The following is a 144179-nucleotide window of genomic DNA, read 5'->3' as shown; positions in this document are numbered from 1 at the left end:
GACACATCCAACAGCCCCGAGCAGTGCAGTTCCTCGGACAGCCGATCCAATGGATCAAAACAGCGCAGTATCTGGGGGTCACCCTTGACGCCGGGCTTACTTGGTCGGGGCACGTCAACCAAGTGGGAAAGAATGCGGCGAACGATTAGGTGTGCTAGGCCCGCTTATCAATAAGAGAAGTGGCCTGTCCATCAGGAACGGTGTGCTGCTCTTTAAGCAGCTCATCCGTCCCATAATGGATTACGCATGCCCGATCAGGAGGTCAGCTGCCCGCAGCCACGTCAGGAAGCTGCAAGTTCTGCAATCCAAGTGTCTTCGCATTGTTACTAACGCGCCCTGGTACGTTAGTAACAGGCAAATACATGAGGATTTGTGGGTGCGTTTCTTTGCCGACCACATCAGAGCACTGACTGAGAGATTTGACTCGAGGTTAGCTGGTGTGGGGAACCCCTTAGTTCGGCAACTCGGGTGGCACTCGTGCCGATCGAGGCCTGCCAGAGGTCGCCCAAGGGCAACCGAGGGCGAGTGATGTTCGGCAGGCCAGCCGAGGCCGTCCCCAAAAGACGGCCAAGTCGGCACAACGAGTGGTTAAGACTACTCGGCTACCCTGACTGAGGTTTTCCGTGCTTTCCTCAGTTGTAAGGCGAATGCCAGGGTATAACTTAATAGGGGCACGGCCCGCCATCCTCCCCCCCCCCCCCCAATCAAGGAGGCCATCAGCTGAAGTGATCTTCCCCCCATGCCGCAGAGGCCTTCAGCCGAAACGGCCCCTCCCTCTCTGGGTTCAAACCCCAGAGATCCAACCAACCAAATTCTTTTGGACAACTTGCCTGATGGGAATACCTCCCATCAGCAGCAACAGATCCCTGTTTGAATGGTCGAGGCTCCCGCCACGACGAAACCCCGTTAGCGTTAGCAAAATTCCGTTTTTTATATTAAGACCGTTTACCATTTCCAGCAATGCGCCTTGTGCGCAGGAATGGTTTCACCTAGGTTCTATATTTACACATCGCTGATATTGATCTTACACATCTTCGTAACGCTGATTTTGCCTAATGACCCTTCCGTATAGAAGTATTTACATCAATAACAAACAAAGAGAATTACTCTAATTTATAATTTGGTTACATTCATTAATAATAAGTGCGTTCCCTATAAAAAGAGAATACACATAGAAATAATGAGAAGGGGCATAAGAAAAAACTGCAATTCCAGTTGCCCTTATTTAAAAATAACATCCGGTTTCAGTATACTTGATTAATTTTAAAGATTATTTTTGAGGGTCCCGGGTGCTGGGCCAAAGAAAGTGTTTCCTTCCTTCGAATCATGGCGTAATTATTCCATAAGACAAATGAGAGAACACAGGAAGGGCAGAACTCTGAGAAAAGTGTCTTGGGTTCGATTTCCTTCAAGGGCGGTTCCTTTAACTCCTAAACTAAGCGAAACAGAACAACGGCGCTTGGATCAGAGTTTCTCATCTTAGTAAAAGAGATTACGGAAACGAAGGCCTAGACACTGGTTTCGACTCCTGACAAGAAGAATGGTTTCTGTTGACACACGTAACCGCAATAATAGAACGACACGAAGGCAAAATTCTTTCGTTTAGGAGAGGAAATTACAGGATCTAAGGTCACTGACTCGATTCTCTCTTTACATGTTGAATCAAGCTATTTTTGGACCTAATGCATAGTCCAAGACCAAAAAACAGTAAAAATATCGTTTTGGAGACTGGAGTCTTTTTCCGTCTCCAGGTAAAATCCCGACTCTGTTGGGCACAAACCATAGAGCTAGTCTCTGTCTCTAGGCATAGCAGAACCTAACAGCTAACTGAGGATGGAGTCCTACGCAATCGCAAGACATCGTCCCTTGCTAGAAAACACCATTCCATCGTAAGGAACGCATTGCTGGCAATGGTAAACGGAGCCTCATAATTATAACGAGAGATTTGTCGCGGCGGAAGCCTTGACGGTCTGTTGCTGCTGATGAAAGGTAATGCGTGAGGCAACATGTCTTTCATGAAAAGGACTTTGGTTGGAGAGTTGACTGGAATTTGAACCCAGAGGTCGCTCTACGAATTGGGTTGGGGAGGAGGGGGGGTGTTCACGCCAGCTGAAGGCCTCAATGATTTGGGGTCGGCGGGCCGTCCTCCTTTTGAATTATCCCCTTACAACTGAATAATAGACAGGAAAACCTCACTCATCCTCACCTCTCTTCTAGCGTCAAAAAAATCTTCTGTGTTCTTCTTTATCAAAATAGTCGTTACCAAATTAAATTTCAAATGTGTCTAGTCTAAATATCTCATGTCTCGGATATATCAAAACGTTTTCCGGCGCTTTTAGCAAATCAGGATCACCTACATTGACCTTCTACGATTTTAATTCCTTTGGAACAGAATTAACGTTTCTTTAATACGTTGTCAGCAGTTAATATGAAGATTTCATACTATCCAGTTGATTCATCATCGTTTAAAACTGGAAATCAAAAAGCAACTATGGCTACTGTTACTCACTGTATTCAAGGAAAACTTCTTATTTTTCACGACACTTCGAACTGAGTGGTAGTCCGTGCATATACCGTCAGCTTTAGCAATTTTTAATGCTACATTCTGTATATATAAATATATATATATATATATATATATATATATATATATATATATGTTGCACTGTAAGCAGTGATTATTAAGAGTTCTTAAAAATTTTAAACCATCTTCTGATTAAAGTAGTTACAAAATTAATTCTCGAGATTTTTTTCGTGTTGCTGTAAAAGTTGGAATATTTACCATAAATGCAGAAGATATTTTAAATACAACAACCTCGTGCTGAAAAACTGTTCAATGGGAATTCTACCTCAAATTTCTTAGTATTTGTAACAGCACAAAAAATCAAACAATCGGGCGTTGCCAATTACATGACATAAATCAACCAGCTGGTATCCTCCCTTAAGGACGAAGGTACTACAGAATTCATCCGGCAGCCGGCACTATAGAAGTAGAGTCCTCTAGATCAATGGTATCCAACCTGGGGTACGCATATCCCCAAGTGCACGGGAAGACATCATAGGGGATACGTGAAATTTGAAACAAATATGTATTGACGTAAATACGTCTATAAGGAAGGGTCATTCGGCAAAAAATTGGAACGAAAAAGGGTAACAAAAAGTTGTAAGTGGAACCACGGTTCCGGAGAATTTGACGTAAATACGTCTATACGGAAAGGAAGTTTATTTATTGGTTTTACTCTAAATATTACCTTTATACATGCTTTACAATCGAGATAAGTTTGATTAGGACATTGCTTATTTAACTTGAATTAGTTACGCTTAAGATGGGTCTGTGGTAGCTGAATGTAATGTAATGTAAGGTAAGGTAAGGTAATGTAAGGGTAAGGTAATGTAAAGTAAGGTTATTTAAGGTAAGGTAATGTAAGGTAAGGTAATGTTATTATTTGTAGTGTTCTGTCTGACGACAGGTCCATATGAACAGGATCCTTCCATCCTTTTTTTTTTCTCGGACTGGGACCTGTTCATATACGTTCTTGGCAGAGATGATCAGAGGTGGTTTGCCATTGCCTTCTTCTGTGTGTGAGTGGAGTAATTGTTGGGATGCCACGGAGAAACCGGAGAAGCCCCCGGAGGAAATCTCCGTGATGCCTAGAATACGGCCTTGCCCAACACAAGTTATAAATTTGAGCACCACCGGGAATTGAACCCAGGACCCCAGGCTTATAAGGTTATTTATTTGTAGTGTTCTCTCTGACGACAGGTCCATATATTATGAACAGAATCCTTCCAACCTCTTCAGGTTGTCAGGGACCTGCTCATACATATATACATTCTTGGCAGAGATGATCAGAAGTGGTTTGCCATTGCCTTCTTCTGTGTGTGAGTGGAGTAATTGTTAGGATGCCACGGAGAAACCGGGGAAGCCCCCGGAGAAAAACTCCGTGATGCCTAGACCACGGCCTTGCCCAACACAAATTATAAATTTGAGCACCACCAGTAATGTAAGGTAAGGTAAGATGAGGTAAGGTAATGTAATGTAAGGTAAGGTAAGATGAGGTAATGTAATGTAATGTAAGGTAATGTAATGCAAGGTAAGGTAATGTAATGTAAGGTAAGGTAATGTTAGGTAAGGTAAGGTAAGGAAATGTAAGGTAATATGAGGTAAGGTAATGTACGGTAAGGTAATCTAATGTAAGGTAACTATGTAGGTAACCATTGTTGTTTATTTGTTGATAAACCGATGACGTTTCCTAGGTAACAATAATGACGAGTAGACAGATTAAGTTTCCACGGTAACAATAATGCCGAGTAAACAGATGAGGTTTCAAGGGTAATATAACAATGAAGTTACACTTTTTCGTTTCCCTTTTTCGTAACACTATTTCGTAACACTTTCTCGTAACACTAGCTCGTAATATTTCGTAACACTTTTTTGCCGAATGACACTGACCCTATAATATAGACGTATTTACGTCAAAAAGGAAACGAAAAAGGGAAAGGAAAAAGTGTAACAATGGTTACCTAGGGAACGGCGTGTTTGCTCAGCATTATTGTTACCTAGGAAACCTCACCTGTTTGCTCAGCATTGTTGTTACTTAAGAAATGTCATCTGTTTACTCGGCATTATTATTACCTAGGAAACGTCATCTGTTTACTTATCATTGTTGTTACCTAGGAAACGTCACATTACATTTCATTACATTATATTAAAATACATTACTTTACATTACATTCATCTATCACAGACCCATCTTAAGCGTAACTAATTCAAGTTATGCATTCAAGCATTTTTGTTACCTAGGAAACGTCATCTGTTTACTCGGTATTGTTGTAACCCATAAAACATTACAATACTTTACCTTACCTTACCTTACATTACATTACCTTACCTTACATTATACTACATTTCATTACATTACCATACTTTACATTACATTCAGCTACCACAGACCCATCTTAAGCGTAACTAATTCAAGTTGATTAAGCAATGTCTTAAACAAACATATGTCAATTGTAAAGCATGTATAAACGAAATATTTAGAATAAAGCCGATATAAAAACTTCCTTTCCGTGTAGACGTATTTACGTCTAATTCTCCGGAACCGTGGTTTCACTGACAACTTTTTTTTTATAATAAGCACTGAACATTCAGTACTGTAATTTATTTAATTTATTTTAGATGTAGATTATATACTATGTATAACTTGAATTATATACCAACAACATTGGGAGTACAAAATTGAAGAGAAATATCTGGGGGTACGCGAACAGTGCTCTAGATTCAACAAGATCTTCCATATGGAGTTGCTGACGTGAATGTTTAACGATTACACACCAACAACACGATAACACAGACAATTGCAAATACAATTGCAAAAATAATAATAATAACAACAATAACAAAATAATAAATAGGACTCCATTACCTCAAACTTTGTTCAATATAAGAGACCACAATGTTCACCGGCAATGACCAATTTAATCAAAAATAAAATCAAAATTAAGTATTTGGTTTTTCCGTCAAATCACAATGTATTTAAAATAAGATAATTAAAATAATTAAAATATCATTCTGTGTTCCATATCGAATAATCGATTTACAATTGGAACACTTACAACATGTTTCGGTTTTATTAAACCATCATTAGGTGTAAAATTATATTAATAAATTTAAAACTTAATTAAAATTTTTACAATCTTTTCGTAGTGTAGTTTTTTGGAGGTCGTGTCCAGATATTTTCATATAATGGATCAACTTTATTGTTTGAAGTAATGCTTTTGATTTTTACATCGGTCTGTGAAGTAAATGATTCAAAGAAACATTAATGTATATGGATGAATATAAAAACAAAATGAATTAAATAAATACTATTCAAAGAAAACAAAATATAAATAGCTTTCAAAACAAAAAACACAATAAAAATCATCCTCAAACAAAAACCACCAACAGACATAAATAATCAATACAACTTACCAGGTATATACAGATTAAAATGTAAAGATTGCCCATTAACATATATAGGTCAAACTGGCCAAACTTTCACACACAGATATAAAGAACATATTGCAGCTATAAAACACAACAAACATAATTCTGCATACGCAAAACATATTGTGAATACACGACACGCATACAATACAATAACAGAAACAATGGACATTCTAAAAATAGTACAAAATAAAAGACATAGAGATACAATAGATAAATATCACATTCAACAAACTTATAAACAAATCATCTGCCTAAACGACAATAACATTTACCTTAATAACCCCATTTTTAATGCCCTTCAGTTCCTTGACCCTAAACACGACAACCACCTTTCACCTACTCTCCCCACTAACAACCGCAATCAGTAATAAACCTTGTTCGGATACGGTAATACTTCTGGATCACCTCCAGACACACTGCGTTGTCTACTGTTTCATCTCTGGTATGTTTATTTTACTTTTCTTTCCTTATAATTATTTATTTATTAATTCATTTTGTTTTCTATATTCATCCATATACATTAATGTGAACCATTCCCTGGTTCAATTGGGCCTGTTGGCGACCTCTCTGAGCCAGTTTTGTACCTTCTGTGATATGCGCAACCAATGTGCTGTTATCTGTTCTTTCTTTCTTTTTTTTTCTTTTTTTCTTTTCTTTTCTTTTCTTTCTTTAACTCCTGTCTCCCGCTCAGAAAACTTGTAAAACGGAAGTCACTTTGAATCCCTCTCTCGGTTGTCGGCTGCTATAGGAGAAAGACGTGCGTAGGAGTTTGTCTGGATTTGAAATTGTGTGTTGTCTATTTGGTTCTAAATTCAGTGTTGTATGTCTCCTATGGTAGCTGACAAGAGACGAGCGACTTGTAAATAAGTTTATTTTTCTGGTGTGTATTGTTTTGTTGAGTTTGAAAGGATTTGTAAGCATGGTATGCTTTCTTAACAATTCTTACATAAGATAAGTAATTGTGATATTCTAAAACGTTTTTAACAGCACAATATTTTCTAGTCTACAACGCACTGCTTCTACAAGCGATTCACAGCTCAGCTCGTTCCGCAATAACGAAAGCGGATTGTTGACGGCAGTAATGAAACACAATAGTGCCGAGTACACAATGACGTAATAATTATGAGTTTTTTGGGTAAAGGAATTGAGTGCAATACGGTTTATTCAGGCAATTATATTGCATTCATAAGAAACGAGAAAAGAACCTTACAACAATGCCGAGTAAACAGATGACGTAACAATTAGTTTCTTATGTAAAGGAGTGGAGTTCAATACGGTTCATTCAGGCTATTATACTGCACGCATAAGAAACGAGAAAAGAGCCTTACGGCATGCTCAGGCAAGATTGTTGCAGGTGTGGTTTGGAAATTACAATGATTTTTCTTGCATTGTTGTGCATGCAGGAGTTCACGTAAAGGCTGACCATTGTCGGTCCATATTTACACATTGTTGGTAATTGAAAAACAACAAAAATAAGTAGCTTATAATTTAGTTACATTCAATCATAAATGTAAAAAGTGAATAATTAATATTAAATGTGTTCTCTATCAGAAGGAAATAAATTCAAAAATAATGAGAAGAGGCATAAGAAAGAATTGCAATTTCATTGCCCTTATTTAAAAATAACGTCTGGTTTTATTTTACTTGATTAATTTTAAAAATAATTTTTCAAAGCCCCGGGGCTGTTGACCTCGTCACCCTAGACCAGGTAAAATGTTTTCGGGGGCCTGAGGAACCCATGTTTCGCAGTTCTGGCGTAGACAATGGAAGTGTAATGCCTCTGAATTTGGCTGATCTCTCTTTTCAGGGAGTCTAAGATGGAATAATAATTGTTATCTCTTTCTGGGTCTAATCCATCACACAATGGAGACTTACATCGTTCATCAACTGAACATGTAATTTCGTTCTGACTTGTTAGGTTCTTATTTGATTCACCGACATTTCCACAAGACTCACACATTTTTAATACACAAGAAAATGTTTCAAAATTTTTAAAGTAATCTGAATAATTGTGACCAGTGTAACTTTTTATGCTGCTGATAAATAACGCAGTGGCTTAAAATGGATCTGGATTTCTGGAGTCCAGCGCACAAACGTGGAGACACGGCGGGCCGTCGGATTTCCGCGTTGGCACTGCAGATGCTGTGCTTGTGTATTACAGCCTCGCGTCGGAGGAGCAGACCTCAAGAAAACCAATACTTAGAGTGCAACAAGGTTTGCTGAAGGGAAAAGTTTTAGCATCTATCCGAAATAAGAAATAGTAAGTGTCGTTTCTTGGAATTCCGTACGCCAAACCTCCTGTCGGCGACCTCAAGTTCAAGGTAACGAGAAGATGATAAGTAACAACGTAAGTTTTACACTGCGGTCTGCGTTTTGTGAAAAGTACATAAATCATTCGGAGCGCCTATTCGCAAAATATCGCCGTGTCCAGAGGAAAAGTGCCACCCAAATTACCTAAAGACCTTAGAACCTAAAACGTCACATCATACATAAAGTACATTGCGTGGGAGATAAATTGAATGATAAATATCGACGTCCTGCTTTTTACAAAACTTTCAATAGACTTTTTTTATATCTTAATTGCGTCATGTTTGTGTTTTATTGATACAATATTTTATTTTTCGTCTATACACAAACTTAAAATAATGTTGTTTAAAATTACTTAAAATTATAACATTCTCAGTAGATACTGCATCTTGTTACATTTTTTGTATCGACGACATGTTTCAATGTGTATTACATCATCATCAGGTCTTTCAATTTTAATATATTTTAAAACTGTTGTACATCTTGCGTTGCGTATATTGATTAATTTGATTTGTTTAATTTTAAGTTTTTGTCTCTTCCTTTAAATTTGGAGGTTGTGCTTGGATGTTTTATATCGGGTTGTAATGATGTGTTGTGTGTCCGATATTAAGAGAAGGTAGACTGCAACCTACGTCCAGTTCGCCCTCAATTGACACAGTCTGTAAACTTTCTGATCGCACCTCGTACGTTGAAAGAATGGACTACGGCCTAGTTTCCATACTATCACAGAATGTGCCTGAAAGAAATAAATAAAACAACGTAAAACGTATGTCAGGACAACCGGTCCCGGAACTACATCGAATAGATTGTAAGGATGAGATTATTTAATTGCCGAGGCAGGTTAGAAGCATTAACGCGAAATTCGCACGAGCTTTTCTTGTGCGTAAAAAAATTTATATTTCGGATCCAACAACTTAAGAACACAGAAGAAGGGAGATCCCAATCGAAGTGTGTTACCTGTCCTCTGTTCTGTGATAGCTTAATCAGTGAGTGCCAGGCTCTGTTAAAACTTGTTAGTATTAAATCTAATGAACATCCGTTTAAACGTTCTCGAGCTGGAAATGCGGACAGACAGGCGGGCTTACACGTGACGAAGTAAAAGACTCACGATTTGCATTAATTAGTTAAGAACACGTGTGAATATGAAATTGAAAATGCGGGATTTATTTCCAATAAACATCCACTATTTCAGGAGCTTACTGACCGTCTCATTGAAAAACTTTGCATCAAGTCGTCCCAGTCTGGCGACCTTCAAAAGGCCCGCGATGTGACCTTTCCTGTTGTCCGGATCGCGGTTGATCCACCGGAGAATGCACTCCCACACAACTTTCTCTTCCTTTACGTTCAGTTCCTCGGCCTCAATTATCGCTTGCAGCTCCTCAACAGGCAGTTCCAGCAGATGTTCGCTCTGCTGAGACAGTTCCACGAATTGGCGCAGAACGAAGCGACGAGCGTGAATCTTGAGGTCGGCGAAGGAGAGTAACCTGCGACAGCGAAGGTAAGAGCCGACTCAGAATCGATCGCCTTCAAAATCTTACACATTGTAACACTGCAGCAAGAACTGGATTCTCAACAATTTGCACACCACAGTATTTCGCCTGAAGTTTTTACCTTAGCCGTTTGAAGCCCAAATGAGCGAGACTTAGACCAGACACGTGGAGAGGCATCGATGAGAGACGTTCCGTTTAACCGTGGCAAAATAGAAAGTTTTCGGCTCTGAAGGTTCCCAGTCAATGCCCGCTCGTCCTCGTGACAAGATTATATGTTCAAACAAAGGCACGCGCCAGCCGACGGCAAAACTCACACGTGAGCGCTGTTCGAGAGAGTCGCTGTACTAAAAAAGTGAATTTATGAGTCATTCTGTCCACCGCACGATGTGGAAATTGTGGTGTGATTTTGCCGATGTCAGTTGATTTGCTTGCTATGTTGTCCTGAACAAGAAGGAGTAGGGGTTCAGCTTCTACGGGAACCAGCGGATCGGTCTTCGTCTTTTTCCGATAACAACCAATTCTCTAAATGTTCTGACGTATTCATAATAATCAGCAAAATCTGGATGTGATTAGGTTAGATTAGTGAATTGTATCGCGTGGACATAGCTTTAACCACTCTCGCTGGTGGAAACCGATCTGTTTGAAATTCGGCCGCTTAATGCGGGAATCAGATAATCGAGGGTCGGTTAACAGAAGTTTTGCTGTATGCAGAAATATGTGGGGCTGAATGTTGAATGATGTTGGGAGGATTATGTAAGAAGCAAAGAATGCTGCAGAGAAAGAAAGGAAGGAAGGAAACGAAGAATAAGAATTCGAGAGGAAGACAGGTTTAATTATGAACCTCCAATAGGTCGTGATTAAAGTTCTATATGGTGAAATTAGTCATCTGCTACTCATAATAACGATCAAAACATATACAGATAAATCAGATCTTTTAAATTACAGGCACATTAATGACAAAATGCCAACGCATAATAATTTGTCCAGTCCTCAGTCAGAGGCTTTAATCTCCGACCCGGCAGTAAAGTAAAGCTGTTTCGCTCCCTTGACGAAGGCTGGCGTCACAGCAAATGACAAATAAACATCAATTACCTTGCGACACGTAAGATGTCGATACAGTTGTCCATGTCTATCGCGTCCATGAGGAAGTCGCAGCAGAGTTTACGAAGTTCCGGTATACACAAGTTGTCAGCCGTCACGAGCAGCTGACCCGCGTTGTCGGAGCGGATGTCCACCTCGCCAAAATAAACATAATCCAGTATCCGGGTCATCATGTCTGAGCTGACTCCGCGGAGGACAATATCTGTCTCCTCACTGGTGTGCTGTATTGTCGTGAACAGTTTCCTGAAACGTCGATTTGGAGAAACGACGAGCAGAAAATTACAAGTCATGCTCATAAAGTTTAAGTTTTTATGACTCGCGTAGTCATATAAAAGTATCCTTTTGTCAATGTGGTGGATAAATTTTTGTTATCTGAATAATTCAAGGATGTGTACGAATGGGACAAGATTAACTGCGAGTGGGTGAAGAGCGGGCGAAGGCTTAACAGAATTTAACTTAAAAATCGGAAATTAAGCAGCGAACATTTGTACTATAGAATGGCCACCTCCTTTCTTAAGTAACCTTGACTCCTTCAAGAGATATCCGAGGTTATAACAACTATTACAGAAATTTTAAAGCCAAACAATATTTCAACATACATCGCAGGCTGTACATTTCACTGATTCTATTTGTTCTGTCAAAACATTTTTCCGTCAGTAAACAACTTGAAAGAAAAGCCCATGTTTCTACGCGGCCTTAAAAAGTGATCACCAACCAGCAAACAATTTCCTATTACAAATTAAGGGATTTTCAATGCAAGACAAACGGAAAGATTTGATTGTCTGAAAACTGAAAGAGGTGCACAGCTTGTAACATGACGTGAGAAACGTCTCTTGGAAAACAGAAACAATGGCTCACGGTTAAAATTCATTTCTCAATTCAAGAACGCACCGCAACTTTATTTAAAACACAAGCAAATTAACGTATACATAAATTCTCGATGGAGTTTTTCCTATCAATGAAACACATCTCGCGAGGTTCTTTGTTACAGTTTATTATATTTAAGACAGAGCAGCACACAGCAGCTTTCAGTGTTCCTGGACAATGGCGTTACGAAGGTGCATTACCAACTTGCTTCTAGACTGAGTCGGTCGTCTTTAAAACCAAGACATTTGGAAATGGATTCTATTTCTCCGTCCAGATCGATTAATTGTCACCTTTGTACAACCGCACTTAAATTTAGTACAAAAAACCACCAAAGTCTTCTGCGATGTTGCGTCGTGTTGTCTCGTAGAAATTATCGGACGTTTCAGAGGCGCTTACTGCCTCCATCATCAAAGAAAGAAGGCTGTAGGTACGTCTGAAATGCCACTCAGTTTCTACGGCGCAACGCCCAGAAGACATTCTTCTTCTTCTTCCTCAACGCCGTGAGATTTTATGACAACGAACAAATAACAAAAGCCAATCAGCCGTATAAAAATACTGGTTTCTACAACAAAGGGGATAAAACATTTCACACACGAATTGGCGTCAATTATGTCCTTAATTCACGTGTTAATCAACCACGTCAGTTAATAAACAAACCTGAAATATGCGCTGCACTTCGACAGAATCACTCTGTGAACCGGAAAGACGCCGCCGTCCTCCGACCGCAACACCGCGTCACAAAAGAGTTTCTCCTCTCTCACCTCTTTCATGGGGTCTGATGTTTCGGTGCGACTTTGGTTTGACTCCATCTCCTGAAAAGACAGTCCATCGTTGTTACAGATTTTTCTTCATACTGAGAGTGACTGAGAGGGAACACGGTACAGAGAATAATTTCTGGTCTTGCGAGAGAGTTACTGACAAGGGAATGGCGAAAATTGTGTAATATGGAGCTTTATAGAACTCTTCACTAATTAATAAATTGCAGGCTGTCAGATCAAGGGTGATCAGATGGGCGGTGCATGTAGTACACATGGCAGAGGCAAGAAGTGCAACATTTTATTCGGTAGACCTGAAAGGAAAAGGTTAGTTGAGAGTCCTATGAGTTGCTGGGATAATATTAAAATGGTTCTTACAGAGGTGGGGAATGAAGGTGTAGATTGACTTCATCTGCTTGTGGATGTGGTTTAGAGACCGGGTCTAGTATATTCGGACACAAAACTTCATGTTTCATAAAGGCTACTGTTAAATTCTCAAGCTGAGTTTGTTTCTTTTTTTATAGAAAAGCCTGTTGAAATTCAATACAAAATGATAAACTTTAAATGTGATATATAACTAACTAACTAACTAACTAACTTCTTAGACGGCTTACGGAACACGAAGTTTCATCACCGAACTAACCAAAGCCCTCCACCAGACCCTGCCCTGGGCCAACAAAATCCAGTCTCTTTTCAACTCCTATCTCCCATAGATCAGTCCTGAGATTATCCTCCATCTACGTCTAGATCTCCCCATCGTCCTCTTCTACTCAGGCTTTCCAAAAATACCCGGTTCACACCTCTCGCCCCATCCATGCACTCCACATGCCCCGCCAATCTCACTCTTCTTGGCTTAATCACCCTGAAGATGTGACTGATATAGGCAATATTAAGTCATGCCGCGTGTTTGTCATTACACGCATAATTTAAATCTTTTTATATGTAATCCACGTAGACATTACATATAAAGTATCAATATAATCCATAAAGTCTTGAATGCCTCTACTCTGGTGAATCGATTTTAAAAAATTACGAAAAGAATATGCCATAGAAATTGCGTGACTTTTGTTGCAGAACCAGGCAGTTAACAAATTTTGGAAAAAGAAGGTTGCACCTTTTCATAAGCATAAAATTTTCGAGTTCTTCTCTCTGTAGAACTAAAAGTGCGTAAGAGCTTACGTGATTAAGGAATTTCCTGCCTAAATTACAAATTTATATACACTATAAGCACCAAATGTAATTTAAATGTATCAATTAACGCGAGAATTACAGTTGGGAACAGTCACAAAAGCTCTCAGTCGTTCTAACGCATTCGTAGATCAGGCCTAAGTCACGCCACTCACACACTGCAATGATCAAGTTATTCTATGAAAAGTCGATTGGTACTCGGCTCGACAAAGAACAGCCCACTTCCTTTACTGAACCAGAAAGTTCATTATCGACTTCAAAAATCCCGCCACTGGTGTATATCCTGAACCAGTTCGCTTCATCGAGTCCCATCTCCCTAAGGTCCATCTTAATGTTATCCTCCCACTGACGCCGAGATCTTCCCAGAGGTCTCCTCCCTTCAGGCCTTGTAAACACCCCCCCCCCCCCCCCCCCCCCCCCAACAACATCGGGTGAGGAGCTCGTCATGAATTTTCTCTATTATCTGTCCCACTCCCGTTTTGGGTCCAAACATCTTCCTCAACACTTTGTTCTCACAGTCCCTCAGTCTATGTTCCTCCCTCAAAGTGAGAGACCACGTTTTGCACCCATAAATTCTTTGCACTCAATAACAGCAAGCATTCCCCGGATTTAATCTGCTGATGTAGGAAGATAATGAAGGGAGATTCACCGATAATTAGGCTTCTAAATCCGAATTAAAAATTCTTCTCAGTTCCCTAAAACGTTTTAATAATGTCTATGTATCAGGAAATGTAAAGCTTTAGAATTATTGTTCAGAATATACACCCCACTTCTTAACATCCACATATTTTTATTACGATTCTGGGCTACGAAACACATTATTATTCCTTTAAATTTGTAAAAAGTTAATTGCCTGCTGGAATATTCTTTTACTATCAACAAACAGAAATCAATTTAATATTACTTGAAATTGTGTTTAAAAGAAGATAAGCCTAATTCTCTTACACGAGTTTACAAATGCAGATGAAAACATTATATGTGATGAACAATGAATAGGAATCCCTTACCTCAAAGTTTGTTCAAATGTATGAGACCACGATGTCCACGGGCGATGATCAGTTTAACCAAAACTAAAATTGAGAGCGTGGAGGGCGGTTTCACAGATTTCTTAATAATTCCTATATAAGATATGTACTTGTTATTTTCTAAAACATTTTTAACAGCACTCTACGACGCACTTCTTCTACAAGCGATTCACAGCTCAGCTCTTTCTGCAATAACGAAATCGGATTGTTGACGGCAATAATGTAACAACAAAGCCGAGTAAACAGATGACGTAACAATTAGTTTCTTATGTAAAGGAGTGGAGTTCAATACGGTTCATTCAGGCTATTATATTGCACGCATAAGAAACGAGAAAAGAGCCTTACGGCATGATCAGGCAAGATTGTTGCAGGTGTAGTTTGCAAATTACAATGATTTTTCTTGCATTGTTATGCACGCAGGAGTTCACGTAAAGGCTGACCATTGTCGGTCCATATTTACACATTGTTGGTAATTGAAAAACAACAAAAATAAGTAGCTTATAATTTAGTTACATTCAATCATAAATGCAAAAAGTGAATAATTAATATTAAATGTGTTCTTTATCAGAAGGAAATAAATTTAAAAATAATTAGAAGCTGCTTAAGAAAGAATTGCAATTTAATTTCCCTTATTTAAAAATAACGACGGGTTTTATTTTACTTGATTAATTTTAAAAATAATTTTTCAAGGCCCCGGGGCTGTTGAGCCCGTCACCTCTGGACCAGGGAAAATGTTTCCGGGGGCCTGAGGGACCCATGTTTCGCGGTTGTGGCGTAGACAATGGAAGTGTAATGCCTCTGAAGTTGGCTGATCTCTCTTTTCAAGGAGTCTGAGATGGAAATCATAATTGTTATCTCTTTCTGGGTCTAATCCATGTCACAATGGAGACATATATCGCTCATCAACTGAACATGTAATTTCGTTCTGACTTGTTAGGTTCTTATTTGATTCACCGACATTTCCACAAGACGCACACATTTTTAATACACAAAAAAATGTTTCAAAATTTTAAAGTAATCTGAATAATTGTGAGCAGTGCTGCTGATAAATAACGCAGTAGCTTAAAATGGATCTGGATTTCTGGAGTCCAGCGCACAGACGTGGAGACACGGCGGGCCGTCGGATCTCCGCGTTGGCACTGCAGATGCTGTGCTTGTGTATTACTAGCAGCCTCGCGTCGGAGGAGGAGACCTCAAGTAAACCAATAGTTAGGGTGTAACAAGGTTTGCTGAAGGGAAAAGTTTTAGCATCTATCCGAAATAAGAAATAGTAAGTGTCGTTTCTTGGAATTCCGTACGCCAAACCTCCTGTCGGCGACCTCAAGTTCAAGGTAACGAGAAGATGATAAATAACAACGTAAGTTTTACATTGCGGTCTGCGTTTTGTGAAAAGTACATAAATCATTCGGAGCGCCTATTCGCAAAATATCGCCGTGTCCAGAGGAAAAGTGCCAACCAAATTACCTAAAGACCTTAGAACCTAAAACGTCACATCATACATAAAGTAGCTAACATTGCGTGGGAGATAAATTGAATGATAAATATCGACGTCCTGCTTTTTACAAAACTTTCAATAGACTTGTTAAAGCCGATAAAAACGGGAAATAAACCAGCGGTAAATTACGTAAATTGAATCCAATGTCTCTTGCACAAAGAGTATCAGGATAGGGATTCCATTTGTAGGGGTTCAGATGACCACGGGCGATTTACTTCAAGCAGGATAGAATTCAAAAACTGACTTTTGTTAAGCGAAAGTACGGTCTTATTTCTGATACTCTTATAATGATAATTGCATGAATTCGAACGAGGTTATTAATTGGTGTCGCATGAATTGTGAAAGACGAATACACACGCCGTAATCTTAAAAGTCGTATCTTCAGCCTCTACGGTACAAGAACTCTAGTAGATCATCATGAAATTATGGTCTTTAACTTGGAATGTTGTATTTACGGCTTATTTAACAACGATATTTGTAATCTAAAGTGCATTACGTCGAATGATGGAACGAGTAATGAACAATAAATTGTAAAATACTTTGAAAGAAAGGACTACGGCCTAGTTTCCGGTACTATCACAGAATGTGCCTGAAAGAAATAAATAAAACCACGAAAAACTTATGCCAGGACAACCGGTCTCGGACCTACATCGAATAGATTGTAGGAATGAGATTATTTAATTCTAGAGGCAGGTTAGAAGCATTAACGCGAAATTTGCACGAGCTTTTCTTGTACGTAAATAATTTATATTTCGAGTCTAACAACTTGAAATTGTTTACCAACCACAATCTTTCACATACGCAAACACATAGCTAAATTCCTTTCTGATTTACCATTCCTGGTAAACCTGGTAATGGAGATGTCCAACTAACTAACTACCTAGATGCCTTGCGGAACCTGAAGGTTCATCACAGAACTAACCAAAGCCCTCCATCGGTCCCTGTCCTGGGCCAACAAAATCCAGTCTCCTTCAACTCCTATCTCCCATAGATCCCGCCTGACATTATCCTCCCATCTACGTCTAGGTCTCCCCAGTGGTCTCTTCCCCTCAGGCTTCCTAACCAATACCCGGTGCACACCTCTTGTCCCATCCATGCGCGCTACATGCCCAGCCCATCTCATTCTTCTAGACTTAATCACCCTGACAATACTGGCGGAGGAGTACAGATTTTTAAGTTCGTCATTATGCAGTTTTCTCCATACCATATCGTCTTCTCAAACACCTTCAATCTGTGTTTCTCCCTCAGAGTGAGGGACCATGTTTCGCACCCATACAAAACAACAGGCAAAATTATTGTTTTGTAAACTTTAGTTTTCAGATTGGAGATGTCCAACAACTTGAACAATTTAACGACGCATTCGCTAAAGTTCTGCTTCGTTGCTCTGCCACTCGAAGCAAAGTCTGTGATGGCAAATAATTTCTATTCAGTTTTAATTTGAAATTTGCTCGCTGCAGGCGCCCCAAGCGCGGAACCATGGTCAGGAACTCGTGATGCGACTTCGGAAGGGTGCACGTGCACTCAGAGGAGCGACTTGACGACATTACTGCGTCTGCGCTACTTACAGGAAACGGAAAATGCTTTTAATAGGCAGAATTTTCTCTTCTCCAGTTTTTCCGGTGCGCGTCTTCTGACGTGTTCTAATTCAGAAGCAAGTGCGAATCCTTGAAGCCACTCGGCAGGACTCCTTTGACAAGGGGAATATATCCACGAGACAGCAGTCAAAAACGCGAGTTGGAAGCGAACCCACAATCCCAGTGCTCAAGACGCCCTAAACCGGCTGTGGTCGTCATCTTGTATAAACTTTGTTTTAATTTATTCTCACAAAACTACGCAGAATGATTGAAGAAATTTGGATCGATTATTTGAAATATGAAACTAAATCGCGTACAACAAAACTTTTCCCTTTAAAGTTTATTAGACAGAAATCACTGCGTTAATATGAAGAAACGCGCCTTCAGATTGGCCGTGCGGTCTGAGGCGTGGTCTTGTGCCGTTTGGTTTGGGTTCGAATCCCACTCAAGCTATGATTAATAATCTGATTGTATTCAAGGGCATTTTTTCACATTTGCAAATTGCTTGCAAATCGGAAATTTTAACATTACTAAAATTGCATCTTCAGTCATTTGTTTTTTGTGTAGGTGACATGTTCATGGTTTTTTCTATATATATTTTTGGGCCCTTCCAATGTAATTGTTTCATGTTTGAATAATAAAAGCGCATTAAATGTTTTAGTATTTAAACAGTACAGAACCATTGATACTGACACGGTATACCTAATTTTTAATACTGAAAAGAAAATGGGTTGTTGCTATATTGCCAGTGAGGTTGGCAAAATGAGAAACAAAATAGAGTACAGTAATAAGCAGTTTTCTCTCCGCCCTTCTTCTTCTTCTTCTACCGCTCTCCGGTCCGTATTCGGTCCATGGCCTCCTCATTTCTCCTCTGTTAGGTCCGTCCGTTCGAGGCTTTGATCGAGGTTTCGAAATATCTTCCTTTTTACTGTGCAAGGTTGTTAGCCTTGCGACCAACCCCCAACCTGGAGGACCAGGGTACCTCTCCCCCTCGGCCAATCTGGCTAGGGAGGCACCACGACAAGGTGCAGGTTCCATTAAGCGTTTCTCTCTGTCCAGGGGTGTAAATAAGGAGATTTGTTAAGGAACTTCATATTACGCAAATGTTTACCTTGTAATGAGAATGTATTTTTGGCCGTTCATAGTGCGTTGGCAAGAAACTAGGATTGCTTTAAGGTCAGTAGTGAAGAAAATAGGAAGTATGAGAAGAAGCGTAATTCACTTATTAATGGCAATCCTTGCTTCAGATGATCCACTACTGTGGAAGGAGTCTTGAGAGAGATAACTCGACTCACTAATTCTTAAAAGAATTTTTGCGTTCCGACCTCAAATAAATCCACTCCACTTAAAAATGAACTATACAGAAAGTGAAGATGACTTCTGAAATGTTGTAATGTAATCTGGTAGTTTACTGGCATTTCAGAGGCGTCGACAAACTTCTACCAAACTATACGATGCAGCATCCCAGAAGACAGCCATCTTCATACTGACTACCATGAGAACTTGATGTCTCACGCATTTATCCTTCTTTCTTTTCCTGTCTTGATGTCTTAATCATAACTCAGCTGCACAAACAGATTAATAAACAATATGCAGTGTACACACTGTTTAATATAAAATTCTCATCTAGTAATAAAGTTTCTAGTGTAAGAGTAATGTGTGAATGTAAGATAAAATAAACATTAATATAAATTTGCTGACATTCCTTAAATTTACTTTCACATTTCCTTCCCAAAATAACGTAGGATATACTTAAAATCTGATAAATATGAAGTTCAGGTTTCCCTGACTTAGAGTGAACAAAAATGTCCATGTTTGTTTTCCTGTAACAAGTGAGTGGAAAACCTCTTTGATGATCTCTCACTTCGTCCCCATGGTTTCCATTTTGAGTTACGCTTCTAACAGGAGTTGTGGTGGTCTTAACATAATGCGACTTGCACTCGGGGGAAAAAATAACTTAAGACTTTTGATGCTACTTATAAATGAGACATTAATTCCAGCTTATATACACATGTGACATGAATTTATTCATTTGTGAAAATCAAGATGTGACTACACAAACACTAATGATAAGATTTCTTCTTGTGCATTTTCTTTTTGGAAGGTTTCTCAAACAGTTCTTCGTCAGTTGGCAAGGAAAAACGATATAACTCTAGCAACTTGGAACGTGGGAACCATGCTAAGACCAGGAAAGATGAATGAAATAGGAAACGAAATTGTTAAATATAAACTGGATGTAGTAGCACTCCAAGAAATAGGATGGCAAGGACGAGGTCATATAGATAAAGAAGCATACTTTGCTGCTGGAAATGCTTGTAGCCGTGTGAACGAACGTCTCATCGGCACAATTTCAAATTACCTTTCTGAAGAGGCTGAGGACGCCGTAGACGGGTTGTCGTAGTCAGGATCTGATTTTAACCAAACGACGTTGGCATCGCAGCGTTTTCCGACTTTCGTGTGGCGCCGACCCCGAGCAAAATGAAGAACGTAGACCACACCCTCAAACATGATTTCCTTAAGATCGGTTTTAATATTGTCGTGCCAACGAGAAGATGATAAGTAACAACGTAAGTTTTACACTGCGGTCTGCGTTTTGTGAAAAGTACATAAATCATTCGGAGCGCCTATTCGCAAAATATCGCCGTGTCCAGAGGAAAAGTGCCACCCAAATTACCTAAAGACCTTAGAACCTAAAACGTCACATCATACATAAAGTACATTGCGTGGGAGATAAATTGAATGATAAATATCGACGTCCTGCTTTTTACAAAACTTTCAATAGACTTTTTTTATATCTTAATTGCGTCATGTTTGTGTTTTATTGATACAATATTTTATTTTTCGTCTATACACAAACTTAAAATAATGTTGTTTAAAATTACTTAAAATTATAACATTCTCAGTAGATACTGCATCTTGTTACATTTTTTGTATCGACGACATGTTTCAATGTGTATTACATCATCATCAGGTCTTTCAATTTTAATATATTTTAAAACTGTTGTACATCTTGCGTTGCGTATATTGATTAATTTGATTTGTTTAATTTTAAGTTTTTGTCTCTTCCTTTAAATTTGGAGGTTGTGCTTGGATGTTTTATATCGGGTTGTAATGATGTGTTGTGTGTCCGATATTAAGAGAAGGTAGACTGCAACCTACGTCCAGTTCGCCCTCAATTGACACAGTCTGTAAACTTTCTGATCGCACCTCGTACGTTGAAAGAATGGACTACGGCCTAGTTTCCATACTATCACAGAATGTGCCTGAAAGAAATAAATAAAACAACGTAAAACGTATGTCAGGACAACCGGTCCCGGAACTACATCGAATAGATTGTAAGGATGAGATTATTTAATTGCCGAGGCAGGTTAGAAGCATTAACGCGAAATTCGCACGAGCTTTTCTTGTGCGTAAAAAAATTTATATTTCGGATCCAACAACTTAAGAACACAGAAGAAGGGAGATCCCAATCGAAGTGTGTTACCTGTCCTCTGTTCTGTGATAGCTTAATCAGTGAGTGCCAGGCTCTGTTAAAACTTGTTAGTATTAAATCTAATGAACATCCGTTTAAACGTTCTCGAGCTGGAAATGCGGACAGACAGGCGGGCTTACACGTGACGAAGTAAAAGACTCACGATTTGCATTAATTAGTTAAGAACACGTGTGAATATGAAATTGAAAATGCGGGATTTATTTCCAATAAACATCCACTATTTCAGGAGCTTACTGACCGTCTCATTGAAAAACTTTGCATCAAGTCGTCCCAGTCTGGCGACCTTCAAAAGGCCCGCGATGTGACCTTTCCTGTTGTCCGGATCGCGGTTGATCCACCGGAGAATGCACTCCCACACAACTTTCTCTTCCTTTACGTTCAGTTCCTCGGCCTCAATTATCGCTTGCAGCTCCTCAACAGGCAGTTCCAGCAGATGTTCGCTCTGCTGAGACAGTTCCACGAATTGGCGCAGAACGAAGCGACGAGCGTGAATCTTGAGGTCGGCGAAGGAGAGTAACCTGCGACAGCGAAGGTAAGAGCCGACTCAGAATCGATCGCCTTCAAAATCTTACACATTGTAACACTGCAGCAAGAACTGGATTCTCAACAATTTGCACACCACAGTATTTCGCCTGAAGTTTTTACCTTAGCCGTTTGAAGCCCAAATGAGCGAGACTTAGACCAGACACGTGGAGAGGCATCGATGAGAGACGTTCCGTTTAACCGTGGCAAAATAGAAAGTTTTCGGCTCTGAAGGTTCCCAGTCAATGCCCGCTCGTCCTCGTGACAAGATTATATGTTCAAACAAAGGCACGCGCCAGCCGACGGCAAAACTCACACGTGAGCGCTGTTCGAGAGAGTCGCTGTACTAAAAAAGTGAATTTATGAGTCATTCTGTCCACCGCACGATGTGGAAATTGTGGTGTGATTTTGCCGATGTCAGTTGATTTGCTTGCTATGTTGTCCTGAACAAGAAGGAGTAGGGGTTCAGCTTCTACGGGAACCAGCGGATCGGTCTTCGTCTTTTTCCGATAACAACCAATTCTCTAAATGTTCTGACGTATTCATAATAATCAGCAAAATCTGGATGTGATTAGGTTAGATTAGTGAATTGTATCGCGTGGACATAGCTTTAACCACTCTCGCTGGTGGAAACCGATCTGTTTGAAATTCGGCCGCTTAATGCGGGAATCAGATAATCGAGGGTCGGTTAACAGAAGTTTTGCTGTATGCAGAAATATGTGGGGCTGAATGTTGAATGATGTTGGGAGGATTATGTAAGAAGCAAAGAATGCTGCAGAGAAAGAAAGGAAGGAAGGAAACGAAGAATAAGAATTCGAGAGGAAGACAGGTTTAATTATGAACCTCCAATAGGTCGTGATTAAAGTTCTATATGGTGAAATTAGTCATCTGCTACTCATAATAACGATCAAAACATATACAGATAAATCAGATCTTTTAAATTACAGGCACATTAATGACAAAATGCCAACGCATAATAATTTGTCCAGTCCTCAGTCAGAGGCTTTAATCTCCGACCCGGCAGTAAAGTAAAGCTGTTTCGCTCCCTTGACGAAGGCTGGCGTCACAGCAAATGACAAATAAACATCAATTACCTTGCGACACGTAAGATGTCGATACAGTTGTCCATGTCTATCGCGTCCATGAGGAAGTCGCAGCAGAGTTTACGAAGTTCCGGTATACACAAGTTGTCAGCCGTCACGAGCAGCTGACCCGCGTTGTCGGAGCGGATGTCCACCTCGCCAAAATAAACATAATCCTCATGCTCATAAAGTTTAAGTTTTTATGACTCGCGTAGTCATATAAAAGTATCCTTTTGTCAATGTGGTGGATAAATTTTTGTTATCTGAATAATTCAAGGATGTGTACGAATGGGACAAGATTAACTGCGAGTGGGTGAAGAGCGGGCGAAGGCTTAACAGAATTTAACTTAAAAATCGGAAATTAAGCAGCGAACATTTGTACTATAGAATGGCCACCTCCTTTCTTAAGTAACCTTGACTCCTTCAAGAGATATCCGAGGTTATAACAACTATTACAGAAATTTTAAAGCCAAACAATATTTCAACATACATCGCAGGCTGTACATTTCACTGATTCTATTTGTTCTGTCAAAACATTTTTCCGTCAGTAAACAACTTGAAAGAAAAGCCCATGTTTCTACGCGGCCTTAAAAAGTGATCACCAACCAGCAAACAATTTCCTATTACAAATTAAGGGATTTTCAATGCAAGACAAACGGAAAGATTTGATTGTCTGAAAACTGAAAGAGGTGCACAGCTTGTAACATGACGTGAGAAACGTCTCTTGGAAAACAGAAACAATGGCTCACGGTTAAAATTCATTTCTCAATTCAAGAACGCACCGCAACTTTATTTAAAACACAAGCAAATTAACGTATACATAAATTCTCGATGGAGTTTTTCCTATCAATGAAACACATCTCGCGAGGTTCTTTGTTACAGTTTATTATATTTAAGACAGAGCAGCACACAGCAGCTTTCAGTGTTCCTGGACAATGGCGTTACGAAGGTGCATTACCAACTTGCTTCTAGACTGAGTCGGTCGTCTTTAAAACCAAGACATTTGGAAATGGATTCTATTTCTCCGTCCAGATCGATTAATTGTCACCTTTGTACAACCGCACTTAAATTTAGTACAAAAAACCACCAAAGTCTTCTGCGATGTTGCGTCGTGTTGTCTCGTAGAAATTATCGGACGTTTCAGAGGCGCTTACTGCCTCCATCATCAAAGAAAGAAGGCTGTAGGTACGTCTGAAATGCCACTCAGTTTCTACGGCGCAACGCCCAGAAGACATTCTTCTTCTTCTTCCTCAACGCCGTGAGATTTTATGACAACGAACAAATAACAAAAGCCAATCAGCCGTATAAAAATACTGGTTTCTACAACAAAGGGGATAAAACATTTCACACACGAATTGGCGTCAATTATGTCCTTAATTCACGTGTTAATCAACCACGTCAGTTAATAAACAAACCTGAAATATGCGCTGCACTTCGACAGAATCACTCTGTGAACCGGAAAGACGCCGCCGTCCTCCGACCGCAACACCGCGTCACAAAAGAGTTTCTCCTCTCTCACCTCTTTCATGGGGTCTGATGTTTCGGTGCGACTTTGGTTTGACTCCATCTCCTGAAAAGACAGTCCATCGTTGTTACAGATTTTTCTTCATACTGAGAGTGACTGAGAGGGAACACGGTACAGAGAATAATTTCTGGTCTTGCGAGAGAGTTACTGACAAGGGAATGGCGAAAATTGTGTAATATGGAGCTTTATAGAACTCTTCACTAATTAATAAATTGCAGGCTGTCAGATCAAGGGTGATCAGATGGGCGGTGCATGTAGTACACATGGCAGAGGCAAGAAGTGCAACATTTTATTCGGTAGACCTGAAAGGAAAAGGTTAGTTGAGAGTCCTATGAGTTGCTGGGATAATATTAAAATGGTTCTTACAGAGGTGGGGAATGAAGGTGTAGATTGACTTCATCTGCTTGTGGATGTGGTTTAGAGACCGGGTCTAGTATATTCGGACACAAAACTTCATGTTTCATAAAGGCTACTGTTAAATTCTCAAGCTGAGTTTGTTTCTTTTTTTATAGAAAAGCCTGTTGAAATTCAATACAAAATGATAAACTTTAAATGTGATATATAACTAACTAACTAACTAACTAACTTCTTAGACGGCTTACGGAACACGAAGTTTCATCACCGAACTAACCAAAGCCCTCCACCAGACCCTGCCCTGGGCCAACAAAATCCAGTCTCTTTTCAACTCCTATCTCCCATAGATCAGTCCTGAGATTATCCTCCATCTACGTCTAGATCTCCCCATCGTCCTCTTCTACTCAGGCTTTCCAAAAATACCCGGTTCACACCTCTCGCCCCATCCATGCACTCCACATGCCCCGCCAATCTCACTCTTCTTGGCTTAATCACCCTGAAGATGTGACTGATATAGGCAATATTAAGTCATGCCGCGTGTTTGTCATTACACGCATAATTTAAATCTTTTTATATGTAATCCACGTAGACATTACATATAAAGTATCAATATAATCCATAAAGTCTTGAATGCCTCTACTCTGGTGAATCGATTTTAAAAAATTACGAAAAGAATATGCCATAGAAATTGCGTGACTTTTGTTGCAGAACCAGGCAGTTAACAAATTTTGGAAAAAGAAGGTTGCACCTTTTCATAAGCATAAAATTTTCGAGTTCTTCTCTCTGTAGAACTAAAAGTGCGTAAGAGCTTACGTGATTAAGGAATTTCCTGCCTAAATTACAAATTTATATACACTATAAGCACCAAATGTAATTTAAATGTATCAATTAACGCGAGAATTACAGTTGGGAACAGTCACAAAAGCTCTCAGTCGTTCTAACGCATTCGTAGATCAGGCCTAAGTCACGCCACTCACACACTGCAATGATCAAGTTATTCTATGAAAAGTCGATTGGTACTCGGCTCGACAAAGAACAGCCCACTTCCTTTACTGAACCAGAAAGTTCATTATCGACTTCAAAAATCCCGCCACTGGTGTATATCCTGAACCAGTTCGCTTCATCGAGTCCCATCTCCCTAAGGTCCATCTTAATGTTATCCTCCCACTGACGCCGAGATCTTCCCAGAGGTCTCCTCCCTTCAGGCCTTGTAAACACCCCCCCCCCCCCCCCCCCCCCCCCCCCAACAACATCGGGTGAGGAGCTCGTCATGAATTTTCTCTATTATCTGTCCCACTCCCGTTTTGGGTCCAAACATCTTCCTCAACACTTTGTTCTCACAGTCCCTCAGTCTATGTTCCTCCCTCAAAGTGAGAGACCACGTTTTGCACCCATAAATTCTTTGCACTCAATAACAGCAAGCATTCCCCGGATTTAATCTGCTGATGTAGGAAGATAATGAAGGGAGATTCACCGATAATTAGGCTTCTAAATCCGAATTAAAAATTCTTCTCAGTTCCCTAAAACGTTTTAATAATGTCTATGTATCAGGAAATGTAAAGCTTTAGAATTATTGTTCAGAATATACACCCCACTTCTTAACATCCACATATTTTTATTACGATTCTGGGCTACGAAACACATTATTATTCCTTTAAATTTGTAAAAAGTTAATTGCCTGCTGGAATATTCTTTTACTATCAACAAACAGAAATCAATTTAATATTACTTGAAATTGTGTTTAAAAGAAGATAAGCCTAATTCTCTTACACGAGTTTACAAATGCAGATGAAAACATTATATGTGATGAACAATGAATAGGAATCCCTTACCTCAAAGTTTGTTCAAATGTATGAGACCACGATGTCCACGGGCGATGATCAGTTTAACCAAAACTAAAATTGAGAGCGTGGAGGGCGGTTTCACAGATTTCTTAATAATTCCTATATAAGATATGTACTTGTTATTTTCTAAAACATTTTTAACAGCACTCTACGACGCACTTCTTCTACAAGCGATTCACAGCTCAGCTCTTTCTGCAATAACGAAATCGGATTGTTGACGGCAATAATGTAACAACAAAGCCGAGTAAACAGATGACGTAACAATTAGTTTCTTATGTAAAGGAGTGGAGTTCAATACGGTTCATTCAGGCTATTATATTGCACGCATAAGAAACGAGAAAAGAGCCTTACGGCATGATCAGGCAAGATTGTTGCAGGTGTAGTTTGCAAATTACAATGATTTTTCTTACATTGTTATGCACGCAGGAGTTCACGTAAAGGCTGACCATTGTCGGTCCATATTTACACATTGTTGGTAATTGAAAAACAACAAAAATAAGTAGCTTATAATTTAGTTACATTCAATCATAAATGCAAAAAGTGAATAATTAATATTAAATGTGTTCTTTATCAGAAGGAAATAAATTTAAAAATAATTAGAAGCTGCTTAAGAAAGAATTGCAATTTAATTTCCCTTATTTAAAAATAACGACGGGTTTTATTTTACTTGATTAATTTTAAAAATAATTTTTCAAGGCCCCGGGGCTGTTGAGCCCGTCACCTCTGGACCAGGGAAAATGTTTCCGGGGGCCTGAGGGACCCATGTTTCGCGGTTGTGGCGTAGACAATGGAAGTGTAATGCCTCTGAAGTTGGCTGATCTCTCTTTTCAAGGAGTCTGAGATGGAAATCATAATTGTTATCTCTTTCTGGGTCTAATCCATGTCACAATGGAGACATATATCGCTCATCAACTGAACATGTAATTTCGTTCTGACTTGTTAGGTTCTTATTTGATTCACCGACATTTCCACAAGACGCACACATTTTTAATACACAAAAAAATGTTTCAAAATTTTAAAGTAATCTGAATAATTGTGAGCAGTGCTGCTGATAAATAACGCAGTAGCTTAAAATGGATCTGGATTTCTGGAGTCCAGCGCACAGACGTGGAGACACGGCGGGCCGTCGGATCTCCGCGTTGGCACTGCAGATGCTGTGCTTGTGTATTACTAGCAGCCTCGCGTCGGAGGAGGAGACCTCAAGTAAACCAATAGTTAGGGTGTAACAAGGTTTGCTGAAGGGAAAAGTTTTAGCATCTATCCGAAATAAGAAATAGTAAGTGTCGTTTCTTGGAATTCCGTACGCCAAACCTCCTGTCGGCGACCTCAAGTTCAAGGTAACGAGAAGATGATAAATAACAACGTAAGTTTTACATTGCGGTCTGCGTTTTGTGAAAAGTACATAAATCATTCGGAGCGCCTATTCGCAAAATATCGCCGTGTCCAGAGGAAAAGTGCCAACCAAATTACCTAAAGACCTTAGAACCTAAAACGTCACATCATACATAAAGTAGCTAACATTGCGTGGGAGATAAATTGAATGATAAATATCGACGTCCTGCTTTTTACAAAACTTTCAATAGACTTGTTAAAGCCGATAAAAACGGGAAATAAACCAGCGGTAAATTACGTAAATTGAATCCAATGTCTCTTGCACAAAGAGTATCAGGATAGGGATTCCATTTGTAGGGGTTCAGATGACCACGGGCGATTTACTTCAAGCAGGATAGAATTCAAAAACTGACTTTTGTTAAGCGAAAGTACGGTCTTATTTCTGATACTCTTATAATGATAATTGCATGAATTCGAACGAGGTTATTAATTGGTGTCGCATGAATTGTGAAAGACGAATACACACGCCGTAATCTTAAAAGTCGTATCTTCAGCCTCTACGGTACAAGAACTCTAGTAGATCATCATGAAATTATGGTCTTTAACTTGGAATGTTGTATTTACGGCTTATTTAACAACGATATTTGTAATCTAAAGTGCATTACGTCGAATGATGGAACGAGTAATGAACAATAAATTGTAAAATACTTTGAAAGAAAGGACTACGGCCTAGTTTCCGGTACTATCACAGAATGTGCCTGAAAGAAATAAATAAAACCACGAAAAACTTATGCCAGGACAACCGGTCTCGGACCTACATCGAATAGATTGTAGGAATGAGATTATTTAATTCTAGAGGCAGGTTAGAAGCATTAACGCGAAATTTGCACGAGCTTTTCTTGTACGTAAATAATTTATATTTCGAGTCTAACAACTTGAAATTGTTTACCAACCACAATCTTTCACATACGCAAACACATAGCTAAATTCCTTTCTGATTTACCATTCCTGGTAAACCTGGTAATGGAGATGTCCAACTAACTAACTACCTAGATGCCTTGCGGAACCTGAAGGTTCATCACAGAACTAACCAAAGCCCTCCATCGGTCCCTGTCCTGGGCCAACAAAATCCAGTCTCCTTCAACTCCTATCTCCCATAGATCCCGCCTGACATTATCCTCCCATCTACGTCTAGGTCTCCCCAGTGGTCTCTTCCCCTCAGGCTTCCTAACCAATACCCGGTGCACACCTCTTGTCCCATCCATGCGCGCTACATGCCCAGCCCATCTCATTCTTCTAGACTTAATCACCCTGACAATACTGGCGGAGGAGTACAGATTTTTAAGTTCGTCATTATGCAGTTTTCTCCATACCATATCGTCTTCTCAAACACCTTCAATCTGTGTTTCTCCCTCAGAGTGAGGGACCATGTTTCGCACCCATACAAAACAACAGGCAAAATTATTGTTTTGTAAACTTTAGTTTTCAGATTGGAGATGTCCAACAACTTGAACAATTTAACGACGCATTCGCTAAAGTTCTGCTTCGTTGCTCTGCCACTCGAAGCAAAGTCTGTGATGGCAAATAATTTCTATTCAGTTTTAATTTGAAATTTGCTCGCTGCAGGCGCCCCAAGCGCGGAACCATGGTCAGGAACTCGTGATGCGACTTCGGAAGGGTGCACGTGCACTCAGAGGAGCGACTTGACGACATTACTGCGTCTGCGCTACTTACAGGAAACGGAAAATGCTTTTAATAGGCAGAATTTTCTCTTCTCCAGTTTTTCCGGTGCGCGTCTTCTGACGTGTTCTAATTCAGAAGCAAGTGCGAATCCTTGAAGCCACTCGGCAGGACTCCTTTGACAAGGGGAATATATCCACGAGACAGCAGTCAAAAACGCGAGTTGGAAGCGAACCCACAATCCCAGTGCTCAAGACGCCCTAAACCGGCTGTGGTCGTCATCTTGTATAAACTTTGTTTTAATTTATTCTCACAAAACTACGCAGAATGATTGAAGAAATTTGGATCGATTATTTGAAATATGAAACTAAATCGCGTACAACAAAACTTTTCCCTTTAAAGTTTATTAGACAGAAATCACTGCGTTAATATGAAGAAACGCGCCTTCAGATTGGCCGTGCGGTCTGAGGCGTGGTCTTGTGCCGTTTGGTTTGGGTTCGAATCCCACTCAAGCTATGATTAATAATCTGATTGTATTCAAGGGCATTTTTTCACATTTGCAAATTGCTTGCAAATCGGAAATTTTAACATTACTAAAATTGCATCTTCAGTCATTTGTTTTTTGTGTAGGTGACATGTTCATGGTTTTTTCTATATATATTTTTGGGCCCTTCCAATGTAATTGTTTCATGTTTGAATAATAAAAGCGCATTAAATGTTTTAGTATTTAAACAGTACAGAACCATTGATACTGACACGGTATACCTAATTTTTAATACTGAAAAGAAAATGGGTTGTTGCTATATTGCCAGTGAGGTTGGCAAAATGAGAAACAAAATAGAGTACAGTAATAAGCAGTTTTCTCTCCGCCCTTCTTCTTCTTCTTCTACCGCTCTCCGGTCCGTATTCGGTCCATGGCCTCCTCATTTCTCCTCTGTTAGGTCCGTCCGTTCGAGGCTTTGATCGAGGTTTCGAAATATCTTCCTTTTTACTGTGCAAGGTTGTTAGCCTTGCGACCAACCCCCAACCTGGAGGACCAGGGTACCTCTCCCCCTCGGCCAATCTGGCTAGGGAGGCACCACGACAAGGTGCAGGTTCCATTAAGCGTTTCTCTCTGTCCAGGGGTGTAAATAAGGAGATTTGTTAAGGAACTTCATATTACGCAAATGTTTACCTTGTAATGAGAATGTATTTTTGGCCGTTCATAGTGCGTTGGCAAGAAACTAGGATTGCTTTAAGGTCAGTAGTGAAGAAAATAGGAAGTATGAGAAGAAGCGTAATTCACTTATTAATGGCAATCCTTGCTTCAGATGATCCACTACTGTGGAAGGAGTCTTGAGAGAGATAACTCGACTCACTAATTCTTAAAAGAATTTTTGCGTTCCGACCTCAAATAAATCCACTCCACTTAAAAATGAACTATACAGAAAGTGAAGATGACTTCTGAAATGTTGTAATGTAATCTGGTAGTTTACTGGCATTTCAGAGGCGTCGACAAACTTCTACCAAACTATACGATGCAGCATCCCAGAAGACAGCCATCTTCATACTGACTACCATGAGAACTTGATGTCTCACGCATTTATCCTTCTTTCTTTTCCTGTCTTGATGTCTTAATCATAACTCAGCTGCACAAACAGATTAATAAACAATATGCAGTGTACACACTGTTTAATATAAAATTCTCATCTAGTAATAAAGTTTCTAGTGTAAGAGTAATGTGTGAATGTAAGATAAAATAAACATTAATATAAATTTGCTGACATTCCTTAAATTTACTTTCACATTTCCTTCCCAAAATAACGTAGGATATACTTAAAATCTGATAAATATGAAGTTCAGGTTTCCCTGACTTAGAGTGAACAAAAATGTCCATGTTTGTTTTCCTGTAACAAGTGAGTGGAAAACCTCTTTGATGATCTCTCACTTCGTCCCCATGGTTTCCATTTTGAGTTACGCTTCTAACAGGAGTTGTGGTGGTCTTAACATAATGCGACTTGCACTCGGGGGAAAAAATAACTTAAGACTTTTGATGCTACTTATAAATGAGACATTAATTCCAGCTTATATACACATGTGACATGAATTTATTCATTTGTGAAAATCAAGATGTGACTACACAAACACTAATGATAAGATTTCTTCTTGTGCATTTTCTTTTTGGAAGGTTTCTCAAACAGTTCTTCGTCAGTTGGCAAGGAAAAACGATATAACTCTAGCAACTTGGAACGTGGGAACCATGCTAAGACCAGGAAAGATGAATGAAATAGGAAACGAAATTGTTAAATATAAACTGGATGTAGTAGCACTCCAAGAAATAGGATGGCAAGGACGAGGTCATATAGATAAAGAAGCATACTTTGCTGCTGGAAATGCTTGTAGCCGTGTGAACGAACGTCTAATCGGCACAATTTCAAATTATCTTTCTGAAGAGGCTGAGGACGCCGTAGACGGGTTGTCGTAGTCAGGATCTGATTTTAACCAAACGACGTTGGCATCGCAGCGTTTTCCGACTTTCGTGTGGCGCCGACCCCGAGCAAAATGAAGAACGTAGACCACACCCTCAAACATGATTTCCTTAAGATCGGTTTTAATATTGTCGTGCCATCTGCGTGTAGGTCTGATAGAATGGTTTCTTCCCTTGTGGCTGTCCATCAAAACTCTACACGCATTTGTCATCCCCCAATGAAAGCAGGCCCGATGGAGAATTATGTATTGACGGGGCGGATATAATGCTATGCTTTGTTCTTTGTGGTAACCTGCATAAGAATTCGCCTAATAAATTAACATCGCTAGAAGAGACAAGTACATTATTGGTTTCATTCAATACCGTTCCGATTAATTAAGCGTGTGGAAGTTCTGATTATGTAAATGGGCATCTTCTGGTGGCAGGACCGGTGTTTAAAGCTGTCAAGTTACAACGTTTTGCATGCTAGTATTTACGTAGCTTCACAGATCAATTTAATGCTTCAGATGCAATTACTGAAATGGTCACATCACTATTTTCTGTCGCGCAGATTTATACAGATCTTTCCAGAACTGTAGTCGGTGTTTATTGAGGTCGTGCTGCAAGCTCAGCTCCTGGTCAATATTCAGGTACGAGTGTTCATCGACGGTGTACGGTGTCCACGTGACATTCAGCAGTGGGTCTTCGGCTGGCGAGGGGTTCCTGAAAGTGCAAACTACTTATTACTTTACAAGCATGAACTGTGTAAAAGACGTTTTGAAGACTGGTGAATTCGTAAAGATGCCTGTCGTCTAGGTTTTAACACCGTGTGGATATTGACCGACGCTACAGAGGAACTTACTGACTTCATCAACCAGTGTGGTTTCTGTGGGGTGAATAGCTGCAGACTTGTCGGAGGAGATTTTGAGCAGGTTCGGCCTGGAAACTAACAGCAGGAAGGTTTATTCTCTGAGTCTGCGCTTTCAGTGCCGTCCGCAAAAGATTGCTAGTAAACGCTGAGGAAGAACTAAAAGATCGGCAAATAATTTTTCTCAGTTTGCGGAACTGTCTGTGACAATCACAGAACCACGAGAATTCAAACTCTCAGAGATGCACCTTGCGTTTTTCGTCCGGGTACGAGGGAGGGCTCTGCAGTCAACGAAGTGGCCGAGGCATGAAGATGTCCCCCCCCCCCCCCCCCCTTCATTGCCTAGGACGCAGTGTTTACCTCCTTCACGTGTCTCCGGCGTAAGTCCGACCTCAAATTTGCTGTTCTAACTTACCCAGTTTTGGCGAAATTTGTCCACATTTTAACCATTCTGTCCTGAGTCACCACGGAAGGGTCGTTGGATCCCAGAACGTTCGGACTCGGTGACAGCGCGTAGTTAAACAGGTATCCCAATTCGTCCCCGTGCGTTGTCCCTAAAGAAGTAGCAGAAACGAGAGGTAACGACTGCCTTTTGGGAAGATGTTTTCAGAACGCTCTGTAGCCTCATCTTTTCTCTCCTTCAGAAGCAAAACACTTTTTGGAATAATGAAAACTCGATGGAACTTACCCGGTAGATTTTCGACGTCTAGACGCTTCTTCATTCTTCCGAAAGCTCCGCTGAATGAGAACTCGTAATAGTAAACTGGCGAGGTGGAAACCGCTGTTATCTGTTCGACTGCGTCGTTGACATCCTTCACGAACCAAACATCCGAAATCATCTGTGAAATAAGAACGCGCAATGAGCATGGAGTTTACTTTCTTTGCGACACTGATTCAGCTCGATCTTGAATGGAACACAAGTCTGAGCCAGTGCAGTGATGGTTCCCCGGAACAAAGTCCAAATGATGGCTGTCATCTGGGCTGTTGTGCCGTGGTTGAAGTTTACTGACGTTTCAGAGGCGCTACCTGCCTTCATCATCAGGGCGATTGCTCTTCTGACACGTCGATAAGCGTGTATCACACATCAGCCCGGAAGAAAGCCGTCTTTAGACTCGCCGAATTGAGAATCTAAAATGCCATTATTTGCGAGCAACGAACTTCCAGCGAGACAAAACTCGTATAATGCACTTGAAAATATTACAGAGGAAATGTACGACGTTACGCGTGATTTCGTTCGGGTTCTAGGCTTATTAAGTTTCGATTGTGGTTTTCCGCTTGCTTGTTAGTCACGAAGGGCCGCCATCTTGCCTTCAGGAAAAATGATTCAAGGCGCCACTGCGGTGACCCCTCGAAACTTCATTAGTCAGTATATCACTTCCTTTTCTCATCTGACAAGTCTAAGAAAAAGAAAATATATTTAAAAACTCTGTTATTCTGGGCCTTAATTGAAGAAATTGAATACGCTGAATAATATGTTTTTAATATGTTGGTAACATTCTCGGTAAAAGTTTAATTTTCGTCGCCTCCTGTAACGCAGTTATTGAATGTTCGGTTTTTATTAAAGATGAAGTTATTTTACCAATTTAACAGCTGTTAGCTTCGGAGGGATGAATCTCCTGCGTGGAGATGTTTAATGCAATTTTATCACTTCATCGTGTAATTGTTTCTTACTTACATCAACGAAACGTAGAAAAGTTTCTTCAGATACATGTTGATCTCCGAAATAAAACTTCCTGATCATATCAGAAATTTCATGTGATTTGCTTGTATTTCTGGCCACCGGAAAGTCCTCGGGAATAGCTCGTTCGAATTCCTTGTCCAGCGAGTCCAGGGCGTATGAGTTTTGTCGCAAGACTGCAAACGAAATAGCATTTCCTGTTAAAAGTGCGTGCGCATTTGTTAAGGCTGTTCTACCTAAATACGGAAAGAAACAAAATTTGCCCTCGGCTCTGCTGAGGCCTTCGTCAGCAGAGACGAGGGGTCAGTCGCTCGTTTCTGAGGCTGAGTGAGAATCTCGTACCTGAGGAGAAGACGGGGTCCGGAGGTTTCTGACTCGTGCTTTATTAAATGACAGGCGTCTTGGAGGTCAATTAATTAAAATAACGTGTCCAAGGCTGCAATGCGTCCGTCCTCAGGTATGACGTACTATGAAGGGCGAAACACATGGAAATTGTTCCTCATGGCTGAGGACGGGAACAAATACGTCTCTGAGACGTCGTTTTAAATTACAATTTATAAGATGTATAATTTCCAGAAGATTCTGGAAAGTACTCAGATAAAGGAAGTAGAAGGCTCAAAAGATTTTGTTATGAGGTACTTCATAATGCGCCCCAGATATTATGAGGGTCTTCAAGCGAAGGAGGTCGAGATGAGCGGAGCATGTAGCAAGCATAGGAGAAACCACAAATACATACAACATTTTGGGAGGAACAACTTGAAGAAGATACTTCTTGCACAGACACAGGCACAAATATTTTATGAAGAAATGGTGCGTGGGTTCGGACTGGATTCATCTGGCTCAGTATACGAACCACTTACAGCATTTTGTGCATCTCCGGGTTCTTGACCAGGTGAGCGACTGTTAACTTGTCAAGAAGTTTTCTCCTTTCTGGAGTTTATTAGTCCCAAGCTGTGTTCATTTCTGTCTGAAAATTGGATAACTGTAAATTTGCTTTTCATTGTGAAATTACCAAATCTGCCTTGAGATAATTTTACGCACGTAATCTGCATTCATTGTGTTCAGAGAACTGCAGCACAGTTTCAGAATTATCGTGATTGTGGAAAAAAGAACAAGAAGTTATATATACAGTAGATACCGGTTATTTGGGACGTGTCTTAAATCTTAAAGAACAAATCTTTTTAACTCTTTACGTGGAGTCATTTGAGTAAAAATTTCCTTGGATATTATCCATCGTCTAGTAAAATATAAAATGTAAAACGACGTTTCGGAGATGGGACTCTATCTCCGTCTTCAGGTTTCTACACAGTTGGGCCCACTAGATAGAGCTAATAGCTATCTCCGGACGTGGAACTTAGCATAATTGGGGCCGCCGCTTAATTGGGCCAAAGCGTTCTAGTCCCGATGTGTCCCAATTAACTGGAATCCACTGTATATATGTATATATATATATATATATATATATATATATATATATATCCTCTGGTACACACTGAGTACATTGTCGGTGTACAAACTGATGACTCTCCTTGCCACCGCGCGCACATTGGCTCTGAAGTCAACCCACCGTTCTATCCACTGGGTACCCGAGACGTTTCCTGGTGTAAAGGCGGGTGGAGCGTGTATCTCTTGCTACTGACATTCCACTAATGCCGGGGTTAAGAATATGCGGAGGTATTCCTCCGCTTTCCATACGCGGCAATGCCTTTCTGCTTAATTCATTACATAGAGAATTTAACCTTCGCGTACAGCGTGCTTTCTACCACTGCTAGTAGAAACATTAGTTAAGAGTAAGACAGAAGTAAGAGAGTCTCTCGACTTACTGTAGCGAGCCAACAAGCCTTCGAGAGAAGTGACCCCTGCAATCAGAGGCACATCTGCAAATTTCCCGGAGTCCAGCATTTCTCTCGGAGGAGTCGGAAGAAATATTTCTTCTTCGCCGGACTCGGTGTCGGTCGTGGGCAGGAACGGGAATCCGAAGAGCAACGGCCTTTCCTGGAGTTTTAACACCAACAGACGCAAATATTACTGGCTTTTGCACGAAGGACAACAATAATCGTGACTCGCCTTGAAGGAAATGCACGACAAATGTCTGTTCAATCTACGAGACAACAAACTCCAATAAATTTACATATTTTAACGCTCTCTTAATTATTTAATTATTTTCCCTGATAATATACAACTCTTCGTCCATTTTAAGAAACATCAACACAATTAAATCATACTTAAAGCTCACACAATCGACTTCATTTTAGAAATAAAACTCGCCGAATATGACTCAACAACATCGAGACATATAGATCATTACTTGGCAGTGTCTACATATTTCGATATCTGTACGACTGTTGTCTGGCCAGAAACAAATTCAGCGTTATATTTTCGTTATCACTTTCCCACGCCGGCCGAATTCGTCAGCTAAAATTGATGGGCAAATTGCGCTTGAGGCTGAAGGAAAACAAGATTCTGGAACAGCGCAAATAAAAGACTTGCAAAAGCATTTGCACCAAAGGGACTTGAAAGTCTAAATAAATGTCAACTTCATGCCGTATTTATTTAAGATGGAGGCCCGAACACCTTAGAGTTTGTGCTGTGTTGAAGTCTAACACGTGACGCCTTTCTATGGAGACAAAAAGACGTAAATGTCTTTCAGCGCATCATGAAAGAAAAAATGTAAAGACACGTCGCGAAAAATGGACCAAAAGGAAAAGTTAAAAGTTTGTGCGAACGTTAGGCTGGCGTATATTTTGCATAAATAGTGCCTGCAGAAGATCGTTGCTTCAGAAACTAGCGGCAGATTGCAAGGCTTACCTCTGGAGTGAGAACTTCGTGAGAAACCTCCGTTAGACGCGTTGTGTTGACACTCCTGAGGTGCTCCAACAGTTCCCGGGGGTCGTCAGTTTTCACACCAAGCTTCTCGCCCAATTTAAATGCCATTCGCTTGGAAGAATTCGTGAAGGCCCAGAAATTTAAAACGGAGCCACTCTGTGCAATTGCACGGTGAAACAACCCTGAAAATATTAAGCGGAATTTTGCAGGCCTGCGCTCTGTGAGGTTTCTCAGCACAACCAAATGATTCAAGTATGTGATATCTGAGGTTGAATGTCGTTCTCTGCGCTTCCGAGCTTACTAGTTTCAGGGCAGATTTAATATAACTTTTCGTTATATTTCATTAGCACTCAATCAATTCGACTATTTTAAGTGTTTGTATCAGCAACGATGCATCAGTAAGTGTACTTAGAATTTGCCTACCTTTAGACATGGGAGACAGCATGTGATACTGAACGCAGGCACCTCCAGCGCTGTGTCCGAAGATGGTGACGTTGCCAGGATCCCCTCCAAACCGCGCAATGTTCTGCTGAACCCAGCGCAGGGCCATCGTCTGATCCTTCAGACCGGCGTTTCCAGGAACCTCCTCATTTTCTAAGCTCAAGAACCCTGCGTGTGGAAAAGCAGTTTACGTCGTAAAACATGAGCCGTCTCTGAAACCAGAACCAGGGATGGTTCGAATACTGAGTCACCAATTTTATCATCACAATCGTCAAGCCGTCTAAGAGTTGTTGTAGATCTAGCATTTTTAATTATTCGTCTCACGCATTTCGTTTCAACGGCTGTAATCCTGGTTCTGATGTTGCATTTGTTTTTCGTTCAATTAACGCTGCTTAATGAACTGCGCAGATTATAGATGGCGTTAAAGTATGATTACGTATAAATAATCGAAGGAGGGCGAATAATGAAGTGGCTGAGCTCAGTCAGTGTAGACGATCTCTGGGCCGACCTAGAATATGCTGTGTGGGAAGAAAAATCTTCGCCAATGCACAGCGACGTTCGGTAAGCATGATGGCTAAAATGGCAGCGTTCTGACACTAGACGCATCCCAATGATGTCCAGAGGGCAAAACTTTACTTCCCGGAATTCATATTATTGTTTATCACAACTTATTTCATCTTGGCGAGATTTCAGGTTCTGAAAAATTGCGTATGTAAAGATTTCTGTCTTCTTTGTCGTTGCATTTACTTGCCTGATGATGGAGGCAGCAATGACCTCTGAAACGTCGGTGAACGTCTGCCAGACTACACGGCGCTACAGCCCAGAAGACAGCCATCTTGCACGCACATTGCTATTAAAAGTGTAAGCGAAATGAAATCCGTTCCTCACACAACGCAGGGTTTCCAAGCGTCGAGTATCCCCTGGATCGAGACTTGCCCCACAACAGCGGCTGACTAAGAATTTTCGTCCACTCTTACCTGATGACGAGACAGGGACAGTTTCCGAAATTTCGGATTTGTAAACACTTCAGACGATCGTCTGAGTTAAAATTACGTTTATGATAACCCAACGTCAATAGAAAATCAGATATAAGTTGGAATAACTATAATAGTTTGTCTAACCTTGTACACCTAAGCGATAGTTGATGGTAACCAAGACAACTCCTTCAACGACCAAGTAGTCCGCGCCGTACAAACTAGTGGTTGAAGACCCGAAGTAAAAGGCCCCACCGTGAATGAACACCATCACAGGCCTGAGAATTTCGGCTGTGTCATGAGGTAACTGGAACAGGAAAAGAGCATTACGAAAAAACCAGAGAACAATTATTGCGTTATTTGCCAATACTCAATTTAATGTCGAACTTCTGCATCAAACGCCGATTGCTTTCTTAGCCAGGACGTGCAGCCTCGTAAAACCGCATTTCGCTCAGTCTGACAGCCTTAATCGTGCTTTTACAAACGAGTTAGAGCTTCAGTTAAAAGGTTAGCCGCGAGGTGTCACGTGCTGCTACCAACAAGCGAGACACGTGCGCCTCGAAACAACTTCAGCTTTCGACCGAATTGAAGAAGCGCGACTCGATTTAACATAAACGGAGTCACATTGAAGCAATCAAACGAGCGGCATCAGATATTAAGAGGTTAATGAGTTCTCTTTTAACCACTTTTATGGAAGAGTGCAGTGAATTCGATGTCTTTGAGCTTCTAATCTAATGTCCCGTTTGTTTACATTAACGCAGTGATTTCTGTCTAATTAACTTTAAAGGGAAAAGTTTTGTTGTACGTGATTTAGTTTGATATTTCAAATACGCGATTCAATTTCCTTCAATCATTCTGCGTAGTTTTGTGAGAATAAATTAAAACAAAGTTTATACAAGATGACGACCACAGCCGGTTTTGGGCATCTTGAGCACTGGGATTGTGGGTTCGCATCCAACTCGCGTTTCTGACTGCTGTCTCGTGCAAGTGGACATCTTCCCCTTGTCAAAGGAGTCCTGCCGAGTGGCTTCAAGGATTCGCACTTGCTTCTGAATTGGAATACGTCAGAAGACGCGCACCGGATAAACTGGATAAGCGGAAATTCTATAAAAGATGATTACTGTGCCTATTAAATGCATTTTCTGTTTTCCGTTTTGCGCAGACGCTGTAGAATTTCGAAGCACGGCTCACCTTTGGCGTGAAGACGTTGAGAAAGAGACAGTCGTCCTCTCCCGACAGTAATGTCGTCAAGTCGCTCCTCTGAGTGCACATAGACCCTTCCGAAGTCGCATCACGAGTTCCTGACCATGGTTCCGCCGCTTGGGGCGCCTGCAGCGAGCAAATTTCAAATTAAAACTGAATAGAAATTATTTGCCATCACAGACTTTGCTTCGAGTGGCAGAGCAACGGAGCAGAACTTTCAGCGAATGCGTCGTTAAATTGTTCAAGTTGTTGGACATCTCCATCCTGAAAACTAAAGTTTACAAAACAATAATTTTGTCTGTTGTTTTGTATGAGTGCGAAACATGGTCTCTCACTCTGAGGGAGAAACACAGATTGCAGGTGTTTGAGAATCGGGTGTTGAGGAGGATATTTGGGCCTAGGAAAGAAGACGATTTGGTACGGAGAAAACTGCATAATGACGAACTTAAAAATCTGTACTCCTCCACCAGTATTGTCAGGGTGATTAAGTCGAGAATAATGAGATGGGCTGGGAATGTAGCGCGCATGGATGGGACAAGAGGTGGTTGGGAAGCTTGAGGAGAAGAGACTACTGCGGAGACCTAGACGTAGATGGGAGGATAATCTCAGGCGGGATCTATGGGAGATAGGAGTTGAAGGAGACTGGATTTCGTTGGACCAGGACAGGGTCAGGTGGAGGGCTTTGGTTAGTTCTGTGATGAACTTTTGGGTTCAGTAAGCCATCTAGTTGGTTAGTTAGTTGGACATCTCCATTATCAGGTTTACCAGGAATGGTAAATCAGAAAGGAATTTAGCGACGTGTTTGCGTATGTGAATAATTGTGGCTGGTAAACAATTTCAAGTTGTTAGACTCGAAATATAAATTATTTACGTACAAGAAAAGCTCGTGCAAATTTCGCGTTAATGCTTCTAACCTGCCTCTATAATTAAATAATCTCATTCCTACAATCGATTCGATGTAGGTCCGAGACCGGTTGTCCTGACATAAGTTTTTCGTGGTTTTATTTATTTCTTTCAGGCACATTCTGTGATAGTACCGGAAACTAGGCCGTAGTCCTTTCTTTCAACGTATTTTACAATTTATTGTTCATTACTCGTTCCATCATTCGACGTAATGCACTTTAGATTACAAATATCGTCGTTAAACAAGCCGTAAATACGACATTCGAAGTTAAAGACCATAATTTCATGATGATCTGCTGGGGTTTGGTACCGTAGAAGCTGAAAATATGACTTTTAAGATTACGGCGTGTGTATTCGTCATTTACAGTTCATGCGACACCAATTAATAACCTCGTTCGAATTCATGCAATTGTCATTATAAGAGTATCAGAAATAAAAGTCTGATTTTGAATTATATCCTGCTTGAAGTAAATCGCCCGTGGTCATCTGAACCCCTACAAATGGAATCCCGATCCTGACAGTCTTTGTGCAAGAGACATTGGATTCAATTCACGTAATTTACCGCTGGTTTATTTCCCGTTTTTATCGGCTTTAACAAGTCTATTGAAAGTCGATATTTATTAATTCAATTTATCTCCCACGCAATGTTAGTTATTTTACGTATGATGTGACGTTTTAGGTTCTAAGGTCTTTAGGTAATTTGGGTGGCACTTTTCCTCTGGACACGGCGATATTTTGCGAATACGACGCTCCGAATGATTTATGTACTTTTCACAAAACGCAGACCGCAATGTAAAACTTACGTTGTTACTTATCATCTCCTCGTTACCTTGAACTTGAGGTCACCGACAGGAGGTTTGGCGTACGGAATTCCAAGAAACGCCACGTACTTTGTCTTGTTTCGGATAGAAGCTAAAACTTTTCCCTTCAGCAAACCTTGTTGCACTCTAATAATTGGTTTTCTTGAGGCCTGCTCCTCCGACGCGAGGCTGCTACAAATGCAGATTATCACCAGTGCCAACGCGGAGATCTGTCGGCCCGCCATGTCTCCACGTCTGTGCGCTGGACTCCAGAGTTCCAGCTCCATTTTATACCGTATTGGCGCACGGACCTTGGCTGTACATGGAACATGACATGTCTGATCGTTAGGCCACTGTATGGTCCTTGCCCTAGGGAATTTGAGGTTTTCACAGCGGTGATGATTACGATGTTGTTGTTCTTGGATTTGAAGGAGTGAAACTCGTAAGTAGAATCCAAACTTTCGTAGGATAGTAGGTCTCGAGAACATTTAAGTTCCCAAATTCGAGACTATATTTTCTCCGAAAAGCAGCTTCTACCTACAAGTGTTGTCTGTTAAGTTCTGTATCGCGACTCACATCTTTCCAGATAAATTCTTCGTCAGTATCATAAAATATTCCACGACCACTTCTGTTTATCGCGATGTTGGCAATGGTGTGTTAGGCCGCGTAGTCTGGTAGAAACAGATCAATGTTTCAAAGGCGCTTACTGCATTCGTCATCGGCCCTATGACGGAGACAGTAAGCAGGTAAGCACCTCTGAAACGTCGGTCAGTTTGTGACAGACTACGCGGCGCAGACTCCGTGAATTCGCCAATTTGTGTTGCGTATCTCATTCGAACGAGCAAACCTCACTAAAGGAACTTCGAAGAAACTGATCCAATTAACAGGCAATGCATTCATGATTACGTGTACTGGGATACTGAGAACTACCCGTTCTTCAAGTGCCTGAGCATTGGCTTGATCTATGGACATTCGGTAGGACTTCTTGGACTAGGGATCGGCCCGTCGCAAGGCCTCTTAACTGCACACAGGACAGCACAACACAGAAAAACGCGGACAAACATCCATGCCTTAAGTGGGATTCGAACCCAGGGTCCCAGCGACCAAGAGGTACAAGGCCCACTCCTCAGACCGCGCGGCCACTGAGGACCCCGTGATTGCGCATAAGCGAAGGAATCGAAGCCTTCAGAATGAGTCCGCGAAGGACACGTGGAGGAGTGGCAAATTCCATTTGCTTTTAGTTGGCAAAGTTCTCAGCGAACGCCAGCAAAGTTTAAGGACAATGACTTTATATCCTGTTTCATTCTCACCTTTTCTATACATTTTAAGTGATTGCGCAGTTATTTTCTGGCGTTAACCCAAAATTATCAGCCACGAAATTCAAGGTAGAGAATGTTACATTGCGAGGTCAAATCCTTATTATTTTTCTCATTTTCTACGCAATGCGTTTTATTGGAAAGAGCAAATCTTCAACAAGGCATCGATTCAAGCAGAATGAACACTCGCGGAGAATTTAATTTTTTTACGTACATAATTAAGAATGACTGTCATAATTTATGGCTCACAGAATAATTTGAAGTGACTATTTTTTTTTCCAAGACCAAGTTTCTTTACACTTACTCGTTTTGCGTGAAATTTGTGGAGTCTGTGTTACGTGAAATAACCCCACAAAATTATGTAGTGTTTCTTTATGGGAATCAAAAATTAAAATACGACGAAATGCAAGATAAGGTTCTCAAGGCGGTGACGTCGTCCATGATGTTGTGAGATTGGTTTGACATTTAGGGCTTAATTATCAATTGAAATAAATAATGAAAGCAGTTTGAATTTCAACCCGAACAACTGCCGATTAGATGAAGAAGCCCAAGCACTGGGAAGTGGTAAACTGCGCCTTGTGTAGCTTACTCTTCATGTGGCGCTCGTCTGATGCTCGTTGCCAACCTCTTCTCAATGAATGCGAAACTGTACGGCGTCGCAACACGGAAGACGTCGCTTGCACACGACGCCACGAGACGGCGTCTTCCTGTTTATTTCCGTCGCGGATGTCAGGGCCCGTAATCACTCGTGCGGATGACTCATATTTTTGCCTTATCCCTAAACTTGGCTTTCTTTGGATTTCGCCAGTTCAGGGTGGGAAAAGCGAACGATTTGATGGTCTAACTCTTGTCGAATCTAGATATCTACATTGCAAAGTTATTATTTTTTTTAACTCTGGATGACCTGCATCGGTGGTCGCCAGCAGTAGGTTTTCGGGCACACTGGTGCCTTCGGAAAGGTTTTCGGGGGTCCGCGAGAACTTGAAAATGTTTAGTTTCTTGATTCGCCGATTTTCATACGAACCTAACGATCAAGACCCGAACTCTCATTACCATTCTCACAAGGGCCGTATTCTGAGCCAGTTCAATCCAATTTGTTTCTTTAATATTTATTTAATTCTCTCCCTCTGCTCCAAAATGTTGTATTCCCTTCGGGGTTCTCAAAATAGTTAATTAATTCCTCGTCTCCCATGCGTGCTACATGTCATTAACTGTTTATGTAAGTACAAGAACAATTTATAAGACGCAAAAGGGACTCTTTGTTACTTTTTCTGCAATTTGTTACGCTGGCGATTATTTCATTCGTACAGAGTTGGTTGGCTCATGAATATCAAAAGAGTTTACTATAATTTTATTAATGCGTACAAATTGCTTTGGATTTCAGCCTGTGAAACTGACTGTGTCGTAGCCGTTCATGAAAACTTTGCTTGGCCCTGAGTAACGAGTACCCTCCCCTCCAGGAAAGAATGTTTCAAAAGCATAATTGTGTGAAATTTGGTTTAATATTTCCCCTTGATTCCCGAACATTTTACGATCACATTGTCGTGCAATTTAAATGGGCCGCGCCGTGGCTCAGGCGGCAAGTTGTCGAGTGGGGTCAGCGGCGGACAAATTGACACTTGGACGCTTTCTTCTACGAATCCGTCGGCTTTTCCCTGTCAATGTCAATCCGCCACTGCTCTTCTGTTTTCTCTGACGTATTATCTGCGGAATGAATGACTTACTCTGCTGTAGCAATGGCATTACAGATACGATAAGAAGACAGAAATTTGACGATAGTCACTTGATTTTCTTAAATGTTATGACTCATCTAGTCTCACTTCTACATGCGAAATTGGTTTTGGATGTTGTAGGGGTTTAGTGTTCGGTATTTAGAAATTTGACTGCAGCGGCTAAAACACAGACGAAAATTCATTGGAGCCACTACCTTTCAAACTAAAGGCGGATCTCATTGCTTTGTAATTATCTTTGGACTTGAACTTCAAGGTAATAAACACGCTATTGGCCGCTACCGAACAAAAACTTGACGCGACCTCATTCCTTACTAATTACTGTTTCTGCAGGACACATGTCCACTCACAGATGCCCACAGGGTTCTGAATAGGTGGGACCATTTCTTCCGCCAGCTCTTAAATGTTTATGAGACTGAACATTGGGAAGTTGAAAAGTTATAAATCTCCAGGTATTGATCAGATTCCAGAGGAATTAATTAAAGCAGGTGGCAAAGGGTTGCATATGAGGATCCATAAGCTTATTCAGTTGATTTGGGATAAGGAAGAGATGCCATAACAATGAAAGGAATCCATAATTATTCCTATTCATAAGAAGGGGGACAAGAATGAGTGTGGTAATTACCGAGGAATTTCTCTGCTTCAACCTCATACAAAATTCTATCAAACATTATTTTGGCAAGATTAACTCCATATGCGAATGAAATTATTGGGGATCATCAGTGTGTGTTCAGACGAAACAGATCAACGATTGATCAGATCTTTTGCATTCGTCAGATACTAGAGAAAAAATGGGAGTTCAGTGGGACCGTACATCAATTATTTATATATTTCAAAAAAGCCTATGACTCTGTGAAGAGAGAAGTGTTATATAATATTCTTACTGAATTTGGTATACCAAAGAAGCTAGTAAGTCTAATAAAAATGTGCGTAAATAAACCTGTAGCAAAATTCGAGTAGGTATATATGTATCTGAGACATTCTTCATCAAGAACGGTCTAAAACAAGGAGATGCTTTGTCTCCCTTGCTCTTTACCTTTGCGCTAGAATATGCTATCAGGAAAGTTCAAGATAGGCAGGAGGGTTTGCAATTGAGTGGGACACATCAGTTATTGGCATATGCTGATGATGTTAATTTACTGGGGGACGATATGAATACAATAAAGAGGAACGCAGAAGTTTTACTAGAGGCTAGTAGACAGGTGGGGCTAGAAGTAAATTTAGAAAAAACTAAGTACATGTTAGTATCTCGTCATCAGCAGACAGGCGGGCAAAATTATCTTAGGGTAGCTAATAAGTCCTTTTAAAGGGTTACAAAGTTCAAATATCTGGGAACAACAATAACAAATGAAAATGACACTCATGAGGAAGTTAGGAGGAGATTAAATTCTGGAAATGCTTGCTACTTCTCAGTTCAAAATATTTTGTCTTCCTGTCTGATTTCAAAGAACCTGAAAATTAAAGTATACAAAACAACAAACTTGCCTGTTGTTTTGTATGGGTGCGAAACATGGTCCCTCACTCTGAGGGAGAAACACAGATTGAAGGTGTTTGAGAATCGGGTGTTGAGGAGGATATTTGGGCCTAAGAGAGAAGACGATATGGTATGGAGAAAACTGCATAATGACGAACTTAAAAATCTGTACTCCTCCGCCAGTATTGTCAGGGTGATTAAGTCTAGAAGAATGAGATGGGCTGGGCATGTAGCGCGCATGGATGGGACAAGAGGTGTGCACCGGGTATTGGTTAGGGAGCCTGAGGGGAAGAGACCGCTGGGGAGACCTAGACGTAGATGGGAGGATAATCTCAGGCGGGATCTATGGGAGATAGGAGTTGAAGGAAACTGGATTTTGTTGGCCCAGGACAGGGTCTGGTGGAGGGCTTTGGTTAATTCGGTGATGAACCTTCGGGTTCGGTAAGCCATCTAGTTAGTTAGTTAGTTAGTTAGGATGATGCTGCTAGCAAACAATCGTCAAGATGGGCATCAGTAAGTCGAGATCTGTGCTTTGATTTTATAATGTTCATGGTTGAAAACAGTGATTCGCACAGGTAAGTAGAACCAAAATAAAATTTTATTTTGTACGCTGCACTTTTTAAGGAAGAAAACTTTTCTCGATCAAGCAGATTCCAAAAGTTTTCATGTGTTGCGTAGGATTTCAGAACAATGTCATTTTGAAGCTCAAAAATCTCCATTTCCAGTTCTTCTGTCCTTGCTTCATTAAGTCTTCCAATAGATGCAGCAGTTTCTGTAACCTCTATTTGGCAAGTAAAAGGATTTACAAAAAAAGCTACCACTGGTTTAATGGCGGTGAACTGTTGAAATCTCCAGAAATGTTTGAAGGTGGTCAACAAATGGTGACGGGCTAAAATTACTCTCCCCTACCCTTTTTCTTCATACTTGGGAAGTGTACGAGAGACTTTATCTTCATATGTGACATCCACAAGACTAGTTTTGCTTCGAATGATTTTACAGAGCCAATCATTTGAGCCACGTTTTTCTTCTCCCTGAAGCTCCAGATTTAAACTGTTCGCTTTGTCAGTGACGTCAGTAAGGAAAGCCAAGTCCAATAGCCAGCAAGAGTCACTTAGTTCGTTGAAATCGGCATTCTTGGACTTTAGAAAATCTTTTATCTCAATAAAACTTAAGAACCGTGTAAGAACTTTACCTTTGCTCAGCCATCGCTCTTCTGTGTATAGGATAAGATCAGAATGTTTGCCTTCAAACTCTTAGAGCAGGGCCTTAAAAAGTCGGTGTTGCAAGCGTGCCGCGCGAATAGAGTTAATTATCTCTTTAACAACATTCAAGACGTGTCCAAACGGAAGTATTTTAACACACAAAGCTTCTTGGTGGATAATACAGTGATAAGATAAAAAGTCCGGAAAGGATTCGTCCTTCTTGCAGAGGGCAATGAATCCATTGACGCTGCCCAACATTCCGGGTGCCCCATCAGTAGCGATCGCAGACGGCTTGTGCAGAGGCAAACTAATTTCCATTGCATAGGTTTTAAATGTGTTATAAATATTCTCACCTTTTGTTTGCCTTTTCATAGGCAATACTTTCAGCAGCTCCTCTTTTACAGTGAAGTCGCTAAATACCATTCTCACCATGATTGCCAACTGTGCAGTGTCTGATAGTATATCTGTCGACTCATCGAATTGCAGTGAGAACCAGTCACACAGTTCCAAGTCACTCTTCAGTTGAGTTCGCATGTCGCTTGAAATTACTTGTATCCTCGTAACTGTGTTGTCAGATAACTGCAAGTCTTGTATTGCCATAATGATCTCACGCTTGCTGGAAAACCCTTCAAAAAGGCAATCAGCGCCAGTCGGGAATGCTTCCCTCAACAACTCACCATCTTGAAATGGTTTTTTCTTCTTTGCAAGCAAGTGAGCAATTTTAAGGGAAGCAATAGTGGCCATCTACTTTTTACCACGGGCCTAGTGAAAATCGACTGCTGGCCTGAGAGTTTTGATTTCAGTTCCTTTATTTTCTTTTTTCTTAACTCAGATTTAAATGGATAGTTAGCATCAAAGGAGCTGTGATTAGTCTTGAAATGACGCTCAACATTATGTTTCTTCGGCACTGCAACACTACTACCACACAACAAACAAACACATTTGCCTTTGATGTCGACGAAGCAATATGATTCTTCCCACTCGGCACTGAAATTATAGATCTGTTGTCTCTTATTTTGTCCACTCGTTCTGGGGCAAAAAGTAACACAATTAGTGCACAGAAGAACGCCAAGTATAATAAACCACAAAGTGCGAGAAAACGGCACATTCCACGCACTGTCACGCTGTGTTCTCGCAAGCTTACTAGTAAGGGCTGGTTTGCAGTATTCCCTCGCTAGCTGAGTAGGTGCACGTAACGTGATACTAGCATCCGGCCCGGAGGTAAACTACTACTTACAAACAAACTCTGATATGCCTTTGCATACGCATAGCGTTGACGTACCTTGCGAGTTTTTCATCTTGATGCACGTTTCCTACACATATTACGGCCTACATTATTCAGTAAAACCTCTTTCCGTAACAACGCGGGCACCCAAAGGAAGCCTTGGCGGGCGCCATGGCACCCGCGGGCACCGCGTTGGGGACCACTGGTGTAAACGCTTCATTTATCCCTGTCTTTTATGAAATTCGAAGTTTCATTAGATTTTTCGCAAGATCCCGCTTCCGGCCTTTATCCTCATCCAGCTAAATCCAGTCTGTATCTCACAAAATTTTCAATGTGCATTTTAATATTGTCTTCCCATCTGCACTGAGGTCTTCCACGTCTTTTTCCCCTGGGGGTTTCCGACAATTATTCTGTATGCATGTTTCAATTCCCCAGTGCATGCTTTGTTGCCTGCCAATCTCATCCTCTTACTTCGATCGCCTTGAACGTATTTATTGAAGAGCACAGATTACAGTTCCGTTTTGCTAAAACAAACGAAGTCTGTGTACTCAGTATAAGCGTCGCTGCGAATATGATCCCACGCATAACGCCTTGGAGCAGTCTTTTGTTTCTGGCTTGTGTGATGTTTATCTGATCGTCGTCCATAGCCTCACTGCAGATCCCACACCTGAGGCAATTCCTGCTGCCCCAAGCAGGATGGACTGTGCGCACCATCGGTTCCAAAGTTCCAAAATAAATTAGTGCACGTTGTTCGGAATGATGAGGTAATTACTCTGAAATAAACATTCACCTTCAGCTTTTACAGTTTAGGCATTACGGCCTGTCCCATTTCATAATTACTTCTGAAATTATGGAATCGTTTAGGTAGTTGGTAGGACTAACTGAACGAGTGATAAGCCGGACGCAAAGCGTCTACCTGCACGGTAGACTTGTATCGATACCTCGAGCGGGATTCGAGTCCAAGATCCTATTAACTGAGCGGCTAAGACCAGCAGTTAGACAGTTTGATTGGCTCTGAAAATTATGCTTCGTAACAAATTTCTCGACGTAAATAGTAAAACAACCAATATGTTTCCCTCATTTTCAAACGGCACGACACTGAATGAATGTTATTATAAAGTTTGGTTTTGCTTTCGAAGTCTTGCAAGCAAATTATGAATAGGAGAAGCAAGAAGCCGTGACTATAAAACAACCTGACATTCCAAAGAAGGGACTGAGCTAGAAAGGAGAAACGGGTCTTAATATTCCGCTTCCTGACCGATATTTGCCCCAGAAACTTTGCGTATACGAATCAGGATTTCTGAAAATATTCAACTCTGATGTTTGCTTGCTTTTATGCATTTATTTGATTCTACAAATTATTAATGCAGGGTTGTAAACTATTTCGGTACTTAGCCTCAAAATTGATTGTAGTTAATTAACTGAATGGCGTATTTTTCAAATATAATGTTTCAGAATTGCTTTTACCACGCACATAAACGTGAGTTTCGAAAGTGCGTTATTTACCGATGCACGTATGGTATGTTAGAAATATTTAACCTGCACGCACGCACAATATATATATATATATATATATATGGTTTTATATATTGCCACTGATATAACTCTTAGTCCATGTTATGACAGATCCTTCAAATAGGTCGATTCGCCGTTATAAATCATCTAGTCCACCCGTGATTGACATAACACCTTTAAATAATCTAACGCCATCCACTGATATTTTCTTTTAAAAAAGCACCTAAACCCATAACCGAACGATCTTCGTGAGATGAGAAGTTCCTGACGGCGTGAAGATGGCGATGTTTATTGGGTTGTGGGATTTGAGTTTTTGGGTTGTGACGCCGTGAAAACTTGTAGTTAGATACCGTTTCTGAGAAACATACTGTCTCTATCTTTGGGGGCTTCTGTTCGTTTCTCCGAAACGTCGGTATCTACCTACAAGTACGCACGGATTTGCTGTCCAGAACAGCATCATCGTCATATGACACGAATGTCAATAATTAAAAGTCAGTCATCTTCTTCTTCATACTACGTATTACAGAATCAAATTTTTGTGAAACAAGATTGCGATGTTGAAAAACTGAAACAGCGTTTTTTTTAATTTTGTGATTTGAGTAACCGAAAATATATGACAGTAGTTGAACTTTAATATTTCTATAATTCCTGACAAACTTTTTCTTTGGGAAACGTATATAATGAATTCATCGTAAGTTCGAATGTTAACTAAATACGGTATTGTAGAATTTTATCAAATGCCCGTAAGCATTGCTTGTTTTATACCATTGAATGTTTCTCAGTTCTAAAACGCATTTTAGTTATAAAGGAGTTTATTACAGTGTAAAAAAACTGAAGATACAGCGACGATAAAACTATATTTCCCAAGTTAGAACTGCAGATTTAAACCAATAAAAAAATTGTTGCGAACTAATAGGAACGTGCTAATTTTCGAGAGACTCGTTTGAATATCTTCTTCTTCCTTCCCAAAATAGGCCTTATGGACTCTTGTAAGACATTACGTAACAGAATCCTTTCATCTTTTGATGGGTCGGCCCAATATCTAATAATTGAAATGGAATAGTCGCTCATTACAAAGTCAGGTACCTGAGTAGAATAGTAAATCATTTGTTTTCTTCTCCATCGTCTATGGTCAAGCTTGACCGTCGTGACCCAAATGAATCGTGATTCTTCTCCAGCCCTCGCGGTCCTGTGCTAGGCGGACTGCGTTGGCGATCGACTTATTTGTCAATTGTGCTACCTGATCTATCCATCTAGAAGGGCAACGTCCGCGGCTTCTTTTACCCACGATTTTCCCCAGGATAACTGTCTTTTCAATGCTGGACGCGTGACATCGGACAATGTGCTCAAAAAAACTGTAGTACCCGTCTTGCGCCCGGCTTCACCTCTTCCAGAACGGAGTCGTTGGTGCGGTGTGCCGTCCACGGGATTCTCAGCATCCTTCTCCATGTCCACATCTCAAAGGCATCAATGCGCTTTCGATCGATCGCTTTCATCGTCCAGGTATCGGTCACATATAGCACCACCGGAAACACGAGCGTCCTCACCAACTTCATTCTCAAGCGCAGGGAGACATTTTTGTTACATGTGAACCTCCATAGCCTCGTCATCACCGTCTTCGCCATGTTGAGCCTCAGAAGCCTCGATCAGCAAACCTAGGTATGTGAACTGTTCCATTTGTTTTGAAGGGTTGCTAATATAATTACTGAAACGCAGTTTCCTTTATCGCCCCTGTCATGATCAGTTAAACAAGAAGAAACTTACCTTATTCATCAAAACATTTTCACATTCACCAACGCGTTTATATAAATTATATTAGTTGAAGAATGAAACTTGTATGCAAAAGAAACGTTCAAATATACCATCGGACAGAGGCCTCTGTCCGATGGTGGCGTGACACCGTGCTCGTGGGCATCACTGACGATGAGTATGCCCACCCAGCCAAAGTGAAACATAATCAGTTGGTAGACCCCAAGCTGCAGAGAAGTGATCTGCACACCTGCGAAGCTTCCAATAAGATCAGCCAACCCGTACGTGCTTCGGTCAGCGTAGAGATGCATTGTGAGTACAGCATACAAACTACATTATTCAGTACTTTCCCCTCAGACTACATTTAAACCCGTGGTGTCATCTGTGATACTAGAATGTCTTAATTTATAATAGCTTATTTTAATATTTTTGTGGTTAGTGTGCAACATCGCTTTTAGTGTTCAGAGCATTCTTGGGAAAACACATGAAGACTTACTTACAAAACTTTAAACGTAGCCGAATGAGAATAAGGTTTAGAATTTAAAGTTTTCACTGCGGTGAGTCTGAAGACAGCTGTCTTCTGGCTTGCAGCGCCGTGTAGTAGAAGGTAAACTTGTACCAGATTACACGGCGCTAGAACACACAAGAGAGTCATCTTTAAAATAAGGTTATGAATACGGTTCGGATGAGGCTTCTATTTTCATTCTAAAATGAAATTAAACACTAATTGAGTTATTCTAACCACAATTAGACTGTATTTATTTTGCATATAAATGCATATTTTGGTCATATTTGTACTTAAATGCATATTTTGGTTATATTTTGGGTATAAACTTTTACTTGTAACTACATTTCTCAGGCATTTACAGCGAATCCTTTAGTTAGTTAAGATGCCGAAAGTGAAGTGTTCTGAAAATGCAAAGTTAAGAGGTTTCGTTAAAGATATCGGCGAGGAATATTTTAGTTCTGATGGAACAATTCTGTTCTGTAAACTTTGTGAAGTTAAAGTTACAGCTGGCAAGCGATTTAATATGCATCAACATTGCAATACGGCAAAACATAAAATAATCTGAGTCGACAAACCAGCCGCCAAAGCAACACAACTTCACCGTCAAACAATTAATCGGAATTTTCAAAGGACCTGTGTGAAATGGTGTCTGCCAACATAACACTGAACAAAGTGAACAGTGAGCAGTTGAAAACGTTCTTGAAGAAATACACGACTCAGTTAATTCCAGGCGAATCAACACTACGAAAAACTATGTACCTGCCTGTTATGAAGATGTTCTAAAATGAATTACCTGTACTGTGGGCGAGAATAAGATTTGGGTTTCGATTGATGAAACAACGGATGTCTGCGGCAGATATGTAGCGAATGTCGTTATTGGCACTCTCTTTGCTGACATCGTTATATATTGTAATGCTGCCAAGATAGGAGAATAAAGAAATGTACGTAATATTTCTAATTTTGTTTATTTATTTATATGTAATTAATGAGTTTGATGTGCATGAAAGGTTCTTCTTTTAAATTTATTTTCTTTTTATAGGAGCACATATTCTCAACATTTGATGCTGATCCAAAACGAGGCATTTACAACTTAAAGCGACTGAGGTTTTTGAATAGAAATTGCTAGGAAATCAAGTAATGTAATAGTTGTACATGCATATGTAAATAAATAACATCATTGAAATACAAAACGCTTTTTCTTAAATTTTGGCGAATATTTTTTCATAACAAATTAGGTCATATTTTGCCTTTATTCGGTCACATCTGCATGCATATTTCTCGGTTTTTTAGATCATGAACATCCGAACCCCACTTATCACTTATCACACTGCTAAGATACACACTCCAACACATTAGCACGCCTACGAAAAATTTAGCAAGCGGAACTTTAAAATCTAAATGGAGTAGGTCCATTATGTTTATCATGTGCATCTATACATTGAAATACGCAATTTCTGCTACCTCCATCATTCCTCCAAGCTCATTATACTCGTTCTTAAACCATCAAGAAACAAGTATAAATCACAATATCTAAAACAGTGTCTTTATTTTTGTGTTCAAAACCTCATCGTAGAAGGAAATAGAACAATTATTAGTAAATTCAGAATTCTGACACGTGCTGATAAAAGTATGTAGGAGTAAGACGGGGTAACGGATTACATGATAGAAAACATCAAAAAAAAAAAAAAAAAAAGAGTACACAGAAATTTTACTAAGAATCTTTTTCAAGCAATCTTTGGATACTAAGACATAAATAGGATGATACTACTAATACTGAAATGGTAAAGAAGTTGTGGAAATGCGAAATGGATAGATTCTAATGTCTGCCTTGGGATAATAATGAACTAAATAACACCATCGAGCAGAGCCCTTCTTTAGACGCTGCCCATTTAATCAAGAAATGTCCTGAATTTATGGAATTTGAATGTCTACAACAGCATCCAAGCTCAAGTTCTGGGACAAGACTATGATTACTTGAGGGTGGCATCACACTGCAAAATAGTGGATATGTGTGGAAGATGGCAGCACAGGATGTACAAAAGACAGGTCATTACAAATAAATAATTTATTGTCTCCACCGGACTGAGGGGGTTGGTATTATAATTGTTGCCACCACAAAGACAATGACATGATACACCTGCCCAGCATTCCTACAACACATACATTATTCTCTCAGGGAATATAATCAGTTATTATATATAAAAAAAGTTTAGAAACTTAAAATCAAACTTCGCTACAACAGCTGTGTTTTGTAAATGCGAGCAAGATATGTTTCTGCCTTTCTGCTGCTTTAGCAACACTTTAGACACTGTACAGAACAAAAAAAAATTGTTGAGATATTTATATTATTATAATTATTATTATAATATATGTAACATATAAACTTAAAAATTGTATTATTATAGATAAACTATTGCATTAAACATTATTTTATTTTTGTAATGTTCTCGCTAAGCACAGAACAAAATTTATTTACTATGATACCCTTTCACACACTCTACATCATGCCATCGCATCTCCGTAAAAGTGGAGAACTGCTTCTAATAACACAGTCAAAGTTTCTGGTACGTATACAACATTATTCTATCAGTACAGGAATTGAAAGGTGGCGACAGTGATTCAAGTGTGTTCGAGCGCTACAGCATTTCCTTGTCCTTTCACCATACATCGTCAGCAATGAGTGGAGCTTGCTTTATAAACTCGCCAAAATTTTGAAACAGCCTTTGTTAGTATTATCTATCAAGTGTTTAAGAGCTTGTATAGTAAAATATTTGTTATTCGCACAGAGATTATAAATGTGGGATAAACAATTACAGAAAACTATTATTGGAGCCAATGTCAAACAAGCAAATGATAGCCCCTGAAAAAGTCACCTATTTTTTTCTTTTGAGAAATGCCTGTACATTATAAATGTAACATAAATTTCCTTCAGTGATACCTGACTTTTGCAGCAATTTGTTTAAATTATACATTACATATAAAATATTATTTCCACAGATTATTGCTTCAAAACATACTACATTGCCCATATTACTAAGAGCCATATTTGTAAGTATATGTTTATGTGCTATGTGTTATTTATTTATTTATTTACATTTATTTAATGATGCTTCTTCAGTAGTTCAAACAATAAAGTGCAGAATGAGAGGATGATAGTGAATTAGAAACCATGTGGAAAGAAGCAAACATGGCCTAAGTGAAGGTACTATCCCAACACTTGTCTTGGACTGAGGAAAACCATGAAAAATACCCAGTCACAACTGAAACATGTACTATGTAGCTGGGTGGGTTTGTTTGGAGTTTGTACCAGCGAAACACTGATAAGTAACACTATCTGGCTTACTACAATAATTTCTGCATCAACCATTCCATGTGAATTATAAATAATAATCTGTGGCGGAACAGCCCTCTGAGAGCCAAAGCCGACTAGCTGGCTGCTGGCCTCACATTCACATGCCTAAGCAGAGGTGAACGATCATCCAACCAGATATAGGTGTCGTGCGGTCAGTACCACGAACCCCCAGCCATTGCTAGTTTTCCTGACCAGATTACGCTACTATTTGTAGCTCCCCAATTTCCTCACGATGCTGGGTTGGCACCGGTCCCATACACCGGTCGAAAGCTCATGAGAAAATTTCTTCTCCCCCGAGACTCGAACCAGCGCATATTCCGTATCGCCGGTCCGAAGCATGATGCCTCAGACCTCGCGGCTACGGTGCGGGACCCAATATAACACATACACAAGAGAAATATTTACTTATTTGAATCAATAATCCTGCAGCTAACATCTTGAAACTCTCCAACAGTAATACAATACAACATAACGAAAACTGTGATTCAGCAGTCAATACTCTTACTTCATAATGGCGAGTCCCACGTTCAATTCTCAGCGCAGTCAGCAAGCTCCACTTGAACAGAAATGATAAACTCAGCACCTGATATGCTATGGACTAGATCCAGAAATCTGTATATCCTTATGTCTGTACACCATTATAATCATGGGGGAAGATTAATTTCATATTCGAGCACACAGTTAACAACAATGTTGACACCAATCATTGGACGAGTTTTTCTTCTTAACTATAAACAATATTCGAGTGTATCTGGTAGCCATTGAACAACAATGTTGGACTGAGTTATTAACTTCATACACATGAAGGGAAAAACAAAAACACCTTCAGTTACCTCAGAATTACTTCCTTTAAACAGAGATTATATAAATGAGATTTTACATTTCATTAGCAAACATTACGTTATAAGCAACAGCAAGGGTTCTCAATTCTCTTAGTACATAGTGTATAAAATTTGGTATTTTGTACAGAAAAAATTCCTGAAATGCATATACTCAGTCAACTTTCAAGAAATTTCAAGAAGCAATATCATAACATCAGTAATGTCCAAAGTTAATATAGTTCAAATGAGTCAATTTTTAACTTCCTGTTGGTTAACTAGAAAGTCTGACTTAATGATGAGGCAGTCGCACTTCTGAAGTGCTTCTTCCCATAAGTTATATTTTGGCATTTGATTTTGAGATTCATCAGAAATGTAAAAGATAAATACAACACATTATAGGAAGAAAAGTATTTATAATTTTTTTATCATTATTATGTTATGTATTCATGTAAGTGATCAATCTTTGAAGCAGTCTGGACATTTCTTACATAAATATCAATACAGTCACTACAATTATAAATGTGCACATTCATTTGTAAAATTCTGTACAATTTCTGTCAGTAATTGAGAGGGTTAGTAATAATGGATTTCTGGACTTTGTCCATCACCTAGTGTTCTTCAAAAGAAACTGAATCTGTTTTTGAAGACAACTTTCTGGATTGTTGCGCCATGTAGTCTGGTAGAAACTAAACTTCCTTTAACGTAAAGGAAGTTTACCTTCAGACTCATTGCCGTGAAAACCTCAAACCCTTTTTGGATCTTTTTGTCCAAAAATTTTCACCAGAGAATGGAAACAGATCCAGTTTCCATAACAGTGTTCTTTTAAGAATATTAGATTGACAGAAGTCCAGAAATCCAGTAATATTCTAGTGGTACAATTTTTTCCGAGAATGGAACAGGCAAAACTTTACTGCCAGTGGAGTGGAGATCACTTCCACTGCAGCCGTGTGAGTTGCGTCATGTCCAGATTGAGTTCAATTACATCATCTCAAAATGAGTGGGATCTGCTGTTCTGGCCATCTTTTGTAATGCCAAGCATGAGGTACAGTGCATTTAAAGGGGAGAAAAACAGAATTTAAACTTACATATAGCATATAATGTTTTCAAGTCTGCTAGTAAAACAACCCGGTTTTAAAGAGCTTGGGGAAAGCTATTTTGAGGGAAGAGGCAAGTTCTTTGTCTACCAAACGGTATCAATTTCAATACTAAAAGGATAGCCACTCATATTCTAGAGATTTTGGTTCTAAGGCTGACGTCTTCTGTACACGCCCTCTACACAGGAACCCCTCCCTACTGACTGGGCCATTCCCCCAACGTTCTTTTCCTCCAACCCTATATAAATTGCTCCACTTTCCAGCAATGCCACATAAGGAGACTATGTTTCTATGAAACTTTGGCATCTAATGAATCTTACATGATGCCAGAATTCAGAACATTATCATAATCCTCACTGACATGAAAACCTCAAATCCAACAAAAAAAAAAAGGCATTTGTTACAGGACATACTGGGAATCATGAAAGACATTTGTTATAGAGTAGTTATATAATATAGATTTTTGGATCAGATGTAAGAAATTAACTAATCCCATGATGTAAGGTCTTCCTTAATAAGTTGAAATTGCTGAGATAGTCAATCTGACAAAAATTATTGTCTGGAAAATGTCAGATCTGGAAAGAGTGACAATATTCTGGACACGTCCTTGGCAGTTGCAATTAATTATAACAAAACCCAAAAAAAAATTTCAGAGAAACATATTCATGAATTACTTATGTTTGGAATCAACCTATGTTTGCAGTGAACAGAATTTGCAGCACTGAGTCAACATCTTTTCCTCCCTCTCACTTCTGCAATGCTACCAACTAACCAAAAGCAACATTCACATGTGCTACTGTATAACTGAGAGCGGAACATTCTTGCATTAAAGTCACCCGACTTCTTATAATTCTAGCTCTTGAGCCAAAAGCATTCAGAATTCAATAATATTACTGATTTCAGTAATTCTTGATTACTATCTTTCAATATACAGGAATAACGAAATACATCCTCAGAAACATAAGTACAAACTAATAAGTAAGATTTGAGGTTTTCACAGCGGTGAGTATGAAGATTTACGTCTTCTGGGTTGTTGCGCTGTGTAGTTTGGTCAAATATTCATTGCCCTGATGATGGAGGCAGTATGACCTCTGAAACGTTGGTTAACATCGACCAGACCACAAAGCGCAACAACCCAGAAGACAGAAATCTTCACAAACTAATAAGTTAGGTTACCTGACCCAGCCAGTCAGTTCTTTAGTCTCTTATGTTTATGGTTTTGAATTGTGGCTAGCATGTGTTATCATATAACAATGGATGAGGGTCATAAAATAGAGTTCAATATTTTACCTAACAGCTGTACAGAATATCTCATAATACAGCTGAACAAATGCAGTTATGTGACAACTGCTGGACAAACAAGAGATTTCAAAGAATGTCCTATATATCATAGGACTGAAGCTTAAAAACCTGTAGACAATGACTTTTGTGCCAATTAGTGAAAGTAGGGGTGTATCATTACATCAACCGGGTCAAGGTGTTGAATTATCCATGCACAATCCATATTAATCTTTATCATATGGAAACAGGGACTTAAATCCCCCGTTGCTCTCGGCTCAACTTTATCTCCTGGGTTAGCAGTTTAGTGATTTGCTACTGCAACATAGGGTAGCTAGACCTCATGTAAGCCATGATGCACAGCTAATATGTAACTAGAGTTGAGAACCTCTGATTGCTGTATGTACCACAAAAACCTTTAGAAACTAGCGATGTTGGATGACTGGAAGATCTCAGAGAACTGAAGCCTCTGCAGTTCTTCCGCCAGCACTGCCAGTGGTGCTCTCTCCAGCATGGCTAGAGCAATAGAACTTCTTATGTGCAATGAAGGTAGACAAGTAGTTAAATGATATATCGCATGATTTGCAGTATTTGGGCCCTGTCTTTTTGATGACGTTACCTGCTGATGTGGGTACATTCTGTGCATCACCCTCGACCTGGTCCCGGGCTTCCATATCACTAGAGCAGAATCGCCCACTGTCATCTCTCTCTCGGTGATGAGACGTATCAAGTTTTGACTTATCATCCACTGAGCTGCCACCTGTATTGTCCACTTCAGACACCATGATCAGAGGTTCTGTCTTCACTACAGAATGTGCCATTGTGATGTCCTCCTCAACTTCAACATATTCTTCCTCCCTCTCATCATCGACATACACTCTGGCTCGTACCTCTTCCTTCACAGTCACATTATCTGGCTTCATACACTCTTCAGCCCCCTCTCCCTCTGACACATCCCTGGGACTCCCCATCTTTATGTCAATGGGGGAAGTGGAACCCTCCTGCTCAGGCTTCACATGCAGATGAACCAACCTGTGATGGCGTACCACATTGCCCTTGTAAGTGGAACTGTAGTTGCACAGGTCACAGAAGTGTAACTTCTCTATACGACCACTGTCGCCTCCTTCTGTGATCTGTGGCTCAGACAGTACAGTTTCTGGTGGCTGCACAATCACCGGCTGCTGCTGATTGCCAACCACTCCCTCATCACCAATGATGCATGAGATAAAGTTCTCCTCCTGGGAAGCAGAAAGTGGAAACCACTTATGTGTAGTACAGGGAAAATATAGGTTTCGAACTTCTGAAATATTAATAATATTCAAAGAATCTTGCACTGAATTTCTGAGGGCATATTGCAGTGTTTAAAACATTTAATGAAGAAGAAAATCTGAGATAAATTTTAAATAATGAGATAGTGAATATTCAATTTTCAATTCACTGGACCGCCAGGGCATTTCACACACCCCAATAAAAATATCCCAATTGCATTTGTGTAAAACAACATATTTGATTCATTTGCATGAATATAATTTAGATATTAGGTGTATTACTGTTCTTGACTGGCTGCACAATCACAACGGCTTGGGTGCAAACGCTGTGCATACGCAAACATGCTTCTACAGTTGAGTTCTCAGTGTACACATGGTTTCACAGCAAGACACTGTCCTACTGCATTCTGATATCTACCTGTAAGTCTGTGGAGCGTTTTTCAAAGTGCATGCGGATGTGCGTCCTCATGCCTCGAAGAGTGTTACCCTTGTAGCGACAAATAGTACAACGAAAGGCCTTCACCCCACTGTGAGAATCCATGTGTCTCTGAGCAGCACTGGCTGTTGGACTCACAACATCACAACATGGACACTTCCACCCACCTGAACCGCCCACACCTGAGCATTGGTGGGTTGCCAACTGATCTACTGGCACTGATACCTGTGTGTCAGAATAATATATCTATTGCTGCACGAAAAGTAGGTTAACTGTATCACCCAAAAGTATGGTACAAGTGTTAATCTAAAACACTCTTACACAACAAAATTTGATTGTATACAACAGTGGTCCCCAACCTTTATGTGCCTATGGGTACATTTGAGAGTTTATGAGATCGTGGAGGGCACCAACCAATTAACAAAGCCAAATTTTCTTTTCTCTGGACAAATAAGATATGGACACCGAATAATACACAAAACAACATGACGTTTAATGATACAAGAAACCATGCGATCAAAAATACATACTTTTATAAGTAAAATTATTATTATTAATCAAGTGGGAAGTTATTGTGATGTTAGGCACTGCATTTCATCGGCCAGTTTTTCAAATTTGGGAGTGTAGGATGATGTTGCTGCTCGCAAACAATCGTCAAGATGGGCGTCAGTACATCGAGATCTGCGCTTTGATTTTATAATGTTCATGGTTGAACGGCCTTCATTATTCAGTATAACCTCTTTCTGTAACAACGCGGGCACCAAAAAAAAGCCTTGGCAGGCACCATGGCGCCTGTGAGCACCATGTTGGGGACCACTGGTATACAAAATACTTATGTTTGCCAAAAACCCACATACTTCACCCTTCAACATGGCATTGCTTTCGCAGATTTCTTGAACAGGCTGGAGTATAATATCATTTCAACTGATTCCACATTATATAAGAGCAGTCATAACTGCTATCATAATTAGAGTCAATGGGACTTTATGTTTTAAGAAGCTATAATAAGATGTTAGATGAATAGCTTGGACTTAAATCTCAGGCACAAATTTAGTTCACATGGTACCTCAGTGACAGAAGAAACATCACGGCATGCAGATCATGCCACTCAACATAATTTTCATTTATTAACAATGTAAAAATTTATGAACGTTATAAATATGGAGAAATAAACTAAAAGATAGTCGTTCTTAGGTCTTTTCTAGCCAAAATAGTGCTGTGCCAATTATTATATAAAGCCACAAATAAAGTGTGAGGAACTCACCTTGCACTTTACACATTTGCGTGGAGCTGAGACAGGGGGTTTATCGGTCACTGTCTCCGCTGTAGATTTGGCCAACAGCTCTGTCCGCTTGGGGCAGTAATATGCCTGGTGTGCAGTCAAGTTGTCAAAAGAAGTGAACTTAATACCACAGGCTGCACAGATGAACTGGAAAAGTGTTGGAGGCTTCTGTCCCAACTGTCCTTGCTGCTGCTGAGCCGACAATGAACCGCCTATACTCGGACTAGCCGATCTACCACGGTCCTTCCCGTGGGGTGGAGACCCTGAGGGAGAGTTGGGCACTACTCCCTGAGGACTGGATACTCTGCCATCATCCCCACCACCCTCCAGTCTTGCTGAACAGTAGTGTTTCTTGTGAGCCATGTAGTTCTCATGCTTACAAAATACTATGTTGCACTCCCGGCATTTGGACACCCCTTGCTTCACAAGCACCTGTGGTGGTGGAGGTGGTGGAGGTGGAGGAGGCACTACTCCCGCAGCAGCTTCTGTTGCCATTCTCAGAGCCATCTCAGTTGTGAGAAGTGGAAGGATGCTGGCTGAGGACAGGATGTCTGCCGAGGTAGTCCGAGGGTTATGTAGCAACAACGGAGGTGGGATTATGGGAGTAATATGAGGAGTTTTTGTTGCGATGGTGTTCTTGGTTGAGGCTTTCCCTGAGAAAGGGAGAGGTACAGGTGGAGACTTGAGGAGGGGTGCACCATTGCCTCCTGCATCATCTTGATGTGCTGATGAAGCAGCAACAGCAGCAAGCAGCAAATTGGACAGGTTACTGGTGGACTCCACCTGACTCAAATGGCGGCTGAGCGCTGCCGCCAGTGCTTTCCTTTGGCTGTTAGTAGCAGACTCCAAACTGCTATTCCTGCCACTGTTGTTCATAATGATGACACCATTTGGTGTTCCTCTGCGTGGTGATTTTGGTGAAGTCTGCTGAGATTTGGGGCTAGGACTGTTACTTTCAGACTCGGTCCGTGGTCGTTTGGATGGAAGTTCTGACGATCCAGATCCTGGTCCCCGTTTCAAGTTGGACTGTGATGAATTAGACAAAGTTGGAGAGGTAGGTGGTGGTGGAGGAGAAGGACTGGAACATGTCGAGGAAGCAGAGAGGAGGAGGGAGGGAATGGACGGTGCACAAACGATGTCCTCACCCTCATCTACCTCCACTTCTTCCTCATCCTGTATCATTGTAATGGACTGTGTTAGTGGGGGTGGGGGAGGTGGTAGGGGCACAGGAGATGTCCTTCGAGAATCTTGATCACTGTCCAGGTCCACTACAAGATCACCAGCCCCACTGCCTTCTGAGGAACGCCTCATGCTCAGGTCCAGAGGTGCAGATGTATCACCACTGGTCTCGATATGAGGTATGCAGCGACTACTGGTTTCTATCCGAGCAGGCACTACTGACTTCACCTGCAATGAAAGGATGAACATGACATATTAAGAATCCACCAATTAAAGGACAGACAACAAAGTGTATATATACTGCACAGATTTTTACAATTTATTTAGACTAAATTTAATTTTAACAAATTATATGTTGTTTAATTCAAATTAAGACCAACAGCTTACATTCAAAATTTTGTAATTTATTAGAGAGATGCGTTTCAGTTTTATGATCAGGATATCCTGTAAAATTTCACTATATAGACACAAAAGTTGTATGCTGGTAAGCAATTAGTATTACCTACTAAAAGTAGTAAGGGCATGCAAAATGAAATGCTTTTATTTTAGAAGAGCTGCAAACACAAATTCTTCACCAAATATTATTATAGTAGTCAAATCAGGGATGATGAAATGGATAAAACATACAGCATGACTGAGGAAGATGAGAAATACACATAAAATTTTAGGCAGAAACCTAGAAGAAAAGGGACTACATACGTGGGAGGATTATATTATACCGGATCTTAAAGAAAAATGATCTGAGTGTGTCGAGTGCCTTCAGCTGGCTCAGAATAGGGTCCAGTGGTAGGCACTTGTGATCACTTTCATGAACCTTTGAGTTCAATACAAGGTAGAAATTTCTTGGCTAGCTGTGTGGTTATAACCCTTGGATCAAAAATGAATCATCTGCACACCATCACATCACCTTTAAAATAGCTGTCACATTTTGACAACGGCGTATTGGCATTATTGTATTATCCAATGCCTGTTGTTTAAACATTCAAAAATTAAACAATTAAAATTCTGAAATTCACTATGTTTTAAACACCGGCTCTACCCACTGAAGAAGCTTAGCTTTTAGGTACCCTCTTACCTGAATACGGATACATGGGACGTCTATAAAACAAAGTGATTTAATTACATAATTTTTCACACTTTTAAATAACAGATAAAGGATAACATCCAAGCAAAATATTTCTATAATTTTATGATCTGCAAACTTGTCCTACCTGATCGGTTGTGTGCGTGACCTCTGCCTCCTTACTCCTGATCTGCGCATGCACTGCCTGAGCCATCGGCTGGAGAGTGCCATTGGGGAGGAGCAGGCACGCTGTGTCACGGGCTGGGAGGCCCATAGCAGCTGCCCCAGTCAGAAGGCTGGCTCCCTGAATCAGTGAGCAGGGTACCAGCAGAATAGGGTTTGTGGGCAGTGCCAGAAATGGCTGGGGAGGGCTGCGGTGCTCCCTGCTGGGAGGTGAACAGCTGGGTGATGTTCGTGACACCACTTCTGGTGGTGACGCTGGAGCTGACTCCGATGACATCTTTGTTGAAGGTGGTGGAGGAGGAGGTTGAGACTTCACCACATGCCTGGTGCTACAGTAGTGTAGTTTGTGTGCCCTGAAAGTCTTGACCGATGAAAACCGGATGTCGCAATCCTGGCAGTAGCGGTCCACCAAGTGCGGAGAATTCAGTAGTGCCGCGGTGACCTCGGCAGGTGGTGTGAGGACTGGCCCCCCATTTGACAGTGAGCTGGGGGTTGGACTGGGTCCTGGAGATGCAGAATGCATTCGCATATGGCGGTTGAGGCTGACCTTCTTGTCGGCACTGTAGGAGCAGTGGGGGCACGTGTACTGTTTGCCTGTTCGCACTGTCTTGTTTGGCATACCGTTTACTTCTGGCACACCCTCACTGCCAGATGCCTCAGCATCCCCCCGGGGTGTCTCGCCTGATGACAATTTTCCATCCTCACTGTCACTGTCACCCCTCCCTGCAAACAGTTTGGCAACACAGGACCATCAAATGCCATTTCCCTACAAAGAACCAACTGTTTTGGGTTTGGGGTGAGTTTAGTAGAGCTTTGGTGCATCTTGCAATACAAGTTATTTGAACTCAACCTGTTAATCACTAGACCCATTTCTTATAGTTTCCATTTCCTTTTTTCTTTATAGACATTTTTTGTGCCAGAGTAATGACTTTTGCTGCCGTATTTAAAATGGCACTCTTATACTACTAAATGGATCACAATGGACATTTTATGCATCTGCTTGCAATATAATCTGCAAATCACCAAGTGTACAGTACAAATCACAAGACACAATCTGCCACAGAAAATTTCAGTACCAATACTAATTTGCCAGACACTGCTATCTTCCATGGACTGCCTACAGTTGCTACAGTAAGTACCAATTTAATAAAGTTTATTACCAACTTGCATAAAACGGTGCAAAGCATTTTGCGCATGTAACAAACAGAAGAAAAAATGCATGATTTATACTACACGACTTCTGGAGTCACCACAAAAGTAAAATTACTGTTGCAAATGGCACAGAAATCCTATGAGGGCATGGTTCTTGAATATGTATTATAAAGACACTCAGCCACCTTATCCCCCAAGTCCATTGCTACTGCCCTGAAAATGGAGGCAACACTACACTGAACTACAACCCAGAAGACTCTCACAGAACTTTTGTATGTTTGTTAAATAAAACTGTGCCTCATGCTGGAGCCCTCACCTTTATGTGAGGCTGTCTTAGTGTTTCCAGTAACTGTAGTGCTTCCTGTCCTGTGGGAGCAGTAGTATGTTTGGTGAGCCTCCAGGGTACTCAGTGAACTGAAGCGGATTCCACAGGGGTTGCACATGAACACTGGCACTGAGGGAGACACATACAAGCATGTCACACACAGACACACCACCATGGCAGGACAACAGTGCTCAATTCACGTCATAACACAAAATTAAATATATTTTAAACGAGGACATTTACTTCACAAAAGAACGTGTAAATCTAAATGTTCCTGATCACCGTGTGTTACAATAAACATGACTACTATTATGGACAATATACATCGTCTTGGTTATTCTCAAACACTATTTTGAAACTCGGTGTTTCTGTCATCAGCTAAAAAGAGAGGAATGGTTCCTATTCAGATGGGCCCCTTAAAATGAGCTAGTCTCGATGATTGAAACAGATCCAGTTCATTAAACTCGATATAATTATGAAAATACCCGAACATAAAATTATGACAACGAAAGACAAATGACAACAATGAAGCGCACACACATGTAAGCTGATAAGATTTGTTATTTAAAGCACATGTAAATTACTGTATATTTTCAAGTCTACTTAAAACATCAAATCCTTTTTGTCTGCGGTTACTAAAATATCGTATGTAATATATAAGGCATAAAGTGATCTATGCCGACCACTTTTTTGTTTGTCGTTGGGCAGCCATATGCAGATCAGTGCACAAAGTGAGATATTTAGTGTTTCCTACAATGCACACTGTGGTGGTAAATAAGAGAAATGATGCATGATGTTCATAAAACGTAAAGCACGTTCATATTCCATCCATAATTCTCCATGACAAAAATTCTATGCTCAAAAGTAATATCCACCTTGCTTGATCAAAACAACATACCAAACTGAATTGTGATGCATTGAAGAAGTGAAGACTGTGTACTTTCTTGGTTGGCAAGGCCACTGGTTTCCCCACCACTGACGTGCGAAGTTGCTGGATCCCTATATGCTGACCAATTCCATATCGTATATGTACAGTCGGTGATCGCGACGTTTGGGCCGCTCGTTAAAACGAAAATTCTGTATATCATTACTGAATTTACGGGTGCTTCGTAAAACCACAGAGATATCGTGATTTTGATATATCGATGTCCGTACTGGTTATGTCGAATGAGTACACTCTGGAGTTTACATTAATTTTTAATGCTGTTTACACAATTTATTAAGCTACTGGTGTTTACGACGTTGTTCTATTAATGTCATATCAGCAAGACAGACTTATTCAAGACAACTCTTGGATAAAGCAACTACACCTTGGTATGTTTTTACCACTTTTAATTCAGAAGACAACACCCATCTGAAACACTTCAATAGCGAACAATCGCATAATATTTCTTGTACGTGTTAAAAATTTCGCTCAAAGTAGAGTTCATAACCTTACTTAATAATAAAAAAAACGCTGGATTAGAATATCACTTATAAGTTGGATACAATGATTACAACTTTTACTTTAAATTTTATTTCTTTCAATATTCGTACTTTAATCACGTTTGATATCTTAAGTAATTTCCAAAAAATTACAAAACACAATAAAACTTTTCAAAGCAACGGATAGATACACTATATAAACAGTTTACGTTTTAACCACTGCATTATAAACCAGCCTAATGACGGCTGTTAACCCGACACCTGGTATGAATTTGATTATTTAAGGATGTAAAATCGCTGTTATTTAGGGCGTGCCATAGCATAGAAAGATTAGTCGCCAGCTTCTCGTCGCGAGGACCACTCGCTCCTAGGGCAGTGCATGTGGATAAAGAGCCACTGGGAAAAGTCGTCCCCCCACCCCAGACATTTCGGTATTAGTCTTTCAATATCATTCCATCACTGCTCCATATTCGCAAACGTACCATATGGGGGATGGACAATGGGCCCATTTGCTCGCTCAGTTCCAGGGAGACAACAACAAAAAACTTGTCGCTTATTGAAATACATAAAAAAGCTTGGCCGTGTGTAAGATGGGACAGTGTTACAATGTATGTCCCACAACAGAATGCTAAAATATAATTTTAATGGTATTATTATTTATTCTGGTGGACAATATCCCAATATGTGCTCTACTGTATTTCCGCGATAGCTCCACTGCAGTGCAGATAGTACAAACGTCGGCCGCACGGCGCTCTTAACCCGGGCCCGGTACAACTTAACAAGTCTGTTCTGAAAACTTCACTTTGAACGCCAGAACAAGGAATTCAATACGTAACGACGCAAATCAGGTGACGTCACACAAACACTAATAACTTGAACATGCAAACAGCAGTGCCTCTCTCACCTTGTCTGGACTCTAAGGCGTCGGGTTTGGGTCTTGGTAGTGGCACTGTTGTAGCCCCGTCAGGTGGCATAGGCGGTAAACAGAAGAACTGGCTCGAGGGAAGTGCTGCCAACATAACAAATATGGAAATGACTGTGTGAAGAAGAACTGTCATGCTATCACGAAGATCTTTGTTTTGTCCAGAGGCAGAGTTAACCGGTTTCAAGTTATTGGGTATGACGTGTGAAGTGCGCATTTCTTCTGTTTCAGGAATGTTCGGCCACAAAAAAACCAGAGTAACGTGTTAAAAAGAACATTATTTTATAATGATAAATACATGTGACCAGTGCATGTACAGCATCAACGGCATTAGTGTTTACTGTGATAAAATATCTGAAATTGTAGTTTCTATTTTAATCACGGACTTAGAAATGCCAGGTGGGATATGGGCACTATCTTTTTTCGTAGAAATCCGCTCCCAGTCGTTAGTTGGGTTAAATGCGAACCTCCGTATTTACGTAATGGGTTCACGCCTAAGCTATCGTCCACCCAAGCTCAGATGTGTCATCCTGATTCGGAAAAAGAAATACAGCAGTAACATGAAAAGTAGCCAACAGCAGCTCAATCCAACAACAAATTCCCCGCCTTTTATAGAACCACAAGGTTAATAATCATGTTCACTACATTCTTCCACCGGAGTCTATCCTGAGCCAAATGAATCCAGTCTTCACCTTCAAACCCCATTACTTTAATTTACATTTTAATATTATCCTTCCTTACATGGAAACATCTCTCAAATGGTATCTTCCGCTACGTTTTCCGAATAAATTTTCGTGTTTTTTCTCATTTCCCGATGTGTCCCACCCAACTAATTTCCCTAGAATTTTTCACCCTAATAATGTTACAGCTCCTAAATATCTAATTACTAACCATACTGGGATACTGGGAACCCCGTTCTTCAAGTGCCTGAGCACTGCGGGTCCCAACTTTTCGTCGTCTTGATCTATAGACATTTGGTAGGACTCCTTATACGAGGGATCGGCCCGTCGCAAGGCCTCTACTTGTGCACAGGACAGCACAACACAGAAAAACGCGGACAGACATCCATGGCTTGAGTGGGATTCGAACCCACGGTTCCAGAGACCGTGCGGCCACTGTGGACCTCAATTACTAACCATAATAACATTAAAGGAAAATTGATTCATGCTACCTCTTCCTTTCTTGCTCTCAGTCAGTACAATATTGCTGCTTCATGCAGTGCATTGTTTGATTTTTTTCTTAAACATTAATGATTTGTTTCTATATCTACGGCCGCTCCGGTTAAAATAACCCCTACTTAATCTAGATTTTAAATTAACCTTCAACTGACAACATACTTTATTAACTCCTCGACGAAATCACGGTCAGGGGGATTACTTTATTTTACACTAATTCTTTTATAACTTCAATTGGTCACGTGTCCTGAACTAATATTCCGTAGATACTGCGGTTTATAATTTTGCTGACAGTGTCTGAGGCTACTGACGATACCATTCCGTCTGAAAAACCTATAAGCTTTTCCTTGCCTCACTGGTTTTCGAAATCTTTCATATGCTACATCAAGAACAAATATCAGGGTTTTTTTTAATAAATACAAGAAATCTAAATCCAATCTTCTGGATTATAGTGCAGTGTAGTCTGGCAGAACGTCTCAGAGGTCTTTGCTGCTTCCAACATTAGAGCGATTAGTGAATTTAAATTATTACTATAGAATCTTTTCTTATTGTCGTAAACTGGTCGAAACTACATTTTAGAAAGAGAGACTAGTTTCGTCAAAAGTTATCCATAATAATTCGAGGACCCAGTCAAAGAATTTTTGGAAATACACTTACAAATAACCCCAAAAGAAATTGCAAAGGACACTATGACGAGGCCGCAGTTAATTACAAAAGATTTTGTATATCATTTTTCCCTCTGTTAATACTTCGTACAATTCTGACTGCACTGGGTACGAATTTCTAAATATTTCTGATTCAGATGTTAAGCGATTAATCATCCATCAGTCGTTTCCGTTCGATGAAATTCCCGATTATGTTATAAATGATTGTTCCGATAAAATTCGCTATTCTCTTACGTCACATTTTTAATCCTAGTTTATTAACTGGATAGTTACTCTCATTGTTTAAACAGGCGACCGTTCTTCCATTCTTAAGAAAGGCAACACAGCTCAAGTGACCTATCTCCAATTTTTTTTAAAGTTATTATACACCATCACTTTTCGTTTTATTTTAAATTTAAGCAACATCTAGATCAGCACGGTTTTGTTAAATAAAAATCTACGGCAAATAATTCAGTAACTTGCCTAACTGATGATATACTGTCTGTTCGTACAGGAAGTTTTATTGTGTTTATTTTTATCTCAACTAGGCCTTTTCCAAAGTTCCTCACATCAAATAGATCTTCCTTCCTTCGTATTTTCGTAAAGTTTTATTCTTCCTTGTCTGCACTGTCAGGGGTACCACACCTTTGAAGTCCTTTTATTTACCATTTTTTCCAACGATCTTTCTGCTAAAATTAATCATTCAAAATCTCTCTTATATCTTTCACACGCAAGACGAACAATATATTAAAATATTTATTTATTATTTATGACGCATTTACAATATCTTATGAACAATATATAATTTAACTTCTGTGACAAAGATGTCTTAATTTCGTGTTCTGACTGTATTAAAGATCTTGGAGTTATGTTAGTAAATTATATTTCCACTGTCATGTCGACGTAGTATATTCATAGCCACTGAGTACATTAGGGCTTATTCACTTTATTACTTATAATTTCTCTTCATTAGTCTACTTGTTTTATACATTGACTTAATGAGGTCAGAGCTAGAGTATGTCTCTGTCGTGTAGAAGAAGCTTCCAGCAACTGACTCCAATAACAAAGAAAATATACAAAGAAAATTTGCCAATTTCTGTTATTATCGGCTTTTCATTTTGATACGTTTCGTAATTATGATTTAATTCTAAGTCGTTAAAATTTTGGAATACTTTATTCCAGACGAGGACATCTCGATGTTTTATTCCTTCTTGATGTTTTCAAGGGCAAGTTTAATTAGACATTCCATCATGGACACTGTTGGTATTCGCGTGACCACAAGGCAAATTAAAGAATTTCCAAATTTCAGCATGATCAGTAACTTAAAACATAGTCCTCCCGCCAGGAGCGCCAATGCTGCAAATGGCATTCAGATCTTAAGACATTTTTGGCAAAAACATTATCTCCTTTGAGTACACTGTCTCGTTACGTGAAGGTGCGCAGATTAACATGCTTTATTTTCATTTTTCTATTGTACTCTGTACTTAGTATGAATTTTATCTTTTAATTTCTTGAGCTGACTATAATAGTCTCTTGTATCCGTTGAGTCAGCACGTTTTAATAACGAAACAAACAAACTTTTATTATTTTCATCAATAATCATTAGGACACTGTTCTCTTTAGTCTGAGAGTGTAACAATTGTCTACGAAGTCGGAAAGGCATTGGACCAGTTCTGCACGTATAGGTTATGGACGCATTAAACACATTCCATTACAGTTGCTACGCGAGGGTTTAGAAGTCGCGGGATCACATTTAAGCTGCATATGTTGAATAAAACAAACCAAGATGGTTTCTGAAATAATGTCACTTTAAACACACCCAACTTCCACGTTTTATTCATATTTTAAAGTATCAAAAGATGGTCATTTATATAAATGCAGAAGCCCACAATATTTTACGTACAAGAATCAAACAACCCTTTAAAGCCGAAGCTTGTCTATACAACATTTAAGAATTCTGTCCGAACCGCAAAGAAAACACCACACTCTACCATTACAAAGACAAACTTATTAAAGATGTTCACGTGAATAATCGACGTTTACACAGAGAATCACATACAACGAATTCAGACTTCTTTATTATTAAAGCAGGTGAGGCAAACAGTTACCACTAGAATTAATTAAGATTTCCATTTTAGTGATAAATACAAATATGACGTCAGAGTTCCGAACCAATAAGAGCAAGGTCAAGAGTACTACAAACTGTTGTCGCGGTGCATGGTGGGTAGTTTATGAACTTCGTATTCATGCCGTTCATTTTCAAATTCGGGCAGGAGAGCTAATATACCTCAACAGCTCCACGAAAATTACATTGCATCATGTGTTCCCGAAAATCCTTTCCAAACAACCTTTCAGTCACACTTAACAAAAGGTGACAGTGGAACCACGGTTCCGGATAATTTGACGTAAATACGTCTATACGGAAAGGAAGTTTATATATTGGCTTTATTCTAAATATTTCCTTTATACATGCTTTACAATTGAGATAAATTTGTTAAGATATTGCTTAATCAACTTGAATTAGTTATGCTTAAGATGGGTCTGTGGTTATTTATTATTATTTATTTAGTGTTCTGTCTGACGACAGGTCCATATGAACAGGATCCTTCCATCCTTTTCTCGGACTGGGACCTGTTCATATACGTTCTTGGCAGATGATCCAGAAGTGGTTTGCCATTGCCTTCTTCTGTGTGTGAGTGGAGTAATTGTTGGGATGCCACGGAGGAAAACTCCGTGATGCCTAGACCACGGCCTTGCCCAACACAAGTTATAAATTCGGGCACCGCCGGAATCGAACCCGAGACCCCAGGAATACAAGGTCAGCTTTCTAACCGCTAGACCACCGTGGCGGTCGGGTCGGGTCTGTGGTAGCTGAATGTAATGAAATGTAAGGTAAGGTAATGTAATATCAAATCTAAAACTTCTTGACGATGGTGAAGAGTCATTTGAATAAAAATTTTCTTGGATATTATCCATCGTCTAGTAAATATAAAACGTAAAACGACGTTTCGGAGATGGGACTCTATCTCCGTCTTCAGGTTCCTACACAGGTAATGTAATCTTTTATAGGTAATAACAATGCTAAGTAAATAGATGACGTTTCCTAGGTAACATAACAATGAAGTTACACTTTTTCGTTTCCCTCTTTCGTAACACATTTTTGCCGAATAACACTGACCCTAAAATATAGACGTATTTACGTCAAAAACACTTTACGACGTATGGAACTTACAAATCGTAGTCATAGATACTTTCTCGTCGCCTTATGGCCATAACGTTTACCTTCTTCCGAACCGTGGACTCGAGACCTGGTGTTTTAGAGTTCGACTAACTTTGTTACAAATTTAGCCCCTTTGCATACTGGGGCTTTTACTCGTGGAAAAAGCGGCCAGGGCGTGAAGCTGACCACTCAATCAATGCTGAGGTCATTAATGTGTGGAGTAATACCTCCACTCTCTCGTGTATCTTCATGGCGCTGTGTTTAATTTTATTAGAAATCTGAAAGAAGAGATCGCATGTGTTGCACGACGTGCTGTGGTCTCACCTGAGTGGAAGGCTGGGTTCAGAGCAGCAAGATACTCCAAACCGGGGGCGGTGGTGGGCAGCACAGGACTGGGGACCGCAGCCCTCAGAGCAGGATCGGTTGCAAGGCCTGCCTTAAGCCGAAGTCTGGGGGGCGGTGGATGCGGTGATTCCCCTTCCTGTACTGACAGCGGGGACGTTTTAGTGCAGCTGTTTGTGACGTCACGAGACGCCTCGCCCCCTTCGTCACCACCTCTAACGGCTGATGAAGGCGCCTCACCCTCCGCTTCACTTTGCCACTCCTCCTCGTCTTCGCCTGCAACAAGAAAATACAACTCAGCTTCCGAGACCGGTGCAGATAGTGTGAAAGACTATCCAATAGATGGCAGAATAGTTCGCATAAGTCAAAACTCCAAAGTTCATCTGTAAACGTCAACGAATTTAGTCCGTACCGCTAAACAACACATTTCTCCATGATAAAAATTAACTTGTTCACCCTGTTCAAGGAAATAATCTATTTTTAGTGTGAATTATACGAAACCAACAATGACAACACAAACCCAGGTATAATTAACCGGAAATAAATAAGTCCACAACGAAAACAATAAAAATGTGTGAGGACATTTGTCGGTTGTGCCGCTAAGACTATGAACCGCGGCAACCGACGTAGTATCAGCCTATAGCGATAAGACAGAGACGTGCGGCCAGCACAGCCTCCAAACATCCTCACCATATTTGTAAATCTATCTTACAGAAGTAGTGTTGGATTCAATTGGTTAATTGTATGGTCTTGTGTTGGGAACACGTGAACACGGTGATAATCCAATAAAAGCCGAGGAGTTTCTTGATCCTCTGAGCGACTATTAGGTTTCCTAGAAGAACAATTAGTGTGATATCCGTTTAAAATTAAACTTTAAACCTCCTTCGGTGTTTGGTCTGTATAAACTATTTCATTTCTACACTATATATGCTCGCGATAGATTCATATTTATCCCTAGGAGGAAAGCGAGACTCGTGAATAAACAGTTGCCATCACAAGCCATCTGTTTTATCAGATGTTTTAACATCACAGGGTAGAACTTATAAAAGTAGCCTTAACAGATTAAATAACATTTGAAGTTTTCACACTAATTTTCAGACTAATACAAAACAATAAGCAAAATTATTTTTGGTGTATTCAGGTATGTAGGGTTTGGAAAGTTAGAATATTTCCATATTCACGTGGCTGATCATCTGAAATGAACTTAAAAGAGCCAGTTATATTTTAATTATAACACGAAGTTTTAAACGCGAGAGAACACAGATGTGAGATCGCATGTAAGGCTATATACATGGAGTGGCCATGACTTTTTAGCGCCTGCGCAGTAATGCCTCGCGGGCAAACAAACCTATACCCCGATTTTTACAGGTATAGAATTACTTTTAATGACATTCCAGAGGTATCTGTAAAACCCTAAACAGTGTGCGAGCAGTCAGGGCGGAGCAGTGTGCGAGAGTGTGTGCTTGAGATTGACATCGCGATGGTATCTGGCGCCAGGTTTTATTAATTACCTCTCTCCTTCTGCAGAGACGTTGTTCTGGACCGGATTCAGATAAATCACATGACACACATATAACGAAACGCAGAGGAAACTTTTAAATCAAGATCATAGATTAACGTGACGGACATGTGATGCCTCATCGTACAACTGTCATCTGGAAATACGTTAAAATCTGAAAGAATTACGAACCAGCTCGTAGGTACTCCATGGTTCGCTCCACCAACTCCGGTCAACACGCTTACACTTTACGTTACATTAATCGTAGTTATAACAACAGATATTAAGTTGAAATTATATACTGTGAACATCTTCGTATTTAAATGGCGTGCTGATTTATTTTGAATTTATGGTGATATGTAAATAGGAGACAGAGGTTTCCGTCCAAGCTCCAGACTTTACACGACTATTTGGCTGTTTATTTGTTTCAAAGTTACTCTTAATCTCACTTACTGACAAACAGGTGAAAAAGCAATCCGATATGAAAGTCCATTTTTGTCTGAAGAACGTTAGATTTCTAAGTACACGAATAAGAATACATTTTATTGAGCGGGATTTTTAATACTGTGTGGTAAAGAGGTGAATTCAAGACGAAGTAGTAGTTAGACGTTTCGACAAATCACGGCCAATAAAGAACTCTCCACAGACGCCGTGTTATAAACTCAATGTGCCAAGACGCCAATGCAACGAATTATGAACAAATTAAGAAACGTGCGCATCGCGTAACGATTCTGGTGCGTTCGCCAGAATTTGAACTTCGATCTTTGCAAATGGTGACAATGGTTTCAGCAGTTCCTCGGAGGGCCAGTGACCTTTGTTTTTGGGTGATGACGTCAGGACGGAGACTTTGCCACGTAATTGAGAGGCTGCGTATGGATCCCATACGCAGGGATTCCCGACGTAACAATGGTGACCAAGATAACCACGATAATAACAGTAGGTATAAATGTGGCAACCAACGTAGCTTGGGGATTCCCCACCGTCACTTCCGCGCTCAGAAACATCGACAGAGGTTACAAATTAACGCTGTCTAACCTTAACCAAAATTTAAAAACCACTACCAACTAGCTGAAAGTCGTCTAGTTGGTCAAAGAATCCCCCCTTAAGTTCATATGAGTGCGCTCCAAGTGGCTCCCATTCTAAGTATTTTAATGTCCATCTATGCCTAGGTCTTCCAAATAATCATTTTTCACGTTTACAGATCGGAAGTAGTTGACATAAATTGTCAAGTTTCACCTGAAGAGACTTCACATGTGCGTGTATTTCAGGTTAAAGATAATTTCTCGAGGTACATGAACGGCAAGTTGAGGACCCCAGATTGACTAACGCTACACCATGGAACCAACTGCCATGCCCAATTTATATTGATGAGTCAGTTTATTGAATAGTAAGACAGTGGTCTCGTCTACGAGGAAGGCGGTTGGATCTTTTCATCAAATGTACTATGAACATCTTCAATTTAGATGTCATGTGGGGGTGACACACCCCCACATCGCACCAGCCCCTAATTACCCTGTCAGTACTGCTATGTACGTCATTATTTCGCTTCCTTTCTAGCTTTTTTCTTTTCTTTTCCAATCTAGTTCCTGTACACACTCACACAAATTACATAGCAAACAACGTTCCGGCAATTTACCTGTCCTTGTTCTCAACAACAATGTTGCCAAGCCCTCACCCCTGCAGGCTGCTTACATGCTGCGCCGCCTGTCAGCTGCTTCGACGTGGGTCCTAATAACGCACTTCTATACAAACCGGTAACTAAATCGGACCATTTTGGCGATGCCAGGTTCGTATAAAAACAATTATCATGAAATATGGACGTACGGTCACACAACGACCAGCAAGGACCATGCGAAATACGACTTCACAATGTTTTTTCGTATAAGCCTAGCAAAATAATAATAGCAACACAAAACACAAAATTATTATATTAAAATGCTTAACAACAGCGAACAAAGGCAGTCATATTCAAGCATCAAAGAAAACAAATCATTAAAAATAATTACCGTAGTACATTAAAATAAAATCTGCAGACAATAGATACGTTCAGAAGTAACACAGATACTCAATACAAAACCGGACGATTGTAAACAAAAGAAATGCTTAAAGACATGTTAAGGCAATTAAGTTTATTATAAAATGACAGAAATAAAACAATAACAACATGAAACCAAGATCAGAAACAAATTAACAATACAACTGAATAAAACAAATCGTTTGTATATGTTTCAAAATTCAAGCGAGAACGTCAACATGCCGGAATAGTACCGTAAAACACACTCACTAACCGTAAGACACTAATATTCTTTGCCGTAGGAACAATACCGTTATATAATCTACCAATCAGTGATTAAGATAGACGACGGAATGTTATAAACAGAAACAGCCAGACTTGCAATAGAAGAACCCAGAATTCAGGAACCCATGAGATGCGGATCTACTGCGGGGACTCACTGTTTGTACAGACTGTACCATTTAAAACGCAATACAACAGAAATCACGTACTTCGGTAAAAACAAATGAAATCAGAATCAGGTCAACCCCAAGGTACGTGGACTCTCCCAGCCTCCGCCGCGAAACTCAAGGTCACTCTTGTTACTAGGCCGCCGCTCACGCCAGACGCGCAAAATCTGTGCAGGTGCGAACATGTATTCACGTGCAGAACGTGTGTTCATTCTCGAAAATTCCTTGCGACTTCATGTCTTTCAGAATGCGGTGAACATTTCCAGCATATGCTGTAAAGCTCTTTTGTAAGTAATTTCCATCAAATTACAACTTAAAATTTTTCTTTGTTTTGTTATATTGATATCACCAAACTCATACATACTGATGACTAGAAGAGAAATCTGTCCCAGTTGCAATAACAAATCCAATACGGTCAACCATGGGCAGAAAACCGGGCCTTGTGGTAAGAAGCTAGCGAGCGACTAACCGTCCCAGCTTCGACACTGCCAGTGATGAACCCTGTGGTTGCATAATGAGCGCGGATGTTGCATCAACAGCTCGGAGAAAACTCTGTATCAGTGAAACCGCCCATTTAGATTTCTGTGTATTGAATGCGATGGGAAGTTCCATTCAAAAAATATCTTCCCTGATAGCAGAACAGGTTTTGAAGGTCTGATCCATGCAGTTGAAGAAGCATATTGAGGATAAACTCCGAATTCCAGAAAGAATCTTTACTTTAATAAGAGTATCGCAAAGGGTCTTCAGATGTTCCCTCAAACCAGCTTTCAAAACGAGTCTACTGCAAGCTGTCTTTATCAGCACATCCAGATTACTCACAAGTTTCTCCAAAACATACACTGGAAAACGGGACTGGTGTTATGAGGCATGAACTGGTGCTGCCCTCTACCAGAAGTGAATATGAATCCAAAGATGAATTGCTCCTAGAGTGCTACACTAAAGGTCATCTTACATTGCCGCCATTTGTGAGCGTAGTGTGAGCGGAAGTAGACGTCTCTCTTGTGTGTGTGTGTTGTGGAACAAAGAGCGAACATCAAATTTTGTGTTCGGCTGGACAAAAGTGCCACGGAAACGTTTCGAACGATGAAGCAAGTGTACGGAGATAATTTTCTGTCTCGTACACGTGTTTTTGAGTGGCATAACCGTTTTCGCCATGGAAGAGAATCATTGGAAGACGATGAACATCCCGGCCCAGTAAAAACGATTCGAACGCCAGAGTTGATTGAAAAGGTGCTGGAAATAATCACCAACGACCGATGTACAACGCTTCGAATGATTTCAGAGGATCTGTGCGGAGTGGAAGTCAGAAAACTCTCCCCAAACCAAGAAAGATCAAAAATCAAAATAATGAAAATCATTTTCTACGATAGCGAGGGAACTGTGCACGAAGAGTTCGTACCCGGTGGCCAGACAGTTACTGCTGCCTACTATCTGGACATTTTGAAACGTTTTCTTTAGAGAATCCGTCGTGTACGGCCTCAGTGTCGACAAGATGGCAGTTGGTTCCTGTTGCATCATAACGCGCCAAGCCATAAGGCTCTCCTTGTAAGGGAGATTTTGGCCACCAAAAAGTCTGTGTATTGTTGCGACCACCGTATTCACTGGACTTAGCACCGTGTGATTTCTTTTTTGTTTCCAAAACTCAAAGCACCACTGAAAGGCTGTTATTTTGATGACGTGGACACCATTCAAAGGGCTGTAACGACAGTACTGAACACAGTTCCAGACACGGCCATCCGCCTTTCCTTCCAGTTGCTTCATGATCGTTGTGTAGATGCAGGAGGAAGCTACTTTGAATAAACAATGCTCAGATTGCTCATACATGGAACAATTATTTTTTCCCAGCATCAGTCCCGTTTTCCAGTTGCCGCACTGTGTATACAAAACACTTAGGGAAATGTTTATTTGTATGTCAGTAGCTGTACAAATGCTCGGGCAAAATACACGCAGGGAAATTTGATTCTGAGACGAAGTACAGCGACACGAGGCACAAGATAAGCTGCACACTGTAGGAAAAGGTATAAATCCGCTTCGGCTACATTTCTAAGGGGCATGCATCACGTAATATTAATTAATACTACACTGAGGAATAAAACCAAGGGAATTTAAAAACCCAAACTGTTTTCAAATACTAAAGGAGACAAATGTGTATGTTTTAAAAATATTAAAGGTGGCAGTAAATGAGAGATGATCAAAGATCGGGCACTATTTTATGGTAAAGACACGAAGAAAGAATGAAACGTTCACACAAAACACGTAACAGGACGGATATTAAAGTAGCTGATACGATGGACTGACAGACTGTGTCTGCACGCCACACACGATATAAAGCAGAATACAGGACAAAGAAAGGGAGGTGATATGAAATTAGGTACAATCATGTAGCACCGAGGAAAAAAGACAGTAAATGAAAGAACAGAGGATACAGAAATTAGACGGCGTATAAGAGAAATCAAATGAAATAAAACTTGGACAGTTAAAAAAACAAGACATAAAGAGAGGTTGGCGGGTGGAGGGGGGTCAGAGAGACCTTGGCTGGACCAGTCACTCAGTCAGTCAACAGATGTTATCTCTATGTAATCGGTTTATTTGCTCCAGCGCGGAGGAATACTAGTGAGTCGTGCAGCACACTAAAAGGCCCAGTCTCAAAGTGCGTACTGGTGCTGCACCCTGTTGCATAGTCAAGGTACTGACTCCAGACGCATTACATGTGGTCGGAGTACATTAAGCTCCTGTTCACTTGAGCTAATGCTGAGAGGAGTAAATGCTGAGGTAAGTGGACCGACCTTGGGGCAGAATTGAACCCAAGTCTCCCAGATTTGGGTGATGAAGACATAGGCAGTTTGCTCCTAAGAAACGTAAAAAATCTCGTCAAACCATTAATAACAGCTCACAACTAAATTACAAAATGCCTCAGCCCTACAAACAAAATTCCAACAACGCAACTATTTGTATTCAAGTGGACACACCGATAAACCACACAAAGTAAAATTACTTTCAAAAGCCGTGCCGTGTTAAGGTAATTGTGGGGCATGGCAAAGTATGATTTTGGGGTGGCACTCATTTTAATTTCTTTAAAGGACAAAATGTATTTTCATCATCAAAACCAGAAAAGAATAGGAAAATATTAAAATACATAATTTTAACGTAACGCTGGTTTATAATTATTTTTAGAACAGCCTAGATCTTGACACATTATACACTCAAACTCGAATTAACAGACAAAAGAATAGAAACTTTGTACGTCCTTTGTGCATCTATTGCGCACATACGTGAATCGAGCTTTCAGATAACTACGCCAACCGACAATTGACTTTTTTAATTCTCCAAATAAAAATTCAAATTAATGCTGTAAATTAGAATGAAATTTCTATTCGACTTTGATGTAGAACACTCAATGATATCGTTAACTTTATCAGTTCCTAAAGTCAATTAACAACTGGCGTCAATTCCAACGAATTTAGAAGATCTTGGTGCATTGCAGAACGTAACTTGGAGTAAAACCTAATTAAGTGTCTATGAAGTATATTACTGAGACATTCGGACATAATACGGGAAGGTTTAAGCACATGGTAATGACACTCGTGCAATGAGGGACCCTCAAAATCACTGGAACCTGGGCAGATGCCCACTTTACCCCCTGGATACAGCGACTGTGGATGTAACCGCGGAAACTGTAAATGGCAAATGGAACACGACATAAACTTCGTTACAAAAACAAGAAATGTTTGTGCACAACCGTAGGCTACACTCATAATAAACCAACTTCATGAAGCTAAGTCCTTCATGCGAAGCTGCTAGTATCCGAGATTGTCAAGAAATTCTCTAGCATTTATGGAATCGAAAGGTACATAAACTACCTTCGATTCTTGTATCAAACGCCACTAGACCAAATAAACACCGGACATGCTTCAGAAATCGAAATTCTGCAAGTGAGAGACGGTTCGCGGAAGACATGAGTGTTTGTTGCAGCGTAGGAGGGAGGTGGATGAACTACTGTGTGCTACTCGACGGACATTGGAACCAAGATAGGGTGCCCACACAGTAGCACTTTTGCCTTACTTGCACGATGTGGATGAAATGAACACATCTGTCCAAATGATGCAACTGGAGAACCACAAGACGGATTTGGATGAAACTAGGTGTGGACGTAATGCCATAGGAATATGCCCTAAAACAGTATTTTTAAATTTAAATAAATTTGTGATGTGGGATCGACACCAGCGCCATTTTTACAACATGGTCATACGGTGATGTAAGGTTTTACAGAGTGTCCCAAAAGGATGTATACACAGCAGCAACTCTGGTGGCCACTTGTCAGTCAGATGCTCGCCGCTGTAAACTGTATCACGAAGCTAACGGTGGTAATTGTGAACACCTACGCCATATTTACTAATTCACAAAGTCCCAAAGCTGACGTATGTAATTGCTCAGTTTATTAAGATGTATTTATTTCATTTATTGAATGAGTGTATACATTTTTGGGACATTCTATAGATTAGTCCAGAATAAAATAGGTAAGGCAATATTGTTTTTGGGGAACAGGGTTTTAGGTTCCCATGGCGGTGAATACGAAGATGGCTGTCTTCTAAAGCGTTGGTAAACTTCTACCAGACTACACGGCGCTACAACCCAGAAGACAGCCATCTTCATGTCTGGTTAGGTTGGGTCGGTGTCGGTAAGGCTGGGGCTTGGACAGATTAGGACATACCAAGCTAGGCCAACGTAGGACAGGATAAGCAAGAGTAGGTAAGGTAAGGTAAAGCCAAGCCAAGCTATGTCAGACGATTTCCAACTGGTATAGTCTGATAGGTTAGTTAGGCTAGGGAAGGTTAGGTTAGGCGAATGATTAAATAACAAGAACACTCTTTAAATGTTTCTCAAACGTATAAATTACTTTTGCACAGAATATCCCAATTAAATTAAAGTTGTTCCACTCGTGCAAAGAGGTTCGCACCGTTGAAATGTCGGTCCTTTCCAAAACACACAGAATAATTATCTTTAAAACAAACTTTGTAAGTACGCCCAATTTAAAATTTGTCACAATACAAAATTCACGTCTTGTCGATAAGTTAATATAGAAAATTCAAAAGCAATTTACAAACAGCGATATAGACTTACAAATTTCTCGGTCACTATGTAATTCTTGGGTTATTTTTTAAAATAACTTTAGAAGTTTTATATTTTAGTAACATAGGACAAATCCAACTCCACGGATCATAATTTTTCATCAGAAGCTATTGGTTACAGAACAGATCAAGAAATTGCCTGCCTCTCATGGAACCAGGATGTTGGTTCCTCTGTTCACAACAGCCCATCCCCGGTTCGAATCCCGAGTCAAATGAATCCAGTCCACAGACTCCCACTCGATGCACTCCCCCGAGATGCAGTTTCTATTTTCCCAACCTATGTCTTCGAATCGGCCACTTTCCCTAACTGTTTCCAAACAAAACTTCGTACGTATCGCTCAAATTCCGACGTGCTACATGCCACACCAATCTCAATTTACATGATTGAATTCCCAAATACGAAACACACCCAAAATGTCAGGTTATTTTTATTTTAAATTTATGGCAACAGACTACAACTTTTAAGTTTCGTATAGTGGCCTTGTTGGTGTTGATAATAGGCGGAAATTAATAACCTTGCTGACCAAGTGACCTTCGTACCGTCTTTATGGATGTCGGTCAATTGATTAAAACGTTATTCTGGGGAGTGTAGAAACACAGACGCACACAAACCATGGGCATGATAACATTTCTTTACACCACAGTACACAGCGATAGAAATAATTATGCGTATAAAAAAATGGACACTCACGCAGTTAACGTTCAAAGTGATTAGCGACTCTTTGCATTAGGATCACGGACAACGCACGACAGCATCCTGAAATACCCTCGTCACCTCCCTGTTTAACAACCTCGCTCAATTTCAATTGCCCCACAGCAATCAGAAAGTCTTTGAAGAAAATACTGGTCAGAACTGTACCTAGCCATTAACCCAACTGAGGCACATTAAGATATTAGTTAGTTAGGCAGTTACGTAATCTCAACCAGACGTGATGCTGAGAAACTAAAAAAATAAAAGCGACAGAAAGAAACAAAACCGGCTCAGCATTTCACAATACACCTCTGTCAAACTCTAGAAGGCTGTGTGTTCGCGCTTTCCGGCTGTCAACGGGGAAGTCCTAACTTCGATTTGTTCTGTTGTCACTAATGAAGTGATGTTCTCACACTTCGTAGGTACTAAAGACATTCAATTCATTGCGCAACCATATTCTAAACATATAAGTCCTTTCACAGGAAACTCTCGGTTTACGAACGTTCGATTTACGAACGTCACAATTCATTCAAAAATTTCTTAAACTCACCGATAGATAAGATTTCCTTACAAAACGAAATGCCAAACGCACAGTCAACATAAATGTAAGATTTAAATAAATAAACTTTGAAAAAATGTATTTTTTACTATTATTATCAGAAAATTATTATATGATAATTAGTACAATGTTTTAATGCTTTAAAATGTTTGCTAACGTATACGATACGTATCGTAAAAGCAAAGGAATGCAAGATACACATAACAACGTCTTGGAACGGAACTCGTTCGTAAACCGAGAGTTGCCGGTATTTGAAACGCATGGAGTTTTATTCACAAGTATTCTGGCTGATGTCTACAGCGGTTTCTCTCAGTATCTCACGGAAATTAAAGTGCACTATAATACAGGCCACAGCTGCTACTGTCCGAGCTTATTCAGGGTTCTTGCGCTGTGCAATCTGGAGGCAGTAGATACCTCTGAAACGTCGGTAAACTTTAACCAAACAACAAAGTGCAACAACCCACAAGACAGAAAGAAATGAATCGTCTACATTTCTGTTAAATGTCGATGAGCCAATATTAAAACGGATGACTGAGAAATGTAATATGTAGTTGTAGACTGGATTCTACTGGCTCATTATAAAGCCTAATGGCGAGCTTTAGTGAATATGGAAACGAAATTTTAGGTTTCATGAGAGCTGCGATTTTATTGACTAGCTGAGCAACTATATTTTTCAAAGAAGACATTGCTCCATGGAATCAGTTGGTTCAACTAACCTGCTTCGTGGTTAACATGTTAAAGTTCCGAGTCCGTCACTGACCTCTGAGTCAGATGAATTCAGTCCACAGATTTCTTGAATACATATTTTAATAAATTGTTTTCTATGGCTGTGTGCCCTTAGTGGTCTGTGATGGACGCACTAAACTCGTATAAATCCAACAAACATGTAAGCTTCAAGTGTCGATGTTGGTCTTATGGGTCGTAAGGCAGTACAGTAATACCTCGGAGATATTGCGGGTTCGGTTCCAGACCACAGCAATAAAGCGAGTCACACGAATTTTTTGGTTTCCCAGTGCATATAAAAGTTATGTTTACACTATACTGTAGTCTATTAAGTGTGCAATAGCATTATGTCTAAAAAACAATGCGAGAATTACCAAAATGTGACACAGAGTCACGAAGTGAGCACATGCTGTTGGAAAAATGGCGCCGGTAGACTTGCTCGACTCAGGGTTGCCACAAACCTTCAAGCGCAATAAAACTATGTATTCCTGTATACACTTGTAGGGTGTGAATTTATCTTTCTCTCCGGGATACATATCTCGACATTCACATTGCTAACTGAAAGACACAAATTTTAATGTTCCTAGTTTATGTAATGTTCTCCATTTCTCAGTGTACAGCATCGACACACCGTATACCAGCAAACAGGGGTCACACAGTACCACCATCCAACAGCAGAGAGCAGAGAGCAATACCATCATAAGAACGAGTCATTTCTATTAGAGGCGACATGAAATATCAGGGCGACCATCTCACGGACCGAGGTACAGTAAGGAGATCAACTTTAGATTCTGAATAGATTTACAACTCGCTAATACATTATAATGGGAGACGTTGATTTATCTAGCCGGACGGACAGGCTTTTAGGCATTTCTAAATCATTGTCAGCTTATTGGGAACATTATGCAAAGCAGCGCTACGTCCACCCAACACCTTGTAATCAGCCGAAGCCGAGACTCGCTCCCGGCAGGACCACTGTTACCGCACAGAGATCGGGCAAGGCAGCCCACACACCACACGGCATCGGGCGGTCCTGGCCTCGCAACCGTCTGCACAATGTTTGTTTTGTATCGACAAGAAAAACAAGAAATTGTTTCTTACAATCACCCTCTCTGGTGGATTCTAAATACACATATTTACAAGACAGCATTCTTAGGTAAGAAAGACACTGCCTGCATTGAGCAAAGTAGAATATAGTATAAAAATATAAAGAATCATCGATATGTATCAATTGGTTAGGCATTTCGGGGTGTTAATGGCGTACAGGTCTCAAAATATAATTTGTTGTAAAATTACACGAAGAATAGCAGCGAATCTGAAGGTGTTTTTTTGGGCGTAAATACGTTATAGACGCAAAAATGTGTTACGAAAAAGTGTAACTTCATTGTTACCTCATCTGTTTACTTAGCATTGTTATTGCCCGAATTTATAACTTGTGTTGGGCAAGGCCGTGGTCTAGGCAACACGGAGTTTTCCTCCGGGGGCTTCCCCGGTTTCACCGTGGCATCCCAACAATTACTCCATTCACACACAGAAGAAGGCAATGGCAAACCACTTCTGGATCATCTGGCAAGAACGTATATGAACAGATCCCAGTCCGAGAAAAGGATGGAAGGATCCCGTTCATATGGACCTGTCGTCAGACAGAACACTAACTAACTAACTAACTAACTAACTAACCAACCTTACCTTACCTTACCTTACCTTACCTTACCTTACATTACATTACATTACTTTACATTACATTCAGCTACCACAGACCCATTTTAAGCGTAACTAATTGGAGTTAAATTAGCAATGTCTTAATCAAACTTTACGCAATTGTAATGCATGTATAAAGGAAATATTTAGAATAAAGCCAATATATAAACTTCCTTTCCGTATAGACGTATTTACGTCAAATTCTCCGGAACCGTGATTCCACTATCACTTTTTTCCCTCGAATACACAGAATCTTGACTTGTGTTAACTTCATCAAAATAAAGTAACCAAAGACCAAAAGTACATAATATAATTTAACCTTTATTCATACAAGTGTGGAACATAACCTTCCACTCTGAGACAGTAACAAAGATTTATATCTGAAAACTAAGTGCCTAAGAGAATATCTGAACATAAATGTAATCAGCTATCAGACGAATGGCCAAAAACTAAGAGATTCTAGTAGACTGTACTTTTTCTACCTACTACTCTCAGATGAAGGTGTAAAATGGCAGGAAATATTAAAATGTGTTTAACAGAACTATACCATCGCTTAACGGAGTACATTTATTGTCACAATTACAAACATTAAGATTAAATCTTCACCAAATGTAAGTAATATTCAAGAGACAGTGTAAGTCATCTGACTTATGGATAAATTAGAAAGAAAACAAAACATTCAGATTTAATACAAGTTCACTGGTTTAAATATTTCACAATAATATTAAAACACACGCACATTAATGTTGCAGGATGTTGTCTGTGTCCCCAGATGACTGGAGCCAACTCGTCCCTAAAAGCCCATATATTTTGCGGGTCTATTCCCATCTTCAGGCGACAACTACAATTAAATTTACTGATAATTACTGGTTCCTTTTCTTTATTACTTTAATACCACTTTGGAAAGCCCGTTAAAATTCAACGGACGATGAATTATTTCGTACCTTCGTCCATTAACCCCTTTCTTGTTTCCCCTTTATCATTTTGTGCCTTAATCTCCTTCACATTTATTTCTGAAAGCTGCTTGTTGGTAGCAGCACTTACAGAATTCGCCATAATGAGAATCCTAAAGATGAAAAGCGAATTTTTTTGGTAGTATGCCAACCATTAAACCACAAGTCCTCAAGTCCAAGAGAATCCCGGACAATCAGCCTCTAAAATCCATACCTGCTCACCACACTGTATCATCCGACACAATATAACTAACCACTGTAATTGAAATAGTATTGTTAAATAACCTACAAGACAATGAATAGTAATGTAAATGGTCGAAACACATATTTTGCTTCAGGATATTATAATAAGATGACACAATACCGCCAAAATCACAATAACGTTTACTCCTCCACGACACCGGCTTTTTAATATCGTATTTCCTCGATGTTAAGACATCATCGATTGTAATTGGTTTTCAGGGAGGAAAAGACACTATATCGATTCTTAAACGCACACCCGATTGTATAAATTATAAGTGTGAAAAGTGTGTCTTGAAATCGAGAAAATACGGTAACAAACTTTTTATGCACAGCAGAAATGCCTCTAAACTAAACGCAGTTTTATTTATGGATATAAAAAAGTCCGAAACTGAAGGTGACATTCGGTATACTTACCTTATACTGAAAACGCAACTTAAGATTGTTTTGTGTTAAGCTGTTAAGTATCGATGATAATGTTATTTGAACAAGGTATTCAGTTTTAATTATTAATTTAAATTTTTGGCCAATAAATACACGAAAATAAAATAATTTAAAACAAGCAGTAATGCATTCCTTACGACGACGTTAATACATAAAATTCAAACATTTTCATTTATTTTTCATGTTTTTACCCCATAAAACAAGCAGCTTAAGAGTAAGTTCTCGATATTTTACAGACCTGATCCCATACTCACACGCTGTTATTAACTCGAGGGCCGCGAAGTTACTAATGAGGGTAATTTACTGAAATGTAATTCCACTTTATTAAAAATGCTACACTATTGCAGACATGTTCAAATATTACTCAACAAATCTCTTTAACAAAATCGACTGTTGGTGAGAAACTCTAAAACACTTTGGTTCAGTAATTCTTTAATGTCGAGTTTAATTTTTCTTGTTGGGATTTCCCACGTGTTCGTCAGCATGACGCGACTTAGTTCTTGATTTGACGTTCTCAATTAAGCTGAACGGTTGCTCACAGCGACAGGTACTGTCACGTACTGACGACATTAACAAAACATGTTTTCTGATATCAGATAACATTTTCGTCACACAGAGTGACACAGTACGTCACAAAACACAGCAGCGGGCTGCGGCGGGGTAAAAACCTCTCGTCTAAGACATTTTACATTTATTCATGACAGATATCTGATACAAAACTAACCACCCGCACAGTTTATAAATTTGTAGTTTTTAAGCAGGCGGTAACAACCACACTTCAGCACTAGTTGTTAATTTGTACAACTTTTCTTAAGGTAGGCCAACGATGTTCCAGGGTAGAATGTACTGAGGTGTTGAGGGTGGCTGTACCTCGTGACCGGAGGTGTGGGCGTGTCGAGTGTGTTCGGTAGCGACTATTAGCATGGCTATTGCTCTGTTATTAACATGAATGAACAAGAGGATCTGCTGTGGGCGACGTTGCTACTGACCGCCCAGCCATCGCTTCTTCTCCACGCCGTCAAGATAAACAAACAAACGCTCGCGCACACGAGCGCTCTCTGTTCGTCAAAATGGGGAAATCAAATATACGCAAATGCACTAAATTTATGGCAATTTTAGGTGTTTAATATGTGTAAATGTGTATTAAAATATTAAAATTCAGTGTTCTGGTTAATTCGGTGATGAACCTTCGGGTTCAGTAAGCCATCTAGTTAGTTAGTTCCTTTATTTAATGCTATGATAGGTTAGGAAACCAGACGAAACGAAATTATTGACATAGAAACTTAAATTTATAAGAACAGCAAGTTATACACTATTAAATAACAAACGATATAAAGAAATTTAATTAAATTACAAGTAAAATGTAGAAATTTAAGAAGAATTAAGAGTTCAGTTGTTCATAAATTTATACAGAACGAGGGGACTAACAACAGACGACATGTGACAAGACTCAGTATACAACAAAATAACAAAACAGACTACAGTAAACAAACCTACGGGAAAAGGGAATTTAGGAAGACCACAGAAGGAAAGTCATGAAACCATTACAAGCAATATGGCCTAATACTTGATGTCATATTATGTCAGCGCAAACGTATCCATTGGAACAAAGAATGGAGTTGGAAACGATTTGTCAAAAATTAGTATATAAACCTGCAGACGCTGAGGTATTTGGTTCAAGAGTGTTAAAAACACCAAAGAGTGATTAACAAATACAGCGAAAAAAGATCTGATATCAGAAGCAATGCTGAAATATTATCAAGGAATTCCGAGAATTTAAAATGAGAACGATCAGACAGACACATCTCAGGTTAATAAACTTAGCTAAAATAGTATTAAAATATATTAAAATTGTCCGTCAATCACAATAAAGTAATATAAGATAATTAAATGGTTAAAATATTATCCTTTGTTCCGTATCGAGTACTCGATTTACATATGGAACATTCTCGACATGTTTCGGCTTTCATAGAGCCGTCATCAGGTGTATGTTATAAACTCTTAATTCAATTACTAATTTTTAATTTTCTTATCATTTCTTCGTTTTTCACATTGTATCAACATTTGTTGTTGTGTGATACAATCGTATTGTCGGAGTGATGTTAATGCTGCGTATATTGGTCTGTGAATTAAAGGATTCAAAACCATTAATGAAATTGAATATAGAAAACAAAATAAATAAATGAAAGTAAACGTATAAACTTACCAGAGAAGTAATATCGAAGTTGTAAATAAAATCACAATATGACGCACCTACAATATCTTATAAACTTAGCTAAATAAATGTCGCAGGCTTAGTGAAAATTTTAAAATATTACAGAAGAGTAAATCAACAGAAATAAACGGCGTTATTCAAACGTAGAAGAATTAAATTAAGAAAAGCATAAAATATATGGAATGCAGGAAGGGCACCTAAAGATTGCGAACACGCAGTAATAATTCATACACACAAAAAGGGTTACAGAGGTAAATTAACAACTTACAGACAGAAAGATCTCACTACTAAATTCAGCACAGGCTACGAAATCTATATGACAATATCAATAGCAAATTTATATCCGATAACAGAAAACGTACAAGAGGAAAAACGTGCCTTATCATGAAACAAACAATAGAGAAATGTAGGATATACTTTATCATTATTCATCTTATTTGTACAAAATTAAAAGCGGATAACCGGTCCACACTAAGCCGCGAAGCATATAAGACATAATTTATCCGTACAATTACCAAGTAGAATTAAAGCCTTTGTAGCAACATTGGAACTACTATAAAAATGGGAAATAAAACCAAATATGAAACTCTAGTAGAATTAATCGAGGGCTGTGACAAGGATGTGGCCTCTTCCCACCAAAGCCACTGGTATTTCGCAGAAAAATTTCTGAACAAAGAGAAATTACTCTCGGAAAGTCAGGCCCAGGAAAATTACTGTGGATTTCATAATTTCGAGAATTAGGTACAGAGTATTAAATAACTAGCCAGATTTTGCCAAAACATTCCTTCCGTACAGCGAACCCCGAGAAAACTACCTATTTTAATTTCTTATCTTAATTCCTTATACAGCGGGGCGTTTATCAGAAATTGCAAGTCGTGAAGAAAAACGAATTTTAACAATGTTCATGTTGCATAGAAAACCCCGGGAAAATTATTTTTATCTGAATCGAGTCAATTGGAAGACGAGACACGGAGCAACCAAGAATAAAATGGAAGGCAAATTTTCAATAGCCTCGTAACGCGAACGTAACAAGTTGAATCCTTTCATAATTTAAAGGACGCAGACCTACTTTATTTAAGCGAATAAACATTCCTAAATGCCAGTTTCATTTAATGTTTTACATGCCGGAACATAAACAGCAGTATACTTTAAGACTGTAATTAAATATAAGGGCAAGAGCTGTAAAGAGAATCCCAAACCAGTATTGAACACAACAGGTATTTATTTAAGTATGTCTAAACAGAACGAAGGAGGAGGAGGAGGAGGAGGAGGAGGAGGAGGAGGAGGAGGAGAAGAAGAAGAAGAAGAAGAAGAAGAAGAAGAAGAAGAAGAAGAAGTAGAAGAAGAAGAAAAAGAAGAAGAAGAAGAATGCCTACGGTCACTATCGAAAATTACCACACTCAACTATTAGGGCAACACGACCCCACCAACAATAAACGGAGATCAGTGACCCAGATCCCTCCTGCAAGACGACCACTTTCTATGTTAACCCTAACAGTATACAGAACTAGTCAAACGTTGTTGTTTATTGGAGGTCAGTGGGTCACAGAGGGGTTGAACCTAAATGTACATGCAACTCAATCGAACTGTCGCCACCAGACACAACTACTAGAACAGCTGGTTGTATGTTTCAGCCGGCCAGACATCTGGGAGCATTCCGGATGATCCAGTAGGGAGACGCAGCATCGATTAATCCCCTACGCTGGATCAAATCGACCTGAAGAAATGATATGACCAGCAAGAAAAGATGCAAGGATTTACGATACGCGTTTAAAATTGACGATCAGCTATATTTCTGGACAAAGAGTAGAGAACTGACCTCGTAAAAGGGTAAGATAAGATTTGTGTTGTTACTCAGTCCGTTACCTATTCATAGGATCAGACATGGAAACTCTGTAACACAGATTTGTATATTTTATTTAAAACAATGCAAATAAATGTGTTGGGACTAACTCTAGGGTTCGGACACTTAGTTGCCAGATTACTGGTTAGACGTCACTATCGGAAACTCCTGAGATCAGCCAACTCCAACTTTGATAGGGTTTTCCTCAAAATTACACGTTTCACCTGCACGCCTCTTATACAGCCCTGTCGATGTAAATATAAAAATTACACTCATTGCAGTAAATACCATCCTCAAACACAAGAAAACAGTCACATTTAATTAAATAGAAGCAATAATAATTTAAAAGAACTGCTTTGTCTATTTCCATCCACAAAGTAGACTTCTACAACATAGCTTTCAGTATAATACCTTAAAACAGGTCAAGCCAGATTTCTTACAGTCTCTTCCAATCCAGAATTGTCAATTATCCAATCATACGACAACATCCCTGACGGATATCTTCCAGTTCAAGAAGCGTAGTTAAATAACCAGTGCAGTACAACGAAACAATGTTATCACGTTACTAAGTTAACCCATCATGGAGGTAAGTACATCAAATAATATCAGATGGATTTGGACATTTCGCACACAAATGAGAGATGAAAAATACAATATTTGTTCTGTAAACCTGACCACTTGGGATAAATTGTAAAAAAAACTCTAAAGGATAATACCGTGGGCTGGATTCAGTTGGCTCAAGATCACGTGTATTGCTGGAATCTTGTGGGAAAATATAAGGAATTTTTGGAATCCTTAGCAGTCGGAAAGTTCCTAGACTGACAATACCTCATCAAATAAGACTGCTCCATAGAGCGGGTTAGTACCGGAGCTGCAAAGACATTGAATGCCCATCCGGAGACAAGTCGCACAGAAGTGAGAGAGCATTCCGGTAGAAAAATTCCCTAACATAACTTTTGTAAATTAATTTTTTGATTACTTATAGTTTAATTCTGTATTTAAAAGTGCAAAGTCTCACATCTGATATTAATTTCTTTGAACCTGGAACTGCGTGTCCGACCCAACACACTTTTATTTTTTTATGAGTACAGTACTGATCAGTGCACTTGCAACAAAGGAGGAAGTCAATCTGTTCTGAAGGCAGATGACTCTAGCTGCCGCCCACACCCCAACATGGACCAACAGACGATCGGGATTCGAATCACGACGATGGCTCTCTCTCATTCATGTCTTGCGTGCGTGCGTGCGTGCGTGTTGGGGGGGGGGGGTTGTCACTCATCTGCGGAACAGTGCGCAGACAGGGCGTGTCAGTCACAGAGAACGCTGATGCTCGGCTGCAGTGCTGATCAAGTGATGACGGTTAATGCATGCGAACCATCAGAGATTTCTGGGCATGCGTTAACACACGTATCACAGCAATTAATCAGTCATCATTCCTAGATATGTCTCTTTTTTCAAATTATCATTTTCATTTCATTCTAGCAAGAACTAAAATTGAAATAAAGAACCTTCTTTGAAAGCAACGTTAAGATTGATGTAAACGTTTAATTAAAACTTTTAACAATGTATGCGTTGACGGCACCCCTGAAAATGACGACATTAATGTCAAAATGTGGTGGACTAACGTATCGAATATAATTAAAGAAGTGTGATGATGGATCATAATAGACATTTGTAACACAAAAGAATTTAGGAAGAAAATTATACATTCCAACACCAAAGACACACACATATGCTACGGGTGGGCCCAAATAGGATACCTCATAGAATTTTAAAAAAAAAAAACCTATTGGGCGAGAAATGTACGACATTACAGAAACAGACAAAGAAGGTTGTTTCTGACGTAACACGCCAGGGGTCCGCCTCCAAGCTGGTGATGATAAACAAGTCTCAGCGTACATTTTGGCAATACCAGGACATTCATATGAAACACGGACACGTGTGGACAGTGAAAGACAAATAGATTACACTCAAATCGTACAAAAAAATTAGATAACAAGAAAATGACATGAGAACATAATTAAAAATGAATAAGATAAAAGATTAATACAAATAACAGAGCATGAACGTATGTAAAGAATGGAAGATGGCCAAAATAAGTCCCTAATTATCAGCAGATGGAAGGAACAAACTGGGGAGACGCCGGAACAGGCGACAGTGACAGAAGATGATCTTAAAACTGAGGGGCAAGTGACGGTCAGAACAGTTGTTTGGTGGGCAGACGTCGTCTGGAATGATCTCAGGCACAGTCTACGGATTAAAACGCAAAGAGACAGTTAAATCAGATACTACTTTATTCTGTTCCTTCATTCGTAGACATATAGAAGTTCTTATACTCTTCCAATGCCCCATCTTGTGGTTTGGCTTGTGTTTATCAGTAAGATAACGCACAACATTCCGGAGCTAATGTATGAACAGCTATGCCTCACATAATAGTGGAAGATGTTATCGAAGAACCTGGTACACGTCTTTGTGCTGTCCGAGAACATCTGACGATGAAAATACGAAAGAATTGGAATCTAAAATGTCTGCCACGTCAGGGCTGTAGAGTGTATAATAAATTAAGCGCAAACCCGTACGAATGACGACAATTTTTGACACAACTGCAGGTAAATAAAGTAGAAATTAATGAAAGATTAAATTTATTTGGACCCAGAATGCAGATAGTTGGGCTTTAGAGTTTAATGGGGGTCTACTTAAAAATCATAACCGACAAGAACTGCAAAGTCAATAATTTGTAAATATTAATATATTCCCGAATGTAGGCCTAATACTGTTTAAACAGGAGACTTTCTGCCTATCGTACGTAACACAAGGACATAATGTACACCATTACATTTCATCATCCAAAAAACGACTTCAATTAAATAAAATCATAATTCTTCTTTTTATTGTCATTAGCGTGGTGAAACAAGAAATGTGTACAGACTTTTGTGATGATACACACAGAAAAGTGGAATCTTGGAAGATAATGAACGACGAATGTGATAATAATGGAGATAAGAAAGAATATAAATATCAGATAAATGCCTTGCGACGATGGGAGATGGGTCAAGCTGGCTCAGGATATCCAGATGAAGGCTCTAGCTAGGTTCAAAGTTCGGTTTGTTACCAGGCAGTCTTCTGCTTATTTTGTACGAATATGATGCCATTTTGCTTCCGGAAGAGAACCCGGTGCCCATAGGAAAGGAAACTGGAGGGGTTTAAAAGTGTGGCGAAAAATTCACCATACGATTATCCAAATGATAAACATAAACCACGTATTTAAGATTTCTGTGATATCATTCGGCTACAATTTTTGATCTGACCTTTAACTAACAGAGTCGTTCTTGAAGAAGTTGACATTCAGTCAGTCAAAAAATCCTTACCCTTTACGAAAAACAAAGATTCATTGCCTTGGTTACAAGAGTCCGCCCCAACCTAAACCAGATGAATCCAGTCAACACCCTACCCCTCTATTTCCTTAATTTATTTTAATATAATCATTCCATCTACGCCTAGTTCTTCCAAGAGGTCTCTTCACTTCAGACTTCCCAACAGAAACTGTTCGCGCATTCTCGCCTCGCCCATGCGTTCTTCATGACCAGCACATCTCATCATACTTTATAATATTTAGTGAAGATCAGTCTATAAATAATGAAGTTCCTTACAGCTTACTTCAACGTCCTGTCACTTAAGCCATTCTGGTACAATGAACGACACATGACCGATCCGAGTCAAAACGCATTATCTACTGGAAACTACAACAACATAAATTATTAATGCGCCTAGAGGGAGGTGAACTCCAAGAGTGCAGACATTATATCCATTCACAGAAGATCAAAGTGAGATTCTAAACATTTTACATAGTAAATGGTCCAGGATGAAAATCCACACACTATAAGCAGCAGACGACATCTCGAGATGAAATCTGTCGATAGACAGACAGTGCTCATCCCTCTATGTCTGTCGAGGAGATGTGGGGGTCCGATAGCCCCAATAAGGGCCCGAGCCAGAGCGAACATGACCTGCTTCTCGAGGCCGGCCGCCATCTTTCTATACTGTACATTCACATCCCCACGATAATGCACCTAAGACGATACTTTGGACATCCCTGCCATGAAACAGCTCTGACGAAGGACAATTTGGAGTGTTCACAAACTTGATAAAGGGTGATATTTCAGGTTCTAGCGGCGGCGAATATGGAAATGGATGACTTTTAGGTTGTTGAGTCGAGTACTCTGGTAAAAACATGCCGACGTTTCAGATGTCCTTGTTGCCTCCATCATCACAGCGATCGCCCTGATGATGGAGACAGCAATCACCTCTGAAACGTCAGTAAACTTCGACGAGATTGCATGGCGGAACAACCCAGGAGACCATATCCTATAGTTTTATTACCATGGAAGCCCTAAGTCTCAAATAACCTAGTTTCTAAGCAAAATGTACGCAATGTGAACGCACACAGAGTTCAGGCGGGACAGATATTAAGGGATACTGATGAAATTAAAGCGCCATGTTTTAGAACATAGATGCCAGAAAGACGTTTCGGGGACTGGCTGTGACTTAGTTTTCATGTGAAAAACAGAAAACATTTCTGCCCTGTATGATCTTCCTCAGTACATTAAATATTAAACTTGTAACTTTCGAAATATGTTATTCTTTCTAACAAAACAACAGACGGACGAATTTCGTTATCCTCGCCGAATCCATCATGACGCTATAATCGTCACGTCACGTGTTGAGGAGAACATTTCAAACTAAGAAACAGGAAGGGGTAAGAGACTGGTCATAATTGAAAGATGTTAATGACGTGCTTAATCGTCTGTACTCGTCACCAAATATTAGCAGGACGATCAAATATAACAGGATTGAAAGGGAGAGGCACGTAGTACTCATTCATGAGACATTAAAAACGCGCACGGATTTTTGGTCGGAAAACCTGAAGGAAAGCGAGCACTCGAAAGGCCCTGGAGTACAATGGAGGATAATATTAAAATTGTTCTGAGACATCGGCTGGGATGTAGTAGACTGGATTGTGGGACAGGGACCAATGGCGCGCTCGTATGAACAAGGCAATGAACCTTCGAATTTCATAATGGCGGGGATATGTTGAACAGCAACTGACTGCTGGCTTCTGATGGACTCTGTTCATGAACTATTGCTGGCAAAGGAACGCGGCAACAAAGTGGGGAAACGAGAGAAGGGTCTGGTCTGTTTTACTAAACACACCATGAAAGAAGAAGGTAAAACGTGTGGCAGGAGGGGGCGAAGGGAGGGGGCATGACGTGTTATCATCAAGCAGGTCTGTGTTGAGAGAGACGGAGTTGTGATCGGTTATCAGCAGAAAACATTGCGGGGTGGAAAATAGCTTTCTGAGCGCACCCAGTCAATCTACACCAGGAGATCTGCCCGGCTGGCCTTGCCAGCGCTATCGGAGGGCGTTATCGCCAGCCAGTTAATGGCTCGATACAGTGCTGGCCAAGTTCTAGAGAACAGCGTGCGGGTTTACTCAGGCACTAGCTCCACGACCGCAACACAAATACGTTCTTCCATCGCTTTTAGTTCTCTCTTCACAGAACAGCGTTAACTATGTGTGAACGGACGAGAAACAGAAAGGCATTTCACGATGCGTGTTTCTTGGGGCGGAGGGTAAGCGGTTTGGTGTACTGTCACAAACAAAAGTGACTTTAAAACTTTCGGGGCGAAAGAAAGCTATCAAATCCTTTCGGGCGACCTGCTTTGTCAATGTGGTGTCATAACCAACGTTTCGGGTCAGTGTTGACTATGATCTTGGCGATTAAGCAAGTCACCGAAACGTTGGTTTTACACTCAGCATGGTTCTAATGATCCCTAAATGACACCAATCGACATAATTTTTATGTGGACCTCGAATTTCTAACACAACTTTTGTCAAGTACGGGGTTCAGTTATTTCCACTTAATTTGTCAGAAATTCGGCAGGACAATTCCTTGTATGCGGGATCGGCCCACGTTAAGGCACACTTGAAAAGTCGCGGAAATATATTAATTCCTCTCGCACAATTCGAACCAGCGATCCGTGAGCCATGGCAGACACCCCGCCGAGCCAATCAAGTGAGGGAGTCCTCGTGACGCCAGACACCCGCCCACGCAAATTTAATTGACTCGTGCAAATGACGTCACTGGCGCTATTTTCAAAGATCAGTTGTGACGTCGAATAGACAAACGGCAAGTGTTAACACAGTGAAAGGATGAGAGTTGTTGCGATGTGTTCATTTCTTGACGTCTTAGATTCTCAGACTGCTCTCCGTGACGAGAGATGGATATGCTGGTTACACTACATTAATACATTATCGCGATGGGTTAGGAAGAAATAACCCCATTCTTTGCAAAGCATACCAAACTTATTACAACTCTGATGCAACGAGGGTGACGAATTGAACTTCAAGGGGCCGGTCTCAGCAGGGAGGAGGGCTTCATACACGGAGAGAAAAGCGTATGTTTCTGCCATCGTTGAACACCAAGTTCATAGTGTATTACTGTCCACAGATCGCTTCCGATCAGTCACGTAAACTGACACGCCACGTAGCGGTGCGATGTCTGCATGCCGCCTGTGGGATTGTGTGACGACATCCCGTAAGACCTCATTCAAAGTCACGTTTCGCCGCGACAGGTCTGACTCACCAGCAGAAACAACACGGTAATGTTCGTAAAAATAGCATAGTTTTATTTACTCTTTGGAACACAGTAAAAACGACATGTAAAACATGATTCAACAATCAGTAACTGTGAACTTTGTATTGTCGGTCTTGTATTTCAGCTGAAGTTTGTGACGGTGAAGTGTTCTCTTCGCGGCACGGACTAAATTATTAAATATTATTTAGACGAGCTTCAGCTACAATGCTTAAATGTCGCTCTAAAAGCATGGGAGGTTATTTTGGCGTTTGAGAAATGGCACAAAGATATCGGATGCCAAGTTTGTGAGGAGTAATCACTAAGTATTTCTGCGTGGGGGTCAGCCACGACAATCCCGGAGAAAATCAAGTCGGTGGGATTTGTTTCCGGAGACCTGCTGTGTTAAATGCGCAACTACAAATAAAATTTCTTTTGCGAAGAAACAAAAAATGGCCAGATGAAATTCGAAATCGTCGGTAAATGCTTTATTGACAGCTCTAAACGGTGCCCAAACCAGGTCAGGTACGGGCGCGTACAAATCTCCAGCAAATGAAAACAATCCTTCCGTCACGAATCTGTACCACAGAAACTTACATTTACAAGACCAAAGTTCTTGAAGCGATACGAAAGAATATCTTGATAGTACGCGCTGTGGCAGGGAGTGTACCTGGCGCGATGTGCTATCACTAACTGCTGAACAACACTGCCACGTTAGAAAGGTTTTTCGTCGTCCCACGGACGGACCAGCCACAGTTTTGATGGCGGCCCCCGATAAGTTAGTCCACCCGGCGCACTCTGGCCGATGCGAGATAACAGAACTTGCTCGCTATATAAACAGAACTGTACAGCTCAGCGCATGAGTTTCGCAACAGCTTCCTTGAATTCTGTTACGTTTGTGTTCCAGAAATCTTCGTTCCGAGAATTTTAATACTTATCGGTCAATACATCATGTTTCTTCGTAATCTGCAACGGGAACGCTAAATTGTGGGATAAATGAGCGGAAACAGGAAAATGTAAGTAAACATCCAAAAAAGCGTTTAAAGTAAGAGACAGAAACGAAGAAATAAACAAAGACAAAAGAAAGAGGTATCAGGAGAATTAAAAATAAAATCAAACGAGGGAGAAAGAACCAAAGAATGGATAAAATAACAGCGAGAGGGAAAAATAAATAATCCCGGAAAAGAAATACCGCAACAAAAACCAGTAGGGCTATGGCGCGAAGTATAACAAAACAAAAGTAGGAGAAAAACGAGAAACGAATGCAGTGCATGGAAATACACACACGAAACCAAGGAACGGTTCTGGGATATTTAAGCTTTTTGCGTTATAAAAATACCCGTCAGCAAAGGCTACTGCGTAGTGCTAAGTGCCGCAGCTTCATATTCGAGAGGTCCTCAGTTCATATCTCAGCTACAAAAGACTTCGGTATCTTTCCTCATTCTCGGATACCATCTTAAGAGCTTACTCTCGATATCCTTTCTGATTCGTCATTCACGAGGATTTCCCCATAATCATCTTGACGTTATCAATATCAGCATAAGCAGCGTCGTTAAATAAAATTCAACGAAATGTAAGAATATTTTAAGGCAGTATTCCGCACCGGTGTGCAACCACAAGGTTTCTGGTGTGCCCTCAATTTTGTAAGAAACTGTACATTCGCACGTCATAGTTAGAAAAAGGCAATACGTTATCTTTCGAAATTAGAATTCGTAAACACACACAGGTTCATCATCCACACACACTTCTTCAACGTGTTTGCATTATTACAGGGCAAGTATTTATATGTTGATAATATTTATGATCATGTATAGTGTCATGAAGGGAAATTTTGTGTCTTTGACAAATCTTGGTGTGCCGCGTTCAGGCACACAACAAATTTTCTATAAGTTAGAAATGCTGTATCCTTTACGCACCACTTCAAGTGTTTGCAAGATGAACTCTGATATATTAATCAGAAGTATAATTGTTCTTTTGGACTTTATCCATCGCCCATGGGCACTTAATTAAAACCACAACGTTTCGAAAATCCTTCTTCAGGTGACAAATTGGAAGACAAAACCTAAACTGCAGGTACAAGTGACTGAGCTAGTCCAAACATAATAGTCGGACATAACTCGACCAATGGACAGACAATATACGGTTTTGTCCTTATAATGGTCACCATGAGATGGAAGTAGAACAGACTTCCGAAACGTCGTGGTTTTAATTAAACACTTTCAGACGAATAAAGTCCATCAGAATAATAACAAATTTTGTGGTCCGACGCTATTAGAAATCCTTCGATTAATCAGTGACATTGTAAATGAAATAACTTTGAATCTGTTAAAGTTGAAAAATTTATATAGTCATACACAAACAACCACTCATTATGACAACATCAATTTCCTTCGTCTTTTGCAGTGAAATCAAACGCAGGAGATCTCTAAACTCTGGGGGTTCCGCACAAAACTTTACCTAGTTCCGTCTAAGACAATAATATTAAGTGATCCCACCAATAAAAACTTTCAAGTAAAACAATTAGAACAAAATGATAAAACCAAAAAGTAGAATTTGAACATACTTAAAATTATAGTTAACATAAAACCCCCTAATATAAATAAAAATAAAACATTTCTCTAATGGTATATTTCGTTGCAACACCAACCTGGCGCAACCATTATCTACAACCTAAATTGTGAATTGAGGTTACATCAGCAAAGACGTGAGAGATCATATACAAAATAAATCAGAAACACTGACTTTAATAAATGAAACTGAACGAGTTAATTAACCCTTTCAATCCGAACCTAGTCTAAATAATATTAAAGAGATTCAGACCACACGTCAAAAGAAATCACTGCACTTTTCCATTACAATGATCAGCCTCTTACTGCTTTCTAAACCGGTTTATTTTTAAAATTATGAGAAACCCTACAAATACAATATGCTGCGTTAATTACTATTAAAGTAGATGGTACATACGTATAGCTGCCACTCGGCTTTAAAGAGTTAAAGAATGTTCCAACTGTAAAATATTTACATATATATGATACCTAGTTCTGCTAAACGTCGTTAATAAATGATATATATAATATGTATGTATTTATATTATTTGAACCAGAAAATTCAACAAATTGTTCGCTAAACTACAATGATTCCTTTCTGCGTGCTTGAACTCAAGCGAAAGTCTGTCCGGTCGACCAATAACGCGTAAAGTTCGCTTCGCGGCTACCCTGTCTAGAAATTTCGCTGGAATATAAGAACCCGCGTGTTCAGACGTTCATTATCTGCAGTAGGTCAGTAAGACAAAAAAGTGGCAAATTATCTTCATACTCAGGGCTGACTGCTGTCTGGTGATATCGCGACACAAATTCTGAAACTGTTTTCAAATACCTATCATCACTGACACGATTTGAACTCTTCTTTGGCGTTGTATTTTGACCATCGGCTGTAAACAACATAAAAGTACAGTTATCCAACTACGCGCCATGTAGGCGCTCAGGGGGAGCTCCTGCCCATTCTCAACCTCGGCGCTAGATGGGGGTGAGTGGTCAGGATCACGCCCCGGCCGGCTTTACACCTGGGTAAGGACCCCGGTACCCATTGGATAAGAGACTGGATGTGCCCCAGAGCGGGTCTGGACGCAGAGGCTAAAAGAAAATCCTCTGCTCCTGTCGAGGATTGAACTCCGATCACCGGCTCAGGCTATACGTGATATAAAGTTTAACAAAGAATTAACAAACTGATAAGTCCAAAAATTACTACAATAATAAAATATACCACTGTCTAAAGCCCCTCTTGAATGTTCGAATTTAGAATTAACTTCTGAAATTATGAATTTTAGAAATCTGGTATAACTCCCTGGACAGGGGATCGGCTCATCACATAATATACAGACAAGCGGGAAAACATTCGAGCATCGAGTGGGATTCGCCCACGATCCCATCATTCGAGTGGTCCAGGACAATGCAAGGAAAATGCATTAAGTTGAATTATTAATAGTCAACTCTCATATGATATTCTGAACTCTGTATGGTTCTCTCGAAGTGTTAAGACACGCATTAAAATGTATCTGAAGTAGATCCCACTCGACTTCATCACCACCAGTTGAAGGCACAGTAAACGTAAAACAGTAAATACGTGTACTAATAATATATTAACTTTAATTTTCGTCAAATATACATTTTAAAAGCGCTATTTGTGATGACTTCTTTCATTTTTAGAATCTGAGGACTAATAAAGGGCGGTATTTTTAATAATATTTTAATACCGTTGTGGACCATAAATGAACACTGATGTAAGATGAAACCTTCACGAATGACATGCATTTACAGTACAACATACCGTAAATCACGTGTCTAAATGTTATCCATTAGCTTGTACTCTTTTTGAAACAAAATTTTCTTCGTCAGTGTAACGTACTGTATAATTTCGTGTTTCATGTTTTTAATTTCAAGTTTCTACTTGTGTACGTTCCGTTTTCCTTCTTCCTGTCACGCCACTGATAACACAATCGGCTCAATATCGTCTTTATCAACATTTCTCTTGGAAAAACCAATCGTTGTTGTGCTTCTCTCCTTCTGGTTTATGCATCGTCTCCTTTCTCGTGGTAACATACATTTCTGTTCTACACCTCACAACTATTAATTCCTATGGATGTCAGTCGATATCGGATTGTTTAAACAATTTAGGGTATTAAAATTCCTCAAGAACATATTTCAACCGTCTTAAAAATTTATTTATTTTAAAGATTTAAACTGTAATATAAAACGTATACCGTTACTCACATATGAGAGTCCTTTCTTCGTAATAACTAAAGGAAATTTTTCGGTATTTTTTATTAAATAACTAATTTTATTCTATTAAGAACTTATTCGATATATAAATACATCAGACTTAAAAAAAAATCCACTATTATTATCGTGCTAATTTATTACCACTGTTGTCTTCTTAAGTATTGTATTCCCTTAAAGACCACACACTTCCTAAGTTATATTATTTCAAAACCCGACATGTTGCTCGGATTAGGAATTTACAGGAAAATAAAATAGAAAGATGTCTTTGCATTGCTGCGTGTTCAAATCTGCACACTCATCATATTAATTCTTACATCCCATTCGAAGTTACATAATCCATGTCGCTGATAATACTATCGTAAACGCATCTAAGCTATACGAACAAAAATACAGTTGTTTGTATAAATTCGAATTAAATATTTACTATCAGTTCCGCATTTTATTCGTGTAAATTTGAAAGAGGTTTAAAAAGAAATCAAATACGTACTCTGAAGTGCACACTTTACATAAATTTATGTTTTGTGATCTGGACCGTAAAACTGCGCAATTCTGTATTTTATAACTATAAGTGCCTGTGTAAACCCGCTGGCATACTTTGATGTGAGACGTCCAACCGTTTCGGCGATGTTCGCTACTTTAACGGCCGAAAAACGTCGTCGGATGAGAATCAGAAACGGTTTCTTATTGGATAACAGAAGAGTAATCCTATACAAATATTCCGTGTTTGTTTTGAGGCATTTAATCAAAAATCATCTATTTAAATTATACATTTGGAAGTTATTTATAATATTCCAAAATGGTTTAAATTCAAATCAGTTTCGAATAGATGCCCACACAAGTTGAAATAAGACAAATATTTTTTATGATAATGATACAGTAAACGTTGGGCAGGTATGTTTTCAGGCCGCACAGAATATTGTGTTAATCTGCCGGGCGGATGTGTACGTGACCTTGACTTTGAATGAGATAGCAGATAACAAGCATAAGGAAAGGCGCTATCTGGATGTGCAGACATCAGTTGCAGCCACCAGGTGGGTCCAGAGATGGCAGACGCAGATACAAGACAACTGCCAACATATTTTCTGAGAAACGCTTGAACATTTATTTCTGAGGAGAGATTTATCAGGGTCAACTCTCAAAATAACCCAAAATCATTCGGTTTCTACCTCAGAGAAAATACATCGCACATCCTTAAAAATTAGTCAGTTTATAAAAATGATATTGGTACGACCTGTTCCTTATTGCACGAACTGTAAGTCCTGTCTTCTTCTCGAGAATTCCTCTACTTTTATAGTAACTAAAGTTCATCACCGTGTTCACAAGAGCAGATCAGACCACTCCGAGACTTCGCGTAACAGTTTACATGCTCCCTGCTCAACCCCCAAGCTAGAGGACCATTCCTTGCCAGATTTCCGTGACCGTATTCGTAACTAGCCTCTGTTTGTGAAGGCCATCTCGTCCAATCGCCACTACCAAAATAAAAACGGACACGTAACATTTTATATACAAACTAAAAAACGTGTCGAAATACGCCACGGTTTGGTAACAAATGCGACTTTGTACAAAGACACTGTTCAGATTTGCAGACATGCGGAATATTTACAGCCATAGGAAGAACATTTCGTTGCGAATATTTATAAGTTGTGAGACAAGATAAAACATTACTTCGACTGTATATTTGGTATACGCCTGTGGCCAGTTGTGTGGGTACATACAGCTCGAACGCCATGCTAGTACGAGGGAACCGCCAAACTACGACCCTGTGTGTAACCACCTCACTGTTTATTCATAGCAAAGTTAAAACTTTGGCCTTAAGTTTGCAGGGCGGACTGAGAGATAAGGTACGTACTGTATATGAAAACTTCGAGCTCAATTCCTTCTCTATACTTTATTTTATAAATAAAAGAGAAAATAGATACGCCATCTCGACTCTGAAGTTATTCTTTCTTACAAAGTTGCCCTGGCCCAAAGTCACAATTTATTCCCGCCATCTGCCAAGACCATCACATCTGATAACTCTGATGGGTTGGTTCACACAGCGTGCGACGGCTTGCCCCGCACAGGCTGTCTTGCTGACAACTGTGCCATTGACAAGCCACTGTGCAATATACACTGTTTACGCTTATAAACAGGATCCTCCCTTCCACACACTTTCAACAACTAAAAATAAATCTGTCTACATAAATATTTACAAACAATTTATTCAGACAGGCGACATCCTTAGGCACATCATCAGACCTTCTTATACATTTTAATAAGATGCAATACGTATTTAATGTTTGTGAATATTATACAATATTTCAATTAAAATTCAGGATTATATTCCAAAAAGAGCAATGTAAAATAAAAATTCGTTCTCTTAAAATAAAACTTTTAAATTTTTAAAGTTCTGGAAAGTTTAAAATTTGTTGTGATAGTTTAAAAAAAGATGCTCTGAAGATTAAAATTCTATATTTTTGGAATAACAGATATCTCGTTCGTCTTAGAGAAAAATTTATTTCCTGAAAAAATATATTAATATATAAACTTTAATTTTGTTAGAAAGAATTACATGCAAAGCCTAGTAAGTAGAACGGCCAATAAGATTTAATTAATTCCGTAAAGGACTTCATGCGTTTAAACAATGAACTTCACGGATTCCTTATCAAGACAGCCCATTGACGGCGTTCTGCCCTCTTGGGGCGAAGTCACGAGTGCCCATAATGGGCAGGGTTAGTTTTAGTTTTGGTTGGCTGGAATAATTGTTGGGTAACAATGGGACCCAAGAACTCCACTGTTGTGTAGCAACAATGACAGGTGCAAGAACGCCTTTGGAACGTTGATGTACACCAAAGAGTGCGTATATCCAGATTTTCTTCAGCATAGCCTCTTATTCGAAAACTCTCCTGGATTAGCCGAGGGAAATCAGGAAAACAGCAGGTAACCCGTCCGAGATGTGAACCGGGTTACTTACCGGACGTTTACTGAAAGACATGTTTGTTTGATTTTGTGGTTTGATTTCTGTTTGAACATCTGATGCATTATATCATGTTCCGCGACTTGTGTGAAATATCTTGATTACCTCTCAGTCTATCGTTTTACAGTCTATAGGGACCGAGGAAAACCACGAAAAACCTCAATCATAATAGCCGATCTCCGGGCAGAGTTAAATACAGGACCTCTCGCATACGAAGCTGAAGTTCTAACTACTCCTCCGGAACATACGGCAAGAAATGAATAGTAAAACAGATTTTACAGTGACCGTATTTTAATATGATAAAGATTATTTTTCAAATTTCCTAATACCGGAGTATAAATAGTCAAGTCTCTGTTTTAAAGGAAGAAAACAGTTAAAATGTTTATCTACTTTTGAAGGTAAGTTACGTGATAAAAAGGTAATTCGAAGATATAAAACTCATTGAATAATGATTACATAAAAAGGTTAATTAATGTAATCTAATCTCCTACTTCTCAGTTCTAATATTTATTGATTCTATAAATGACATAAAACATTACAGAACTCAAAATAAACCACCTCACTTCGTAACACGCTGTTGTACAAATATGCGTGGACACGACATGAACTTCAGAGCATTAACTGATGAACATGTACAATAAATCGATTCGTAAAAAGAGAAAGACATACATGTTTCGTGATAAACTTAACGATATATTAAGATTTTCTATCTTAGGCATTCAACGTTTGATTATGGCTTTATCAGTTTTAATGTTTTCTTAACATTGAATCCAATCACGCTGGAATGTTAACACTGTTGACTTTGCGTTGATAGTGGATGTGGTGAGAAATGCATACAAGACAAGACTGTATGAGGAAAGTGTGAGAGAGAATGCTTCGGAAACGAAGCCGTTGACAGGACGACAGTATTAAAATGGAGCTTAAGAACAGGGTTTGAGGATGCAAACTGCGTTCATTTGGCCCATGACAGGGACATGTAGTGAGCACGTGCGATAAATACTCGAGTCCCTTTAAAATAATGCGAGTTTCTTGTCCTACTGAGCAACTACTTATTCAGAATGACTCTGCTCAGTGTAATTAGATAGGTTTAAGAAATAATGCATTATCAGCAGCAATTATGATTTTATCGATTTGAAAAAATGCGACCTTTCACGTCGGCCGAACTGACATTTCTGTAAGCTTCGAATCGCATTGACGCATTGATGTCACCTGTTAAAGAAATGTCATATGCATTTACTGTCTTTTGTAACAATTTTTATGGAAGTTAAAACCTTCACAAGCTACTGCATTATTTCGAAAGACAAAACCCCAAAACTTCTGATTGTGTAAATTTCTCCAGCAACCTAAAAATTCTCACGATCACCGCGTTCTCTAAAACACCACAGAAAATTGAAAGTTGTCTCTTAATCTATATTTTCTTCCCTTAATGAAAATAGGCATTATTTATGCCCTAAGAATTAAAAAAGCAAATCCAGTAGTTCTACATGAAAGATCGAAAAATCTTACATTTAGAATTGCTTATATAAGTAATTTCATTACTTCGGAATCATAAAGACATATCCTACCACCTAAGTTTGCCACTTGTCAAAGTTAATTTCAGGAATAATTGAAAATAATGAAAAACGTGGCGGAGGAACCCCATATTCGCAAAATGCTGTCTTCTTCAGGTCATCCCGAAGTAGGTTTACGAGAGCTAAATGTTCGTTATCCTGAGATATTGTTACCTAACCACAGAGTAGCAGATCGTGACGGAAATAAGATACGATTTTCCGCACCTTCAAGCATTTGTCAATGTCAACGTCGTTATCAAATCTATGTTCGGTATCAGTCACAAATATGAAATTCCAGAACAAATATTGCGAATGACACATGATAAATTTCCTCAAGCGGATATTGGCCTAGCAGGATTTCACTTTTTAACAATTTCATCAGAAATATTTTTTCTTTAGTATTTCTCCTCTGTTTATAACGAAATGGCTTTCACATAAGAAGCGTCTGTCTGTCTGAGATTTCGCAACTGCTAACGTCTGAGCCAACACGATGATGAGGTGGGTTGCGAGTGTAGCACGCATGGGAGCGATGACAGATCTATATAAAGAAATGGTCGTACAACCCGAATGGAAAATATCATTTGTTATTTACAAAGAAGTTACTTTTTTGATTTTCGTCTTTTATGTTAAGAACCACCATGAAAAGAGACAGTCTTGTAAATTTAAAGTACGACGTGTAAATATCTAATTACTATTCTTACTGGAGGTTAGGGTATGAGCCGGGATAGCTCAGTCAGTATAGTGAGTAGCTACGGGCTGGACGACCGGGGTTCGATCCCCGACGGGGGCAGAGGATTTTTCCTCTAGCCTCTGCGTCCAGACCGGCTCTGGGGCCCACCCAGCCTCCTCTACAATGGGTACCGGGGTCCTTTCCCGGGGATAAAGCCGGCCAGGTCGTGATGCTGACCACTCACCCCCATCTAGTGCGGAGGTCAAGGAAGAGAGGAGCTATACCTCCACTCACCCCAAACGCCTTCATGGCGTATAGTGGGACAAACTTTACGTTTTACTGGAGGTTAGGGTGCAGGGCAGTGATGATATTCGTTATTGCCCATTGTGGTCTTCTGGGTTATGACGTCATGTGGAAGAGAAGCCATACACAGTAAGACTTAAGGTTTTCACATCGGTGAGTATGAAGATTTCTGTTTTCTGGGTTGTTGCGCCGTGTGGTCTGGTCGATGTTTACCAATCGCCCTGATGACGGTGGCAGTATGACCTCTGAAACGCTGGTTAACATCGACCAGACTACACAGCGCAACAACCCAGAAGACAGAAATTTTCATACTCTGATGACGGAGGCAGTATGACCTCTGAAACGTTGGTAAACATCGACCAGACTACACAGCGCAACAACCGAGAAGACAGAAATTTTCATACTCTGATGACAGAGGCAGTATGACCTCTGAAACGTTGGTAAACATCGACCAGACTACACAGCGCAACAACCCAGAAGACAGAAATCTTCATACTCTGATGACGGAGGCAGTATGACCTCTGAAACGTTGGTAAACATCGACCGGACTACACAGCACAACAACCCAGAAGACAGAAATCTCCAAGCCATACACACATTCGAAACGCTGAGAACCAGCATCGCCACAACCCATAAAAACACAACCGGCACATAACCTCAAATCTCATATTATTTGTTACTCCCGTTTTCTACAGTGTTGCCAACCACAGTCTTTTCAACACCCCACAAACGGTTCGTGAGTGCTCTATTTATGTAAGACTTGCGGGTTTTTTAAAAGAACCTAAAAAATCGAAGGTACGAACCATCTCATCTCAAATTAAGGAAGCGTGGTGCTCATTATAACAAAGCAACACTTAAGCTGTCTTCCTGGCGTAAACTACCGGGAGTAGCAACTCTACATTCATTACAACAGCGACAGACTAAAAGGGCTGTTTATACAATAGAAACTTGCAAGGTCTCATACCTTCCCCAAGTCATGGCCCACCCACAGTAATAAACGCCACCCCCACCCTTTACGAGGACAACTAGTATTAATACTCATAAACGCACCACGGACTTCCAACTGGTAGCCAGTCACGAGTTATCCCGACTCATATTTAAAAAAGAAGGCCACACCTGAGCGTAGTCCTGAAAATAAATGTCGGTACGTTGGCGCGCAGTTACAAGTTGAAAGTAACAGACATGAACCACGATATAAAGTCGTTGCAGTTTACTATTTTTAAATGCAGAATGCATCAGTGGGCAGAGCCACAAATAAACATGATATAGTATGGGGATTTTACTAAAAGTTCTAGTGCAAACAATATATTAACCTCTTTACTACATAAATATTTAAAGTCTCCAGAGCGACGTACTCCGTATCTTGTATTTATGAGGAGGGGACAAGAAGACACTCCTCTTTCCTCGCTAAAGCCACGCCGCTAGTGCATACAAACTTTAATGCCTTTAAAAGTGGTAGGGCAGAACTTCGACATTCGAAATGCAACAGGCGTCGTCCTGGTCCCATACCATAAGGCGCGTGATGTCCAGGAAACCTTCCGGTCTACACTCCGAAGAATTCTGATGTTCCCTTCCCCTGGCAGTGTCTGCACCACAGCATCAGTCAACTCGTGCCTTTCACAACGCAAAGCGTCGTCGTCGGAAAAATATTAACACGACGTCAATAATCGAGATTACTTTGCAATAAAACGGAGTCTGGTTATATCGCAGGGCTGCAGCCACACCTCATAAACCACGTGGCTGACGAAAAATAATCACGGCTCTGACAAATTTTAACGGTGTAACGTGACGAAATGCCATGTCGCACAACCAACAGCCATTAAAGTCAACTGATTTGTGTTTGTTTTGCTTTGGTCTGTACGTTTTCTCATAGCTTTTTCAAGTCTCAAGTAGACTGGGTAGGCGGGAACCGTTGCAATAAATTGGCTGAAGTGTTTTATACAAACTCTGAAGATACGACCTATACTCCTCCACACAAAATCCCACGTGTTTAGCCATTACGATTATCAGCAGGCCTACCAGTAGTCTCTCCGTCTGCTGTCGGAAAGTTTAAAGATTTAAATAAAACAAAAGTGCTATTTGTATCCCATTTTGTACGGCTATAAGAAGAACGCAGATTAAGAATTAGATCTGAGGTGCTCGCGATAGTTTAAATGTGGATCGAGATCTTCTAGGGTGTAACGCAGTTTTGTAGTGGTTCCTCAATCTTCGAGGTAAATGGATGCGATAAGCTTTATCATAAGGGAAGAGGGCATTAGGAATACTAGGCGAAGACCTGATGATATCAAAATGGATCTCAAAGGATAGGAGGGTGTGGACCTCCTGGCTCAGGATGGATGTCACTATGGCGGTCTCCTTTAAACACAGCAATGAAAAACGTCGGGATTCATAAAAGTGGGAGGTTGGGATTTATTGACAAGCGAAGATACTATTTGCTCAAGAAGGGCTTTTCCCCATGGAGTTCATTTGGTAACACTTTTTAGTTGCTTAAACCCTATAAATAAGCTTACCTGTGTTTAAACACAAATCAACGGTTGTAACAGCGTTAATCAACTGTCATATAAACATAAGTTTGTCGCCGTTCCTAGTTTAAAATATATATTCTCTCTTCAGTCTGATTAACTACTGAAATTAGCAGCGCATGGAGAATCAAACATGGTGGCAATATTCGGAATGAACAACCTCCCTCCCACTCATAGCTGCTGCAAGCAATGGACTGCGCCCTTTAAGACGCAAAACTAATAAACATTTCTGCTCATAACTGATAGCATTGATGAATATAAATAAGGGAGCTGGGTTTCGCCTTATCTCACCAGCACAGGGAGGGGGACTATATTTCTGCAGTACGAAGCTGCGGCGGATGGATATTTAGATATTCTAATAGTGACCGATAAGAGAGCGAGTGAGAGAAAGAGACTGCTGCTTGGCCTGGTGCGATAGTGGCGCTGCCAAGCGGTGGCAAGGCGCAGATAAAGACGCGGTACTGGCTGCGTGGAAGAGGTCTGATAACAGCGGTGCTGGTGCTAGACGGGTTGCAGAGATAGCAGCGTCTCAGGAGATGAGGAATGGCAGAAGTCCAGGTCATCACGTTATTGTGACAATCATTTGACAAGTCCTGTATCTCGTTCAGCCGCTCTACATTTCAATAGCAATCTTAATATTGTGCTTCCTAGATAATGTTCTTCTGGATTATTACACAGAGGCCTATTGGTGAAAAATTCATCGTGTAGGACTCAAAATTTGTCTTAGGAAATTTGCTACTTCTATATGTATCTGCCATCTCTTCGATTATTGCATTTTAAAACGAAACAGTTATAAAACCATGAAAATATCCCATGCTATTTGTCTCTGCTTAGAACATTGGCGGTCCGATTTATAACACAGAAATAATAAATAAAATGATAAATGCAAATCCTTCATTCTAAAACAGTCACTGTCTCTTTTAATTCAAGCGGCTAATACGTACTTCAATGAAGTAAATAAAAGCATATGACGTAAATATTTTATCACACTGTTATAAAATCTTAGTGTTAATGACGTGTGCCTAAAGGCACTTCAGTGACAGCCTACGATAACCGTTGGTGCATAGGAGTACAGACAACTCTCGGTTTACAAACGTTCGATTTACGAACATTCGCTATAACGAACGTCACAATTCATTCAAAATTTCTTAAAGTCGCCAATAGATAAGAGTTCCTTATAAAACGAAATGCCAAACGTATAGTAAACATAAATGTAAGATTTAAATAAATAAACTTTTAAATAAGTATTTATTACAATAATTATGAGAAAATTATTATATGATAATTAGTACAATGTTTTAATGCTTTAAAATGGCTCCTAACGCATACGATACGTATCGTAAAAGCCCAGGAATGAAAGATACACATAACGAACAACGTCTTGGAACGGAACTCGTTCGTAAACCGAGTGTTGTCTGTAAAACAATTTCAGCAAGGGGCCCTTACAAGACCTAAAAAATTATCACTTGCTTCACCGTTGCGTGACAGTGATTCTCATACCAACAGTATCTGGAGTGCACAATATCGGTGACAGAGCGGCTTCAAAACACCTCTGTCAGACTCAAATTTTAATAAATCTGAGTTCGACGCGGCAGTTGCAAACTAACGCAGCTAACACTCTATTCTAACAATTGGTCCTTGCCCAACTACGATTTAATATGGCCAGTCAATTTTGCAATCATCGGTGTCAGCGTTTTCTTTATTAAAGTCTCTTGTGCTGGTTTTCTTTCAAGGGCCTGGTATTGAAATAAGAGCTACCGCAATGCACGATGTGCATTAACCGACTAAGAGCCACTTACTGCTTAGAATGTGCACGCACGGCCTCGGTAAAAGTGCTTTAATGAAGTACAGTCACATTCAGAAACGAAGGTGTGGAGAACAACATAACGTTTGTCGTGGGAGACTGCATAACAAAACGTTCGAAGGCATACCCACCCTAAATAATGCCGAATGGTGGAATGACAAATGAATTGTGAATTGGTAGAAGGCACTGTCCAACATTAATTTGGAGGGAACGAGCAATACTACTAACAACCTTGGTCACGACAGTCGGTGTCCGGAACCTCCAGATCGAGATCTGAACATGAAACCTCCCGATTACGAACCAAAGACCGCTAAACACTCCGTAGCGACGGATAGTTTAACAAACTCAGTTTCCAAGTCGTGTATCACGGAATAAGTTGGGCGTATCTGCACCAAGAGATCCAAAAACTGAGGACAGGACTTGGAAGGCATCCGGGACCAGTTTTATAGTTTCCAGATTAACACTGCGGTGCGCATTTAGCTAACCTTTTATAACACGTGTTTAATGAAACAACGGGTATTGCTAAAGCGTGCGATATGAGCATTGGACGTTTTGCAAAGAATCACTGGTGAGGGCAACGTCTTATTCTCTCTCTCTCTCTTTCTGCGCGCCATACGCCTATGTTTCTGTCAGTCGCTTTATCTGCTGTCCCCGAGAAACCCAGAAAACCTAGCTATTCCGATGCAAAAAGTAACTTAAATCATATAAACTGTAATGTTATATTACTGAAACACGTAGGTGATCGTTTTAAGCTAGCGACACAACATTTGAACGTGCGTAGCGTCCTTGCATTTGCGTGGATTCAAATTAAATCCATCAAAAGTATAGCCAATAACTCATCTATGATTAGAACTGGTAACTTTCAGAATTAAGTTTCTGAGTGAAACCTCTGCATGGTGATGGATCGTGACTTGTTCAGAAGTGTTACACCACGCGACGAGGCGAGGGAGTGGGGGGTGTCTTGAACATTTTGGCAAATGAGTATGCAATTTACATTGTGCACCGTCTGCCCCCCCCCCAAATTATCTAGTCAGTAATGGTTAAGGTTACTCTTTCATTGCCATTAGTGACCATGGGTTAAAAATCAAAAAGATGTATAATTACAAGTCACAACAAGCATCCAAAAACTGGCTAACAAAATAACTTGTCCTGGCTACACTACATCATGTCTCTTCTAATTGCGTGAACAGATGAGCCTAAAGGTACAATTTGGCTGCACGAGACAGAGACAAGCGACCGAGGCAGGCGACAGAGACGGGAGACGGACACATCGCAGCTTGTCGCCACACACTTTTGAGGTGACGACCGAGACATGCGGCAAAGTGTTTGTTTTCTTTGTTTTGTTGAGACATACGTGCACATATTCTGTGAAAAATGAGTACAAAAATGCTTCTAAAAAGGTTATTCGAAGAAGAAGATGATGTGTTGCTGTGTTATTTGTAGCGAAAGGAACAAAGAAAACCTATGAGTTCAATATTCAAAACCAGACGCGAAGAAGGATCTTTCTGTCTGTTAATAAAGAATCATTTATCGTTAGAAGAAGATAATTTCAGGAGTTATTTCAGATTCTGATACTAATTCTACCAATTGCTCATCTTGGTCACCAGTAAATTTAATTTCTGCCATTATTTTACTCAACAACACACGTGCTGCCTGAGCCCGTCGCGAGACACTACTGGTCCGAGAGCGGTCTCCTGTGCTTTGTCTCTGTCGCCTGTCTTTGTCTCGCGCTCGTAATTGTACTTCATACGATTGTACAGAGAGCAGACAGGAAGCGACCAGTCTCGGTCTCGTAACTCTGTCGCCTGCCTCGGTCGCTTGTCTCTGTCGCGTGCAGCCAAATTGTACCTTAAGCCTCAACTAACTGACTAACAACACCTGTGATGGTCTGACTAGAACTTGCTAACGTTACACTATCTATCTGATCGGTTCTGTTCTGTTTCAGTGTGTGATGTACCATTGAACCACGATGCCTTTTATTTTTCGTTTTTCAAAGTGTTAGCCGGGCTAACACGATTAACCTCTTTCACTCGATGTGATGTCCTCACCAAGGTGAAGTAGCGTACACGAATAATGTTGCAGGGGTGGACACACACATGCTTTAAGAAAGATTACAGCGATCGGACAGTACCACATATACCTCAGGCAGTGGACAATGCTAAACATGTGAGTAATTATTGTACAGTGAATCAACCACTGTCTCCGACAAATGGTGAGGAACAACCGGGTGTGCAACAACGACACAAGTCAATAATCCGGTAAGTGGTACATTTATCACATAAAAATGAACGTGTGATCAACCGCGTAGCTCCCAAGTTTCTTCAGGGGTTAATAATCTTGGCCTTGTTTATTGCATAAACAATGTACGGCAGGCAATACTGGCGGGCTCTTGTGAACACGATAACCCATCGGGTTCCATTCAAGTCAGCGACCGCCAGGTTCTCAAAAATAATTCTAATCCACGAAGTTAATACATTACACGTTATTCAGATTTAACATATTTAAAAACTTCAAAGTCAATAATAATATTCTTTTGGCTAACTGTTTGCTTCAAGATGCAAAATTATTGACATATCATCATCATCATCATCATCATCATCATGGTGTATTAAGGTCTTGGCCTATTTATGTTAAGGGCATTAAAACTGTTCCATGATTTTGTACTGTCTCTGGCATCTATATTTATGAAGCAGCTTTTTGGTTTCAAGGATTATTTTTAAACGATCTAGATGTTTATTTAAGTACTCTTTATTCCGGTGATAATAAGTGTTTCTCCGGTTTTTTAACTCTGATAACTCAATTGTATTAAGAGCCTACTCCGCCAGTCCAAGGAAATGCATTCCTGCCGTCAAGACGAGATAAAAACAGTTAACAATCTATAGCAAAAATACATTAAAAATTTCCGTGTCCGTAATCAAATATTACAATCACTTCTAAAATAACAATGTATCTTAATTATCAGTTTCGTTATCTCTGTCACTTCAATGGTATCATTCTCGCATTATCTTCATTATGTCAGTATCAACATCTTCGATGAGATTTCAGTTCTCACGGTGACGAATACGAAGATGGCTTTCTTGTGGGTTTTACACCGTGCAGTCAGGTAGACGTTTACCGACGTTTCAGAGGTGCTTGCTGCCCCCATAATCCAGGACGTCTTGATGGAGACAGCAAGCGGTAAAGTTAACATGTGTATAATTTAAATAAATAAGTACACTCGCCATGGAAAGTGCTTTAAAAACAATATTAACTAACCAATGTTTTTCCTCGTCGTTTTATCTCTGGTGGTGGATACAATTTTTGAAAGCTTCAAACTAAACATTTCCCTTAAAGTTCGGCTGCATTAGCCGTATTCCATATGGCCTGTTGGACATAATTTCTGTAATTTATTCCAATGCTGATGAGTTTTCAGTGGATGTCGTGTCATGCGGTGACTGAAAATGTGGCGTGTGAACGTATTAATTTAAAATAAAAGCCTGTCACTGTCAACTCTCTCTCTCTCTCTCTCTCTCTCTCTCTCTCTCTCTCTCTCTTTAACGTACATTTGGACACAATATTTTACGGTAAAGATGAAGTGTCGGGCCCTAGCAGAAATATATAGAATGCAGACCATAAACTGAATTTATGTGAATAAAAATACGAATCACTAACTGGTTCTTGCGAACACGGTAATGAACGGGCGATTTTCATAAATGCGGCGAATTTCGTGTCTAGCTGATCAACTCTAATTCTTTTCTGAATGTCTTTGGTAATGGTATTATGTTACTACTTTTTTTGTTCTAGACTTCATCCATGATTTGTTTATTCTTTTCCTTTCAAAGTCTTACATATTCTTAAAACATCTTTAAGGTTTTAAGAATTTTAATACTTAAAAAAACACGATAGCGTAGCCCAAAATATAGTAGTTAACAATTCTTAACTTCTTAATATGGGCTCTGTTCAGTGGAATTAGTTACAGATATATAACAGATATCATGAATAAAGCAGAGTCCTTGAGAAGTTCATTGTAACTCAAGTATTTATAGAAACTCCTCCCACAAACTTAAGAGCACGCTTGTATATACTAGTGTAAAATCTTGTGTTTGGTATCGTATTACGCCCTCGCGTTCGTCTTACACATACAGCAGGGGCTGACGGGAGTTTTTACGAAACAGCAGATGCTCCCAGAATAACACGTGACTTCGTTATACGAGGTGCGATCGGAAGGTTTCCAGACTGCGCGTATAAAAACCCGTACACTTATCTCAGGTATTAAATTCATCCATCACCCTCGAAGTAGTTCCCCTGGGAGTGAACACAACGATCCCAGCGCCGCTGCCAAGCCTGGAGGCATCCCTGGAAATCTTTCTTTGTTAGAGGCTGATGGATGAATTTAATACCTGAGATAAGTGTACGGGTTTTTATACGTGCAGTCTGGAAACTTTCCGATCGCACCTCGTAAATGGCGCCCTGAATTCTCGTGGAACCCTTCCCGATCCAAACACCAACAATCAACGGTACATCGGATACCTTGCACTTGGAAAGTACTTCGTACGAATGCTGGCTAGATTAGGCTACTGTGTAACGTGATAAGATATGGAGTAGACGGATTCCTTACAAGCCGTGAAGGCGTGCAAAATGTGCCGACGCACTTGAATCTTCGGGATCAGACCGAGGTGAGTGGTTAATTCGAAAGTGAGATTGGTTAAACGTCATTAGGCAACCAGCATAAACAAGGCCCGTAAGTGATGACCAATAATAATTACTGACCCTGTTAGGAATACAAGCGGGTGGCCTAGCCCGAAGGTACTGAGGTGTTCGAGCGCACAGACATTTTTAATTGTACATTCTTAGCGCGGTTGAAAAACCTTCGTGAAACTGTACTCGGTTATCCAACAAGAAACATTTAAGATACTACGCAATCGGCCATTATCTATACATACAGATGCCAATGCATGTATATTTGTCCGTGAGGCCAAATCTGCGATTGCACTAAAATGTCACGGCCGCATTAATTATTGCGGTCTCAATTTTATGTTCCTTCCTGCTATAACTAAAAACTTACCCGTGAACAACGACGGAAAAATATGAAATAGTACCTAAAAACATTTTTATTGGAAACTGTAACACATCAGCAATCACAAATTAAAACCATTGCTAACCTCTGCTTAATTCAAGCATACTATACTCTGAGGTCCTTGCTGCTGACATCATCAGGATGATAGCCCTGATGATGAAGGGAGACTTCACGGCGTTACAACCCAGAAGACAGCCATCTTCAGTCAACATTCGTTCGCCTATTATATACACAGATTGAAGTGTCTTGCAGGCCTACTTGTAGACAATAACATCGTTTATATAACAATAAAAATAGAAACAAACGACGGATGATATTTCTCACTGACGTTCTTCTGGAATGTAGCACGGACAAACGAATGCGATGGGAAATGAATATGGGATAGAAAATAAAAGGGGGTGAAGGTCTGAAACGAATTCAGGAATGGAAGATGCGCGAGATGAAAATACTTAAGAAATTCCTCGTTGAAGTGTAACAGCCCTCTGAGAGCCAAAGCTCTGGCCTCACGTTCACATGCCTAAGCAGAGGTGAACGATCATCCAACCAGATATAGGGTGACGTGTGGTCAGCACTAAGAACCCCCAGTCATTGCTAGTTTTCATGACCGGATTACGCTACTCATTGTAGCTCCCCAATTTCCTCACGATACTGGGTTGGCACCGGTCGAAAGCTCATGAGAAAATTTCTTCTCCCCCGAGACTCGAACCAGCGCGCATTCCGTATCGCCGGTCCGAAGCATGATGCCTCCGACCGCGCGGCTAGTTACTGAATAAATTATGTATACTTACGTCCATGTATTTTTAATTAGATTTTTAGGACATTTATTTAGTAAAAATTTCGATAAAAAGTAGTCTATCCAGAGCGCGTCTGAAGGACAATCACAGCGTAAGAAGAAACAGGCGTGGTGGCTTAGAATAATCTGATACGTTCTATGTGAAACATAATTACCGGTTCAGCCGCACTTTGAGCTTCGACTGTCCCTGCAATTACAAAACGTTGACTTTCAACACAGCACTTTCCAGCTCAGCAATCTCGGTTACTTGTACCGGAAACAGATAATCGTATACTGATTCCTTTCCAGGAAGTATAAAGAAACACAATCTAATCCATTAAATAATATCACCACTATAGTTTAAAGTGCGTAGAACAGGGGTGAAACCTATTACGAGTTTGGGTCACACAGAAAAACACTACGCTTAACGGTGGAAAATATGAAATTTTGATACCAACTGGAGTAACTTATGGTTTTGTTGGACAGTTTTAAACACCTTGCCAATAATTAATATGTACGTACAGCTTGTCTTTAATTATGATCAATTTCCATTCTGATGATAAAGGGGGATAACTATCAATTCATTTCCCAAATTTCGTCCGTAGACTGCTTCCTAGTTTCGATTTAAAATGCTTCACTTTTGAAAACTGTTTCTCACAAATATGGAAACTTCCGAGAGAGAAAAAAGTCACAACCAAGAAGAAGAAACTCTAAAGTTCACTTAAAGGCTATTTTGCCAATTCTAAAATAATAAAGTCGTTTGCAATTATGTGGCCACTCAAAGCTACTGAATTCCAAAACGCGATTTTTAATGTACGTTTCTCCTTATAGCTTTATGAAAAATCGGTATGTTATTTTAAAATATGACGGTATAGACAAGGGCAACAGCGGATTTGTTAGTATAAGAATTCGGAGAAACTACTCTGTAAAGGTAATTTATAACTTCCTATTGTGTTCCCCTCGAGGTCTGTAAGGTCGGACCAAGGCCTGGGGCAGGCCTTGGTCCGACCCGGGCCGTGATTGGGCCTTGTAGTTAAGATAAAGTTCGGGTTTGGGCCTGCTTAAAATTACTGCAATCAAAAGTCGGGCTTTCCCTGACCAATCATTTTTCCCAAAGAAAATGTTATCTGACGATGAGATCATCTTATGCTCGTGACATAGCCGATTTGATTTTCTTAGAAATTTTCGTAATTGTCTCCTCCCAGAAATAGCTCCTTCCAGGTTACGAGCCTGGCATCCGATATCTTTGGATCGTTTCTCAAAAAGTCAAAACAACCATAGATGTTTTTGAGCGTCGTTAAATAAGGACTACTGTCATTTATGCAATAAAATGTATTAATGATAAGATTAGTCAATCCAGATTGTAAATAGATCGGGCTTGATAAGGGCTAGAATAAAAAACTTGGGATTAGGTTATGTAAGAGAAACACATTTGAAAATAACCTTCGCTCTCGGGATCTAAAATTTCGTCCCGTGCAGACCTATATAAAAATATTGCATAATACAGTCTCGTAGGACTTAAACGCAATTACTTTTTATAAAATAGCATTATAACATTATCATGTTTGTTTAATTGCTTAATTTGAATCATACTGCACCTGGCAGATGAACAGGATGATTTACAACGATAAATCGATCTCAAAATACCTCAGCAACAAGGAATTTGTCTGAAGAAACAAAAGTTGTTTCGAATGCACGTCACACGCTTTAGTGTGAATTCAACAGCCGAGTCGGTAAATGAAAGAAATTATAAGATCAGAAAAAGATACTGAGGATCGACCGGAACAGACTTGTAATATCAAACACTGTCCACTCTTGCATGGCAGAGAAAAAAAATCAGGGCGAAGAATCGGAATCACAAAACTCGATCTACTGTATCGAGAGTTGACGAAACACTCGAACTCCTATTACGGGCAGTAAGCATCTCCGTTCATCTCCTGGTACAGTCGCAAGAGAGACAGGAGGTAATGTATGATGCCAAACAGCAAACCCTCGTCCACCGCGGGGATACGTTCCTAGAATCCGTGTTGAACGAACTTAATATAGTAAGGGATTAATGAGGATATGGGAACGAGGCCGTGGAAAATCAAAGTTAAATAAGCAAACATATATGTTAACATTTATTTATGAACAGACTGTGCAATATAATAAAGCATTATGGGAAAGTTAAGCAATAAAGTAAAATATCAACAGTAAATTGGACTTTAAAATATCAACAGAACGTGAGGACAACTGATGCACTCATACCACTGCGCAACTTATCTGGTATCCTTACTTTGTAATCTAGAGTCATAACCTTAAATCTTTTTTTTGCATCATTATCACTTCTATATTCGCGTTTTTATTCCAAAATGCTGTCCAAGGGTAATATTATAAGTAAAATAGGGAAAACAATACGACACAAATTAACACTTACAGCTTAGCGATACTGAGACCGCGCGTTGAATGCAGTTTGTGGGACGACGAGGGAGGAAGAAATCGCGGAATGGCCGTTGAGCTAAATACACGTGCTGAATAAAACAGAGGAAGTTGGTTTTCGAACACATACAAAAAACTAAACCGTCTGTAGCTTTTTAAACAGCAGTGGTATTTTTCGTGAGGGAGACCGCGTATAATCGAATTTGTCATGTTCGGCAAACAATTATTTTCGTTTATTTTCACGCGTTCTGTCCAATCCGCGTATTCTGGAGGGATTTATTTTCCACACTTCCGCGTTGTTTCATCACTTCAAAATGGTTCCCGCAAACATGATGCAGTATTTCGCAGTCTTGGAAAGAAACCTTTGCACTTCTTACACTGCTGAAGAAATTGGCAAAAGGATGTTTGTCTTGTGTGGATTTTGGTCGCGCAGTATCGTAGAAATTGACCGATGTTTCAGAAGTGCTTGCTGCCTCTATCATCATGGCGATCGCCTCTGAAACTTTGGTCAATTTCTACGAGACTACACGGCACAGTATCTGAGTAGGCATCTTATTACTCCGTTCCTTGAGAACCTGAAACCTGACCAAGTTGCAGAACTCCACACTTCTTACTTAATGAACACAAAAGTAAATGTTGGAAGCAAGAAAAAATATACACCTATTTCAAAAATTTCGGTCCCGAGCTGGGCCTCACCAGAACTGTGCGTGTATGTAAGTTTATATTTTCGCTAATCTGCCAGAAATCCACGACGTAATTTTAATACTTGAAACACTGGGAGAACGTTATCTCAATTCATTAGTCGCTTTTTAGTTTCTGAAAATTACCAGGACAGTCCTCGTAGTGTTACTGCGAGGAAATTCTAGAAATGTTAACATGTTCTTAACCATCTTTATTGTCCGAAAGCTTGTCATACACCTCGTAATTCGATACGCACCGTCGAATATTATAGAAATACTGGGATGCTGGGAACGACACGTTCTTTAAGTGCCTGAGCACTGCGGGTCCGAACGTTTCGTTGGCTTGATCTATAGACATTCGGTAGGACTCCTTGGACGAGAGATCGGCCCGTCGCAAGGCCTCTACCTGTACACAGGACAGCACAGCACAGCACAGAAAAACATTCATGGCTTGAGTGGGATTCGAAACCACGGTCCCAGCGACCAAGCGGCACAAGGCCCACGCCTCAGACCACGAGTCCACTGCGGACCCCACCATAGAAGAAATAATAATAATAAGTATATACAACGACATGATCGTGTCTGTACTCAGATGCTGGAACGCTGGGGTAAAGCTAGAAGAGAAGAACTGGTATGAACACTTCCCGAAGACAGTGGAGACAAGTCAAGATAGCCAAATAACTATTTTGTGGAACCAGCAAATCAGAACAGATAGAACCATCCCAAATAATAAACCAGACATAATAATCAGAAACAAAAACGGAACTTGCCTCTTAATTGACATAGAAATACCGACTGACAGGAATGTGATTAAGAAGGAAGCAGAGAAGATCTTGAAATACAAGGACCTTCTCATAGAAATACAGAGAATGTGGAAGATTCAAGCAAAAGTAATCCCAATAGTTATAGGAGCAACAGGAACTGTCTCCAGGTCGCTCAGGAAATATTTGGCTAACATCCCGGGCAATTACGATATCAGGGAACTGCAGAAGCCGGCCATTTTGGGAACCTCGTACATCATCCGAAAGACGCTTTCATAAAATAAGATTATATAATACATGTGGCATTTGCTAAAAACAATATGTATCCCGGAAATAGCTGCTGCCCTATGTACCTTAGGGACAAGGTCTGTACATAGAAGTACATACTCCATAAAGTGGTGAATACATGGGATATAATAATAACCAACACCTTCACCGAGACTCGATCCGAGGGCAATTTTCAGGTTTGTGACCTTAATTCATGCAACTATTAACCGAAAAAAATTCATTTGCGCCGTTCTTCTACAGCGTTTATTTCCCGAACTACAAACACCATCGTCGAGATTCGAACCCAGGACAATTTTTCGGGGATTTACCCCTTTTTTATCCTCTTTGAAACAAACAACTATGATTTTTGCGCCGTTCTGACGTGCTTAGCTCCCGAGTCATAGAAACGATCATCGGGACTTTAACTGAGGACATCTTTCCAGAATTTTGACCATCCTACATTCTCTTTTTGCCTCAATGAATAATCATGCCAATTTTAATGTAAATCGGTCCATACCTTCTCCTGCTATAATCAAATAAACACATACACAATTTCATTTTAATATATATATATATATTTACCATTTACGTATACAACGCCTATAGATTTACTTATAAAGGTCCATTTTCCAACCTTTTATTTTCTTCACACATACCTAACATAAATTCTGTAACATTTTCGTATCTGTGACCAACAACACAAGGTCACGCAAAATTATGTTTATGCATACGCGTATCAGCTCATTCGGCTACATGATGCCCAGTCCATAACCTATATTTTTTAAATGAACAATCAACCGAACTTGATAAACTGGTAACCTCGTTACATTTTTCTGTAAAGTAGGATATCTGCGACAGAATTTTATCTTCCACATTTCTCAGTGGAACTTAAAAAATACACACTCATGTGTAACGTATACAGCGAAGGAATACTAAATTAACCTTTCACGCATTTAATATAAAAAGTGTTTAATTTTTAAGAAGCATTATATCTAAAAAAAAAATGCTTCTATCAAGTGTATGAATCTCGGCTGTCCAAACCATCAGTTCAAACAATGTGGTCCTAACTAATACAGTCAGTTTCAAAGACTCAGCAGAATTTACACTACCGCTCCCAGAATGCATCCTAAGCTGCCTAAAATTGTACCATCCTTCCAGATCACGGACAAGGCGTGGTAGAAAACGCACTGTATTTCCACCAGGTTACTACTGCAAAATTTCGCATGTTCATCACAAGAAACCCTGATATTTACCAACGTGTTGGAGGAAACTTCAAGGCACACAAGAGAAGATGGTTACTTACGTGTCTACACGCTATCGTAACCTATAAAATAACAGAAACAACTTTCACCGCCATAAAAAAGTATGAGCATCGTTTTAATTTATTAGAATCTTAATTTCAGTCCACAAGTCTTCTACTGAAGCAGAATGAGTTTGAGGTAATTTTATATCTCAAAGGAAAGCGTTGACTATCCTGTTCTTCTGCTTAAAGATACGGTAACTGCTTGTAGGCCTGTGGGAACTTTCCAAAACGCGTATACAAATATAGATTAGGCATCAGAAACGAATACAGAGAAGCAAGGTGATTAGCGATAAGAAGTATGTCTACAAAGATTTGCTGATCCAATCATAAAATCAACAGTGCAACTTTCCTCAAAAAAGTTTCGGGACAACCTCAAAAGCTGGAAAGTTTTACAGACGTATCAAAGACGACTTCGTTCTGATTGGATTTCATAGGCTATCACAGCGATAGTAACCTATAAGAATAACTATATTGGGCTACTGGGAACGACCCGTTCTTCAAGAGCCTGAGCACTGCGGGTCCCAACTTTTCGTTGGCTTTGATCTATAGACATTCGGTAGGATTCCTTGGACGAGGGATCGGCCCTTCGCAAGGCCTCTACCTGTACACAGGACAGCACGACACAGAGAAACGCGGACAAACATCCATGGCTTGAGTGGGATTCGAACCCACGGTCCCAGCGACCGCGCGGCCACTGCGGACCCGTAAGAATAACTATAACATAACTTATTTATGGCTTATTATTTACTATTATCCTTCTTCACTTTATCACAAGTTCTTCGTGGTACTTCTCCTCTTCAACCAAAGACAAACCCCACCACTCGAGCTTCAAGTTTAAAATTTTAACCCATTCCTTATTATGTCCGATTTTCTTAGAAAGGTTCTTTTAATCGATCGGACGCTTTTCTGGTACATTTTCAAGGTGCATTTTAATCCTTCAGTTACAATTCCTGTTGTCACAGTGATTACGTGTGACACAACATGCCATGTTCGACAATCAGCAAATTTCTATAATTACATTTATGTATTTTAATTTATTTTCGGACTCCTGTGTTATATTCCTAACCGCTGTCTTTGTTACATCGATCAATAAGCAAATTCTATCCTTCTTGTTTTTAATTGTTATGTCTGGCGTATCACAGGGTCCAGTGGAGGGCTTTGGTTAATTCGGTGATGAACCTTCGGATTCGGTGAGATATCTAGTTAGTTATGTCTCGCCTATCTGTCAGAACCTCCCTATCAGCTTGTACCCCTCTATTCCATAGCACTGTATTATTATTATTATTATTATTATTATTATCTGTTTGTGTACTATTATTCATTATTATTTCATTATTATTGTATGTATTATCAGTGTTTGCCTGTTATTGGTTTCTTGCTGTTGGCAAACACGTAAATAAATTAACTGAATTGAATTATCCCATCTCTTCACCACTTTGTGGGGTATGTACTTCCATGTACCCGACAGACCTTGTCCCTAAGGTACATAGGGCAGCAGCTATTTCCGGGATACATATTGTTTTTAGCAAATGCCACATGTATTATATAATCTTATTTTATGAAAGCCTCTTTCGGATGATGTACGAAGTTCCCAAAATGGCGGTCTTCTCCAGTTCCCTGATGTCGTATTTGCCCGGGATGTTGGCCAAATATTTTCTGAGCGACCTGGAGACAGTTCCTGTTGCTCCTTTAATTACTGGGATTACTTTTGCTTGAACGTTCCACATTCTCTGTATTTCTATGAGAAGGTCCTTGTATTTCAAGATCTTCTCTGCTTCCTTCTTAATCACATTCCTGTCAGTCGGTATTGCTATGTCAATTAAGAGGCAAGTTCCGTTTTTGTTTCGGGATAATAATGTCTGGATTATTATTTCGGATGGTTCTATCTGTTCTGACTTATTATTATTTATTCCAAGGCGTATACGGGACTCTACTGACTCAGGATAAGGACCGGGGGAGGCCATTGTGTGAATACAACAATACATCTTCGGGTACTATAAAAGACCAGACCTGACACAGCTGGTAGCCCGAGAATTCTTAATACTTAGTCGGCGTGAAAGTTTCAGATCATCCAGGGATTTGTTCACCAATTAACGACTATCAGCTTATCAAAATGAATTACATTACATGAATTTATATTCTTGTTATTATCTGGTAAGTTTTCGATGTCTACATTACCAGCGTCTTGTCGCTGCTGTCACGATTTAAAATAAGTATTGGTGAAAACAATGTTTAACTTGTAAGATTTGAGGTTTTCACAGCGGTGAGTATGAAGATTTCTGTCTTCTGGGCTGTTGCGCTGTGTAGTCTGGTCGATGTTTACCAACGTTTCAGAGGTCATACTGCCTCCGTCATCAGAGTATGAAGATTTCTGTCTTCTGGGTTGTTGCGCTGTGTAGTCTGGTCGATGTTTACCAACGTTTCAGAGGTCATACTGCCTCCGTCATCAGGGTATGAAGATTTCTGTCTTCTGGGCTGTTGCGATGTGTAGTCTGGTCGATGTTTACCAACGTTTCAGAGGTCATACTGCCTCCGTCATCAGAGTATGAAGATTTCAGTCTTCTGGGTTGTTGCGCTGTGTAGTCTGGTCGATGTTTACCAACGTTTCAGAGGTCATACTGCCTCCGTCATCAGAGTATGAAGATTTCTGTCTTCTGGGTTGTTGTGCTGCGTAGTCTGGTCGATGTTTACCAACGTTTCAGAGGTCATACTACCTCCGTCATCAGGGCGATGAGTATGAAGATTTCTGTCTTCTGGGTTGTTGCGCTGTGTAGTCTGGTCGATGTTAACCAACGATTCAGAGGTCATACTACCTCCGTCATCAGGGCGATGAGTATGAAGATTTCTGTCTTCTGGGTTGTTGCGCTGTGAAGTCTGGTCGATGTTAAACAACGTTTCAGAGGTCATACTGCCGCCGTCATCAGTGCGATTCATCGCCCTGATGACAGTGGCAGTAAGACCTCTGACACGTTGGAAAACATCGACCATACTACACGGCGCAACAACCCAGAGGACAGAAATCTTCAATGTTGAACCTGCTTTCGGGTGCTGACACAGTGAAGAAGTTTGATTTCTGCTGACGTTTCATAGGACCATACTGCCTCTATAATCAGGGGTGAAGCATCCAACTGCGAAAGCTTCAATCAGTTAATATGTAAAGTATTTTAAATTGCTGTTCTCGTGACGTTTCACGTTTTGCTAATGCAAGTGTAAGTTTAGTAGCAACAGATTTTGCACTTAAAAGTAAGAGACATAGCATTGAAAGGCGTTTAATTATTCCCTGGTGTTGACAAGCAGCAAAGCAAAGCACGGCATGTCATGTTGTCGCAAAATCATCAAAGCCACATTTCGTCACTCACCCGCAGTATGCTTAAATCCTAACATCATTTGTTCCGTTAAAACATGTGGCAGTCGACTGTGGGATGTGAGGACGTCTCACTCTGCAGGTGAAAGTAACACGCTAATGAACACACATCTCACAGAGATACTTCTTTCACTTTCTTGTGTTGCTGCAGATTGCAGGCAGTTCTCATATCCGCCTGCCTCAATGGATCACACCTCCCTCCCTCTTCCATCCACCTTTATCTCTTCTCCCAGTCTTCTGGGGGCAGTCATTTTTCTCGCCTCCCCTTTTCCCCGACCCTGTAGCAAAACGGGAACTGATTTCCAACCCCCGGTCGTTTACGTAACAATGTTCTACCCCTAGCGGTATCGACAGACTAGATCAGGGCCATGGAAAGGGGTAGCGTGGGTGCGCCATTAGCGGGGTATTAAGGTAGATCCGTACAGGGCCCATTCGACCTTCATCTCACACTATGTGTCAGCTGGCTGCTGGCTGAAGGCTGCGTAGCTCTGGGGGTTGTAGGGCAGGGAAGAAACCGCGTGAACCAAGTTGAGAACTTACACTTCAAGACATTCATTTATCAGTTGTGAATTTATCTCTTTTGCCAACATCGGTAGGATTAATAATGGTTTGGAAAACGATGTATGTTTATTCCGAAATCGAAACTCATAAATTTACTTCTTGGACGGTTTTCTGTATAGGCTTACTGACCGTCAGTCCAGTTGGGGCATTTGGCCGAAATAACATTTTCCCTGCTCTCATAAGTTCGGCCTCTTCCGTTTGAGGAACTGTAGCAGAACTTATAGATTTTTTAAATGCCTTCTTCTTTTTGTTAACTTTTCACAAATTAAGCCCAATAATATTAAGAAGTACAATAGAACTCTTTGGATATGCCAGAGGACTTAGCCCATTGCAAAGACATCTACTTGCACACCTAAACAAGAAAGCATAGAATAACGCAAACATATTTTCCTCTAGCTCTATTCGAAACTGCGATCCCAGATTTCGAGTGGACGAAGATTGTACCCGCCTTAGACACCCAGGACACAATTCCTTTCGTTGTATTTGTTATCGATCTAAAAATAAACAAGACAGATAAGGATAGATCGTGGAAATGCAGAATGTCACTAAATCTTTTCCACTGCAGCTGGGAGTGCCCTACAATCGATAGGATTTAAACTTTTGTTGTACCAGAAGCATTGGCCCAACATACGGTACAGGCTCATATGTGGAATGAAGACAAAATGCCAAAACAGACACTGGAATACAAGTCACTGGGGTAACGTGAATCTGGACGACCAAAGAAAACATGAAACCAAATACAACTTAGGAAAGGGCAATTGTTTATGATGGTCCCATCATCCGACGCTGACAGTCTGAACTGCTGGCAGCTCTTTAAATAAATAAATAAATATACAAACATAAGTAAAATTCACCTTTAAGATGACAACTGCAATGTTTGAGGAAATGTTGGTCAATACTCAGAATTACTCCTGCGGTTCCTGAAGACATTAAACTGTCAGAGCTCTTGTAGTAACTCTCAGGGGACTGACCGATTTTGATAATGGTAAGGATAAAATTCCCTTTCGTCCTACTTTCTATATTACATGGAAAATCAAACGTTTGCAGTCCATGATACTTTCCGTTTTTAAACGTTTTCTTTCCCAAAGAAAATGGCTTAGAAATTAATGTCTGTAAGGCACCTGCATTCGGAAGGTCCCCGGATCGAATCTGTGTTGGCTCACCGATTTACGCAAATAAAATTGTGGATTTCCTCAGTCGTTTTATGATAATGTAGTACCTTGATATTTGGAATGACCGCCTTCTACCAAGCTATTGCCATTATCGTTATAAAACACATTAAAGAAATGAAGCGTACAGCACTCCCTTAAGTTACAGTACAGTATATCGACAAAACAGAGTGCTTCAAGACACCTTCCGAAGCAGGTAAGAGACACCGAGGGGATGAGAGAGGGTGTAATTTATCAGCCAGGAGCAGGAATAATAAAAAGAAGCCAAGTTTGCCAAATTTCCTGTGTTATAGAGCCGAGCACACTACTTTGCAAGAAGCACGGATAAGTTATCGGCAATCAGAATTCTGCGCCACGGTGCTTGGGAACCTCGCTATCAATGATTTATTATTTTTATCTGTCAGAGAAGCCAGGCTGCTGAAGATTATAGCTAGTAGCAGTAATGATCCGCCATTAGGGAACACGAGAGAGACGGGAACAGTACTCACCATTCGCACGATGGCCGACGACTTCTTCGAGCGAAGAGCGACCCCCGCCCGCCCTTGCTATCCAACTCTTCTTGGCCACTGCGACTACTGTCTTGTCCTGCACCCCAACTCACTCAGACGGCGCGCGAGAAAGACTGACTGAGAAGGTGAGAATAAATGGCATAGAGCCGGGGCCTTATCATGTGGGCCCGTCTGTTTACTTGAGTTAGACAGGAATGCTCTGGCAGATAATGCTCCGGGGCCTGGAACTAGCTGCCTAGTCAACCACAGGACACCCCAGGTCCTGTATCAGGAGGGTAGATAGCAAGATTTAAATGAACAGGGTGGCGTATGTCAATATTTGCCTGATGCAATGATCTCTGGAAAAAAGTGACTTATGTGGTGGCTTCTTATCAATGCACTGTCAGGGGTGAACATCCCGAGATTTCAGGCTTTGAGGGCGAGAATCGACACAGGTTGTGGTGTTCCGGGATGCGACACAGTGAAGTCTTGTAGGTAGTTATAAACGTTTCGGAAAAACTTGCTTCCTCCATCTTCAAGGTAAAAGGACTATCCACAATTGCTTCTGCCAGACTAATAGCATTATCTTGTAGAAATCTGAGAAAGACCTCTTGGCCATGTATCCCAAAGAACTTTTCTGTTTATGTCAAAAATCAAACTATTTAACCTCAACAATTAATACTTCATTACAAAATATATCAGTCAATGATAACAAAGTCTAGATATCAGGAATTTATCGCGTGATTTAGGTCTGAATCTCATGCATTCTGAAAGTGTCTGGTTCGAGAACAATTCCAGACAAACGTCTTTGAATGAGGAATAGGAAAGAAAGTGAGATGGTATGGATGTGGCCCTCTGCAAGGTACTACACCAACATTTGTCTGGAAAAGCAAAGAAAAACTATGAAAGACATGTCAAGATATCCAACCTTCACTGCCGAGAATCTAACCTGGGGCTTCTATACGAAGAATAAATAACCACTCATCCGCCACGTTCGATGATTTAAATTTTTCCCTTGACACTAAGCATTCATATAAAATACCAGTGTCACAGATTGTTATTGTAACAGAAACCTCCGTGGTCTGAAGCTTGCACGAGTAATTCACTAGACCAGAGGTTCCCAAACTTTTATACCTTGCGCCCCCCTTAAAACATTTCATAAATTTCACGCCCCCTTCCAGAACAAGCGCAAGCAAACAGATTTGACATAAAATTTAGCTATGAGTATACATTTTTATAATTTAGTACATATTATTCAATGCATTTAATTTAAGAAACTGTAATAAAATATACGCTTCATACCTGGATTAGTGGGATGGATGTGGTTGCTTCTGTGAACATAACTTATCATACCGAGGTTGGAGTTTTGAAATGACTGCTCTAAGGTCGTTTTCAAGGTTCATCGTAGAACGATACTTTGTTTTGATGGCTGCCACTGCTGAACTGCCTCCATCAAGCGAATGATGTTAAAAATGTTTCTCCATGTTTCGTTAAAAAACGTTTTTCATACAAACAGCAGCCCCCCCCCCCCCCAGAAAACCACTCCCCCCTAGGGGGGCGCCCCACACTTTGGGAACCTCTGCACTAGACTAAATACAGAACTCTATACAAGAAAAGCACACTTACAGTTAGTCAGAACCTTTAAAGCTGGTGGAAAAATTCACTGCACTGACCTACAAAGAAATTAACGCCCTTTGTGAGAGATGCCATCGACGCGCCTCAATTCAAACATTTCAAGGATTACTTGCATTAGTCAGGGACGTTTTATATATAAAATAGTTCAGATCATATCAGAGGTTTCAAATTACTGCTTAGATTCTACAGTCACTTCCTTCCCCACGTCATGTGACTGATGACCTTTACTTTCTTCTCTGGACTTTGAACTGTCTTTTTTGTGTGGAAATAAACACATTACTTTCATGGATCAGATAGCTGGAGCGCGCCATGTTTATACATTTCCCCTATAAGAAGTTACATCGTCCCTTTTCAATATGCCTTTGCATGAAAGCCACGAGGGCCGCGATCAGAAAACGGATCGCAACTGGAAGATAATTAAAACTGCAAAATGTTTATTTTGTTCAAACACTTAAGCACAAAACTTCTAACAAATTGAACCAATGCTATACTGTGTCCCAGCTGAGATGAAAGTCCGCCAAAATAAATTCTCCTCTCCTCACACTCCTTTTGAAACACGTGCTAGAAATATTACTGTCTTTCCTGCAAATATATGCTGCTATTATTCTGATACTTTCTTTGTTTCTGTAATACATTCTGCCTACTACATTCAGTAAATGCACAGACAACTATTCACAACACTCGCCAATAAACAAAAATTACTGCTGCGAAAGAATTTTTTTCCATATGATTAATCTTTGAATTTCCTGGCCAGAGCGCTGTTCTAATAAACACTCACCCACCCCAAGTTCTTTGTACAAAAAACACCATCCACTACTAAAGCATTTAATACTGTTAATGTACCAAATACTCACCAATATGATGCTTGCATCATTATCACTGCAAAAATGACGTAATTGTTACTTCATTGTTTGAAACAACGGTTTTGTGAAATGACACCAGATGAGAGACAAGGTTCGAAAGCCGTAACAGCACTCCCCCTTACTCGACTTGTTTACATCGCCTCTCAAATTACCTGGAATGCCGTATGGTATCAACGCCCGCATAGTCACTTCAGTCCAATTCACACCTCTCGGTCTAGAACCCCGAAACCCATTTTAATGTTCCTCCATAGCATTCTGTTGGCAAGAGGTCGTTTTAAGAAGGTTCTTCGCGTGTTAATTTTCTCTTCCCACAACTGAGACGCTACACGTGCCCTTTTTCGCAGTTTTTTATTTAATTAACCGAGCGTTATTAAGCGAGCAGTACAATTCATAAAGCAGACCACTTAAATGATGTCCTCAGAAACTGTACCTTTGAAAAGCTGATAGTATCTCAACTAATCAAAAAACTCTCAGTCAGATCCAACCACATCAATTTATTTCGAAGATTTACGTCCAAAAGTGTCACATCTACTCTTAGGTCCCATAAGTTATGTCTTCGAACAAACATATCCGACGAAAATGTTGCCCCATGATTGCAATTTAATTACTATCTCAACATCAGACGAAGATTAAGAATTATGACCCACATTAAAGGCTTTTTTTATTCATTTAACTCAAAGGTCCAAATTCCTCAATCCTCTGTTCTCGGACCCACTCAATCCACAATCATCCTGAGAATCCAAATAAGTCCTTAACACTTTGCATCCCTAGAGAGACAGAGATGAGATAAGCGTAAGAGTTGCGACAGACACTACATTTTAAGTTGTAACAAATTAAAATTTGAGGCTACGAAGGTCCCAAGGCAGTACCCATTCGTCTTTCTGTTAAAGGTAGGTTTAGCGAGGAGGATATAGGCGTTTGGAACTGGAAAAAGTAATATGAAGATTGGAACAAGCAGAGAAGTTTAACAGTCTTGCTGCGTTTCTACACATTTTTGAATTTTGTAATTAGAATTGGGAGGGCGATATTAGGTGAAATTATGATGTTGCAAAATTTCTACAGACGAGTCATGAGTGACTGCAGTTGGTTTTCGTCGACACCATTTCAGAACGCATTAACTTATAGGAATGACTCATGAAATTTGTGACGCCTTCGAATCTTAAAACAAGAACAGTCATAGGCCTATATTTGGACATTTCAAACACTTTATATCATTATGCCATGAAGGTCTCGTATTAAAATTGCATCTCCCCAACATTCCAAGCAACATAACGCATCTACTAACATCCTAATTAAAATCGTATCTAAGAACACGACAAATTCCACCATTCTACTTCCTATCTTATCTGGTGTCATCCAGGGATCTGTTCTTGCCCTACTCAGTTCTTAATACACATCAATGACATTCCAGACAGGAAAGCCACTAAGCCAAACTTATTCACTTACGACATCGCATTCCCCTCGGGTGTCCCTACAGAAACTTCAACATCACCTATCAATTCTTGAGCAACCGTTTACAAAGTGGAGGACCTATATACACTTAAAATATAGAAGACAGTTAAACAAGGACCTACAGTTGACTGATACCTATCCTAAATTGTAAATAGTTGTGGAAATGTGTATTATTCACCTGCAATTGAAACATATGAAATCACCTATATCACTGTAAACTTGAAGCAATTTTGATACAAAAATGCAGAGTGCAAGTGCACTGCTGCTTAAATAAAATTCGAATGGGTACTCGCTAATGCTCACCGTCACACAAACATATCACACTGGGGGGGGGTGTCGTCCTGATTTCAGCAAAAAGCAGCTTTTGGGGTCCCCGGCTTTGAACATCCATATTTAACTCCCGGGTCTTCATTTGCATATGTACACGAATACTAGTGCAAATGTGTTGGCAATCCTGAAATATGTTCAGTGCTGCTAACACAATAATATTATTTTAGTTCGTCTTTCTTTCTTGGTCTCGTGTGGGAACAAGTCGCCTTTATGATGGATGCATTTTGCGATTCCGCTATCTCTCAGATAACACAGATGTGCATTCAGCCAATCGCAAAGTACTTCCACACCTTTTCAATGTCCATACAGATTTTACGGTCAATTTCAAACACTGATAACACAGGCCGATATGAATAAAAATCAACAGAACGTTCTTTCAGCGAATGCAAATCTGAAACATGGGTTCCAGTTCAATAACCGCTCAGTGCATGTGCAATTTCTTATCGTGTTTCTCCTGCATCCAGGTTTTCTCATAGAAGGTCGTCTTTTATGTAGCGGAATTTTTTTTTTTCAATTGATTTTTAAACCTATCCATTTCCCGTCTACTAAATCCACTTATTTCATAAGTTTTCTTCTTCATCTCCTCGCTCATTGGTGTTCTCCATTCCCACACCCGTCGTGAAGTCTTCGTTACATTCTGTAGCCACGAAAGCGTAAAATCGTCCATTTTATTCTGTATTTCATCTCTCATAACCTTCACTAGCATCAGTACAACCACACCAATACAGCACCGATTAATAAGCATCAGTTAACAACTAGAACAAAGGACAAACACGCAGGAGATTACGTGCATAAGAAACACCCTTCAGTTCTATCAGAAGTGAAGCGGATTTATTGGTTGTTTGGGATTTTGCTAAGTATTGCCCTCTGCTTGTGGTTTGTGTAAAACGTGTTAATAATTTTACTTAAGACATTGATAACTCCTGCTCATGAAACACCCATAACTAACACAGGATATCAAAATTTAAGTGGAGACATTCCTATAACCAAAAACTGCAACAAAATCTACAGTATGATACTGAGATTTCTGGCGCGTCTGTGGGCCTGCGAATTCACATCAGAAATTTACAACGTCGGAGATTCCAACGCCAGGGCGAAAGTGTAAGAGCTCCTTTTTTCAATTTATAAAGTTTTTTATTTTATTTTATTACATTAAAAAGTGCACAAGACATTAACACGAGAACTGCGTAATGAAGACCTTCAAATCGATAATTTTCAATTGATATTTGGACGACCAAATCAAGGATGTGATATGGGGAAAGGAAGACATGTAATCATGCGTATCTCAAATAGGGAACCTGAAAAAATAAACCACTTGAAATATCTAAGCATAAAATGAATGATAATATTAATATAGACCTTGAACAAATTGGGTACGAAAATTTGGCGGACCTTTTAAAACAATGTAATAAATCACCGTGATCCATAAAAGGCCGGATATTTATCCACTGGCTGAGCCAACTACTAGCTTTTAAAAAATGATTCCGGTCCATGTAATTAAATAGTTATGTAACTTGTACAAAAACCTATCAACGCTACTGAGATATCAGCAACAGGCAACATTATTCAGCCCGACGCACAAAACAAAAGTAGTGATTCTGTCCTAAAGGGTTAATGGGGGTTTTGTTTTCGAAGTGCGAATTCTCAACACTAAATTAATATTAGTAAGTGGTTAATTCCAAAGAGTCACTTTTACATTATCTTAGGGAATCGGCTATTACGAATGTCCGGCAACGTGAAAATGAATGGAACACGTCAGCTCCTGGTCTGTGCAGGTGATGACAATTTACCGAGCGAAAACCTAAAAAGAAGAACGTTATAATCCTTGTCGAGCGCTGATAAGGTGGCTGCTGTTTAAATAAGCGCAGGGAATATTTAACGGGCCTGCAACATATGATTACGTCTCGTCACCAAAAATCAGAGCAAATTCATACGGTAAAGTTTATTAATAATTTTTTTTCGAAAATGTTTAGGAACGTCAATAACAAATCCAAACTTTTTCACGAAGAAATTAAGAGCAGACTCAATTCAAGACATTCCTGCTACCACAGAGATTCGAATCTTCACGTCTTCCCTTTTTGTACCTGAAAACCAACTACACTCTAAGTTTGTTTGTTGTCCTCCATGGATGCGAAGTTAAGACAGAGACTGAAGGATTTTGAGGAAAGGGCGATAGGGAGAATAGCAAGCAAGAGGACGGACAGAGTTACATTATCAGGATGATAATTTCAAGGATGGGTGGAACAAGTAGAGCGGATGGAGGTGGCTAGAAATGCATGCATAAACTTGGTCGAGACTCCGGCGAGGAGCAGTAGCAACAGAACATAGACGGCTTTGACATTTGACGGTACCCGTGCGTTGTTCCGTACGGTTTCCTTACGCCATAATTTCGGCCATAAAATGACGGATGCAGCGAGCGACTGTTCCACGGTACTCGATTTCCGCCTACAGCAACGATTTTCAATTTGTATTGTAATTGCCAACTACTATTTACGCCTGACAGAATCAATTCAGCTCCGCTATCACGAGTATTATATTGCATTTTATCGTGCTATAAATAAGATTTTGTTTCTTCCAACTTGGACTCCTGATCTGAGACATTCAAACTACGAATGGCTACTGAGGACAATACTTGCCTATCGAGACTGACCGGGAATGGAAAACCACTAGATAACTAATATTAAAATACCGGATAATCACGATAAGCACAGTCAAGTTCATTTTATCGTGTAGAACAGGGGATATCGACTCGTAGCGAGCGTACAATTTGGGCAATAGGCTACTATATTTCTCTATAAAATTAAAAAAATACCACATTTAGTTTGAAAATAATCAATAAATGACTAATGAATGTTTTAAAGAAAATTAATGCATCATATATGAACTTGTTCTTATGATTCATTTATTTAATTGCTTGACAACAGCCAGATAAGGCCTTAACAGTCGAGCACTGAACTACGGTACAAAATAAAATGTAATAATAATAAAAGTGAAACATTAAAATACAATAAACAAACAAACTACATATATAAATGTACAATATTAATAATTATAATAATTCAATTAATTTATTGCATAATAATCAACAAGCTGTTTGTTTCCACAAGAATGGAAAAGTCTCAGAAGATACACTAAGATTAAAAAATGTGTTAATAAAGGAATAAATATGTCAGAACCCTTAATAATAAATGAAGGAATTTCATCCAATCCAACACACTTGGAAGGTTTAAAGCGCTTAATAGCCATACAAACTTCAGAGGCAGAAATAGAAACGGTGGGTAAAAAGTCAGATGTAGTCGAAACAGGCGGAGTAACGGAAGGACAATTAGCATTAAAAACTGATTTGAAATGATTAGCAAAGGAATCTCCAATTAATTTAAAGTCAGTAATAAGCTGACTATCAACTTTAAGTTGAATAAATGAATTATCCTTCGTTTTAAAATTAGAAACATACTTCCAAAAATGTTGGGGATAAGTTTCTAAACTGTCATCAACCGTTTTTAACCACCACTGTCTATCAAAGTTTGCAAAAAAATGAAAAATAGAAATAACGAATATAAGATTTAAATATTTTTTACGAATAAAGTATTTTAAAGTACTATAAAACCAACATGGAAACTTGGACTTCCTAGAACACTTATAGCAAGATTTAAAGCTTCAGTAACAACTGAGTTGAGCTTATTAACGGCACAGTCAACAGAAGTCTGATTATAAACACAAGTCCAGTCATAGGAAAATAAAAATTTATATAACAATACATAATCACCACAGGCATAATTACGAAAAGAACGTGGAGGTTGCGAATAAGAAGAAAAATATATACTAAGATCAATAATCAAGGAAGGATGGAAGTTATCAGGTTCAACCAAGTTAAAATCAGAGTAAGAAACATTATCAGTAAAATTAGCAAATACAAGACCAAGTAAATTCTTGTTTTCTACGGTAGGGTTATACTGAGAAAGTCCAAAAATAATAAAAAGATAAATAATAAATATAATGAATAAATCGTAATTTATAACAAGGTGGTGCGTGGTGCGATAACAAGAGCGAATGTGCCCCCATGTCTTTAAAAGACTAAGAAACTGTGATGGAAAGCCAGGCCGTGAGTGGAAGAAACATGAAACTCATACAAACTACTGAACTAACTAAGTAACTAACTAGATGGCTTACCGAACCCGAAGGTTCATCACCGAATTAACCAAAGCCCTCCACCGGACCCTGTCCTGGGCCAACAAAATCCAGTTTCCTTCAACTCCTATCTCCCATAGATCTCGCGTGACATTATCCTCTCATCTACGTCTAGGTCTCCCCAGCGGTCTCTTCCCTTCAGGTTTCCCAACCAGTACCCGGTGCACACCTCTTGTCCCATCCATGCGCGCTACATGCCCAGCCCATCTCATTCTTCTAGACTTAATCACCCTGACAATACTGGCGGAGGAGTACAGATTTTTAAGTTCGTCATTATGCAGTTTTCTCCATACCATATCGTCTTCTCTCTTAGGCCCAAATATCCTCCTCAACACCCGATTCTCAAACACCTTCAATCTGTGTTTCTCCCTCAGAGTGAGGGACCATGTTTCGCACCCATACAAAACAACAGGCAATATTATTGTTTTGTATACTTTCATTTTCAGGTTCTTAGAAATCAGACGGGAAGACAAAATATTTTGGACTGAGAAGTAGCAAGCATTTCCGGAATTTAGTCTCCTCCTAACTTCCTCACAAGTATCATTTTGATTTGTTATTGTTGTTCCCAAATATTTGAACTTTGTAACCCTTTCAAAGGATTTATTAGCCACCCTAAGATAATTTTGCCCGCCTGTCTTCTGATGACGAGATACTAACATGTACTTAGTTTTTTCTGAATTTACTTCCAGCCCCACTTGTCTACCAGCCCCTAGTAAAACTTCTGCGTTCCTCTTTATTGTATTTATATCGTCCCCCAATAAATTAACATCATCAGCATATGCCAATAGCTGATGTGTCCCATTCAATTGCAAACCCTCCTGCCTACCTTGGACCTTCCTGATGGCGTATTCTAGTGCAAAGTTAAAGAGCAAGGGAGACAAAAGCATCTCCTTGTTTTAGACCGTTCTTGATGAGGAATGTCTCAGATACATATTTACCTACTCGAATTTTGCTACAGGTTGAAACATTGTACAATTGAATGTTTGAACCAAAGACCAACATATTAAAGTATATCATCCCAACCTATCAGATTCCTTCTTTAGAAACCAACATCCGCTCAACTAGTAAATAAATTTCCAACCTTTTTTGGGACACGAAATTTCATCTCAGCCTCCCACTGAACCCTCTCTAAAAGCCGCATGAACACATTTTGCGTATTCTCAACGCATGTATTATCTCAGGCATTTCAAGATTATAGTTTCTATAGCCTATTGAACACACGCATACACAGTGTTGATACTACCTCCAGCAGCCTTGTGCAAATACTTAAGAAAAATATTACGAATAGTTAACCAAGTCCTCCATGGTTTGATATCATGCCGACCTTCAAATTCGTTACATGCTTGTGAGTGAACACGCTGACAAATCAATTTGCAATCTTGCTTACAAAACGTGCTTCTTAATCACGCCTCGTGAAAAGGCTCAAATTATAAAAGTGAGAAATAATAATTAATACAAAAATCAAACAAGTCCTGAACTCGGTTGGGTGCGGAGAATATCCCTTGGGCAATGCAGCGTGAACGAAAAACGTTGCGAACAATTTAGAAATATTCTGTCCCTTCAACCTCCAGACAAAATTGGCCGCGGAAAACCGAAGTTATGTCAAATTCAGTATCGTCAAAGCGGTGCGCTGAAAAATACAATGGCTCCGCGATCAACGTAACAACAATCCTTCATTCATATCCTTATAAAGTTCACGTTGTAGGATTTGGGGTTCTCAGGGTGGTGAATCCGAAGATGGCTGTCTTCTGGGTTGTAACACCGTGTAGTCTGGTAGAAATTTACTGACGTCGAGAGGTCCTTACTGCCTTCAATTTCAGGGCTGTAGTTCACGTCTACTAGACTACACGGAGCAACAACCCAGAAGACAGCCATCTTCTTAAAATCCATGTTTGTAATCATATTCTCTTTGTTAAATGTGTATTCTCTAAAAAATAAACAACGAAAATGTATTTGAATGAATATTATGAATATGGTCAAAATAATCAAAGCTGTTTTAATTTAATTACAGTGTATGCCACGGTGGTCTAGCGGTCAGAACGCTGGCCTTGTAATCCTGGGGTCTCGGGTTCGATTCCCGGCGGTGCTCGAATTAATAACTTGTGTTGGGCAAGGTCGTGGTCTAGGCAACACGGAGTTTTCCTCCGGGGGCTTCCCCGGTTTCTCCGTGGCATCCCAACAATTACTCCATTCACACACAGAAGAAGGCAATGGCAAACCACTTCTGGATCATCTGCCAAGAACGTATATGAACAGGTCCCAGTCCGAGAAAAGGATGGAAGGATCCTGTTCATATGGACCTGTCGTCAGACAGAACACTAAATAATAATATAATAATAATGCTAGAGTGCTGAGTAAAACCATGCATGCTTCAAGAAACAGCAAATCTCTTTATTTGGTCTGAGTTAGGCGACTCGACACATATTCAGCGGTCCCAGGAACTTGTAACAAGATGCATTTCCTTTGCTGTACATTGGTTATCTCTCCAGAAGATTTCTTATCAATGAGAAGGTTTGGAAACTCTCCACTGCTTTGAAATCACAAGATAGCGCTCAAGCTCGCCTAACGACTATGCGCTTAGCATCTGGAAGTTAACCCACGTTTTCCCTCACGATTCTTATTTCGATGTAGCAACCTGCCTATTATACTATTGGCACGTGTTGGTTCTGTTCTACAGCTATCTCTACCTGGATATAAAACCATACTTCAGATTACACTGCATTACATAATATTATATTATTTAATTAAGCAAACATCAAGTAATTTTATTAATTTGTTGTACAATGGGAATTATTTTTTAATTTTCATAAGCTGCGTTCTGGAAACAACGCACTGAAACGAAAAACGTTTGCCAGTCAAAGTTCATAGTTCGATTCCCGAACCTTGAGATGAAGGGTAAACCAGGTTTTGACATGTTAATCTAGTTTATACAAACAAAAAGGTGTAATTAGATGATATTTGGTACGCCTTACTTCACCTAAATTCGATTGATTTATTAATTGTGGCCTGTTAGCATATTAAGTTGAAAGAATGTGGCGTCTCCTTCCTCGACATTACGTCTGGAGGGAGCCAGAAGTAAACAAAACACACTTAAGCCTAAAACCCTTTCCAGATGTCGGGTGACGACTGCATTACGACCATCGCTTCACTGCGACGGACCAACTGAATTTGAACGCAGTTTATAGGCGCGATACCGCCGTTGTGGGGGAACGAATCAGGTCGCCGCACTTAAGCCAAATTCAATAACTGGTTACGTAATGCAGGGGTATTTAAGCGCGATCGTGGTTGCGGGGCTGCTCTGCACGCTCAAGTTTTATTCCTTCCACCGAAAAGACACGTTTTTATCAAACGCAACAGCCGAATCATCGAGCTGCCTAAGATAAGAGTAATTTGGAATATATTCGTTCTTTTTGTATCTTAAGAAACAATAAAGGTACGTTTCTCCGAAATATCACAGTGACATAAGAGGAGAGAATTCGCCCCATCTGTGCCAAATCCGCCTTCACCTTCTGCTCCACGTATATTCCCTGGGTGTCGGAGGCTCTTACTCGCCGACGACTCCGCACCAAAGTCAAAATTTCCCTCAATATCTCCAAACATAACCCACGTAAAAAAATCTGTAACAATAACAAACAGTGAGAAGAGTGTGACGTGTGGTAGAAACACCAAGGACGGTTACAAACTGTTGACTCATCCATGACCTACTGTGTGCATGCATTTCTATTAAACACAGGAAAACATTTGGTCCAACACATTAAATCCTTTTGACAAGGAAATATAAGATATTATTTTGATTTGTTTATGCTGATTTGTTGGAATTTTAATAAAATTGTTTTCCAGTAATACTTCAGACTTTTCCTGATAATCTTGACGGATATTTCTATAGTAAAAATCGTCGCTTTCACATTAATGGTCTATTTAATTTTCTTATTCGTGCTTTAGTTCAGACAGTAAAGTGAATGGTCATCGGCTAGACAGAATAGGAGAAGTATCTTTTCGTCACAAACTTCCAGACCGGCTCTGCGATCCATTGTGTATCAAAGAGGCACCGGGAACTATAGGTCCAGCGATAAATCGTACAAAGCGCGAAGCTCACAACTCGCCTGCTCACACAGCCTCAATCTTAAATGCGTGATTTACCTCTACGCCCCATATACACCTCCATATTGTTGTGCTTCGGCATGGTGACAAATTTATTCCCACATCAGCGCAAGTGTAAACTGTGGGGCGCATTCTTCTCAGTCCATGTCACTTAAAAAGCATTATTGCAGTACACCGACTTAAATAAAATAAATATAAGCACGTGGCTTTTTAAGTGAAACCAGCAAAACAAAACCCAACCCGCTTCTAATAGTTGGATTAATTTGTTTAAAAACAAGTTAAACGAGCAATTTTTGTGACTGAAGAAGATCATCTTGTTTAAAGGTCACAAATGACGTAATGGTTACACCCTCATGACTTAGCTCCACAGTTTGTGTCATGGGATTCCTCCGCGAGCATCCTACACAGATTTGGAAATAACTGTCAAAGAAATCATCGGAAAGGGCAATTATAATTCCCGAAAGGTTTGCGAAAACGACCTATTTATTATCGAATGATTATAATGCAGCAAAGACAGAAATTCGTCGATAAATTTAATCAAAAAACACGAAAAGAAGAGATAATTGAAGAGAATTAGGCTTAGAGTAAAGGATAATATTAAAATGGAACCTGAGAACATTGGGTGTGAGTATGTGAACTGAATTAAAGGATCTACTTAACACGAATGAACTTTCAGATTTCATAACATGCGGAGATTTTCTTGATCAGTTCAAAGACTAAAAGCTTCTTAGGAAGGAATATTTTCCATAAAGTTAAACGTTGTAGATACATCGTGTAGTCGCTGATAGTTAAGTAACACAACGCACTGTTTCTGGATTTACTCTAAAGTTCAAAACGCCCGTTAAAGTAACCGCAAGTAAATTGGGCATCCCTGGCAGTGTGCAGTGTTGAATTGGCCATTTCAATAATTTGACTGTATCCAGCATCTTTGAGTTTGTATATTTTGTAACGTTTCGTTATAATTCGAATGTTCTGGTAATTGTCTGCAAAGTGTTTCGAGAAACGCTGGACTAATGAAATTCAATACTTCGTATTGAAAAACACACGGGCCACTGCAAAGCATATAAGCGGGCGTCTTCACTGTGTTAACCGGTTGTAAATTGCTCTTAATGTCTTGGTTAGTTCGATTTGTGTATGGCAGATTTGTTAAGACAAGTTAAAGAAACGAAATCTATTGTATTTCTGGGATGCACAATACGACTAAAAGGCGTGAATCACGTGGTTGGCTGCATGCACATTTGTTCTGCATTCTGCAAGAAAATAAGAAATAAAATACGGGACAATTCAAAAGTCCCTGTGCATACAAAAGAGCTGGGTGACGCACGTGACTACACGGTCTTGACCCATTCCTCACTTTCAGCATTCGTAAAATTTTGTAACTTACCGTAAGTTCGCCATGACAAATATGAGTGTTCCTAAAGGTGAACACTAACTTCTGAATTATTCCGT

The 144179-nt window shown here is 39.9% G+C and overlaps 5 protein-coding genes across 5 annotated transcripts; all 5 read right to left on the bottom strand.

Moving 5' to 3' along the window:
- Positions 1-9485: 9485 nt before the first annotated feature.
- On the bottom strand, positions 9486-14904 carry LOC110838336 (kelch-like protein 10). Its single transcript, XM_087352592.1, has 4 exons — positions 14711-14904; positions 12418-12572; positions 10885-11136; positions 9486-9786 (listed from the first exon to the last, which is right to left on the bottom strand). Exons 2-4 carry the CDS (start codon positions 12567-12569, stop codon positions 9486-9488), a joined length of 705 nt encoding a protein of 234 aa, XP_087208718.1. The 5' UTR covers positions 12570-12572; positions 14711-14904.
- A 6603-nt stretch (positions 14905-21507) lies between these two features.
- Positions 21508-23058, bottom strand: LOC147873101 (kelch-like protein 10). The gene is made up of 2 exons (XM_087352591.1): positions 22907-23058; positions 21508-21808 (listed from the first exon to the last, which is right to left on the bottom strand). The coding sequence occupies exons 1-2, from the start codon at positions 22954-22956 to the stop codon at positions 21508-21510; spliced, it is 351 nt and encodes a 116-aa protein (XP_087208717.1). The 5' UTR covers positions 22957-23058.
- A 9364-nt stretch (positions 23059-32422) lies between these two features.
- On the bottom strand, positions 32423-42041 carry LOC110838335 (esterase FE4-like). Its single transcript, XM_087352362.1, has 10 exons — positions 41798-42041; positions 40054-40191; positions 39010-39169; positions 37871-38056; positions 37430-37629; positions 36445-36616; positions 34619-34797; positions 33632-33782; positions 33359-33497; positions 32423-32798 (listed from the first exon to the last, which is right to left on the bottom strand). Exons 1-10 carry the CDS (start codon positions 42011-42013, stop codon positions 32621-32623), a joined length of 1719 nt encoding a protein of 572 aa, XP_087208488.1. The 5' UTR covers positions 42014-42041; the 3' UTR covers positions 32423-32620.
- A 5152-nt stretch (positions 42042-47193) lies between these two features.
- On the bottom strand, positions 47194-48234 carry LOC147873100 (uncharacterized). The gene is made up of 2 exons (XM_087352590.1): positions 47844-48234; positions 47194-47501 (listed from the first exon to the last, which is right to left on the bottom strand). The coding sequence occupies exons 1-2, from the start codon at positions 48232-48234 to the stop codon at positions 47194-47196; spliced, it is 699 nt and encodes a 232-aa protein (XP_087208716.1).
- Positions 48235-54537: 6303 nt separating this feature from the next.
- Positions 54538-142812, bottom strand: LOC110838334 (Zinc finger protein ush). The gene is made up of 10 exons (XM_087352589.1): positions 142770-142812; positions 142136-142246; positions 130162-130272; positions 73631-73924; positions 68250-68354; positions 65912-66049; positions 64409-65166; positions 62001-63425; positions 60719-60961; positions 54538-60270 (listed from the first exon to the last, which is right to left on the bottom strand). Exons 1-10 carry the CDS (start codon positions 142810-142812, stop codon positions 59485-59487), a joined length of 4014 nt encoding a protein of 1337 aa, XP_087208715.1. The 3' UTR covers positions 54538-59484.
- Between the last annotated feature and the right edge of the window lie 1367 nt (positions 142813-144179).

This window comes from Zootermopsis nevadensis, unplaced genomic scaffold (genome assembly GCF_977971745.1).
Source record: "Zootermopsis nevadensis isolate Lab colony 2312 unplaced genomic scaffold, Znev_1.0 Znev_ptg000021l, whole genome shotgun sequence".
NCBI classification, from domain to species: domain Eukaryota; kingdom Metazoa; phylum Arthropoda; class Insecta; order Blattodea; family Termopsidae; genus Zootermopsis; species Zootermopsis nevadensis.
Note: the sequence above shows the minus strand (reverse complement) of the source record. Positions and strands in the feature narration are given on the sequence as shown.

Bases quoted from the DNA above. Each gene is read 5' to 3' on its own strand.
- LOC110838336 (XM_087352592.1), bottom strand. From the start codon at position 12,569: ATGGAGTCAAACCAAAGTCGCACCGAAACATCAGACCCCATGAAAGAG. The intron at 11,137-12,417 runs GTTTGTTTATTA...TCGACGTTTCAG, and splicing joins AAGTGCAGCGCATATTTCAG to GAAACTGTTCACGACAATAC. The intron at 9,787-10,884 runs GTAATTGATGTT...TCGCTGTCGCAG, and splicing joins GACATCTTACGTGTCGCAAG to GTTACTCTCCTTCGCCGACC.
- LOC147873101 (XM_087352591.1), bottom strand. From the start codon at position 22,956: ATGGACGCGATAGACATGGACAACTGTATCGACATCTTACGTGTCGCA. The intron at 21,809-22,906 runs GTAATTGATGTT...TCGCTGTCGCAG, and splicing joins GACATCTTACGTGTCGCAAG to GTTACTCTCCTTCGCCGACC.
- LOC110838335 (XM_087352362.1), bottom strand. From the start codon at position 42,013: ATGGCGGGCCGACAGATCTCCGCGTTGGCACTGGTGATAATCTGCATT. The intron at 37,630-37,870 runs GTAGGCAAATTC...TAATATTTTCAG, and splicing joins GCTGTCTCCCATGTCTAAAG to GGTTGTTTCACCGTGCAATT. The intron at 32,799-33,358 runs GTAAGTTAGAAC...TTGCACTTTCAG, and splicing joins ACAAATTTCGCCAAAACTGG to GAACCCCTCGCCAGCCGAAG.
- LOC147873100 (XM_087352590.1), bottom strand. From the start codon at position 48,234: ATGGCCACTATTGCTTCCCTTAAAATTGCTCACTTGCTTGCAAAGAAG. The intron at 47,502-47,843 runs GTGAGAATATTT...TCCTATACACAG, and splicing joins TATGAAAAGGCAAACAAAAG to AAGAGCGATGGCTGAGCAAA.
- LOC110838334 (XM_087352589.1), bottom strand. From the start codon at position 142,812: ATGCCGAAGCACAACAATATGGAGGTGTATATGGGGCGTAGAG. The intron at 66,050-68,249 runs GTGAGAGAGGCA...TGTCTCCCTCAG, and splicing joins CGCCTTAGAGTCCAGACAAG to TGCCAGTGTTCATGTGCAAC. The intron at 63,426-64,408 runs GTAGGACAAGTT...CTTTCATTGCAG, and splicing joins TCACGCACACAACCGATCAG to GTGAAGTCAGTAGTGCCTGC.